The following is a 144179-nucleotide window of genomic DNA, read 5'->3' on the forward strand; positions in this document are numbered from 1 at the left end:
CCAGGAGGCCAACACCTGCTGAATTCTGTGAAACAGGATTATAACTACAACTCTTCTTTCCTATTCAGATTAAACTGACTGACGTGCAACTTTTTTGTTGGCTGCTGAATTTGTCCATTTGGGATGTTATAACAAAATATTGCACATAAGAAAACATAAATAAATATGTATTGCTCATAGTTCTGGAGAGGTTAAGTCCAATATCAAGGTTCTTGCTGCCTCATAAAATGGAGTCTTCTAGCTATGTTCTCACAGGGTTGAAGGGGCATTTAGGACCTTTTGGGGTGTCTAAGGACCTTCAGACCTAACATCTCTTCACTCCTCCATACCACTGCATGATGAGTTAACTTTCTACATGTGCATTTTTGGGAGGACCTATTTTCAAAATTTAACAGCTGTTCTTAAGACTAACGCATATGTTGGACAACTCAAAATCGAATAACTGGAGACTTCAGTTTGTTCTATTCTGGGTACTTTAGGAACACAAATATTATTTTTTACTCTGTAGCTCTACCAAAGCATCAAGATACAAATTGGAAAAAAAGAATAGGGTTCTGGCAAACAGTAAGACACCAACATAATCAATTGGTTAATGAAGAGATTGGAACAAACTGGAAAAGATGAACTTTTGGTTTCTGTCACACCAGGGCACCATTGTAACCTTTATTGAATTTGCTGACACTTTCATACACATAAAGTACGTTTTGATTACTGTACCCCCTATGCTGGGGTCCTGGACTGTGCAAAAAATTACAAAGTGAGCTGAGCACAAGCGTTCTTCACTCCCCACTCTTCACTGTGCATACATCTGTGTGCTGAAATGATGTAATAAAGAGCAAGAAACAGTTGAAATAAAAGCACAATGGATCAAGTAATGAATGTCCGTGATGAAGTCTGAGGTCTGCAATCTGTCTAAAGGACAACCAGACAGAAATGGTTCAGTTAGAGGTTTTCAAAGGAGTTTCTATACTGACAGCAATAGCTAAGACCCAACCCAAGGACAGGAGCATACTTTGGTCATTTGAGAAGTCTGCAAACACATGTTTATTGAAACACTATTCAGAACGGCCAAAATTAGGAATCAGCCTACACGTGCATCAACAACGAATGGATAAAGGGAGTGGTATTTATACACAATGGGATTTTATTTAGTCAGAAAAAAGAGAAGACTTATCTGTAGGAAAATGGATGGAGCTGGAGAGCATTGTGCTAAGACAGACTTAGAAAGGCAAACACATTTCTCTCATATACAGAATATAGATTAGATGACATTAAAGTACGGGGAGCATTATTTGGGAGGAGGAGGGGGAGCACAAGAGAATGTAATGTGGGATAAATGATGATGTACATGATATGTGTATAAAAATGACAGAATAAAACCCATTGTTTTGTATTGAATACACACGAAGGAGAAGACAATACAAATGTACTTTCAGCGACACTTAAATAGCTAAGAAGACAGACTGTGTAAGTTTATATGCAATTCCAATCACAGTGAAGGATTCAGGAAGAAGCCTGCTTATGACGATGCAAGAAAAGCACTCTTGCTTTCTCCAAAGGCGACATGACAAACGCCCATTCCCCAACCTGACACTCTAAAAGTGGAGGAAGGAACTGGACAGACCCCAGGGAAGTAAAAACTACCAAGAGCCCAGTCAGGACCTGCGAAGTCTCTGCGCATTGTTAATAACCAGAGCAGGAAGCTCAGCAACATGGGCCCGGAGTTACAATGGCACTTACCAGGGGCTCAACATGATGGCTGGAGCAACTGGTTCGTTTATACCTTAAATCAGCTGCTCACTTTCCTGAAGTCAGCTTCAGACATGAGCACATTCACTTTACAAGATCCGCAGGACACCAGTGACAGCGGTAACTTGAGGAAAACACTAGGATTGCCCATGGCAGGCAACAAAAAGCATCCTACGCCAAAACATTACGCTTCTGGTTCCTTCCTTCCTTCCTGTTTTTAAAATGCAACACTGCCAACTGATAATGTGTCAACTCTTAAAATGGAGTACAAAGAAATGGTAGTGTAAAATTGTCTGATATATGGCAATCAGGCACACTAGCAATCCTTGAAGCAGTTGGCCTTTGACATACCTTAGCAGTGAACACCAGCCTTCTCAGTCACAGTCCGGAGTGGCTGCATCTGTGGTGCTCTTAAAGATCTGTTTCTCACATAGCACGTTTTTGGTTTCTTTGTATTTTTTTTTTTTTTTGAGTGCAGGCATGTAGGGGTGTGTGTGCTATCTGGATTGGAGATCCTGCATCACACGGCGCTTCTTTTATACACATCTTTGTTTCCCCACCAAGAGTTTCAAAGAGTTTGATTTCTCTAAGTCCATTTTAAGTTTTACAACTTTATTATTTGATTATACTCACTTTTAAAAAAAAGTAGAGAAAAAGATCAAAAGAAAGTAAGAATTATCCAGCATCTCTTCACAAATACAGTAGCAGGATTATATATATTCCCTTCTAGTCTTTTTTTGTACATTTACACACCATTTAAAACAAAAAACCAGTATCATTTCACAGTATGAAGTGACCATTTCTTTATGAGAAAATACGGTTTCTACTTGATTGCTTCATAGCTTAAGTATAACAGAAACATGGGACATCTAATTTTTCCATATTGTTTTGAATATTTTGCCTTCTTTACATGATTCTTCGAATGAATTTCCCATAACTTCCTGAAGAGAAACTCCTAGTGTACCAAAGTGCATTCAGAATTTTTAAACCTGAGATGCAATGTACCAACTGCCTCCCAGAAGGATGGTGCCAATTTACAACCCCAGCCCCATTTCAAGCTCACAGTCATTAGCAGTGTGGGGAAATGGACATTCTCACCAGTCTTCATTGTTGCCAGTGTCGTAGGAGAAATGATTGACAAGGTTTTTGGCTTTATTCCCTTACATTTCTGCAGGCTGTTGTTTTCCTTCCAGGTTCCGGAGGAGTCCGTATCTCAGTGGAGTGCATACGCTCTCACCACATGCTCTTCTTTTCCGAAAAGGAACGAAGGCCACGCATTGTTCCCATTTTTTGTTTAAGCAAAATCTCCCAAAGACTAGAAGTAGTAAGTCTCCTCACGGTGGCCATGCTGTTTCAATGTCTTGGTGGTAAAACAGAACACTGGACCATGTTCTGAAAGGAAGAAAGTCAGCAGAGATGAGCTACAGGCAGTAGAGAGCACGCCAATTACCAAGACTTCCTAACAAGTCAAAACAACAACAAGAAAAAGCATTGAGATTCTCCAAGTGAAAACAACACGGGAAGGAGCCTTGAGATTCTGAGTTTAGTAAGGATTCACAGGGACACATACTTCTTAAACTCTCCAGATAATTTTCCCACGTTCACCAAAATTTAAAAACCACTAACTGGGGAGGGCAAAATGGCTGAGGCAGTAAAGGTCCTTGTCACCAAGCTGGACGCTTGAGTTCAATCACTGGGACCCACATGGTGGAAAGAGAATCAGCTTCTACAAGATGTCCTTGAACCTCCACGCGCTCCTGCTCACTGTGGCAAGCGTACCTCTGTCTACACACACGCATAAATAAATTTTTAGAAATGTCGTTAACAAAACAAAACAGCAACAACATGAACCAGATATAGGACTTTACCAGTGACTCTCAATTCTTGGCTGCTCCTTTTCTGGCCGACAGGTGAGGTCAGTACTGCACATCTCAGGGGATGGCTCTGAGAATCACACATGTCCCTCCACTGCCTCGGACGTCAGGACACTACTGTATATACTCTCTCCCAGCTTCAGCTGTTATTCAGGCAAGCCCACTCCTTATCCTTAAGTCACTGCGAAGTCAGTGAAACTTTAATGTGTCTCAGCTGGCAACACGATGGGACCTTCAGCATTACTGGGAGTGTCTGGGTATTTTTCTGAGTTTTGTTTGTTTGTTTTGCAGATAGAATTTCACTGTCACCCTGGGTGGCCTGAAACTTACTATGTGTAGACCAGGCTGGCCTTGAACTCACAGAGTTTTGCCTGCCTCTGCCTCCCAAGCGCTGGCATTAAAGGCGTGTACTGCCATGCCCTACAGTTGGGTTTTGTTCTAATCTGGAGTAGTGTGGGAGGGTCTTCTTTCTATGTGTTGTTTTTATTGGTTAATTAATAAAGAGACTGCTTGGCTTGATTGGGCAGAACATAGGTAGGCGGGATAGACAGAACTGAATTCTGGGAGGAAAAAAACAGGGTCAGGGATTGCCGCCATGGAGCCAGCCATGCTGAATCTTTCCTAGTAAGCCACGAACTCATGGTGACATACCGATTATTAGAAATGGGTTGAAACAAGATGTGAGGGTTAGCCAATAAGAGGCTAGAACTAATGAGCCAGGCAGTGTTTTAAATGAATACAGTTTCTATGTACTTATTTCAGGGTTAAGCTAACGGGGCGGCAGGAAGTGGCCCGCCACTCCTTTTTACTAAACTGGTGTTTCTGAACTGAAATAGTAAGGGAACGAATGGTACACATGCCAGATATGACTCAGGGTAAGAAACATTAGTACTGGGATCTTCACTCTTCCAGAATGGAGACCACAGCACTTGATTTTGTCTACAGGGCAATTCTTCATTTCTTCCGCTCTCCTTGGGCAGCTAATGAATGTCACACCTATTAACCCACTTTAAGTGGGTATTCGCAAAAACCACACCCTTCGTCTTCGGAAGATCACTGAGTTTTACTGTCCGAGCCTGCCTCAGGTTTCTTTTTAAGGAACTGGCTGGGGGTGAAACCATAGTGACAGCCAGGTCAGCAGGAGAACAATAAGGTTTGCAACTGGATATCGTGTGAGTCCAACACTGACTCAGAACCGGCCACGGAGGGACTTGGCCAGGTGCCTCAGCCGTTGGTTGGCTAGAACCAGGTTGGTCTGCTAGAACCTGTTTAGTTCAAACCACCAGCTTATAACTGGTAGGTTGTTTTTTATCTTGTGCCTCCCCTCCCCCCAGTTAGACTAGTCACAAGGTCTTTTTTTTTCACATCAACTGTGACAGAACCCTTCCTGGGAGGAACATTTATGTACTCATTAGATAAACATTTATCTCCCACTAGATATCCAGTGTTGAAACCAGCGAGGGTGTCTCCTCTCAGGGAAGACATTATGAATTAGAACATTCTTGGCGTTCCCAGCCCTAACGCCTGAGACCCTACGGTCACAGTAGGTCACAGTGGCCTGCTGCAACCTGTTTGTATCAGTTCACAGGTGCCACTTTCCAGCTTCAGGGTGGCTTCATGGTGGCTGCCCTGACGCCTTCCACGCAAGACAGAAAACACTATTAATCATTTACCACAGCAAAATGCCTCCACCATACTAAAACTGTGGCTTGTTCCTGAGCTCCTAGGTGGTAACTCAGGCAGGGACAGCTTCTATCACCCTGTCCCCTGCCCTCTCAGTGACTGTCAAGGTTTCTAAGAGTAGAGATAAGTTTGAGAACACTTGGAGGTACTTCCTCTTTAGATACAAGAGGAAGCTGCCAGGGAATGACTTGAGGTTCCTCACTACTCTGGTTAATCAAGAGCTACAAAATGGTCAAATAAAAATGTCGCTTTCTCAGCTTCCCGGTCAGTTTAAATGGCATCCTTAGGAGGAGCACTGGGTTTGGAATCTACTGCTTGTCACTATTAACTGTCTTAGTTGTAACACTGTTACTGATATAGAAGTACTGGCTGCAAAGTCCTGTGTACACCCGGTACAAACCGACCTAAGAGGAAATAGCTGAAAAACACTGGAAGCCATATACAGGGAGCACACTAGCCTTCTGAACCAAGACATAATTATAACTCTAGGACTGTATCAAGAACCCGGGTCTCTAGGCAACAAAACTCTCACCCCAGGTTTGGGCACTTTCAGGTGAAGGAGAGGGAACAGTACTGAAGGCATGAAAGTTTGCCGAAAACAGAACAAGCTGTCTCGTGTAAACTGCACAAGGAGATGGACCAAATTCAAAGTGAAAGCCAGGGGAAAGATGGTTAGAGCCACAGACGTGTCCGCTTACAGGGGTAAGGCCGCTTACCTTCAGATTTCGGAGCGTTTCTGACCACTCCATCGACCCTATCTGTGGAATGGTAGTAAGCAGTAAGCTTTTGGCTTTGTTGGCATTTTCTTTCATGGTCTTTAAAACCCCATCCACTGACACCTTGAGGAAGAAGAACACAGGATTTGACTAGCACAAACTGCTTCTCGCAGAATAACTTACCCTGTTTTGCTATGGTATCAGCGTTTGTGTCCCTTCCGAATTCATCTTTAGGAACCTAGTCCTCTGTGTGAGAGTGTCAGGAAGGGGGACTCGGGAGCTGATTAGGTCAGGCAGTGCTCTGAAGAATGGGGTCTGGTAGCCCAGTGAGTCCGACCTCCACTGCTGTGGTTTGAGTGTGAAAGCCCCATAGGCTCATATATTGAAATGTTTGATTCCCAGTTGGTGAAAGTATTTGGGTTAGAATAGGTGTGGCCTTGCTGGAGAAGGCGTGGCCGACACTGGGGGCACTGTAGCTCTCTCTTGCAGACCAGGATGGATGTTCTCAGCCCCTGTTCCAATGCCTGCCTGCCTCCATACTCCCTGTCAGAATGGACAGGGACTCACCCTCTGAGCTGTATAAACTCTTGTTTATTATGCAGCTTATGAAAGTACCTAGGACGTGCCACGCGCCTACTTTTAATGGGATTTTCTCATTGCCTGAACACACTAAACAAACCTGTGTGGCAAAGTCTGTTTGCTCCAAATGCTACCCCTCCCCCCAGCCTAAACACCACTCTCCATCTTAGGGAAAAGGCCTCCCAGCAGCTCAACTCTATTTCTGGAAAGCCTGAGAAAATATCACAGATGTCCAGCAGCTGCCACCAACACCACCCTTCCAACAAGACGAGGCCTTGGCCTCTGTCTTCTTTTTCCCTGTTCCCCACCCTGTTTTGTTTAGTGTAGTTTTAATTTTAGAATTTTATTTTTTGAGGTGGGCCCTCACTGTGTAGTAGCCCACACTTGTTTTAACTCAGGATTCTCCTGCTTCTGTCCCACCAAGTGCTGCTATTCACATGGACCAACTATGCTTGGCATCTTAGTTTCCTTACAAGAAAAAAAAATTACTTTGGGCTCTATCTTAGTGGTAGAATGCTAACCCAGGTAAATCGGATCCTGAACTGGATTTCAGAAACCGAGCGCGCTTGTGTTGTATATGTATGAGCATGCCACTTATGATATTTAACTAGGAACCACAATTCTGCTTGAGCATATTAAATAACACAATTATAATTTAATTAGCCACTTCTTACAATGTTTCTGGATCACAATTACGGAAGTACAGATGAGCATTACTGGGCATAAGCTGGCATGACGACAGGAGAGCGGCCGGGCTCCTGCTAATATCTACCTGTGTATGAATGACTGACTCACATGGGAAGCTGACCCTCAGGCCCAGAGTCCTTGCCTTGCTTTCTTCCACTTACAAGAAAGCCAAGATCCAGGGACACATGACTCCATCTTTGTGTCTCCTCATCCAGATGGCTTCTACGAACATGGGAGAAGATGAGGGGCCCGGCAGCGGAAGCCTTGCTACAGCATGGCACACACAAAACATGCCATTTAAGCTGAGTCTTTAAACGCAGGGGCTTAGGACTGCTGGAGACTTACCCTTTATTCATACCATTCCCACGAAAATTTCCAAACTCTCACCTCTTTTCTTTGTTCCTGTTGTTGACTTTCATTCAAAATACCCTTCCTACTACTGACCCAGGGGTGACTCACAGAAATAGTCTAAAAGGGGGAGCTCAAACCGTCAAGGTTATTATAGTACTTTCTTTGCACTTGCTCCATGCAGTTACTGGTAATAACAAACACTCCCTTGAGTCAGCACTATTCCCCCCCCCCCCTTCTGATCTGACTGGCATGCTCTCAGGCTCTTGTTTTGGGAGACCAAATGGGTTCTTCAAGTGATGCGAGTTGCGGTGGCCTCCAATCATAAAGCGAGTTTTGTGCTACTTCACAACTGTAATTTGCTACTGCTATGAATCACTATGCAAATATCTGGTCTTAGGTAACCCTGGTGAAAAGACAGTTCAACCCCCAAAGAGGTCGCAAACCAATGCTTTGGAAGGTTGGGCCTGATGGGCTGCTGTAGGTACCTGGGATGATGGCCTTGGAAAGGGACTGCTCCATCCTTGTTCAGTCTAGGTCTCTGCTTCATGCAAACTGCTATGGCAGCCTTGCCTGCCGCATGAACTCGCTGGACCCTTTCTTCCCATAAGCTGTTCTATCAGATATTTTGGTCAGTTCTTCCAGTGAGTCTCCAAAGGTCAAGAGTCATAACTAAGTCAGCACCCCACTCCATGCCCTGGCTTCGTTTTCAGAGCAAACAAGTTCCGTTACTTGTTGAGCATCAGACTTTAGCCCACTCCAGAACCCTGTCATCTGTTTAAAGCACATGAATGGCTGTTTGAGTAGATATCATGTTTCCGCGTGTTTTTCTTGTGGTGCTTAATATGCCTTGCCTTTCCACACTTGCCCTCTGCTTTCCGGCCCTCATCTGGCCAAATGAGCAAGCACCGTAGATGAGGTTGCTGGCAGGAAGCGAACTGCTGTCAGGAAGTGATGAGAACTGATGTTTCCCACTAATTGAAAGCAGTTTCTTTACATCAGGAAACTGGGAAACAGCCGACGGAGCTGCCAAACCAGATTCAGTCATCTAACAAATAAAGCTTGCCTGGAGATCAGAGCACAGAGCTAGGCCACTAGGTAGCCGTAGAGGCCAGGCAGTGGTGGCACACACCTTTAATCCCAGCACTTGCAAGACAGGGGTAGTAGAGCAAACTCTGTGAGTTCAAGGGCACCCTGGGCTACGCGGGATTGAGCCAGTCTCAAAGAGAAACAGCCAGGGCAGTGTTGGCTCACACCTTTAATCCCAGCAGTAGGGAGGTGGAGACAGGAGTGATTTGGCTGGGCGGAGAGGATTATAAGGTGGGAGGAGACAGGAGCTCAGACACAGTCTAAAGATTCTTAGACAGGATCCCCTCGGTCTGAGCATTGGTAGAGGTGAGAACTTCAGTGGCTGACGGCTCTGCTTCTCGGACCCTTCAGGTCTCACCCCAATAGCTGACTCCGAGATTTTATTATTAAGAGCCTCAAAACTCTCCTATAAATACATAGTGATAAAACCAAAGAATAGGGATTCATTTATGTTATACAACAAGTACACACGGGCAGAGAGATGAGAAGACCACGTGAAGCTCTGCTGTGTATAACTAGATGGAGAAACAGCTCTCTGAGACAGCGGCCCTCTATGTGCTCACGCACCTCTCTACCTCTTCCTACACTCTTTCGTGTTTTCCTTTCCTTCTCCATTCTAAGATTAGACAAGACACAGGCAAACGACCTTGTGTCTCTCAGGTGAAACAAAACAATTTTAAGAAAACTGGGGAGCTCAGGATAAAAGAGCCTGGCCGGGTCTGGTGGCTTGAGCCTGGAATCCCAACTACTTGGGAAGCGGAGGCAGGGGGAAATCAGTACCGGGAAAAAGATAACATAAACAGAGGATTTTATAGGCCCATCATTAACATACAGCACAGGTTTATAAGGGTCTTGATTTGATTTGAACAAACTGCTAAAAAATTATGTGATCAAAGACAAATGACAATAGTCTCGAGATTCAGGAAGAAATATCATTTCTTTGTACAAATTGTGGTACGAGTTACGTTTTTGCTTTTGAATTAAGAGGCCTTTTAGGAAATGTTTACCTTCAAATGAGGGTGGGGAGGGTGGGGTAGATAGAGTCCTGTGTGACCTGGGCTGGTAACTGCAGATCCCAGGAGACAGATTCACGGAAGGTCAAGCTTCCCACGATGAAAATGCAGCCTTTGGAGGCTTCAGTGTTCTAGGATCTTCAAGTCCTAGCTAGGCCTTGCTGGGCTCCCTGTCTAGTACCCTCACGGACCTATCTGTAAGTTTTATCATAGTCTATGGCCTGGTCACAGCTGATCCTGCCCTCTCCCCTCTTCTCTGTGCGTCTCTCACTCCTGCCACCTTTGTCATCACACTTCCAAACAGTACTCATAGGCTTTAAATATTTGGTCCAGGCAACTCATGAAACTCAATGCCATTCCTTTATAACCCTTGGCTTAGCCTTGTGGGGATTTGAGTAGAAATGGCCCCCATAGGCTATTGAATGGCTGGTCACCAGGGAGTGGAATTTGAAAGGAATTAGGAGGCATGGTCTTGTTAGAGGAAGTGAAGTGTATCACAAGAGGTGGCTTTGGGGTTTCAGGAGCCCAAATCAGGCCCAGTGGCTCTCTCTTCCTGTTGCTTAGGGACCAACGTATCTGCCTGTGCGCCGCCATTCTCCCTACCTCAATTGCAATGGACAAAACCCCTGAAACTGTAAGTAAGCATCCAAGTAAACGCTTTCTTTTATAAGAGTTGTTTTGGTCATTGGTGTCTTTTCCCAGCAACAGAAGACTAAGATAATCTCTATCTTCCTCAAACAGAATGTTGATTCCTTAAAGAGCGTGTCTTTCCATTCTTCAGCTGTGTACCGCATCCAGTCACAGGATGCTGAACAGGACAGGGTCTCATTCTCCATGAAAATAAACATAAACACTGGCACAAGGAAACCACAAAGCACACCCTCACCTTTAGAGTTAGGTCCAAGTCTCACTGATCTACATCTCCACGCCTACAATGCCAATCATTATTGATTCTCGGATAAGCACCCCCTACCCTCCTTGGAAGATCTTATCTTCCCATAGGAACTATAGGAAATATCTTCTAAAGCCTCATGAAAGCTTAAAAATGCTGTAGAAAGGCCCTTCCCAAGATGAAGCCAAAGACAAATCAATGAGATGTTCTCAGCAGCCCATGACACTCAGCAGCCCAGCCCACACCACACATGATCCGGAGATTCCCACTTACCGCTTCTTCATGTTCCTTCCAACAATCATAATCGGTGGCCATGGCAATGCTTGCATAGCAAATCCCAGCCTCCTTCGCAAGCACCACCTCTGGAACCGTCGTCATGTTGATAACATCTGCCCCCCAAGTACGGAATACAAAACTTTCTGCCCGAGAGCTGAAACGAGGCCCCTCGATCGTCACTATTGTCCCCTTTGAATGGCATCGAAGACCAAGCTTCTTGGCTGTTTCTATGAGGACCTGCAAAAAGGAAGACCCAGTCTCAAATCACACAAACCTACGTGCAGTACAAGATTTTGTTTATCTATGATGTTTAGCAAAGTACCTAGAGCAGACTTTTACTAAAGTCCTTAGAGGAAGCCTAGCTCCCTGAAAGACAGTGTCTGGCTATGTACTCACACATCCCTGCTGCCCAGGCCCACTGCACTCACAGCTCACAGCTTTTAGAGAAAACAAATTCATGTATCTGATTCTCATTCAGTTTTTATCTGGACTTGTGTCGTAGGTCTTGACCCCACCGTACTTGCTAGGCTAAGGCATCACTTGTCACGCCCAGATCAAAGTGCCGGCCAAGTGCCATTTCCCAAAGGGCCATTCAGTCACGGACTCCGTGGCCTCTTGGAAAGCCTTGTAGAAAGTACTTTTCGTTAGCCTGCTGCCCCTCTAAGGGCATATGGGGAAACGAGAAGGGCTGACCTGACTTTTTCTGTTCAGAGACCAACTTATATGGGCATTCATTACTCATTTCTACAGGGCCATGTGTAGGTTTTTCTTTTCTTTCTTTTTTAAAAAGGAAACAAAGTTTTATCAGAAACAGTTCTGGGGTTGAAGAGATAGCTCAGTAGGTAAAATGTTTCTGCTTAAAATATCCGAGAATGGAGTTGTTATTATCAAAGGGAAAGACTCCTGTTGAAACCACAACATTTCAAAAGGAAAGCAGAGGGAGGAAAAGTGGTCGATACCTACTCAGCAAACTGATCTACCTATAAATATCAGCCCAAGACCGTATACTCTATTCTAGTAAGTCTGTCAAACACACTACAAACCTCTCTTGTTTTGGGGCAAAACGGTTCAGCCATCGGGATGTGGCACACTCCTCTGGCACCGCCGTGACTTCCATCATAGAAGGTCTGAGGCCTCAGGGATGTCCTAGAAAGAGAAAGCGGTAAGGTTTTGACTTTTGTTACAGCACCATCTCTGTCCTCTGAGGGTGAATGAATCCACTGTATCTGGGTCACTCCACATCCAATAGCTGTAGATAAATGAAGGGAACTGTCATACATACATAGATCATTTGCAGGTTTGAACTTGGCTCTTCAGCTCTGGGTTGGTTGTAACATGCTCCTGACCAAGTGTACCCACTTGAGAAGGTTAATTACACTTTACAGGGACCTGGCGGAGAGCGGGTAAGGCCCCAGGTCAATTAGAAACATTTCATCACAACACAGATGCCGCCACCTAGACTTACCAGTTCTATTTGTTAGTGTCTGCATAAATGCAAATTGTAAGTATCGACTCAAACCATGGTCTCTCTAAACCATCAAACCAGATCTCCCTAAAATCTGAAAACACGTTTTAAACCATTGCTTTGGTCAGTCCATACAATGTCCTTCCCCACATTCGACTGTTGTATCCTTAAAATAAAAACAATTCCTGTTTCAACCCTCGTCACATTTTTTAGGCCAAGCAGCGGGATTGTCCTGCTTTACAGGGAATCTGTCTCCTTGCTCAGCTTGCTTCTCCACCTGCTTTCCCTAGATCTCACGTGTTTCCAAGTGTTCCACTAAAATCTTTTTTTTGGAATTCACAAAAGACAGGTGAAATCGAATTCACTACCAGCTTATTCAACTTCTTCCTGGAAGTTTTCAGAAAAAAAAAAAACAAAAAACAACAAACTACCTTTTATGTGCATTGATTTTTCTAAACTTAACTACTGGGTAACTCAGGGAAATCGTTCCCCTCCCGCCCCTGGTGCTTTCCTACAGAAGGGAAGGTGAGGGAGGGAAGAGACACAGGAAAGCTGAAGCCAGAAATCTGGTGTCTTTTTCCAGGGGTGGGAGTGGGGTAGAATTTTTTTTTCTTCTGGTTCCATTTACACAGCTGGCTCCTTGGGCTATGTCACACTCAGTGACTCCAGTTGGCACCAAAGTCACCTGTCTTGGGGATGGAGAAGCGTGGAAGAATGCATACCTCATCTCTACAATTCCTGAGTCTTTCCCAAGAACCCAATAAAGTCAGTTAAGCCCTCAGCAAATCCAGCCGAGGTTGAAGAACGGGTCAAGTGACAGCTCTGGCCTACGCCTGCCATCCCAACATCTCCAGATCTGCCTGGTCTCAGTCTCTGATGTGCCAAGCTGTCTCCACGTCCTCACTTGCAACTGTGATGATAAAGAAGAGTCACAGGAGAATTTCCACTAGTGACAGGTGTCCATGCAGGGCTCTCTGTCTCCCCACATCTCTGCTTTGTGGCAAACACACGAAAGAACCCGCACCATATCATGCTGTTACTTGATATTGGTTGACCGGTCTTAATTACTGTTTTCAAATGCAAACAGTTTACATTTTTCTCACTAAATGTGAAGGTATCTAATTACAAGTTACATGATTATAGCTAATTCTGTATACTTTTTTTTAAAAGTCTCCCATTTCCTAATAAAACATAGTACTCGCCAGGCCTGGTGTCACATGCTTTTGATCCCTGAATTCAGGAGGCAGAGGCAGGTGTGGAGGGCCGCGACCACATTCTCCATTGCTTCAAAGAACAAAGGTAGAGATTGACCTCTGTGACCCCAAGGTGTGGCGGTACACGCCTTTAGTCCTGATGCCTGGGAGACAGAGGCAGATTGACCTCTGTGACTTCAAGGCGTGGTAGTACACGCCTTTGGTCCCAATGCCTGGGAAGCAGAGACAGGCAGATCTCTGTGAGTTCAAGGTGATCGTAGCACACACCTTTAATCCCAGCGCTTGTGCTTGTTAACTCTCTACCGCTGCGTCCCTGCCTACTCCCGAGGCATCATCTGGGATAATGGGCAGCGGACCAATCCAAGAGTGACACATCAGAAGCGAGGACTGTTTCCTTTATAAGGGCTGGGTTCCCCTCATTCTGGGTCTCCGCCATGTTGGCTGATGCTCGCTCTCCCAAGGGGCATTAAAGCTTTACTGCAGAAGGATCCTAAGTGCCCCGCGCCGTTCTTGCTGGCGAGAAGGTAGCACGGGGCAGGCAGGTGGATCTCTGTGAGTTCCAGCCCAATCTGGTCTACATAGTAAGTTCCAGGAAAGTCAGGGCTACATAGTGAGACTCTATTTCAAAGAAATAGAAACCAAACCAAACCAAACCCACCAAACATACAAACAACAACAAACTCAGAGTGCTCACCCCTTCATGTATAAAGACATGAGGAGAAATAAGTCAATCAAGATGCCCTGATAGCTCAGAGTAGAGATATCTGAGTCAGCTGCAGGCCAAGAACACAGAGAACTCGACTCTGCAAGGGACCCCACAAAAGAGAGAAAAAGCAGTATTAAAGCCCATGTTTCACCACCCCCCCACGAAGATACACCTGCCTGTGGTATCTGCACCACTAACTTCAATGTCACTGTGTTCAGTGAAATGGCGAACAATCACAACCTGAACTGTCATAAATACAATTCTTTACATTAAATGAATTCTGACAGAGCAAGACCACAGCCTTGAATCACAGTTGAGAAACATGCAAAGCAAGCCCTGAAAACATTTAGCAAAATGTGTGTCCTCTGTGGAACACGTGACTTCTTCTGAGAACCTGTCAGAGAAACTGCATCTTCTAGGACTCAGCCAATGCTGAAGAGAGACTGCTACCAAAGGTGAAAGGTCACTTCTTGTTTCCAAGAAAACCCCCTCATTTAGCTAGGTTCACAATTACAATGTGTGTGGTTCAATCACCGGTGAGTGATAAGGGCAGGAGATGTGATATATCCTTCGGTTTGATTTAAAAAAAAAAAAAAAGCAACAACAATATGTCTTGCACAAACTCCTTAATACCTCAGTTTCTACCTTTGTACATTTAATGCAAAATCCTCACAGCTTCATATAAAGGTTTGTACAACTTTTTGATTTCTATGTTGAAATCCTACCCCTTAAATGCCTATCAGGAGTTTAAGATCAAGTCATGAGGAGCAGGTACCCAGTCGGACTGGTACTAGGGCCCTTACAAAAGAGGCTCTAGGGAACTAAGTAGTTCCCTTTTTACTGCCCAAGGACACAGCAAAAAGATGCCAAGAAAGCCCCCTGTTCTCAGACACCAGATCTCTTGACACCTTTCCTCCATCTTTCCTGTGGTCCAAAACGGAGAAATTTCTGTTTAGAAGCTAACTAGCCTACAATATTTTCTTATATCGGCTGAAATAGACTAAAATACCCACTTGCACCGTGACTTAAAGATGGCAAGAACAGCAAAAACTTCAGTGGCTACCTCTCAATACATTCAGATGCAATCACACCTCAATGCTACATTCGGGTAATGCCTACCCCACAAGATGCCCCCTCCTCCACGCTCATCCCTAGAAGCTATGATTCCGCTACTTGATGTGGCAAAGGGAAATAAAGGCAACAGATGGCCAGAATGAAGCTGACTTTAAAAGGTCCAGTGAGATAGTAAACTACCAGCCAAGTGGTAAGCCCCTATGTTTGTAATTAACATTTGTAATTATTGTTATAGCAGCGATAAAAATCGACACGCTCATTATTCCTGTAGTTTGACACATGATCAACCCAGTTACGGCTTCTCTAGCAGTAAAGAAGTACTGTTGAAGGCCTGCTCCTTCCTTCTGCCTCCTAACTAAACACAGACTTCAGGAAATGACTAATAGGCCGCTTCACTACTCGACTCACTGGCTGTTTTCTGGTAGAAAAGCCACCCTGATCTCTGCACCTTAGATCCTCCTATATTTAAAAGAGGGGACAAAGTCACTTGTCCCAAATGGGCTATGTGAGGGTGGAATGAGATAAGTCAGGGCCTGGCACTGGCCCCCGCTGCACACGGAACATCTGGTTCTACGCTCTCTTCTCTCAACACGGGAGCTGGGATTTCGATGGGGCTCAAATCAAGGAAACCTCTAAAACTACTTGACGCTGCCGAGCAGGAATGCAGATGCTATGCTAGCTTCATTTTTGTTGCTGACAAAATACCCTGACCAACACCAACTTAGGAGAGACAGGAGTGTTGGTCACAATCCCAGGTTACAGTCCATCACTGTGGGGACATCAAAGCGACAGAGGCTTAGGAAGCTGGTCATATTGTAGCCATGGAATACAAAGAGAGAATGCATGCCTACTAGCTTGCTCCCAGGCGGCTCTCCCCTCTCATATTATTCAGGACCCCTGCCTAGGGAATGGTGTTGCCCACAAGGGACTAGTTCTCCCTACATAAATTAACAATCAGGACCACCACACACAGGCCAACCTAACCTCGATAATACAGCGCTGAGACTCTCTTCCCGGATAAGACTCTAAGTTGTGTTAAGTTGACAGGAAAACTAAACTAACCATCACAGGCGCAAAAAAAAAAACAAAAACAAAAACAAAAAAAAAACAACTAACCATCCAACCAAACAACAACCAAAAAATGCCCAAACAAAACATCAATTGGAAAGAGTGAAGTAGACAAATAAGCTTGCACTGCCAAGAGATATGAGGTCATGGTACTCTTTCAGACACAGACCAGGAGAAAAACCCAGAGAAAAACTGACCGCAGGGTTGTTGGTTAAGTAGGATATCCTTGAATTAGTTGGAAGGCTTATTTGTTAGCTAGCGAGCTGGGCGGTGGTGGCGGCACTCAGGAGGCAGAGGCAGTGGGAGCTGGGGCGCCGTAGGGGGGCACGGGAAAAAAACTGCATCTGTCCTCTTAGGAAATGTCTCTGACCGAGGTGGTTTCCACATGAAACCTTTGTGCCTTGCAAGCCCCAGCATGAGTGTGTGTGAGATATGAGTCAGTAAACTTGGTGCAAAGCAACACGGCTTTGCTCCCAAGGATGGTTTCTTGGGAAGGGATTCTCCCAGCTCAGCTCCAATCAGGAGGACTCCTAATTGATATTAATAACAACAGCAAAAAAAAGGAAGAAAAGAAGGACAACCAACGGATGCTTATACCCCAGTATGAAAGACTCTTCAATTCTTTATTTTGTGTTACATCCCGAGATCTGGCTGCAGTACGCAGAGCAAAAGTGTAAGAACAAAAATTCTAACTGTGGGAGTTGAATAGTTGGCTCAGCAGTTAAAAACACTTGTTGCTCTTACAGAGTTTGGTTTCCAGCGCCAACATGGAGACTTGCAACCATCTACAACTCTAGTTCCAGGAGATCCACTCCTTCTGACCGCTGAGGGCACCAGACAGGCATGTGGTACACACACGGACACACAGGCAAAACATCCATACACATAAAAGAAAATCTTAAAAAATACTAAATAACAACAGCAACAAAAATCTTAACTCCGATCAAGGTAGCAAAAGAAATCTGTGACCATCTCCTTAAGGGTTAGGATTTCTACACGAGAGTCTGAGGGTCATAGAAGACAGACCACAGCAAGGATTTTGCTCAAGGTTCTGACAGACAGTGATTTAATCTCCACCAGCACACTGTAAGGAGAACAACAAGAGGGATGCATTTGCTAATACTGTTAGTGTTTCCCAAAGGTTCCAGCCGTGACTCAGGTCAATGTGAGAATCTTTTTTTTTTAAAAGTAATTTTATTAAATTATAAAAGTTTCCATTTACGCCCCTCTTTCCAACACCCTCCCACTCCCCCCCCCCCCCCCCCCGGTCTCCTCCTCCCTCTTTGTCCCTAAGGGCAGTCAGGGTTTCCAGCCCTGTGGGAAGTTCAAGTTCGTTCCCCCTCCCTCCAGGTCCAGGAAGGTGAGTATCCAAACAGACTGGATCCCAAAAATCCAGTATATGCAGAGGAAACTAGTCCCAGTGTCATTGTAATGGCTTCTCAGAAAGACTCCGGGCCAGCTGGCGATGGATGGCGATACAGACGGAGACCCACATTGGAGCACCGGACTGAGCCCCCCAAGGTCCAAATGAGGAGCAGAAGGACGAAGAAAATGACGAAGGACTGCGAGGGATGCTATCACCCACTGATACAAGGGGTCGGATCTAATGAGAGTTTACCAAGGGCAGTTGGACTGCGACTGAACGAGCACGTGATCCAACCAGATTCTCTGAATGTGGCCGGATTCTCTGAATGTGGCTGGCCCGGAGTCTTTCTGAGAATCTTATCAGGTTGTATAATCACCGCTCCCAGGCTGTTGACCCAGAAACAATAGCCACACCTAGGTAGACTGGCTGAGAAAAGTTCCACTCTTCCCCTTAGGATGGCAGACAGTGAAAGTGGGGGAAAAAGCTGGCTGGAAAGGCGTTGGCATTTTAAACCCCAATAATGCGTCAGACTATCCTTTGAAAAGGTCCACTTCAACAGCAATGCTTCTATTTCAGTAACCGCCATCCTACGCGCGCAGGATGTGAACACGTTCTTTCACATGGAATTACTTACAGGCAACCTGACAGCTCAGAAGACAAGAGGCGACCACATCATAATCATTGCTATTCCTCCGGAAAGAGGGGGCAAGCAGAGTTTCAGGGCTCTCTAGCTAGAAACGTAGAGAGGAAGCCATTCCTCCAAACGTGCCAGAAATCACGTGGTCCAGACCCGCTAGTTGGAACAAGTGACATCAAATGGCAAGAAGAGCTGAGGTCTACGAACACAGCTCACCAGAACTTCATTTCCCCCCTGGTTGAGCACCTGCTGCTTAATACCCTGAGGAGATCCCCAGGGACTCTTCTTGGTTTATCTCACTTACAGGAAGGCATATAAAAAGTAGCTAAAGGGCTGTTGGCTGGGAGCACTGTGCTGGAGAAGGGGAGCATCAGTGCAGGAGAGCGGGAGGGCTCAAGCGCGCAGAGACAACAAGATGCAGTGACTCAATGACATGACAGAGGGTTGGTCCCAGCAAGGATCGAGGATGGCCCTAGCAGAAGACATTGGCAACATCTGAGGGGGAGCCGGAAGCACGAGGATGAGGGGCAGCTGAGGTGACAGGTTTGAGAGTCGCCGGAGCTCAAACCCCACAGGGTTTACTTGCTAGCACATTTTTTTTAGCTAGGTCTCCTCATGCATAACGGCGTGAAGGATCACTGCATGCCTGCAATGAATTGACCAAGGCACCCAACTCAACAGCAGCTGTGTTTACCACAGGACATGTGGTAATGCGGTGAAGAGCTAGAACTAAGCTAGATTCCAGAGCAGAACACAAAGACAAACTATCTCTGGGGGTGGGGGTGGGGCGCCGACCTCACTCGGAAGCACTTCTAGATCAAGGAGAACTCTGGACACATGTTAGGGATAAAAGGGAGTGTAAAGGCAGGGAATGAGTGTACGTCCAGTAGTATCTGCTTCCCTACAGAATCGAAAGTGACACTCTCAGCACAGAGCGAGGAGATGCACAAGGATCAGAACAGGACGGTCCTGCCTGCCCTTGCCTCTGAGAGGAGTGGGATCGCGCAATGCAAAGGCTCCCCAAGAAACTCTTCATCGCGAATCTCCATCCCTTCCTTTTTTGTTTCGGACAGGGTCGGTCTCATAATTTAATTCAGGTACCCAGACCATTCTCCGATTCATCTTTCTGCTGTGGCCTCCTGAGGATTGAGGTCACACACGCGAGCTGCCATGCTCAACTCAACTCAGAAGTCTCTGTTTCTAATCATAGACCCTACCCACACTTACGATGAGAGCATAACAGCCATCACCAATGACATCGTGGGGGAAGAACAGGAAGGGCTGTATCTCTGGGAGGGGGAAATGAACAGGCATACTCTATCAGCCCATTTGTCTGCTGCGGGACTTTCCTGATGAGTCAGGATGCAATGGCAAACCCAGGCCTCTCCTATTGTTCCTGAAAGAGGATAAACTGGAAAAGAAAAAAAAAAATTCTTGAGAGCACAGCAGAATCCAACACCCTTAGAACTCTGAAGCAGATGAGTATACAGAAGGACAAAGGCATCCGAGGAAGAGCCAGCCAAAAGCTGGGCGTCTTCACTGCTCGCTGGGCAGCACTTAATCAGGGTCCAGAGGTCCTGTTGGCTAACGTGCCACCCACACGTCAAAGAAACCACACGACACTCCAAATCACGCTTTATTTTCTTCAATCTTTGGGACTTGGGGCTGCATCATTTTTTCCTTGTAAAACAAAACGAAACCCTAAACTGTATAACGTTTCTGATAAAGGTTGGTATTAAAATAACAAAACAACCAAAAACCCCACCGCACTGTCCTCCTCACTGGCATCCTTGTTTCACCTGGTATTTTGAGTCACAGAAGTTGACGGCACAGAGAAGAAAGGGTATGTGTAGAAACTGCTGGACGTCCCCGTCCCTGGGCCCCTTGGACGCCGGAACGGCATGATTGTATTATGTTTCTTCTAGCCAGACAACAGGACCTGTAATAGCATCTAACAGCGATTAGTTCTGAAAGTGGAGGGAACATGTGTCACAAGTAACAGAGGAAGGGACAACAGAATGTCTCAGGCTTTGAGGACACTGGGGAGGGGCCAGCAGAGTCCTCAGGAGAAGCCATCCCTGTGCAAAGCTTTAAAGCCTTAAGAAGTTTCAGCTGCAAAGCTGATACGCAACCTAGGACAAAGACTAAGGAGCTGCATAATGATGCCTCTTAGTCTGTCTAAGTCTCTTGTGAGAAATGTGCTTTGTTGGCCCTGGCCAAGCCACAAGTAGGGAGAGGAAATCTACCATATGCTGGGCTTCCTGAGAGGCCTCATCATAGATACTGTTGGGCTTAGGACACTGCATCTCCAAAGACATCTGTAAAAAGAACTGTTACCAGGGGCTGGAGAGATGGCTCAGCAGTTAAGAGGACTGATTGCTCTTCCAGAGGACCCAGGTTCAATTCCCGGAACCCAGGTGGCAGCTAACAACTGTGTGTAACTCCAAGATCTGACACCTTCACACAGACACACATGCAGGCCAAACACCAATGCACAGAAAATAAAAAAATTTAGAACGCTTACATGTAGTGAGGAAGTAACTATAGAACCCATCTGCGAGTAAGTGGGATTCATACAAACTGCTCCTTGAACGGTATGTGACAAAGTGATACTAAAGACCAGAAGCCACTGGAATGAAAGCATACATTAAATTCAAGGAAGAAAACCACGAAGCCCAACTGGATGGAGCCCTGAGAGAAGCTGAGCCATCGCTACCCACATGGCAAAGCTGGAGGACTCCTGTGTGACAGGTACCCACCCCCACTTACACAGCATGCTGCTTTGGTTTCCCACAGGTGGCAAGATGAAAGCCATAGGTACCCACCCACACATGAAGGTATGCACTATAGGAGACAAATCTAAAATTATAAATGTTGGAAGCCCTGTAAGGTCCTTTTAAAAACAGAAACGCCTAACAAGATTCTCTTAGACCAAGTAAAAGGTCCAATTCTTTCCCTTTCAAATGGATTGTTTAATGAGCACCAAGAAAAAGAAACCAGCACAGCGGGTGTGCCAAAGATGACGGTGGGACTGGCTATGTGTAACACTCCACGAGACGGGCTACCAATATTGCACACAATACCTCTGATGGTCTTGATCAACTCCCTAAAAATCTACCAGATGCTTGGGAGACAATTGGCCAAAGGATATCAAATTTCAGTTAAGCAGGGCTGGAGAGATGGCTCAGTGGTTAAGAGCATTGCCTGCTCTTTCAAAGGTCCCGAGTTCAATTCCCAGCAACCACATGGTGGCTCACAACCATCTGTAATGAGGTCTGGTGCCCTCTTCTGGCCTTCAGGCATACACACAGAAAGAATATTGTATACACAATAAATAAATAAATATTTTAAAAAAAATTTCAGTTAAGCAGAAAGAATAAGTTTCTGAGATCTCCTGTATGGCTTGGTGATGTGGTGTATCTATAATAAACTGAAAATCAGTGTTTGCATCCAAACTGATCTGTGAGGTGGTAGATGAACATATACATATAGATCCCCATGCAATGCCCACATATATCAATTATGTTCATAATTACTATTTGTCAGTTCAGTTAAAAAAATACAAGCCTACAATGGAAAGCTTACAGCGATTCTACGTCCTGCTCGCCCCACTCCCCATGTTGCCCCCACATCATCCCTCACAGCTGGAACTGGAGAACTACAAGGCCACTTACCCCTTACCTGTCAATGAACTGATCGATGATGACCATGTCACCAGGCTGGATCTCCTCTCTCAAGGACCCGCAAGCTGTGGTCACTATGATGTGTGTACAACCCTCTTCCTTCAAAGCCCAGATGTTGGCCTGGTAGTTGACTTTCGAGGGCATGATGGTATGCTGTCTCCCATGTCTACGGAAGGAGGTGGCAGGAGGACATCAGCCATCAGGAAAGGGCATCTTCAGAGTCACAAGGAAACAGAGACCCCGCCCACCCCTTCAGTCTACCAGAGCAAACGATGAAAACTGTTCAACCTAGCAGCTCCTGCTGCCTTTGGATTGCAGACCAGCTCGTTCAAGACTAGTGCTATAGGCTGAACAAAACCAAAGTTCTTTTCAATTGTTGTTGTTTGTTTGTTTGCTTGCTTTTTGAGACAGGGATTCTGTGTAGCCCTGGCCATCCTGGAACTTCTTCTGCAGACCAGGCTGGCCTCAAACTCATATCTGCCTGTCTCTGTCTCCCGAGTGCTGGGATTAAAGGTGTATGTATGCACCACCATGGCCCAGTCCTGAGTCAAAGTTCTTGAATTGTAAATCTGACCCCAACCTGGACCACAGGATGTGGCGTGGACTTAGAGACAGGGTTCTTTGTATTTTTTTTTAAAGAAAAATTTACTTTGATTGATTTTTCAATGAACAATGAATTGATTTTTCAATTGAACAATAGTTCAATATAATATCAGTTTTTAATGGGAAAAACCTTTGGTTCCACTGACACTTGGGAATGCTACAGAGAGAGCTACTACTTTGCCCCGGAAATAGTAAAGATAGGAAGTGAAAACATAGCTTTCTAGAAGCATGGTGGCATAAACCACGGGTCCAGAAGCCATAGCTTTTCTACTCAACATGGCAGGGACATTTCTTAGCTGATAACGGAAAAGAGAAATGGGGAACAAGACCTGGGGACACCAAATGGAGCACTGTAGCAACAGTGGACAGAAAGGGTTTTAAGACTAGCTAGAGAAAAGGGAAGTGGCGGGCGGCGGTGGCACACACCCTTTATCTAAACTACCTCTAAAGTCTCCATAAGGAGGATGGGGCCCCACAATGACTCCTCTATGACTATGATAAATAACACCACTAAGTTAAAAAAAAAAACCCGCCTAAGAACTGCCTTTGGACTACAAACTGCTCAGAATAATTTGAGGTGGCTAGCTGATGATCCAGCTTAACAGACTACTCTAGCCAGGACTCGAGACACACCCTACATTTTCCCATTTTGCAAAGACTGGACAAAAAATAATACAGCTGCCTCTCCCAGGACTTGACAATTAACCCACATTTTTCTTTTCAGGATTCCCTAAAGATGCCATTGCCCCCAGACAGTAGGAAGTAAATTTAAGAACATGATGCCCACATACTCCCAAGAGGTGGGGTAGGTGGTTTTTGGTCATTCAATGGATTATAGGTATTTGTCGTTGTTTAGGGAGGCTAGTTAAAAGTTATTATTGGGATAATGAACAGAAAAAAGCTAAACAAAGGAAATTATATTCAAGGTTCTTATTTTGAAAAGAAAAAAGGGGGATATAGACATGACTGGATAAAAAATAGATTAAGATAAAAAAAGGTAGATTGTTGAATCTACTTTAAAAAAAGGAACTACTAGTTTATAACTCATTTGACGATGTAATGTAAAATTTCTAGTCCTTGAAAATTATTATTACCAACTGTTCAAGATAATAAGGAAATATAGGTTTGTAGCTAATCACCTAGTACAATCGAACTTGTCATCACATAAGGTATGTTTTCAAGGACAAACAAAGATATATTTTAGATAGACAGGTCATCTTCAAGAGCTCTATAGAATAAAGCATTTAAGATATTTTAATAACCTAGGTTCTTCTTTTTTATGACAATAAGATATATCTGCTCCTTGCAGCACCAACCAACTTCAGAGAAGATAATGGGTACCAAAGAAACTTCATTTAGAATTTACTTTCTTTGGTGGCAAAAGTAAGTCACTGGGCAAGAAAAGGCCCTTGCCTCAACTGCTGACAGTATGTTGTCCTAACTGAACAAGCAGGACACAAAAGAAAGTGACTGCCAAACATTTTCAAGACAAGGTAGGACAGCCCTTCAGAATATCCTGTCTCACAGAAAAGTCTGTCGAATATGGTAGGCCGGTAGGGCGAAGATTGATGCCCCTATGTGGTGTGGGAGAATTGTCTATATTCTGTCAATCATATTTTAATAAAACGCCGATTGGCTAGGCAGGCAGTATAGGCGGGAAAGCCAGACAGGAAGTAGAGGTGGAGCAAAGAGACTGGGAGTATTCTGGAAAGCAGGAAGCTCCCTCCACACTCCTGCGCAGACCACCGAAGAGGCAGGATGTAAACTGCCCAGCTGAGAAAGGTACTGAGCCGTGTGGCTAATGTAGATAAAGATAATGGGGTAACATAAGTTATAAGAGCTAATAAGTAGCCTGACCTAATGGGCCAATCAGTTTATAACCTAATGTAGACTCCGTGTGATTTTCTTTGTTGCTTGCCAGCTGTGGGGTACCGGGCGGGACGGAAACCCCAACAAGCCGGCCTTCATGTTACACCTATGTTGCAGAGGAACTTTGGGTCCAAGTAGCCAGCTGTTTCTGTCATTCCTCACATTTCTTAAATTATCTATCTATCTATCTATCTATCTATCTATCTATCTATCTATCTATCTATCTATCTATCTATTATGTATGCAGTGTTAGTTTCCATGTCTGCCTACATGCCAGAAGAGGGCACCAGATCTCATTATAGATGGCTGTAATACACTATGTGGTTGCTGGGAATTGAACTCAGGACCTCTGGAAGAACAGTCAGTATTCTTAACCTCTGAGTCATCTCTCCAGCCCCATTTCTCACATTTTTTTTGGAAGTAGCTTGCTCACACTTCCTGCTTACTCAGCTAATATTACTTCCTTCTTGGGTCTCTGAGGGAGTTGAAGACTAGATAGTTCTAGTTTTCCTTGTTTACCAGATGCAGAAACCAAGTTATGATAAAAGGTAAATTAGGTACAAGACTTTGGACTCATCAAAGATAGGATAGATATTGAATACTTTCTCTGAATTTGTTAAGTGCAAATGGATTAGACGTATTGCCTACACATATTGTATATAATTATTGTACTTACTGTATAGTTTTTCTTTAAAAAAGGGGAAATATAGTAATATTTTATTTATGTTTTAACAAATAAAGCTTGCCTAAAGATCAGAAGGGCAAGGCTAAGCCACCAGAGGTCAAGCAGTGGTGGCACACACCTTTAAACCCAGGATTTGGGAGACAGCAGCAGCAGATGAATCTCTGTGAGTACAAGGCCACCCTGGGCTACACACGATCAATGCAGAAACAAATACAGGTGGTGGCGGCCTATACCTTTAATTCTATTCTAAGGATTCACACCTTTAGAGGTAGAAGGTAGATATTTCTGAGTTCAAGGCCAGCCAGAGATGCACAGGAAAACCCTGTCTGGAAAAACAACAAAACAAAACAAACCAAACAACAAAAAAATGGAGAGGGGAAGAGAAGGGAACAATTATTTTACTCTAACGGTTTTTAGACTCTTTCTCTAGATTATATGTTTATGCAAAAATGTTTTAAGCATGTTTCTCAATTAAAGATGTACTCAATGTTAGTGTAACATACAGCATTTCTTCTGTTAAGACTATTCACCTCAACTTTCAATTTCCTTAAAGTTAGTGTATTAGTTTTCCAAACATAATAACCTGACATTGTTTTTTTTATAGCTACAAATCAAATAGGCATTATTTTATTATTTCAATGGGTTTACAGGTTAAATGCCACTTCATCAAGATGCTATGCATATCATACCTATGACAAGCCCCATGAAGAATTATTACTAAACAGATCAAAAGGGGCTATGAGATCTCAGAGATCTAGCTTCCAGAGCTGCAAGAAACCACTTTCTGTTTATTTAGGTCTTTCTCAGCCACACTTCCTGAACTTCAGGCCCATAACCTCTTGCGATCTTAGCTCCAAGGTAAAAAAAGCATCTATCTCCCTTAGTCCCTGCATCTACGCCATACCTAGCTACCACACTCACGTTTACTGTAACTGCCTATGTCTATTGGGTGCCCATCTCTGTAACTATAATTTGCCCCAAGGATGAAGTCCTTGTGTGACTTCCTCAGTAGCACCCATCATGTAAGGAGTTCACTCCGTTGGAAAAACATATGCATTTGTTTAAAATCATTCATGCACTTGAAACACATAAGCATGAACCTACGTATCCACACCCGTGGGGTAACTCCAGTCAACAGCTGTAAAGTGTTTGATTTCTAAAATTAATTGTAAAATTTCACATTGGTCAAATGGCTTTCTTGTGATCTTATATGCAATATTTCATAGAAAAAATATCTGGGTCCCCTGAAAAACTAGGACACGTGATGTTCTAGCACAGGGTGCCTCTGTCGAGAGTTCATTTATTGACCTCCAATAAAACAGAAATACGCTGGCAGCAATTTCACACAGCCTTATTTTGTGGTAATATCTCCAAGCATTGAAGTAAAAACTTTGGGCTTTGGAGAGTGGCCGTTTGGGTTCAAAGCTCTCTTAGATACCTCCCCTGAAGTTACCCAACCCACTCAAGAGCTCAGATTCCCCCCTCATTAGTAAAACCTAATGAAGTATCTACCTGCTCCACAGAGCTGTTAAATGCGACCTCACTATCGTCCGGTTTGTGTTTAAAAAGAAATCTGCGATGTCTTCTCTTGATAGCAAACTGTGACCCACAGACACTAAGGTTTCCACCCTGAGTTCACAGACAGCCTCTAAGAGAGCAGAAGCCCTTACTATTCAGAGATGCATGCATTTTCCTGGGATTGGCCTCAAAAGCACTCAGCCGGTTTTCCAGAAGAAATTAAACATCTGTGTAATTTAAACAATTGTTTTTTCCCTAATCTCGAAAAAAAAAAAAAAGCAAAACAAAAACCAACCAACCAAACAAAATACCAGGCACTTCTCTAGCAATGACTACAGGCCAAGGAAGGAGACTTGTAAGAAATCCCACGGAAGAGGACTGCTTAAAACTATGTTTTAGGTTTGCTGGCTTGCAAGAACCTATTTTCCACATGACTGTGGCAGACAAAGCTTTGTTAGGTCTGCTTTTCATGTCCTATATAATCCACATCTCACGTAAGTTAGCCTGAGACTTGTTCCCCAACACTAGACTATGTACGGCTTTTTTTTCTTTTTATTTATTTATTATTATTATTAAAAAATTTCCACCTCCTCCCTCCCTCTCATTCCCCTCCCCCTCCCTTTCCAGTCTATATGTACGGCTTTTAGAAGTTCCTCTTGTAACTAGGTAGCTCCTTGTTGGCAAGAGAATCTGCTTGCTGTTGCATTAACTGCAGTGGTAGCCACTTGTGGTCAGGGGACTTTCTAACTACGCAGCTTTCTGTGCAACGGCTGACGCCACTAACTCTGTTTAGGGAACAAGGGTATAAGCACAAGAGGTAATCCAGGTTAGCTCAGGGACTGAGACCTTTTCCCTGGAAAACGTAACTGCTACTGAACAAGGCTTCATCATGAACAAAACATCTGATTTATCTGATAATTGGAAGAAAGAAAATTAACAAAGGAAATACTTTTGTCTTTTAGTTAGGACAGAGGCTGGAGCTTCAGTGTCAGACAACCGATCCATTTTCTAAATGCAAGTGAGGAAAGAGATCCTTGAACTCCTAAATATTTATAATCCAAGCTTGGCTCAGAGCCATCTCGGTAAATAAAGGGACTGCTATGTTCTGACTCTACGGACACCTATCTCACACCTATATCGGTACCTATTTCTGGACTTTAAGTTTAAATTCTCCTGCAGTAGAAACATTAAACAACAACAGCAAAGCTTAAAATACTTTACCTTGCAAGAAGTACACAATCAACGTTCTTTATCTTCCCCAAAATTAAGGCGTCGGATGGCTTCGTGCAATAAAAAATAAACAGTCGCAGTTTAGTATTTTTAAAACATGCACAATCAGTTCGTTAAACCACAACAAAGTGCTGGGAGTCTAGCGTGTGAAGATACAGTTTAGGGAAGGAGTTTTTAGGTTTTACTCATCACCATTATCACCCAGAAGTAGTGACCGAGCTCCCCGCTAGCACTGACTCCGCAGGGATGCTGTGGCAACTGTCCCGGGACCCTCCGATGGGGGACAGATCAAACTGACATGTGTCAAGGGCATTTGGAAGGTTTCAGAAATGTTATGAGTCAAAAGCTGAAAGGAGAGGAGAGGGCTGCGGGGCACCAAGAGCCGAGTGACGGAACCACCTGCTTATGGTAACCAGGCTTCAAGATGGCCACAGGGATGGGTTGTAGGCACAGGGAAAACCCCAGAGCCAACATTATTAAGGAAGCCTGAGACTAAAGGCGAGATGGGAAAGGACTTGGAAAACCCCAGGTCAAGCTAAGAAGTTAGCTGAAAAGGAGGGTTGGGCAGGGATGCAAGTTCTTCTCAGAGGGACAAATGCCAGCCAGTGTTTGGAAGAGGCAACGTGGGGTTAGGAATGTAGATAACTCACCTAGCCCGGGTCGAAAAATAAGCAGCCTTCCCAATCCTAAAACGTGTTCCTGATCCCAGAACTCATCTGGCCCAGAAAATGTCACTTCATCAAGAGTCCTTATGCTAGCAGCCACCAGCCCGTGCTAAGTCACCACGGTGTGACCTGGGCTCTGAATTAGACACATATTTGAATTTAAAATGAGCATCTTGACTTCTAGCAATGCAAACCCACGATGCCGCCCGGTGTGTGCGAAAGCCATGCCATCAAAACAGCAGCCTTGGGCACCCTTCTGGACAACTCAGCAAGTGAACCCGCGGCAGCACTGCTGGCCCTGTGCCTGGGCCAGCGTTTAGGTTGTCCACACAAAACCAACTGCTCTTGACTTAAAAAAAAAAAAAAAAAATCAAGCCAGTAATAAGCCACGCCAAAGCCAGCACTCGGTCAGCTGGACACTAACCTTGCCAAATGGAGTATCCACATATTTTTCAGTCCTTCCTTCCAAAATTTCTGGATCATCCAAACCTGTTCCACCAATTATTCCAATCTAAGAGAGAAAAGAGAAGAAAGTAGGTTGGTATATCTGCTTCATTTTAAGGAAATATATTTATCCATATTCATTCATAGGCCCTTTTCCACTCCTACCAAAGCCCAAATGACTTTAATCCCAGCGCTCGGGAGGCAGAAGTAGGTGGATCTCTGTGAGTTTGAGGCCAGCCTGGTCTGTAAGAGCTAGTTCCAGGACAGCCTCTAAAGCTACAGAGAAACCCTGTCTGGGGGGGGGCAGGGGGCAGAGGGAAGACTGACAAACAGGAAACATTTAAAAGCCCTCATTAAAGAGAAATAAAGAATCAAAACAGAAAACCTCAAGCAAAACAGCAAAACCTGATGGTCTTTTAGATCTGAGAAATACCAGACTTAGGCCTCTATTCTCAACCACGTTGTATTTACTCCTCACGGAATTACCGATAAAGTAGCTTTTAGGTTAGAAATTGAGCCCAAACGTGTTTGAAGAAAGATCTTTTTGACCAAGGTTGTTTCTTTACCCTATCTACTATGGGGAAAAGAAAGCGTGATACAAACACTTAGGTCTGTTTATTTGGTAATGGTTCCTTTTTACTACACCACGATACAGAACAAGGAGCTTTCCTTCTGTGCCACCACGGTCGCAGAACTGGGAGGGCATGCAGGCAAGAGATGAGCAGAGATGAGCGACATGACAAGCCCCCCCCACCCGCTGGTGTGTGTCCTTACTAAGTCAGACGGCTGTTCATGTGCACACATATCCAGCACACAGTAGCTCACACACCACACAATTCAGATGTGCATAAAAATAGCAGTGTACACATATTCAGCAGACAGTAGCTCACACACCGCACAGTTCAGATGTTCATCACAATAGCGATGTACACATATTCAGCAGACAGTAGCTCACACACTGCATAACTCAGATGTTCACAACAATAGCAATGTACACATATACAGTAGCCCACATACCGCACAATTCAGATGTGCATAAAAATAAGCAATTCAAAAGCAGTTATAATTTTTAAGGTCAAGCATTTTATTTCAGCTTCCTGATTATCTAGAAACCCACGCTCTTAGAAAAAGTAGAGAAAGAGAGAGAAAGTTAATTAAGAGTCGATCTAGGGTTGGAGAGATGGTAGAACAATTAAGAGGGTTCCCAGCAACTACGTGGTGGCTCATAACCCTCTCCAGTTCCAGGAGATCCGACACCTTCTTTTTTTGTGTGGTATACAGATACATGTGCAGGCAAAATACCAATGCACATTAAAAAAAAAAATAAAAAACTGAGTTGATCTAATTTGAAGTCTAGGAAACAAACAGAAACAAATAGTAAAGTCTTCACATTAAAAAATAAGCAACATGGGGCTGGAGAGATGGCTCAGAGGATAACAGCACCACTGGCTGCTCTTCCAGAGTTCCCGAGTTCAATTCCCAGCAGCCATACGGTGGCTCACAACCATCTATAATGAGATCTGGAGCCGTCTTCTGGTGTGGAGGTACAATACTGCATACATAATAAACACATAAATATTAAAAAAACCTAAACAACATTACCATTAGGAAGTTTTTCCTGTGTGGACCCCTACAGGAACTAGGATTTAAACAGGTCAATGGCTGGGTATAATGTGGGGCTTAAGGAGAAACTCCATGGAAAACAACCCCAGCACCTCATAAAATGAAAACGTGCAAACATACTGTCACCGAGTCAAATTTCTACAAAGTAAAACAGAACCTTCTAACTCCAGAAAAGAAAGTTCCAAAATACAGAATTTGTGAGATTTAGCTATAGAAAACCAGGCATTCACTTCCTGGTAGCTAAGACAGTTGACATTGGTGCCACCTTGTGGCACATTATTGAAATTACAACAGGTTTTGTATTTCATATCAACTAAACACTATAGGTTAAAAAAACTAATACATTATTATTTCAAATCAACAACATTTATTTGTTCAATACACTTAAGTTACTTAAATTCTTCAGTTCAACACACACATATACATGCACGCATGCTCAAATCACTATGCTTTCCAAAACCCTAGCACTTCAGCTGGTGTGGCCTCTCCACTTGAAATTTACAGAGCTGGGCCAGCCCATGTCCTCTCAGTGGGCAAGAGAAAGAGCAGCATAGGAAATGACCATCACCCGACTCTTCGGGAATTAAGCTATTTGACGCACCAAGGAGGCCGGAAGGCAGGAGGTTCCAAAGTTGAAGGTTGTCTTCAGCTGTATAGGGTGTTTGCGGCCAGCCTGAGCCACACAACATGAAACCAAAACCATCACACAAATAAAAACTTTCAGACCTTTTACTCAGGACCACTTTGCTTCATCCTTTCGAGATGCTCTGTGGGCCACAGCATCTCAGATTCTGAGGCAACACTGAACCTTTAGGCTTGACCGCAAAACAGATCTCACTCTGTTGTGTAGTCGCCCTCAGCAAGAAGCCAGGCTAGCACGGCAGGAAAGCAGCAACTGGAACAGGCTGCCTCCTGAAACTCATCCGCCTTTAGTGACCAGCCTGAACTGCAGTCTAAAACCGCCCGGCTGAATGACGTCCTTGTGCTAGGGAGCTGGCAACTCAGCCCTCAGCAAGGAGTGACAGTATTAGAACGAAAGCAAACAACCAAGAAGCTACAGCAGTCTCTAGACAAGCCCAGGCAGTTACTCAGCTGGCTCACATTGTTCATGGAAACCTACACCTTATCCTACACCTTATAAGAACCAGAGTGGCAATTGAATATAACTGTGAGGAGACCCTGGAGGACAGAGGCCTGCGGGGCCAATATGTGGCCAATGTCACCATCTGCTGGCTGTACAGGCAAAGTACACCTTGATGTCGCTCCCAAGCACAGCACAGGCTAGTGCAGAGTGTTTCACCGGCCTCTGGTTTTCACAGCCACTCTCTTAGACAAGCCCCATGGTATTAGCCCCACTTTGCAAAGGATGGAAAAGAAGCACCACTGTGTGCTAACTCCCAATATCCTCTGGGTTCTCCCAGGAGCTCAGTCTACAGAAAGAGCCACTGTCTCTATGATACAAATAAACGGGTTTCTTTGGTCAAGTCAAGCTTTTGCCCAAGGTGACAGAGCACACTATAAAACACACCACACAGAGCCTCTGGATAGTCAGCTGAGCATCTAAGATGGTGGTTCTCAATTAAGGGTCAATGCTGTGACCCTTAATACAGTTCCTCATGTTGTGATGGCCCTCAACCCTAAGATTACTTCCTTGCTACTTCATAACTGTAGTTTTGCAACTACTCTGAATCGTAATATAAATATCTGATATGCAACCCCAGGGGTCATGACCCACAGGTTGAGAAACACTGATCTAAGGAGCCCGTTGACAGCTCCATCCACACCCAGGGAGCAGCAAGACCCTGACAGATCCCAAGTCCAGGCAACTCTAGAATGCCTAGAAAATGGGCTTAAGGGTGGAGTTAGAACTATTGGGTCAACTCTACCCCCAGGATGTCTTCACCACAGGAAACAAGGTTCTGAAACAGGGATACATCCAACTGCTCATCACTGATGTAGGTGGGCCTTATGTCTATGTGTTACTTTCATTGGTCAAATAAAGAGACTGCCTTGGCCTTTGATAGGTCAGCAGCTTAGATAGGCGGAGTAGACAGAACAGAATGCTGGGAGAAAGAAGCAGAGACAGGCAGATGCCATGAAGCACTGGCCCAAGATGGACGTAGGTTAGAATCTTCCTGGTAACCCACAATCCCATGGTGACACACAGATTACTAGATATGGGTTAACCAAGATGTGAGAGTTAGCCAGTAAGAGGCTGGAGATAATGGGCCAGGCAGTGTTTAAATGAATACAATTTGTGTGTTGTTATTTTGGGCAAAGCTAGCCGGGCTGTCACCAATTTTCCACCATAGTCACTTCAAAAAGAAAGCCTGCTTCTAGCAAGGTGCCTGCTTTTCACACCATATAGCTACTTTCTCTGCACCTGAAACAGGAGATGTTTCCTACCCAATCTGTTGGAAGGGTGCCTGCCATTCCCTGCCCTATGCACTTTCTCAGACACCTAACAATCAGCCACTTCACCCACCCCACTTGGTCTCGGAGCCATCTTCCCGAGCCCTGGATGCCCTGCCTCAGATGTCCCCAGAGACACTCTGGAACACCAAAGGCAGAGCAGCTCAGAGGAGCTCATGCCAGGAAGATGGGTGATTTTTGAGATGTCAAGCTCAAGACAAGGAAAGACAGCCAGAGAGGTCTCTGGTACAATCCCTCATCTGGGATTTCGGTCCTGGAGCTCTGGTTACCACCAACAAATATGGCAGGTGCTGCCGACTGCAGCCTTCACCACTGTGGCAAGCCAGCTATGTGTGAGGTCTTGCAGGATCCCACAGAACCCAGGAAGTTCAGATTCATGGGGACAAAGAGGTCAAATGTCTCAGCCTGGAAGGTCTCTACAAAAGCTGCAAAACGAACCAAAGCGATCACGTCATGGGTAGCTCGACCTCTGGGCCAAATTGTGCCCCAGTCCAAATTTATATGAGGATGTTGGGATGTTCAGTGCTTTGGTGACTGTATTAGGAGAGAGGGGAATTCTAAATCAAACAAAATAGACAAAGAAAAAACACTGGTGTACTTATAAGAACTGTCACAGATACACCTAGAAGGAAGACCACGAGAAGCCTGGGAACTAGAGTGTTTAGTAAAAGAGGCCATTCCTAGTTTAAAGATTCTACAATGCTGACGGAATGGCTAGACCTTCTGGATTATAAAGTGTTTAGCTAATTATTCTTTATCAATAAAAAAATCGGGAGTCAGATATTGGGGTAAGAACCTGAATGATCAAAGAAGCTGTGGAGAAGCTACCAGTGACCTCCAACCTCTTCTGTGCCCTCCTCCAAAAGGGCCCAGATCCCTCTAAGGCCTGCCTCATTACTTCTTCAGTCCTCTAGAACCTCTATGGTTAATTTTGCTCAGCTAGTGGCTAGCTCTGCCCTCTGACTCAAAACCAACTTTATCATCAGAATGCAATCAAAACACCGCGCAGATGTAAAGGGCTGGAATGTTGCAGATCCGGAGTTAAATTTCAGCCCACCCCTTGGGTTCTCTTGCTCACCTGTGTCTTACCCAATACCCAGCGACCAGCAGGAGAGGCCTTCTGGAATCTATTCATTCAGCAGGCCACTATGTTCTACCAGTTCAAAGCTAAAAACATCAGATAGAATCTGAGAGACTTCCTGCTTCGCTGTAAGCACTCAAATCTCAGCTCCCACCAAAGGATTCTAACAATGCCTTGACTTATGCCTTCATTTTATCCTATACTGAGATAAACGTCACAAAACCATTTATACATTTTCTTTGGGGCAACTTGAACCCATGTTCCTAGGACACAGCCCAGCTTAGCTCAAATAATTTATATTCTCTTTAAGGATTTTTTATGTCAAAATAAGTGGAAAACGTGGCCATCCAAAATCCAAGGAGGGTTTCCACAGGGGAAAAAAAAACCAACCCTCTTGGCACATTATCTAGGACAAGTAGCCCCCTGTACTTGGTACAGGTAGTGTCTATTGGTCAAGCTTTCCTGCCTGCCGAGCTCTGTGGAGGCCACCCTAGTAACCTAATCCTGGTATCAGAGTTAGAGAAGCAAGGGTGGCCTGGACGATCAGAACAGCCTTGGCTTTAATGTCACAAGCCTCTAGACACCCTGACGACATACATTTCCCCCTGAAATCAACTATTAGTTTCTGAGGAGCATTTTCCTCAAAACTCACTGCTCTCACTCCAACTCTCCTTTGCTTGTGGAACCAGGGCAGGACATGGCCTAGGTTCCTCGCCACGCAGCTGATGGTTATCAGTAAGCCCCAAATGTCCAAAGTCAGGTCCCAAACTGCAGACGACCTGATCAACAGGCAAGCCATACACCGTATTCAAAGCTTGTGGGTTGTTTCTAGTGTGTGGTTCTGCTTAAAACACAGTTTCTAAAATGTGAGCTAGCTGAGGATGGCCGGCTTTAAAATGACCCCTTCGCTACTTGGCCGGCTTTCTGTCAGTGGGAGACAAACACGCAAGAAAACCCAACCTCGAGGAGAAGTTTACTTTGGCACCCAGTTTTAGTCTGTGGTCAGCTGACCCCACGGCTGAGCCCGTGGTGAGGTGGAGTTTTCGGTGCAGGGGACAGAGTCAAGCTGCTCAAATCACAGAAGCAAGGAAGCAAAAATGGGAAGGTCTGTAGCTCCAATGCCCGCGGTAGTAGCATGCCTTCCATGACTTAACTTCCAGAACGAGGCTGACCTCCTATGCGCTCCATCTCCCAACAGCATAACAGGCTGTAACCTTTATCATGAGGCTTCTAAAGAGATATTTAGGATCCACACTCTAAGAGCCCCACCCCCCCATACTTACACCGCAGCCCTCAGAACCTATAAACATTATTCCATGTAAATAAATCAAGATGAGAGCGGAGACTACCCTGGACTATCTGGATGGGTCCTAAATGGACACTAGAGGGTTCTAATAACAGGAAGTCAAGAGTCATGTGATGAGTCAAGAGGTCAAGAGGAGATTGTGACTGTAGGTCTAATAGACAAGTATGAGTCTCTAGAAGCTGTAGAGCCAATGAGTTCTTCCTACCTGAGATCCTGCAAGAGGAGCTAGCCCTATGGACTTCTTGATCTAAGACTCACTACGGACTTGCAGCTCCTAGACCTAGGAGAACAATACATTGTTGTTTGAAGGCACTCAGCTCGAACTAATTCTCCTTGCAGCCACAGAGAAGGAACACAATGAGAAGGAACCACCTCCACACTTTCCAAAGTTCCCTGATGTCAGTGCTGTCAGTTGGGGGACATCTAACCTCCTGGGCTAGTTGGCACCGGATCGCAGGGCCACAAGTTCACAGTTCAGCAGGACTGGACAAGGCCCAGGACTCCGCATTTCTGACAAGGTGTCAGATGAAGCAGATGCACTGCACGGCTTTGAAAACCACTGAGGTTGCCGGGCAGTGGTGGCGTACACCTTTGATCCCAGCACTCGGGAGGCAGAGGCAGGTGGATCTCTGTGAGTTTGAGACCAGCCTGGTCGACAAGAGCTAGTTCCAGGACAGGCTCCAAAGCTACAGAGAAACCCTGTCTCGAAACAAAACAAAACAAAACAAAACAAAGAAAAAGAAAGGGGGAACAAAAAGAGAAAACTACTGAGGTACAGATTAGAATACAGTTAAAACCACAGCTAAGGGTCCGGGGACCCTCACATCCAAATACTTACTAGTCTGCTTCTCAACTCTTCCTATGTGAGTCAGGTTTTTAATTACCTTATGGAACCAGTATGGGAGTTAAATGCACTACTGCATCCTAACAATTCCTGCTCCCTACTCTACCAAGACCAGCAAACATATCAGAAACATCCTTCCTCAAGGCAACGCAGGTTCCCTATTTCCCTGCTTTTCCTTGCAGGCAGGTATACCAGGCAGTCTGTCAGGCAGTGTCCAGGAGGCTTTAACCAAATATGAACTAGCTTTCCTGGGGGCATCTGAAGAGTACGCAATGGTTGCCAGAGTGATGGCGAGGAGACAGCGTTGTGGGGAGGGGGCGAGGATGTATTCTGTGTGCTGCAGAGTTTAGGGCAATCCGACAGAAGAATTATGCCACCCATGCTCGGGACAGCTCAAAGGAGAGGTTTAATGGCCATCTTCCAACCTAGGACACTGTGACTTACCTTCTCCCTTAGCCTGAAGCCCACTAGCAATCTCCAGCAGGGTCACATTCTCTCTCTACCACTCTAATGTGATTAACATTATTTCCTAATCTCCCAGAGCAGAAACTAGCCAGAGGCATTACAGCTCTCCAAACATCCCCCTCCCAACCAGTCTCTAGATGCCAAAGATCTGCTTTGCCTTCCGTACAGTCAAGCACTCCACCAGTGCATGGCTGAAGCTGGACAATGTTTCCCTAAAGTCTTCCTACACAATGGCAGGAACCATTAAGACTGTCACCATTATTTTCTACCCTCCCCGAACCTGGATGCCCCCAGCAGCTACCCTGCCACCAGAGGAAAGAGGTCTCTCACAGCCCATGCTTTAATTCTGACCAGAAAGGTCAGAGCGAGGAATCTCGAAATTACCCTCCTTGCTTTTGTTTGATTTCTCAGCATCCTCTCCCTCTTGCTCTACTCCCCACATTGTACCTTCACTCTGCCTGCAGCCTCGCTACTTCTATGGCTGCCAGATGAAACTGGAGCACAAGAACCATGGCTTGTGACCAGATGTAGTCCCTGGTCCAGTACAGGCCATTTCGTACAGAGCAGCCAGGTAACCACTTAAAAATATAAACCACATGCTACCGCTCTCTTCAGAATCCTTGGGTGGCTTCCACGGCATTTAGGATCAAATCGGAATTCTTCTTTTATTTTGGAATAGGGTATTACTATGCAGCCACAGCTGGGTGCAAACTCAGTGTGCAGACTGGGCTGACTTACAACTCAGAGATCTGCCTGTGCTGGCCTGACTTGGGGTGCTGATGGGTTTAAAGGCAATTGTAAATCCTAATTCTTCATCATGGTTTATATCCCGAAGGCCCACAACCAGAGAATTCTCATAATCACAAGCGCAGGGTAAATAGGCCACCATGCCGAGTTCTTCACCAGAACTTCCCAAGTCCTGGCTAGCCACCACAACCTCAGGTTCCTTATCACCATTTCAATTATGGGCGTGTCTTCAATGTGCTCAAGTTGCTATTATAATCAGACTTAGAAACTTCCTTCTCACCATCTGCAGACCCCCAAGGCCAATTCAGTGCGTGGGAGAACCTGCCCTTTAGTTCATAGATGGTCTCTTACATGGCAGAACCATGTGGCCTTAAAGGCCTGATGCCTTTCACAATGACGCTACTGCCATCCGGGAAGCTCTATGATCATGACTTAATCGCCTCCAACCACCCCATCTCCTCAAACAACCATAGTAGTAGCAGAGCTTAAACACCAAGGCCTAAAGGCCCTCTTCCATGACTCTTTACTAGCTCCCAGCCACAATACAAAGACACACTTAGAAACATTGTTTCACTCAAATACGTCTTCTCCGGGCTTGGCAGGTTTTCAATGGAGTATTTGTGGGTAGGATTCTGCCAGCAGACAGCTAGGTTTCACTGAGGTGCCGAACACTATACGGTCCACACAAAGCCAGAGGCCTTTCCATCCACATGCTCTAATCTCTTAAACCGAGGGTAATATTTCCATTTTACAAAGGAAGGCACCAGAGCTAGCAATAATGAAACAAGAACTGAGCTGGGTGTGCGACATGCTCTTGTATTTAAACCTACCAACTCTTAAGGTAGGTGTGATCAGCTCTAAGAGACCACACAGCTGACAGAGGGAGGTAGCACTGGAATGGGAGGCTGGATCTCTTCAGCTCCCCCCCCCTTTTTTTTTTTGGCCCTCAACAGCGATGTGAGAACACTCCTACGGCTGTACCTAATCCAACTGTTGCTTCTCAGTAACAGACGAAATGGCGCAGTGAATCAGGCAGCATGCCACCGGCCGTGCCTCCTACACTCGCACTTGGAGAATGCTAAGTGGTTTTTGCAAACCGGAGGTGGCCTGTGTAGACACCCAGTCCACACTCTCTGTTTCCTAAGGTAGAATGCCCTCTTCACCCACACAGTAAAGCACCAGAGACAATGTTTCAAGTCTGAGAACTGTCTCACATCTCCTTGATGGCAAGGCCAGATTTTAGGTCTGTTGTTATCTAGGCCCGGTTTTGTTGTGGGATATTCAATCACACTGGGAACCCTGAGTTTGCCTTTCCATGAATTAAATAAAATTAACCTTGCATTAATTAAATAAAATCAACCTTGGGTTAGGAGGCGGAGCCAGCAACTAGCTGACAGAAAGTCAGAGGGAGTCCGGAAGATGGAGAGAGGCACAGGAAGTAGTAGGGAGGGACTTCGAGGCAGAACTGAAGGACACTATTTCAAAGAGTGAAGGGCTAGTTGCCCTTCAACATCCCTGAGTCAGCAGACTTTCATCCCAGCCTCTGAGTCTTGAGTCTTACTGGTAAACAGAATGAAAGAGATTTAGTTAAAAACGACTTTTGGGGGCAGCAGCAGGAGGCAGATCCTGCGGGTCATAAAAGTCCTGCTGGGGTGGGCCAGTGACTGCAGAGTCCCAGTTACTGGCTGGACCTGCAGTAGATGCAGGTGCAGGCACGGGGCCAGTGGACACTTGACCTTTCAGGGTCTCAGGTCCACATCTGTAAGAACACGATTACCAGACGTTATGCAGAGAAAAGAGTTTGCATGGGGTGTTAGGCACATGTTCCCACATGTGTCTGGTGTGAAGGTGCACATACATGTACATGTGTGCAAAGGCCAGAGGTAGACATGGTGTCTCCCGCAGTTAATAGTAATCCATCTTTCAGTGAGGCAGGCATTCTCACTGAATTGGTCTCATCAATTTGGCTAGGCTGGCCAGTCTGCAAGTTCCAAGAGTCTGCCCACGTCTGCCTCTCTAGTGCCAGGACCATAGACGCTGGCCTCGGCAACCAGCCCTCTCACCTCTCCCCCATGTGGGTGCTGAGAATCCAAACTCATGCTCTCGTATTTGGTAGCAAGCACCCCAGAGCACCCCCACTCGCCGGCCTTAAGATATGCTTTTTAAACAGGTTATTTTGCTCTGGATGCGGGCACCTCATGTTTTCTAGACGAGATGCTGCTTGAGCTATTTGTAGAATATGGTGCAGACATCACGAATCCTCACCTGTTCCAGTCTCAAGGAGAGCAATCAGCAGGCATTTCTAGCACCATTTATATCTCTTAAGTTTTATTTCAAAAGCTTGCCAAGTTAAGAAAAAAAAATACACATCATTCAATATTTACATAGCTCTCTCTGCTCTTAAGTGTACCACATCCATTTTACAGGGAAACTGTGTGTCAGACAGAATGCTAATCAGATTAAAGCGAATTCCTTCTGTTGAGATATGCCAGCCCTGGCACAGATAGTATTACCCTGACTGGGCTCCGTGTGTGAGAAGTACCAGCCATTCTGGCTTTATTCATATTGTGGGTCAGAGATGAAAAAAAATAAAATAAAAAAGATATATATCCCGGTGAAGTTTCTTGGGAAACCCCTTCCTCGGTCTAGGTCAAATGATTACATCTGGCCCCTCTTACGGAGTTCAGGGAAAGGTGTAAAGCCTATGATACCTTTGGAAATAATTATCTCCACTCTTAATAATTCAACTATCCCCAATACAGACAGAATTCCAGCCTACACTGTAGTAAAATGAACACTTCATAAATATGTGGTAGACTGTACCTTGCACAAGACCCTTTCTGCTTAGTTCCTGCTGTCAGGAAGCTTTCTATAAACGTACACAATCTTTTTCAAAATGGCAAAAAAGAAAAAAACAAAAAAGGTTAGCCAGTAAGTCTGAGCTCAGCATCCTAATGCCTTCCTCTCTTCCTGGGTGGTTCACAAAGCCCTGCAAGGCCCCAGCATACGAAGCCCAGGTTGGCTGCATCCTAACTGCAGAGATTTGCTTCTTCCAAGGGAATCCAACAGCCCTGCGGGGAATCCAAGAGATGCCTGGAGAAAGCAGTGCACTACCTGTGTCACCGGTCAGAAATTCCAAAAGTCACCAAGTTAGCTGAGTTATTGGCTAATAATAAGCAGCCTAGAAAGGACTCAGCCTTTCCCACCAGTTTTCCTGTTCTCTGCAGTTCCACTTCCAATCTCTGTCCTTCAATCGGGATTTATTTAAAAGACCCAGGGGAGGCTCACAGCAACTCTCAGAACTCTCTTCTGGCCAGCGGTTCCCTGAATACAAGAATCCCTTGTGTAATGCTCTCTGGGGGCCCGAGGCTACAAAAAATAGCTCTAACTCGCAAGGTGGCAAAGCAGTTTTAAAGACAGAGGCCTTCGGGCGGGGAGCGGCCCTAACACGAGGTCTGCACTCCTTTTCAGTATCGAGAAAAGTCTTGGAGCACCCACAGCTCTGCGCTACCGGAGTAAAACAAAGCGAAGAGAAATTTAAGTTTGGAGCGGGGGTGGGGAGCCAGACGCGTGCAAAAGAGCAAGTGTTCGGCTCTCCCACGTGGGACGAGTCAAGAGAGCGGAAGCGCAAATCCCGCAAGGCAGGAGGGACAAGAGCCGCAGCCGGGCCACGTGTCAGCTCCCGTCTGGAGCATCTTCAGAGGGGAGTGGTACTGAGGAAGGGTGGTAGCGGGGAGCAGCCCAGCCATCGCCCCCCACCAGACCACCGGCTACCACCGTGGGGCCCGGGATGCAGATGAGTCTAAAGGCTGGGGGACACTGGAGTGCACTGGGGACGAATGCCGTGCCCCTGCGCCTCTCCGCCGCCGTGCGGGGGTTGGGGGACACAGCCGGGAGGCGCGGCCGCTGCGGAGGGGCAAGAGGGAACCCGGGAGGGAGGGCCCATCTGCGGCTTGTAGGGTGATCTCACCTTCACCGGCGCGCAGGCGGCGCCTGAGGCCATGTCTGCACCAGGGGAAATCGTCTGTGAGCGGGAACGCTGAACCGGGAGAAGACTGCGGGGCTGGCGCCGCGCGGGAGTGAGCAGTGCGGGGGCCCGGGGGCCCTGGCTCCTCCTCTTCCTCCCGGGGAGCGTGGGATTGGCTGCTCTCCTGGTACCCTCCTCCTCAAATCAGGTTCCCGCCTCCCGACCCTTTTGCAGACTTATCGGGTTCTTGGCGCTTCTCTCTTATCTTGCCGCGTGATGGCGGGCCCTTGGTTATTGTAGAAATGAAGCCACCTAGGACCTGCGTGGCACTTTGTCTTTTAACTCTTTTATAAGAACTCCGTGAGGTGGCGCAGTACTTCAGTTCTGCACTGAATTGCCTGCCTCGGTGACCTGGGCTGTAAAGCCAGGCCCTGCCGCATTCCTGTCGGGCCTTTGGGTGGGCGAAGGGAGGCTGAAGGGTGCTAGCTGAGATTCCCACCCCCTGCGCTCTGATTTTCAAACTGGTTTATTCATCTTCAATTTGGCGGGAGGCCTGTAAGGAGGCGCGACTCTGCCCCAACACCAAGCAAGACGCATTCTTAATACTTCCTACTGCGACTAGTGGTGCAGATTTGTAATCCCAGTCACTCGGGAGGTTGGAGGTTGGAGCAGCTCTGTGGCAAATTCAAGGTCTGGCTTGGTTCCAGAGTGAGCTCAAGGCCACCCTGAGCTATATTGAGAGCCTATCTCAAAAAGTAAAAAAAAAAAGGGGGGGGGGGGGAGAGGGGACTTGGTGTTTAGCATCCAAGTCCTAGCTTCAATCCGCAGTCCAATAAAACAAAACAAACAAAACAAAAATGAAAACTTCCTATGCCAGGGCAGCATGCAATACGGCAGGATTCAGAATCGTGTCTGTGTCTCCATGATGCAATCCTAGCAGGAACCACTCTCATCTCTACAACCTTGCCCTAGATACTCACTTCAGAGGCCCATCCCTTGTCCACTAGGATGATTCAGTATATACAGCCTTTGATGCAGTAAACTGCCCCAAACAAAGTGCTGGGAGGCAGTTGTCATTTTTTTAAAAAGCTTTATTTTGTTATTTACTTGTGTGTATGTGTGAGTGTGCACATACCTGCTGCTGTGTGTGTGCGTGCCTGCAGCCTATTCATCATCTGTGTACAGGAAGGCTACAGATTTTTTTTTGAGTTAATCTTGTATTCTGCTACCTTACTGAAAGTATTTATGAGTTGTAGAAGTTCCTTGGTAGAATTTTTGGGGTTGCTTATATAAACTATCATATGATCACCAAATAGTGAAAGTTTGACTTCTTTTCCAATTTGTATCCCTTTGTTCTCCTTTTGGTGTAGTATTGCTCTAGCTGGGACCTCAAGAACTATATTGAATAAATATGGAGAGAGTGGAACACCTTGTCTTACTCCTGATTTCAGTGGGATTGCTCTGAGTTTCTCTCCATTTAGTTTGATGTTGGTTGTTGGCTTGCTGTATATTGCCTTTATTATATTAGGTATGTTCCTTGATTCCTGTTCTCTACAAGACCTTTATCATGAAGGGATGTTGTGTTTTGTCTAAAGCTTTTTCAGCATCTAATGAGACAATCGTGTGGTTTTTATTTTGTTTATATGGTGGATCATGTTAACAGATTTTTGTATGTTGAACCATCCCTGCATCTCTGGAATGAAGCTGACTTGATCATGGTGGATGATGGTCCCGATGTGTTCTTGAATCTGATTTGCCCGTATTTTATTTAGTATTTTTGCATCAATGTTCATGAGTGAGATTGGTCTGTAATTCTCTTTCTTAGAAATGTCTTTAATGTGGTTTGGGTATCAGGGTAATTGTAGCCTCATAAAAAGAGTTTGGCAATGTTCCTTTTGTTCCTTTTTTGTGGGACAATTTGAGGAGTGTTGGTATTAGTTCTTCTTTGAAAATCTTGTAGAATTCTGAGCTGAAACCAGACTTCTGATGCCTGTTTCTATTTCTTCAGCAGTTATAGGTATGTTTAATTTGCTTATCTGATCTTGATTTAATTTGGTAAGTGATATCTATCCAAAAAGTTGTCCATTTCCTTTAAGTTTTCCAATTTTGTGGAAAATTTTTGAAATATGACCTGATGATTCTCTGTATTTCCTCCATGTCTGTTGTTATGTCCCTCTTTTCATTTCTGATTTTGTTAATTTGGATATTCTCTCTCTGCCTTTGGTTAGTTTGGATAAAGGTTTGTCTATTTTGTTGACTTTCTTGAAGAACCACTCTTTGTCTCATTGAGTCTTTGTATAATTTTCATTGTTTCTATTTTGTTGATTTCAACTTTCAATTTGATTATTTTTTGTCATCTAGTTCTTTTGGGCGAGTTTGCTTCTTTTTGTTCTAAAGTTTTCAAATTTTCTATTAATTCACTATTGTGGGATTTTCCCAGCTTCTTTATGTAGGCATTTATTGCTATGAACTTTCTTCTTAACACTGCTTTCATTGTATCCCATAAATTTGGGTATGTTGTGTGATCATTTTCATTGAATTTTAGGAAGTCTTTAATGTCTCCCTTTATTTCTTCCCATTGATTATTCAGGTCAGCATTGTTTAATTTCTATGTGTTTGTGGGCTTTCTGGAATTAGTATTGCTCTTGAATTCTAGTTTTAAGCCATGGAGATCTGATAAGGTATATATTATTCCAATTTTTTGTATCTGTTGAGATTTGCTTTGTTACCGAGTTTGTGGTCAGTTTTTGAGAAGGTTCCATGAGGTGCTGAGAAGAAGGTATATTCTTTTATGTTTGGATGGAATATTCTATAGATGTCTGTTAAGTCCATTTGAGTCATAACATCTGTTAGTTCCCTTATTTCTTTGTTAATTTTTTGTCCGACAGACCTGTCTATTGGTGAGAGTCGGGTGTTTAGGTCTCCCACTATTAGTGTGTTTGGTTTAATGTATGATTTAAGCTTTAGTAGTGTTTCTTTTACATATGAGGGTGACCTTGAATTTGGGGGACCAAATGTTCTGTATTGAGATTTCCTCTTGATGGATTTTTCCTGTTATGAAAAATACATGAAATGTCCTTCTTTGTCTTTTTTTGGTTAATTTTAGTTTGAAATCTATTTTGTTGGATATTAGAATAGCTACACCAGCTTGTTTCTTAGGTCCTTTGATTGGAATTTTATTTCCCAACCCTTTACTGTGGGGCGATATCTGTCTTTGATGTTTAGGTGTGTTTCTTGTATGCAGCAGAAGACTGAATTCTGTTTTCATATCCAATCTGGTAGCCTGTGTCTTTTCATAGGTGAGTTGAGTCCATTTATATTAAGGGATATTAATGACTAGTGATTGCTATCTCCTGTTAATTTAGTTTTCATTTTTGGTGATGTTATTTTGTGTGTTTTTCCCTTCTATGGGTTTTGCTGATGTGAGATCATCAATTGTCTGTGTTTTTGTTGATGTAGCTGACTTCCTTGGGTTGGAGTTTTGCTTCTAGTACTTTGTGTAGGGCTGGGTTTGTGGCTAGGTATTGGTTAAATCTGGTTTTGTCATGGAATAACTTGTTTTGTCTTTCTATGGTGATTGAAAGTTTTTCGAGGCATAGTCGTCTGGGCTGGCATCCATGGTCTCTTAATGTCTGCAAAATGCTTGACCACGACCTTCTGACTTTCATTGTCTCCAATGAGAAGTCAGGTGCAATTCTGATAGCTCTGCCTTTACATGTTACTTGGCCTTTTTTCTTTGTAGCTCTTAATATTCTTTCTTTATTTGGTATGTTTAGTGTTTTGATTATTATGTGGTGAGGAATTTTTTTTTTCCAGTCTCTTTGGTGTTCTGTAAGCTTCTTGTATCTTCATAGGCACAGCTTTCTTTAGGTTGGGAAAGTTTCTTCTATGATTTTGTTAAATATATTTTCTGTGCTTTTGAGTTGAACTTCTTTCCCTTCTTTTTTAAAAAGATTTAAGTATTAATTATGTATACAGTATTCTGTCTGCATGTCTGCTGCAGTCCCAAAGAGGACACCAGATCTCATTACAAATGGTTGTGAGCCATCATATAGTTACTGGGAATTGAACTCAGGACCTTTAGTTGACTCCTCCAAGAGCAGTCAGTGCTCTTAACCTCTGAGTGGTCTTCAAAGTGTCTCATATTTCCTGAATATTTTGTGTTAAGAGTTTTTTAGATTAATTTTTTTTTGACTGATGAGTCTATTTCCTCTATTGTATCTTTAGCTCTTGAGATTCTCTCTCCCATCTCTTGTATTCTGCTGTTCATGCTTGCATTTGTGGTTCCTGATCGTTTTCTCATGATTTCTGTTTCTGTAATTCCCTCGACTTGTGTTTTCTTTATTGTCTCTATTTCAGTTTTCAAGTCTTGAATAGTTTCTTTTATATATTTGACTACTTTTTATTGTTTTTCTTCACGGGATTTTTGATGTCTTCCAATTTTTTTTTTGCCTTTTCCTCCATTTCTTTTAGAGAATTTATCATTTCTTGTTTAAGAGTCTCAAAGGTTCTCCTGAAGTTATTTTTTTAGGTAATATTCTTCTGCTTCATCTATATTTTGTTGTTCAAGTCTTGCTGTTGTAGAGTCTCTAGGTTTTACTGGTGTTGTGTTGCTCTTTGTGGTGTTGTGTGTGTTCTTACCTTTGTACTCATCTTTCCCTCTGTTTGGTGTGGTTGGGGCTGTCTGTGACTCTGGTGATTAATCTTCTAGGTGCCAGTGGATGCAAGGCTCAGATGGTTGTTCCTCATGGTACAGTCAGTGCTATGGTTTTAGTTACCCCGTTGGTTACTCTGTGTTCCTGCAGGTCTTTCAGCACTCCCAGGGTTTGCTCTGCTCCTGTGGAGTTTTCTGTCTCAGGCCTGCTCTGGTCTAGGTTGCCAGCTCAGATCTGTTTCTGTAAATGTCCTTGGTCTGCATCTGCTCCTGCAGATGGTCTTGCAAAGGTCTCTGGCTCTGATCTTCTCCCTTGGAGGTCCTAGACTTGGGTGCTCCTGAACCTGCAGAGGATCTGGCTCAGGCCTTCTCCATCAGAGATCCCAGACTTAAGCTCAGATCCACAGAGGTTCTGGCTCAGGCCTACTTTTTTGGAGGTCCCAGACTCATGCCTAGACCCTCAGGGGTCCTGGCTCAAGTCTACTCTTTTGAAAGTCCCAGATTCATGGCTGGACCTGCAGCAGTCTTGGCTCTGGCCCACTTGATTACCAGTTGTTCCCCTGTACCTGCTCCTCTGGAGTTTGCTGTCTCAGGTCTGCTCTGGTCCAGGATGCTGGCTCAGTCCTACCTCGGCAAATGTTCCTGGTCGGGGTCTGCTCCTACTCCTGTGGAGTTTGCTGTCTCAGGCCTGCTCCAGCCTGGGTTGCTGGCCGATTCCTGCTTCTGCAAATGTCCCTGGTCTGGATCCGCTCCTGCTCCCGTGGAGTTCTCCATCCCAGGCCTGCTTCCACCCAGGTCACTTGCTCAGTCCTGCAGTTGTGGAGTTCGCTGCCTCAGGCCTGCTCTGGCCCTATAATGAGATTTTTATATAAAAATCCATTTTGTATACAAGTATTTATATGTGTACCATATCCTCATCGTCCATGATTCACGTGATGGACATTTAGGCTGTTTCCATATTCTAGCTATTGTGAGCAGAGCAACTACAAATGCGGATGAGCCTGTGTCTCTGTAGTAGGAAATAGTCTTCTGGCTATATGTCCAGGAGTGGTATATTTGAGACATGGTGCAGATCTATTTCTGGTTTTCTGAGGAACCACCACACTGATTTCCATCCTGTCTGCACCAACTTGTACTCCTCATGCCAAAGTCCATGAGGGTTCTCTATTTCTCTCATTTTTTTTCTACTATCATTTTTGTTGGTTTGGTTTAAAATTTTAGCCATTCTGGTAGGAGTAAGAAAAACAATCTCAGAGTAGTTTTATTTGCATTATCATGATGGTTAAGGGTGAGAATATCTTTTCAAATATTTTTTAGTCATTTATATTTTTCTTTTGAGAACTCTGTGTTCAGTTCCATAGAATTTAATTGGGTTGTTTGTTTTTTTCATGGTGTTTAACTTTGGAGTTCCTAGTATATTCTAGACTCTGTCCGTCTGTCAGGTGTATAGTTGGCAAAAATTGTTATCTTCTTCCATTATGTAGGCTGCCTTAACAGTTCTCTTTACAGCACAGAAGCATTTAAGTGTTCTGAAATTCCACTTGTTGACTGTTGATCTTGTATCTGGGTCACCTGGAGTCTATTCAGACAGTCCTTACCTGAGTGTACTTCGTGACCTGTACCCCCTACTCTTCCTTCTAGAAATTTAAGGGTTGACTTTGAGATCTTTAATCTCTATGAAACCAATCTGTGTAAGGCTGAGAAAGAAGGACCAAGTTTCATTTTTTCTACATGTAGATATCATTTATTAAAAATGCCTTCTTTTCTCTTAAGTATAATTTTGGCATCTTTATATATAAGAAATCAGGTGGCTGTGGCATGTGGACTTACATCTGGGTCCTCACTTCTATTCCATTGACCAACATGTCTAGTTTTTGCGCCGATATAGTGCTATTTTTACTACTATATCTCTATAGTATCATTTGTAATCAGGTATGATGATACCTCCAGCAGAGTTTTTATTGTTCAGGCTTGTTTATCTCTCTGGGCTCTTTTCTGCTTCTATACAAATTTTATGATTGTTTTTTAAAAATTTTGTGAAGAATTGTTTTAGGATTTGATGAGGGTTAAGTCTGTAGATTGCATTTGGTAGAATGACCACTTTAATAATATTAATCCTGTCAGTCCATGGACATGAGAGGGCTCTCTGTCTCTCTGTTTTCTTTACTATATTTCTTTGTTGTTTTAGATTTTATATTTTAGAGGGTCCCCCCTCCTCTTGGCTAGGCATATTCCAAGGTATTTATTTACTTGAGGCTATTGTGAAAGGTGTTGATTTCCTGATTTCTTTCTTAGTCCTTTTATCTTTGGCATGTAGGAAGGCTACTAAACCCAAACATCTTTATTCTTTTTACTTTTAAATGTTTGAGTGCTTTGCCTGCATGGGACTGGAGTTACAGAGAGCTGTTGGCCACTATGTGAGTGCAGGTAACCAAACCTGGGTCCTTTGGAAGAGGAGTAAGTACCCTTAACCACTGAGCTATCTTTCCATTTATAGCCCAGATATTTTTAAATACCTCTTTATGCACCCAGACTCCTTTCTATACAGTTTTAATAAAAAGAGAGGATTTTAGGATATGACCAGAAGACAGGGAGTCAGAATTTTCTCCTTTCAGTGATCAGAGTTTCAAACATATTTGTATGCAGGAAGGAATAAACCTATGGAGGAAAAATTGTATGAAACCAACCTGGAAGTATGATTAATAAGCTGAGATCCCAGAGAACCACAGAAAAATGGAATCAGAAGCAATTTTGGAGATCATTGTCTTATATCCAGACAGAGACCTAAGTCTACAAGAAAGGAGGTAAGAGTAAAAACTCTAAAATATTCAAGAGCAGTTGTTAGAGAACATCATGAAGACCAGTTCTGGTGGCCCCATTTTCTAAACAAAATAGGAGATAGGCGATGCAAAATTAGGTAGGGAAAAATGGTAGATGCAGGGCATGTCAGATTGAGGATCACGAGTCTAAAGCGACACGAGTTTGCTGTTTGGGGAAGTACAAATTCATATTACCAGTCATAGGACTCTAGACTCGCAGGAGAATAAAAGAGGCCAGGAGGAAGTTGAGTGGTCGGTAAAGTGGAGTGAGGGTCTAGGAACAGGAGGACTGAGAGAAATCCAAGAACAGTATGGTTAGGGTTTGATATGGACTTTAGAAAGAGAGGGGAAACCAGAGGGAAGCCAGTGAGATCAGGTTTTAGATGAGTAGTCAGTTCTGTACTGAAAGTTACAATATGATACAGGAAGTGGGCAGCTGAGTGAGATAATCAGATGGGGAAGAGAGTATCTTTGTGTGTGTGCTGTCCATAGTCATAGCATCTCTAGCTTGCTGTGATTGGTTCAATTTGGGGCAAGAGATATAGCATACACCAGGCTGAGCTGTCCTTAATATTATTAGTTATGAGGTTATAGAGGCATACTGGCCTTGAATGAGCAGAGGAGGACCAGGTGAATGCTGTCCTTACCATTGTCCCATGGTAAATCAGGAGAGGGGTAATATACACGTCAAGAGGGGGCTGGAGAGATGGCTCAGTGGTTAAGAGCACCGACTGCTCTTCCAGAGGTCCTGAGTTCAATTCTGAGCACCCACATGGTGGTTCACAATTGTCTGTAACTACAACTCCAGGGGATCTGGCATCCCCACACAGACGTGTATACAGGCAAAATGCAATGCACATAAGATAAAAAATAAATTAACAAAAATATACACTTCAAGAGGACAGTTTGGAAAGAAGATAGATACAACTTAAATAAAGGCAGGAAGGTGGAAAGGGTGACCTGGGATAGGATTGAGGTTGTATGTAGGTGGAGGTTGCTCGTTTATTTTCTTCCTTCCAGATCTGACCTGAAATAATTACACAGAAACTATACTAATTACAACACTCTTTGGCCAATAGCTTAGGCATATTTTTAGCTAACTCTTACATCTTAAATTAACCCATAATTCTTGTTTGTGTTAGCCATTTTCTTGGTACCTTTTATTAGTGAGTCATTCTCAACTTGCTTTCTCTGTGTCTGGGTGATGACTGCAGCCTAACCCTTTCCTCTTCCCAGAATTTTCCTACTCTGGTTTCCCTATCTGTAATTCCTGTTTGGCTACCGGCCAGTCAGCATTTTATTAAGCCAATTCAAGTGACAAACCTTTACAGAGTACAAGACCATTGTCCCACAGTAGTTGTAGTGAAATTTGTTAATGTTTACGTATTGCAGAGTGTAGTAGAAAATGTCCCCATGAAATCACAGCCTTTAGGAGGCTGAGGGAGGAGGACTTTGTGGAGATCAAAGCCAGCTTAAGCTTCATTCCAGGTAAGTTCCAGGTCATCCCAGGTTGCAGAGTGCAACCAACTAACCAACCAACCAACCAAAAACCTATATCTCCCCTCCCCCCACAAATAATATAATTCTGGGTAAGATGGAGGGTTAGAAGGTACCTCTCTGTCAGGTCCAAAGAAAGCTCTAATTCCCTAAGCTCCAGTAGGCAGACCAAATATCCCAAATTGACCTCATCCTGGACTGTAGGAGGATTTCTATTGGTTAGATAAAATCTAACATTCCTTAGGAACTTGTGAAGCCATTTCTCATCTACCAAAAGGACTCATTTCCATTACCTCTGACAGAAGGAGCATATGACTCCCTGTTATGCCTATTAACATATCAAAGTGTGTGCTGGCCTCCAGGCTTCCGCAGTATCATGAGTACCTTGCACACATTTGAGAATCCATGCTAGCATCCTAGCTCACCTCCTTCCTGTAGTTCAGGGGTTTTTCTCCCTATAACTACTAATTCTCCTTATAACCCTACCATTCTCCACCACCTCCTTGTTCCTCTTTTTCACCATGTTTTCTCCATGCCCTGCCACTCTCCCCTCTCTCACAGATAGCCCTGGCCAGGTACAATCTGCTGGCCATGTTCAGTCTACGTTCTCTCTCTGCTCTGGACTCTTCCGGAAGCCTCTTAGCCAGTCTCTCTTTCTCTCTCTCCTCCCCTCATTTCTACAATAAAGCCTTCTCTTGACCATACAATGGAGTAATCATGTTGCATTTTATATACCCTTATAAAGAAAAAAAACAGAATTAAACTAGAATTTAAAAAAATAAATTTTCTCAGCGAGAGAAAGAGTCTTAGGAATTTGTCTGGATTGACTGGATACTCAAGAAGCACAGAGAAAAAAACCATAGATTCATGGAAAAGAAGCCAAATTTTAACACTAATTCTAATTGGCCTAATTATAAAATCTCAGAGTCAGCTATCAGGGGTGAAAACTGAAGGACCAGAGAAGGAAAGCAGCCAACCGCTAGAGAGTCCTTTCCTCTACCAATGCTCAGACTGAATGATCCCGTCTGTTCAAATCCTCAAACTGAATCTCTCTAGAAACTTCAGACTGAATTCCATCTCACTGAAACCTCAGACTGCTCTGAGCTCTTGTCTCCCCCCATCTTATATTTCTTTCTCCATCCAGCCATATCACTCCTGTCTCCACCTCCTTAGTGCTGGGATTAAAGGTGTGTGCCACCACTTTGTGGTCTCTACAGCTAACCAGGGGTTTAACTCTGCACTCTGATCTTCAGGAAAGCTTTATTTGTTAGATTATAAGCAAAATATCACTACATTTTCCTTTTTTGTCTAAAATAAAAAGAAAGCTATAACTAATGTAAAAAAACTGTATACCATAAGTACAATAACTATATACAATATATATATAGGCAATAATTTCGTCAACAATGTCTAGTCCATTTGCATTTGACAAACTCAGAAAAAAATTATCTATCATATGTTGGTGAGTCCAAAGTCTTGTTTCTAATTTATTTTTTTAGCACAACTTGCATTACTTTTCAAAACTATCTTTTGGCACCTCTTATATACACTTTACATCCCTTTAGTGAGTTTTCCGAGTCTGGCAAACAAAGAAAACTATAACTATCTAGCCTTCAGCTCCATCAGAGACCTGATATGGAAATAATATTAACTGGGTAAGCAGGAAGTGCAAGCAAACAATATACAAAAAATGTGAGAAATGATAGAAACAGCTGGCTGCCTGGACAGTCACCAAGATTCCTCTGCAACAGTGGGGAACCCATCTTTGGCCTACAAGCTGAGAATATATGACAGACTTTTCTGTGAAGCAAGATTTTGAAGGACTCTCCCACTTTGTCTTGACAAGGTTTTGTAGTTACTCTCTTTTGTGTCCTGCTTGTTCAATAAGGACAGCCTATTTTCAGCAGTGAAATCAAGGGCATGTTCTTGCCCAGTGGCTTACTTTTGCCACAAAGAAAGCAAACTCCATGTGGAGTTTCTTTGATGCCCATCATCTTCTCTGAGGTAGATTGGTGCTACCAGGAGCAGCATACCATTGTCATAAAAAAGAAGCTATGTTATTAAAACCTCTTAAAGACATATTCTTTAGATCTCTGAAGTGTTTGAAGATGACCTGTCTACCTAAAATATATCTCTGTTTGACTTTGAAAATATCCCTAATATGAGTACAATGTAACTAACCAACATTTCCTTATGATCCTAAATAGCTGGTAATAATAACTAGAAATTTGTATTACATTGTTAAATTAGCTGTATAGATACAATACCTTGAACAAGATTAGAAACATATGTATAGTATATTTTAAGAAAATTAATCTCAAATTTGTATAAATTAACAAAATTTGTATACAATATTCAAAAATCCAATCTAATGTAAAATATTTAAAACAAATAGTTGCTTTTTAAAAGTAGATTCAATAACATACCTTTTAATCATATACCTATATCCTCATTTTCTTCTTTTCAGAGTAGACTCAATAATCTGTGCCTTTATCCTATTGTATCTATATCTCTGTTATTTCTTTTCAAAACAAGAATTCTGAATCTAATCTCCTTTGTTTAGTTTTTTTTTCCTGACCATTGCCAATAGCAACTTGTAACCAATCCCCCTAAACAATGACAAATATCGATAACCTAATGAGAGACCAAAAACCACCCACCACATTCTTGGGAATGTGGGAATCATGTTCTTAAATTTACTTCCTGCTGTCTAGGGCCAAAGACATCTTTAGGGGATCCTGAAAAGAAAAGTTTGGGTTAATTGTCAATTCGTGGAAGAGGTAGCAGTATTATTTGTTGTCCAGTCTCTGTGTAATGGGAAAGTCGTGGTTAGAGTAGTCTGTGAGGCTGGGTCATCTCAACTAGCCACCTTAAAATTGTCCTGAGTAGTTAGTAGTCCAAAGCCGATCTTTAGGCGATATTTTTCAGCTTATTGGTGTTATCATAGTCCTGGTGAGTCACTGATATGGGGCCTCATCCTCCTTTTGGAGACTTCATAAGTCACTGTTGGACATGGTCATGGTTCACTGCAGAAAACTGGTAGAGACTCAAACCCAAAATCATGTACAGGAAGGTAGATGAATCCTTTTTTCTAGAATTATGATCATAACTATTATGACAAAAGTTTAAAAAATATATATGTTAATGCTATAAATTTTGAGACAATATTTATACCTTAAGAAAACTTTTAAAGAGTCAAAATAAAACCAAAGGATTAAGTGATTTGTGGCAATAAAATAGTCCCTTAATTTTGATTTTTCTTCTGTCCCATATCAGGTGGCTCTTCTGACATAAGACAGAGATTTTGAATGTTACTTTAGCAAGCATGCTTGTGTTTAGAGAAGGAGAGAGACACACTCCAACTCTAAAGTCAGCTTTAAACTTTAATTGGACTGAAACTATAGAAAGACCATATGCATTGTATGTCCATAGAGAACAACAGAAACAAACATTTTCAAGATTTATGAAATTTTATCCTGTTGGAAATTTGAGATACCAATAATCTAATTTACTCTTTTCTTTGGACATTTCTTTTCTACATGATTTGTCCTTTTTCTTCAGATGTTTCATTTGTCCAGCAATCTTTGAATTCCTTAAGTGGATGCCTTTAATCAGGACAGAAACAAAACCCTTCTGAGTTCTACATCCAGAACAGATTCTAGATGTTGCCAAAACAAGAAACCGAGGAAGATAGAAAGACCGCTATACTCATGGATTGATAGACTATACTGTGAAAATAGATATATTATTGAAAGTGATACACAAATTCAATAAAGTCCTATCAAAATTCCATTGACTTTTCTTCAGAGAAGTTGAAAAAATTATAAATTGATACAAAGCAGAAAGCCAGAGTAGCCAAAGTAATCCAAAGCAGAAAGAAAAGGGCTGAAAGAATTATACCTAAATTTGAAATAGACTACAAAGCCAGCATGGTACTGATACACAAACAGACAAGCAATAGTATAGAATCGACAAGCTTCTAATTCCTGTCCATGCAATCCTGAGGACCAGGGTTCAGATTTCCAGGGCCCACACACAAACTCAGCAGGTGTGGTGACGTCCTACACTCAGAAAGAGAGACGGACTCCTTAAAGTAAAAATCTAGCCAGCTGAACCAGTATGCTCTGGGCTCAAGTGAGAGACCTTGCCTCCAAATGTCGGTTGAAGAGAGATCAAGGAAGACACCCAACCTGTGGCTTGCATATATGCATGCTGGCATGAGCACACACAGACTCCCAACATATATCCATACATGTTAACACCCATGCACACCTACATATATATCATATACACCAAGATAGTCCTTATAAAGAGGTGGAAAAAATGGAATATAATAATTTTTTGTTGATGTAGCTATAAATTTCAGTCACACCAACGTGTGTTGTGTGTGTGTGTCTGTTGATAACATTCATACAAATTATACTCTAAACTGTGATGTCCCAGCTTTGCTTTTTTTTTTATTTTTCCATTCATAAATTTACACTTCCTCCCTCCTCCCAATTTCCTCCTGCTCCCCCACTCCCCCTCCTCCCTCTCACTCCCTACTTGACAGAGGGCAGAGAACCGTGCCCTGTGGGAAGTCCAAGCCCCCCCTGCTACATCCAGGCCTAGGAAGCTGTGCATCCATATAGACTAGAGTCCCAAAAAGACAGAACATGCCATAAAAACAAGTCCTTCAGCAGTTGCCCTCACTACTTTGTCTCCAGACCCTCAGCCCCACAACAGGCTGAGTTGAGGGATCCTATGACCCCACAGATGGGAAAGGGTGCTTGGGGGCAAGCTGGGATGGGATATGAAGAGAAAGGCAGTAGCTGGGGAGAGAAACCCCAGCTGAATGACCAGAAAGTTTAGGGGATTGGCCCCAGCTTTGTTTCTTTTCATTCAAGATTGGTGTTGGCTATGTGGGGGTCTTATGTTTCCAGGTAAAGTTTCAGACTTTCTTTTTCTATGAGAATGTGTTGGGATTTTGATATGGGTGTCACTGAATTAGTAGAGTACCTTTAGTCGCATGGACACATCTGTGATGTTAATTCTTTCAATCCAAGAACACAAAAATCCTTTTGTTTATATATGTCATCTTCAGTTTCTTTCACTAATGTCTGATGATTCTCAATATATCTTAAGAACAGGTAATTTATGCTAATATATCTTTTCTATATTTATCTATCATCTATCTATCTATCTATCATCTATCATCTATCTATCTATCATCTATCTATCTATCTATCATCTATCATCTATATATCTATCTATCATCTATCTATCTATCTATCTATCTATCTATCTATCTATCTATCTATCTATATCTATCAAGTTGCTTTTTACATGCTTGTAGTGTGTACAGTTTTCCCCATGTGAGACCAGTGGTTATGAAGTATCCTCTTCCCACCAAATCATAAACTGAGTAGTAGCTAGGTCTCTAGGCAACACATTTAAAACAGAGACAGGGGATGCTATGAAGACTTTCACAGCCCTTACCAGAGATCTTGGCCAGATGCAAGAGTTTGGTCTCCGAGCAATGGCCGTAATTAAAGTATAAGGCAAATCTTGCTCTCATTACCCATGTCTAGCTCTTATTTTAAGACTTTTGTGCATTTAGTGCACTTAATGTGAAAAGAAGCATCAGGCAGTCTTCTCCTTGAGACTGGCATGTGATGTCTTACCCTTCCCCGCCCCTCCTCTTTCCTGCCACCTCCTTCCTTTCTTCTCCCCATCTTATTTCTTCCTATCCTCTTTCCTGTCTCAAGACAATGGATGGGTCACTCCAGGAACATTTGAAACCTAGCTCCATGTAATCCTAGCTCCATGTAATTGGGATCAATGTGAAAAAGATCTTGAAATTTTTTTTCTTTTTTTTCACATTGATCCCAATTTTGAAACTCAGTCATCTTAAATGGTTCAGAGACCCAGCATAATTTATATTCACTCACCAAATGAATGATCGAGCAAATGAAAACACTCGTTGATTATTTTGGTTTTGATTTAAAGAAAACGTGTAGAGGGGTGCAGATGGTTTGGAAAAAGGACCTTTGATGTTCTACAACATAATAGGGTGATGAATCAAATAATTCAGAATAGCTGCTAAAGAGGACCTTAAATGGTGATGAATCAAATAATTCAGAATAGCTGCTAAAGAGGACCTTAAATGTCCTTAACAGAGAAATGACAAATGTCGGTGTGGTAGACATGCCGGTCATACTGATGTGATCACTGCCCCTGTACTGGTGCATTGACACATCACACACTGTAGCTCCAAACATGCAATTACTTCCTGTCAGTCAGAAATAAAGAATGGGAAATGCTAAGGAGCCAGAACAGCAGGGGGCAGTAAAGTGTGCTTTGTTTTCCTCCTCTCCGTAATGGCCTTTCAACATAGTCTAGCACTTCATTAATATTGGTTTCCTGTGTGAAAGAAAGAGACAGACAGATAGAAAGCATGTGAAAGTGCCTAACCTAAAGGCTGGTTCTAAAGCAGTCAATGTTATGTAAGCTTTGTCATGTACTTCAGTTAGTTGTAGGATAAAGCTCCGGTACACGGGTCTTTACCCAGCCTGACTGAAGGTCATAAGGCGCCATCTACCAATGGTCAGCAGGTGGCAGCATTGCTCCCGAGTCAGAAATATAAAACAAGATTTTGAGGGAGAAATAAAACACGACTAGGGAATGAAATTTTATTTAAAAACTAGAGAAGTATCGAGAAACAGAAGATTAAACCTTTTATGTTGCAAGGGCAAAACAAAGAGATGTAGAATTTTAACCACAAGCACATAATTCATTTTGAAGCAAGTGACAACAAAAATGTCAAAAGTCAAGTTTGATCCTTATAAAAGATGCCTTTGATTGATGGGAGTCGTTGATGTTTTGCCACAAACATTTAGAACATTCGTTTATCAGATTGTCACCAGCCAGTTCACAGGCGTGAGCCGGAGTGAGACAGTGCACAGACACAATGCTCTTGGATTGGTGATTAATAGTGTGGACTGACTTCCTTATTGTCTCTGGCTAAATTACTCAAGTGTCAACAGAGGACTCAATCTTCTCAGGTCTTCACCTTCTCTAAACATTGAACTGCTTTAGTTAGATATTTGTAATCAGATAAAACAAGAACGACCACGTCTGAAGTACAAGCACTCGTAGCGCAAGGGGAAATGCAGACACACTGGTTTCTGAGAGTGACCGCCCTTGACCCGAAACTTCAAACTACAGAGGCCAAGCCCGCACTGAGCTTCCTTTACCTCCCCCAGTCCAAAGTCCTGTAGATAAGTAATACCTGTTTGAAAAGGAAGAAAGGCATTCGGTTGTATTTATACGTATGACAAAAACAGAACAAAGAAACAAACCCCCAAACCCCCAAACACTCAGCCTTTGCTGTTTGATTTCTCACGAGAAGCCCGACTTGAATGTCACTGCAATGACAAAGAGCGCTAGAACAAACAAGAGGTCATGTTTGGTTAAACTGCCGCTTGCACCAAAGCAACTGCCTAGTGGGGTTAGCAGAGGGTCAGGCCTCTCGCGCTTGTTTCCACCGAGTTTGAGTCAGGTGAGGGTGGGTTCAGGAGGGCTAGCCGGGGGTAGCCTTTGAACTCCATTGTCAGGAAATCACTCCTGGGAAGACTATTGCTGAGGTTTTTATGGATTGCCAACTGAAAGACGTGCAAGAAAGGGACTAGCAAGTTGGAGAATGACCAGGCACTAGGGAGTGTGCTTTGAATTGGGTTGGATGATTTACTGTTCCATGTGGGAGGAAGTATGTGCGATGCAGAAGCCTGGCCTAGAACTGCGGTTCCATGCTGTCTGGGTGCTACTGAAGCTCATGACATTGTTTCTTCATCTGCGAAGCTAGGGTAATAGAGCTAATGTGAGACACTGGGATCCTGACAAGTACAAGTCGCAATGGTGGCGGTGACAATGCTATAGGACAGGAGTTGCCGAGAGAGTTGTGGCTATGACCTGGTGGTGGTGGCACACGTCTTTAATCCCAGCACTTGGGAGGCAGAGGCAAGTGGATCTCTGAGTTTTAGGCCAGATTGATCTATAGTGTGAGTTCCAGGACAGAGAGAGAGAGAGAGAGAGAGAGAGAGAGAGAGAGAGAGAGAGAGAGAAGGAGTTAGTTTTGAATGTGGAGGATGAAAAAAACACTTCCCCTACTTTGGGGAAACTTATGGTTTTTAGCACGTGCCAGTTAAGTAAGAACAAAATATCACATATGGGAATATATCACAAAATATCACAACCTCGGAATCTCCAGAGGTTGCAGCCGAGGAGCACAAAGGATGGTAAAGGTTAGCCCAGCTAGGGGTGAGAGAGACTTTCTACATGTTCACAGACAAGAAAGGGGCAAAGTGGGGCTTTCAGGCATGTGACTGAAGCCAGGCTAGAGGAGAAAAACTGAGGACACCACAGCGTGGTGCAGTGTGTTATGTTTGCAGAACTGCCCCCAGTAGAATGATCTGAGCATGCGCTGTGTATTTAGACGCTGCTGAGACAAGTGGCGGTTAGACTGCTGCACGGTGGTAGGAACCGGGTAGAGTTTTCGAAATAGACAAGTTTTCTTTGGCTTATCCAGTGCTTTTTTAAAAAATAATGTTGGGCTGGGAAGGTGACTCAGTGGATAAAGCCCTTGCTGGGCAAGTTTGAGGACAGGAGTTCGGATTACCAGGATCCATGTAAAAGCTGAGTGGATGTGGTTCTACCTGTCATTCCGAAGCAGAGGCCGTAGATGCCTGGGGCAAAACTGACCAGCTAGACTGGATGATCGGTGAACTCTGAGTTCAACTGAGAGACCCTGCTTCAGTATATGAGGTGGAGAACGAGTGAACAAGATGTGAAACATCCACTTCAGGCTTCTCCATGTCTGCACAAAGGTGAATACACACCAGCTCACAAATGTGCTCACACACATGCAAATATGCACACACATATGCACGCATGCACCCCCATCCCTGTTCACAAAAGAAACGTCAACATTTGAAACTTCGTATCTTTTAAGGATTTTAGGATTTTCAGGAAAGTTGGACGGTCTAGTGCTTTCATGCTGTAATCTAGCACAGTGTCCATGTATGACACCCAGTGTCTTTCTGGCCCCAGACTGTTCCTATCCCATTCAGCAGTCTGCGTAACCTTGAAACGTACACGCATTGGCATCTCTGATTTTTCTACAGTTCTTTACAGAATGCTGCTTCTATTCCTCTGGGCATACAGGAAATGGGTTCTCTTTAGTAGGTAGATTCTACAGTCTTCTGATTTATAGTTTTGTCTGGAGGATAAATTGAAGGAAGAGATAATAAATTGTTATAATCTTTTCATGAAAGTTTCATGTTAAGTTATGACTGTTTATATATAAGGGCAATTGAGGGCCATTACATTTTACTGCCAAAATTTCTTAGACAATAGATTCTGTTCTTTGGAAATTGTAATCTCTGATATTGTTGTGGAAGAGTGATCCACTTTTCCGCCAAGTGTGTTTTATTACTTTTCGATGGATGTGAGCCCTTTTAGACGAAGTCCCATTCTAGTTTGGCAAATCCTTTAAACATCAACAGGTGACTCCACTGGAATTGAAACAAGAACTACAATTCAGATATTGATATGGATATGCCTGGAAAAGGAGGAAAGGAAATTCATGTATTCAATAAGGGAGGGGCTGCTACAATACAATTTACATAACAAGCTGGAATTTTATTTATATACAATTAGCTTATGTTTAATAATTTATTAAAGGTGGCAAAATATTTCATATGGAGTGAGATTTATATCTAAAATTTGCTCTTAATAGTAAAGGTAACTTCTCATTTTGGGCAATATATGACTCTGTAGAGGAGAGGTGTTATTTTCAACTGGATTGACTATAGACATACCAAGGGCTTCTGTCGTGAGTTGTGGTTATGGCTCCTGGGAATTCCCAGAGGCAGAACAGAAGCAGCTGTGCTTGGATTAGATCATGAAATGATGCAGACCAGGGTAAAGCATCTCACAGCCATTCCCTTTAGTCCAGGGAGTGGGACACAGGAAGGTAATGATAAAGGCATGAACTAATTCTGTATTTAATCTCTTGCCTTCAGTTGACACGCTAGTTGATTCCCAGGGGATATGTCATTCTGTCACAGCACTGGTTGGTTTTTAGTGGGAGAGTTATGGTAGACATATTAGGATTTTCAAGAAAAATAAACTTAATAGGATGTGTGCCTATGTGTGCATGCACACAGAGAATGTGTATCAGAATTAATAGAACCTATAGTATACATGAATACAGATGATATTTGTATATATAAATATATGTTCATACATCTAGTTTTGTTGTGAGAGTTGTCTAAAATTTGCATAACAGGCCTGATTTTTATGTGCACATGGGTTCTGGGATTGAATTTAGGTTGCCCTATTTGCTCTGCAAGTGCCTTTACCCACTGAGCCATCTCACCTATCTCAGGCCAACATTTCAGAGACCAGAAAAAGAGCTGACACTACAGCCTTAAGTCTAAAGAGTCTGGAAATCATACTTTTTGGTGGATGCCAGTCTTTTCTTCCAAGCCCTTTAGTTGACTCCATGAAGGTTGCCCGCATCACGAAGGTGAGTCTGCTTCCCTCAAAGGCTGCTGAATTACATGTTAATTACATTAACGACAAGGTGAGTTGTCCCTTTACAATAGCATGCACACTTGTTGATGAACAGCCGCGAAGCAGAGCTTAACCTAACCATGCATGATGTTGACATCTGGGTGTAGACCTGTCTCTGTGGTCCAGGTTGGTGGGGAGAGGAAGGCTCTGCTACTGAGCTGCGCTCCTCCCTGAGAAACGAATTTCAATTTAATAGTTATATGTAACATCCACTAAACACTCACAGAGAACTTGCTTGTGCAAGAGCAAGATCTTTGTCATTTCTTCCCAGCTTTAAAGGTCTGTGGCTAGTGTTAGTTACTCAGAGCAGGAGTGCAGACCTGGGCAGACATACCAGTGGTCAGCCCAATTTGGGGGTGGGGAGAGGAATGTCCTTATCTTAGATGTGTGAATTTGGACAAGTTTTCACCATACAGTAAATGGACATAAATAGTAACTGCCCCAGGGTTTAACAGACAGTAATGAAGTTTTCTAATTCAGTCTCAGTAACCAACAATTGTCTTTTGCTTTCATTTTTATTACTTCTCTTATTTTTGAGATCAGAACATAATTTTATCATTTCCCTTTCCCTCTCCTCTCTCCAAATCTTCCCATACACCCTTATGTGCTCTATTGCAAATTCATAGCTTCTTTTCCACTAATTGTTGTTATGAGTATATGTATACATGCACATATATCTCTAAATACATAAGTACAACCTAATCAGTCTGTATAATGATGCTTGTATATATGTTTTCCAGTATTGGATATTGGTATTGAATAACCAATTGATGTGCTTTTCTCTGGGAAAGGCTATCTCGACTCTCTACAATGTAAATTGGGACCTGGTAAACCATGATACTGGAAGCAGAGTAAGACCCGAGGTCCCTTGTGTGAGAACCACATGTGTGGCTTACAGCCTGGTCCCCAAACTATGGGATGGCTCTGTGCAGGCAAGACCTCACATTGATCTGAAATCTAGACTCACAAGAGAAAAACTGTAAACTTATGAAGCGATTTTCAACCTTTTCTATTGTCTCCACTCATTGTTCTGAGTTTTAAATTTTAAACGTTGTTTTTGGATTCTAACATTCAGTGCTAGGATCCTAAATGCCTAAGAAGCTATTACATCAGGCTGTTCGATCAGACAAGCTCAAATGCAGGAATTTAAATGTGTGCTTTGTGTCAGTTCTTTGGACTAGATTTAAAGGCAACATTAAATGGACTCAGTGGACATTAAATAATAATAAAAAAGAACACAGAAGGTTGGAAGGGAAAATAGTGGGGAAGGGCTGGTGGGGGAGGGAATGGGGGTGTATTTGATCAAAACATTTTGTGTGAATATATGGATATTAAATGAAATATTTGTAAAATCCAAGAAAACTCAAAGCTACTTAGCTCACTTGCTGAAAGTTGCAGGCTATAATTTGGTAATAGGTTACATATTAACTTGTGGGCTTGTCTGACATAAAATTCACTCTCATTGCCCTCTCTGGATATATAATATATATAGAATATCTGTATTAGGTTACAAAAATCTAGTAAAACAAAATATTATGGCTTGTTAAATGACATAACATTGTTGTGGGTTTTGGGGGGATGAGAAACACAAAATATCAGCCCACTTTTAGTGAAATTGATTCTTCTACCCGATGCATTGGCAGAGGTGGGTCGTTGTAGGCAGAGACTACTTGTTCATTCCCTGGCCCCAAATAATCATACAGAAACTGTATTAATTACAATAATGCATGGCCAACAGCTTAATCATATTTCTAGTTACCCCTTACATCTTAAATTAAGCCTTTTTTATTATTTTATATTTTACCATGAGGCTTGTGGCTTACCGGTAAGGTTTCCAACTTAGCAGCTTGTGTCTTTCTCCTTCAGCAGCTCCATGGCATCTCCCTGATTCTGCCTTCTTTCTCCCAGCATTCAGTTTAGTTTTCATGCCTAGCTCTTTTCTGCCATGCCACAGGCTAAACCAGCTTTTTTATTAGCCAATGATAATAAAACTTATTCACAGCATACAGAGGGAATCCCACATCAGGTTGTCTAAACATTTATTTTATTTTATTTTTTTATTTTTAAAGATTTATTTATTTATCATGAATAAATTCTGCCTCCATGTATGTCTGCACACCAGAAGAGGGCACCAGATCTCATTATAGATGGCTATGAGCCACCATGTGATTGCTGGGAATTGAACCCATGACCTCTGGAAGAGCAGGCAGTGCTTTTAACCTCTGAGTCATCTCTCCAGTCTATATATTTTATCATGCAGGAAAGAGTATATTGTTCTTGTTCATGTCTGTGCACTACATGTGTGCTTGGTGTTCTTGGAGGCCAGAAGAGGGCATTAGAAACCCTGGAACTAGAGTTATGGGTGGTTATGAGGTGTCATGTGGATGCAGGTAATTGAACCTGGGTCCTCTGCAAAAGCAACAAGTGATCTTAACAACTGAGCCATTTCTCCAACCCTTCATTATGTTTTTGTATGCTTTCATTGATTCTTTGGGAATTTCACATCATGCATCCAGATCATACACATTTCCCAGTCCTTCCATGTCTGCCCCTGACCCTTGTGCCCGCCTTCTCCCCCCCCCCCCAAAAAAAAACAAGTGAAAAATTGAAAAAAACCATCCAATCTGTGTTATGCATATACTCACTGGAGCATAGTCAAGCTCTCAGTGGCCTGCCCTGCAAACAGAACTGAGTGGTGCCCCTCCCATACCCCTACCACTTCAGCACCTTTATCACACTGTTTGAGAGTTCTTCTCGATGGCTTCCTGTCTAGGACATTACTTTCACTTTGGGGGGAGGCTGGGGTAGGGGTTGCCACAGAAGCCTTCGGCATCCCCCTCTCTCAACTGTGCATCTGCAGTCATTGATGCCACTGCAAAAGTCCCTCCCCTGCTCTTCACAGTCAGCGGGAGCATGGATCCTGGGCTGCTGTATGTTTTCTACTGATAGAATAGACCACAAACTCAGCCCCTAGGAGTGGTAGGACCTCAGACCCAGACATGGCCCTAGGCTGCAGCATGGATCTGCACATCAACATGGCCTCAGGTGGCCACATAGGCCATTTACATCTATATGGGCCCCGGGGCAACATGGCCCACAGACATCAAAACAGCGTCAGGCGGTAGCCTAGACCATGGGCCTCTGCATGACCTTTAATAGTCACATGGGTCATTGACATCAACACAGATTCCACCTGCTGGAGGACCTCGGCCCCAGATATCCCTTTCCCCCACCCCTGCAGCAGCACAGATCTGGGTGTCATCATGAGCTCGGATGGCAGCATGGGCCACTTACGTCAGCCTGGTCCTCAGCATCACATCTTCAGTTCTGCCTTTTTCCACAGCACATGCTCTGTTCCACTTCTCCACCCCTCCCTTCCCCCCACCAACACCTGCTCACCCGAGCCACGAGGTAGCAGCTGGGCCCCTTCATCATTTTTGAAAACTTAGTTGTAAATTGAAGACTCAGTGGTACCTGCCTGGACTATAACTTGAAATTTCTTGGGAGTAGGCAGCCGCAGGAGGTCTGATCCTGGGAACGCTGTGACTGTATGGGGCTCGGGAAAGGTGGACCAAGCCAATTTATGCCAACAAGCTTTTCACTCATCGTCAGAGAGAGCGAGATGATGAGACCGGAGGAGAGCGGGCTGTGGCTGGAGAATGATGATGAAGACACCATGTCATAGACACATGGTTACCTCCACTGCTCACATCTATGGGTGCAGCTCCCATAAATCAGCTCCTGGCCCATTAAGACAGCAAACCAACTTCATGGGAACTGTGCCAACGCAGCAGGAGGAAGCATACTCAAGGAAGCCGAAGCTTTATAAATGCCAGCCTCGCGTACATGGGAAATGAAGAGTTCAAAATGCATTACTCAGAGGAGATGTGGGCAAGATCAGGAAGATAGAGGGTTGGGAAGGCCTGGAGTGTGAAATGTCTCTGGGCCCTCAAGTTCGTTGCGGCCTTGAGTGTACAAACAGTCCTCTGCAGGTGCTCATGGAGTGAATAAATTAAAAATCCTCTCCGTCACTCTAGCAAAGCAAACCAGAAAGGCAAACCCACAAATTCCTCAAGCAGTTCAGATAAAAGTAGTAAAGCCACAAGAAGTTCATGAACGAGAGGAAGGAAAACTAAATATTTGCAAGAAAAGCGAGAGATCTGATTCAGTTGAAGAATTCAGCTCCCTGAGCCATACCACTTTCTTTTTTTTTAAGTTTATTAAAATATAAAAGTTTCCATTTTCGCCCCTCCTCCCAACACCCTCCCACTCCCCCCACTCCCTCTCCTCCTCCCTCTTCGTCCCTAAGAGCAGTCCGGGTTTCCTGCCCTGTGGGTAGTTCAAGTTCCTCCCTGATCCCTCCAGGTCCAGGAAGGTGAGTATCCAAACAGACTGGATCCCCAAAAATCCAGAATATGCAGAGGAAACAAGTCCCAGTGTCATTGTCAATGGCTTTTTAGAAAGACTTCGGGTCAGCCACATTCAGGGAATCCAGCCTCCTCCAGAGAATCTGGTTGGAAGCCATACCACTTTCTATAGGCGATGCACAATTCTTTGCAAAATGACTAGATTTGGAATCATCTGGAACACACCTTTGGGTGTGTCTGTGAGAGTGTTTCCAGAGAGGCTCCACTGAGGAGGGACTCTGAGGAAGAACCACTCTCAATACCAGCAGCCCCATCACACTGCACAGCTGTGGTCCTAGACTGAATGGAAAACACAAGAGCAAGAGGCTGGAGGCTCCAGTTTTCTTCTTCTTCTTCTTCTTCTTCTTCTTCTTCTTCTTCTTCTTCTTCTTCTTCTTCTTCTTCTTCTTCTTCTTCCTCTTATTATTATTATTATTATTAATTTATTTCTTGACTGTACACGCAGTGCTACCATCAGCTTGCCTGCCCAGCCACCATCCACCATGGGTTGTAACCCCCAAACCATGATCCATAGGAAATCTTACCTCAGGTTGCTTCATGTCAGGTAGTTTGGTCATAGTCCTGAGAAAAGTATTGAACAGACTAGAGAACAGAGCGACATGTAGCATTTCTTAAAACATATCTCACTGCGTTGTCTTATCAGTGTGAAATAAGTAGGAATATTGGAATAAGAGTTACCTTCTCTTAGGCAGGAAGGGCTGGACCTGTGATATGTTATGAAGCAGTCATGTAGAACATGTGATCTCCTCCCCCCAAATGGAGGAATTGGTTGGGTTGAGGGGCATACATGGGATGAGCTGTCTTCTTACTACCTCAGACCATGATAGGCTGAAAAATCACCAATCACAATAGAGATGAACTCAGTGTCCATCTGATCACTGCCATAAAGCTCATCAAAGACCACTGGGATGGGTCTTCCTGATTTGGAGCCCCTCCCACACTTTAGAGTTCTTTCTCTTTTCCTTAATAAACCTCTGTCTGCCCTATTTACCCCTTGATTGTATTTCATTGTCCATGTTTCCTTATTCTTTTTGAGCACGAGTCAACAAATTGGGGATCACTGGTTCAGGGCGGCTCTGGTGGCCATTGAGTTTCAAGGACCCTAGCCTGTTTAGTTAAACCAAGTAATCTCTGAGGATGATTCTCAAAGAACCAATATCAAGATTGTACCCAACATACAGATGAGGAAGCTGCAAGGTGGAGAAAATCAGCAGCCGAAGGTCAAGTGGGTAGCTGATGTGAGAATCATATTTGAAGTAAATGTGTCTAGACTCAGAGGTTACAGTCCTATGCAGCACTATGCCTTGTATTCAAGGCTGTAGGCAAGATGAAAACATGGCTGAGTCACTGGAGCCAATCCAGGTTCACACCTATTGCTTTTGAGTATTTGTTAAATCCCCCTTTTGGGGTCGGGGAGATGGCTTAGCAGTTAAGAGCACATATTGCTTTTTGCCCTGGGTTGAGTTCAAAGGACCCACGTTGGTGTTACTCCAGTCCCAGGGAATCCACCGTCCTCTTCTGGTCTCTGCAGCTACTGTGTGCATCAAGTGTACATAAACTCATGCAGTCACACACATGTGAATGAATCTTAAATCCTTCTTTTACTTTCACAATTAATTGCTCAAGATTGGATATTAAGTTATACGGCCTTCAAGCTTTAGGCTTCTAACAGTGAGTAACACATATTTTGTCCTCAAGGATCCTACCATCTAGTGAAGGAGATAAGACTACAAACAGATTATTGTAATCAGAAGATCAGAAGAGGGGTTGAATCAGAGTTCACAACCAGGTACCAACCAGTTCTGACCTGTGAATGAACTCGAGTGAGTTTTTGGAAAGAAAGAAATGAATGTTGTTTTCCCCACAATTTTCTTTGAGAATGTCACCAGTCTCCAAAGAATTCTAGCTTCTAGCATCTAGATAGAGCCAACTAGGTGGGAATATCTTCTAACCTTCAATGTGACATTGAAATTAAGCCCCAGCCCTCCTCCCATAGACTGAGAAGCTTGCAATACAGCAAATTCTCACAGCCGTGTCTCCCATGGTCATGCCAAGGAAAACCAAACACACTGACTTTAAGCCTTAAAAATTGAGGTCTGGGATATTATTCATAAATCTTTGTTCAGATTAACTGTTACAGGTATTAGTCTGAATAATATCTTATGGAAAATATCCTTTGACTTAGGGGAAGTTTTCTCTATGTCCTTCCCAGGTGGAACTTTAAAAACTGGAAATGTAAGACACTAGGCTTTCAGGAAGAAAGTGTCAATTTCCAGGTGTCTAGCTTATGTATCTTTAAGTAATATATGATGCCTTGTGTTTTATATGTAAATTTTCTGTTCAGCATAGCACTACCACTTTATACGTATTAAATTTAGTCTGTCCTAAATTACATGTAATTTCCCCTCAGTGTAACATTCAAGATAGTTGCTGTTATTTATTGTTTTGTACTTTGTTGGAGAAATCGCATTAGGAGCATTCAAAGTGTCTTTATAAAAATAAGTCAAGAGCAGGCTTTTGTTTCTCACACGTGTCTTAGTTGCCATATACTATTTGTATTTGCTATGCATTATAGTATAACTAAGTATGTGCATGAAATATTTAATTATTAAATCAGGGCACTTAGGCTGCTGTAGCGGTGGGCAACTGTAATCTCAGCACTGAGACAGGATAACCTAATATCAAAACCGACCTGGGTTACATAGAGATCTTGTCTCAAGAGCATCAAGTGAGCTGTCAGCCTTCATCAGAGAAGCCTCTTTTTGCACTGACTAATGGTTGACAGAGTCTTACCACTGGGCAAAGTGTTGAGAGTGGGGGGGGAGGCTGTATGGGACATCTAAATCAACCCTCCACCAAGGCTTTGGGAACATTATAGAAGAACTGGCAGAAAGAATTAAGAGGCCCAAGATTATAGAAGAATGCTTTAAAACAGTGGTTTGTGCACATGACACAGAAATCACACTCAATGAGCTTACCACTTGTTGCAAAATCTTGTGCCCATTGCCATTTAATCATGCATATGGGAGGAGCTCACGAGGCCTTAACCCTCATTGAGGGTTTATGGGAAGTTAATGGGTGCCATAGAAGGGCTGCCATTTTCCTTAGTGACATAGCTACTGATGAATTGTTTCACTAATTAACCCCCCCCCCCCATCGTGCTTATGCAAGGAGTCTTAATTAAAGTTAGGGGTCCAAAACCAAACATCAGAGTAGGGGTATTGTGAGATGGAGAAGGGGTCTGGGAGGAAGATGGATGAGAGAGGGCAAGGACTGTGTGTGAAAATGTTTGAAACACAGTATATGGATGTATGAAAATTTTGGTGGATAGTTAAACAACGACAAAACAAAAGTAATCATGACAATGATAGCATTCTCATCTCTTCAAATATTATTGTTTCTGTGTGTTAGCAACTGCAACCTGTTAGGTTTTGATTGCTTCTCCTCATCTGCACGCTAAGCAACACCAGTAGTTGAAGTGACTTCTGTCAAGCAGTGAAGGCCCAACAAAGCTGGCCTGACTGGCCAGGGACACTTTTATTCTGTCTGTTAGCCTCGCTGATGAACTTCCGGTGCTATGAGGAAGGCATTCCTGGAATTTCCGTGGCAAGGGAATTTGCTTGGTCATTTGGAAGTGGGTTGAACCGATGATTTCCTTTCCCCACTTACTGAAGGTATTACACACTCTCTGAGTCGCTAAGATACTCAACCAGCTAAGTCCAAGCAGTTGCAGATACTCAACAGGAAAAGCAGTGTCTCCTCGTAAGATACATGGATGCCAAGAGTCTCGAATGCAAACCAGGCTTTGGGCGGTTGCTGCTTCCTTCTCCTATTTTAGAACTCTCATTATGGCTGAAAATTTGTAGGCAAGACCTTTGAAATATTTAAACCATAACATCTTAAGAAATAAAAACACAAAGGATTTGTTGTTCGGCATGGGGTAAAGAGCAGTCATTTGAAATGGTTAATAGATAACTGAGGTCTCCCCCAACATGCCATCCCAACCTTGTACTCCTCACCGTGAAAGGGAAGCTGATGACTGTCCCCTAAGTACACCTTCAGTGAGTGTTTGTGCAGGCAGCACCGAGGGAAAGGAAAACTGATCCTTATGTCATCTAGGAAAAGCTTGTTAGAGATTCCCAGGATGCTTTTGATTATGAAAGGGAAAGCCCCAGCTATTGTAACCTTTCCATAATCTGCACCTCTGTCTCAGGAAAGTCATGGTTGCTATAATTGTACTGTAGTTCTTACTCTGGTCTGGGAGTTCTCACAGTAGTGTTCACAGAGAGTGTTTACCAGGTAAATGAAAACACGAAGCCATGGTCCTTTCCTGACAGGCACTATGTTGTCAGTAACATATGGTCCCCGACAGCCAGCTGCACTAACCCTCCCGTGAACCTACAGATGAAGCCCAGTGTGAGAGCTTTGCTCCTAGTGGAGCTCTAATGTACATCTTTCCAGGTGCTTTTCTAACTTAATCATTTCCAAAGAGAAATCATGGGGCTTTGCGACGCCCCACTGAGATGTTTTCCACCAGCAAGAGAACGCTCCTCCATTGTTGTTAGAAGGGCAAACTTGTACAGCCACTTTGGAAATCAATATGGGGAACAGATCTTCCTCAAGATCTTGCTTTGCCACTCTAGAGCATATACCCAAAGGATGCTCAGTCATGCCACAAAGACACTTGCTCAACTATGTTCATAGCAGCTTTATTTGTATTAGACAGAACCTGGAAACATCCTAGATGTCCCTCAACTGAAGAATGAATAAAGAAAGTGTGGTACATTTACACAATGGAGTATTACTCAGCTGTTAAAAACAATGACATCAGGAAATTTGAAGGTGAATGGATGGAACTAGAAAGAAAAATCATCCTGAGTGAGGTAACCCAGACCTAGAAATAAAAACATGGTATGTACTCACTCATATGTGGTTAGACGTAAAGCAAAGGATAACCACGCTACCATCCACAGATCCAGAGAGGCTAGGTAACAAAGAGGGGCCAAGGGAGAACACACGGATCTCCCTGGGAAGGGGAAATAGATCTCCTGGGTGGACAGTGGTGCCCCCACTGGGGGCAGTGGGGATGGGAACCTGAGGGATCAGGTTGGGGGTGGGTGGAGGGGACAGTACTGAAACAGATGACTAGAAAGGAGGGCATTTAGGGGTCAGGTATAAACCTGGTGCAAGGGAAAGAAACTCTCAGGAATCCACAAGGATGACCCCAGCGAAGACTCCTAGGAGTAGTGGATGCCCAGCCTGAACTGGCCATCTCCTATGACCAGGCAAGATTCCAGTGTAGGGAATGGGAAACCAACTCAGCCACATAAGCTCTGTCCTGCCTATAAGATGTGCTGGGGCAAGGGTAGTGCAGAGATTGTGAGAGTGACTCGCCAATGACTGATCCAGCCTGAGACCCATGCCACAAGAGTGAGCCCACCCCTGACACTGTTTGGAGGGCCAGGACCCAGAGGCTGGATGGGCTAGAGACCTAGGATAGATCCAAAAATGGATAGAGAAAAAAATATCAACAAAATGATGTTTAATGATACTGTGCTATACTCAAAAATTGGTGACTACCCCAATTGTCCTCAGAGAGGCTTCATCCAGTAACTGATGGAAACAGTTGCAGAGACCCCCAGCCAAACATTAGGCGGAGCTTGGGGAATCCTGTTGATGTCAGGGAGGAAGGACTGCATGACCCAGAGGGGCCAAGGACAACACAAGAAAACCCACAAAATCAACCAACCCAGACTCATAGGAGTTCACAGAGTCTGAACTGACAACCAGGGAGCTTGCATGGGACTGACCTAGGCCCTTTGCACATTTGTTACAATTGTGTAGCTTGGTCTACTCTCAAGACTTCTAACAGTGGGAGCAGGGGCTATCTGTAACACTTTAACTGGCTTTTGGAAACTGTACTGGATTGCTTTGCTTAATCTTACTTAATATGCCATGTTTGTTGATATCCACAGGAGGCCTGCCCCTTTCTGCACAGGAAAGGAGGAGGTGAATTGGGGGCACAGCAGGGGGAGGTGGGGGAAGGAATGGAAGGAGAAGAGAGGGGAACCTGTGGTCGGGTTGTAAGATAAATAAATTTATTTAATAAAAAATAGATGTGGTCACAAAGTTTTAAAACAGTTGTTTCCCACCACTTTAATATTTTTCGGGGTAGAAAAAGTTATAGGAAATTCTCTCATGATTTTATTTTGTGGAATTTTTGTTTCTAATTTTATGTATGTGTGTATGTATGAAAGAGAGAGAGACAGAGACAGAGAGGGAGACAGAGAGAAAGAGAGTTGTGTGTGTAGGGTATTTGTGTGTATGTGTGTGTGCGCACATGTCCGAGTGTGTGCATGTACATGAACACACATTCTCCAAGGAAGCATCCAGTCCTCTGGAGCCGGAGCCACTGGGAGTTGTGAGCAGCCCCAAAGCAGTGGTAGTAACTGCACTTAGGTCCTTCGCAGGAGCAGCACATGCTCTTAACATGAGAGCTGTTTGTGTGTTTTTTCTTTGCCCTACAAATTCTTAAAAACAAACATCAACCCCCAGCCCCAGCAGTTTAATCAGCACCATAAACGTGCATAGGCGAGCCTGCAAAGGGCAAATAACCTGTGGTTCGACCATAACGAGGCTGGTTATCTGAGCCTGATTTCTAGCCGTGATTTTGTGAAGCCAAGTGACCTTGAAAAATGTCATAAGCTTATTTTCAATCCTTTTCCCTCATTTACGCAATACTATTTAATAAGATTGCTTGAGGATTGTGCTGGATTAACTATCCAAAGCCTCAGAGTAAGGTCTGTTACATAGTAAGTGCTCAGTCAATATTGGCTACCTGATCACCAGACTTCAAACTCTCATGTTAGAAGCATGGCTCATTTCATGAGAGTCTCTAATTTTATTGGATGTAATCTCTGTTTACATACAATTTTAAGCTTTTTTTCATTGATCTGTATGAGTATTCTTTCCACATAGCTGTATAAACTTCATAAGCATAATCTCTAATAATTACATGGAGTTGTTGAATTACAGCTATTAAAAATGTCATTCATCTTTTACAGGCTCAGAGTGCAATGATTCTTTTTTAGAAAGTGTGGTAGTATTATTTCATAACTATAAATGGTTCTGCCATGAACATCTTGAAACATTTTGAATTAATTGTATTGATTTTTTTTGCTCAGCAAGTAGAATTGCTAAAGATAAAACATGAACTTTCTACAAAATGATATTTCAGTATAACTTTCGAAAATGGCTGTCCTGAGTCACAATATCTCAGAAAATGTGTCAGTATGTCAAGCATCTTTTTAGTAGCTTTTATATAACCATTGAATAAGTAAAAACTAATTTTTGAACTTTTGCATTTTTTCTTACTTGCAATTTATATTTCTTCTTGCATGCTTTTATATATCTTCCTTTTATGTTCTTAAGTCAAATGATGGTTAATGTATGTGGCTATAGGCTAGAATTATTGATTTCTTCCTGTAACATTAAATACGCATGAATGCATCAAGTCTCGGCCAAAGCTATTTTAATTTTATTCTTTCCAGGAGTTAAAAAAAAGCACTATTTATGGTTACAAATATTAGCATACTTAAAATAGTTGAAACCAGGTAAAGCTACAATCTTTACCAACCAAGGAAATGCTAACAGAAAAATTTGTCTTCATCTTTGCTTCACTAGAACACATCCAAACATTGTCCTTCCCTTCTCCTGTGGTTAGCTTCAGTGTATCAGACATCAGCTCCCGGTCCATACCAGGCATTCTGCTGGACTGTTGGATGCCCTGAGTAAAAAAAAAAGAGAATTCTTCTGGAGCAGTTGCAGGCAGACACCTGAACAGGTGATTGCAACATAATTTCCCAAGTCCTGGTTCAGACCCTTTGACAGCTGAGTCAGAGATTTCCCGGGTGGCTTGCAGTTCACAGTTGACAGGCCTGTACCCCTTCTTTGACACTACCCTTATTCCAACTGAAGAAGACTCAGAGACTTATGCAACCTCTCATCACATTTTGACACAACCATGGTCCTGAAGCAATGTCTTTCCAAACCACACTGCCCTGTTGCTTCCACATCACGTAGACATTCTTGTTTCTCAGTTTTCTCTGCCAACAGCACCCTCCCTCTAAGCTCTCAGAGTTAGGTGCCCAAGCTGGAGGCTCTTGGTACTACATTCCCTCTGGTCTCATTCCCTGGGCAATCGTACTCAAGCACACTGCTTCAAACAGCATCTTCCTGGTGATAAGTTTCCCTTCAGCTTCTCCGCTGAGCTTCAGGTTTGAATATGTGATACCCTACTGGTTTGTCTAAAACACATTGCGTGTTAGATCAGAGGTTGCTTGTTTGTTTGTTTTTGTCAAGTCTGCTCTTTATAGAGGTACCCCGCCCAGCACACAGTATCACTATGCTCTGAGTTACACAACCAAACATTCAGACATCTAGGTCTGCCCACCCTTTTTCTCTTTCACTTTTCCCCCTTTCCATTCCTCTGTACCTTCCTTTTTTCCTACCTTGGGGGTTGAACCCAGGGCTGTGTACATACTAGACAAGTACGCTGCCACTGAGCCCCAGCCTCTATTTTTGTATGTTTTCTTGAAATGGTCATTTTTTCCATCAATAAATCTTGATTGGCTACCAAACATACCACGACTGTGACTATCTTACTAGATAGAGAAGTCTCACTAGACTTCTCACTAGAAAGTCTCACTATGTAGCACTGGCTTGCTTAAAACATGCTATATAGACCAGGCTGACCTCACACTCACTGAGATCCCCCTGCCTCTGCATCGCAAGTGCTAGAATTGAAGATGATGTGCACCACTGTGCAAGGCTGTGGTGATTTGAAAGAAAATGGCCCCTATGGGCTTATCGGGAGTGTCACTATTAGGTGGTGTGGCCTTGCTGGAGTAAGTGTGGCTAAACTGGAGGAAGCGCATCACTAGTGGGGCAGGCTTTGAGATCCTAAATGCTCAAGCCAGGTCCAATATAACATTCATTTCCTGCTGCCTGCCGGCCTGGATGTAGAACACTCAGCTCCTTCTCTAGCACCACATCTTCTTGCATGCTATGTTTACCGCCATGATGATAATGGACTGAACCTCTGAAACTATAAGACAAAGGGTAATTTGTCCTTATTATATCTAGCTGTGAAGTGAAATTAATTTTTAACTGATCTTCTTATTTTTGTTCCTATGTCTTCCTAACAAATTTTCCACATATAGACGTATTATTTTTCAAAATATAAATGTGTTCAGTCAACGTGGTTTAATACTCTCCTGTGGCTTGCTGTGAAACAAAAAACAAGGGAAGTCCTTACCCAGGCTTACTATGGGGGTTTGAAGGAGAATGCCCCTTGAATGCTTGATCCCCAGTTGGTGGAACTGTTTGAGAAGGATCAGAAGGTGTGACCTTGTTGGAGGAGGTGTGTCACTAGGAGCCAGCTTTGAGGTTTCAAAACCCCACTCAAATCCCAATGAACTCTTTTCGCCTTGTGCTTGTGGGTTGAGATGTGAGCTCAGTCACCTTCTACATTACCATGCCTGCCTGCTGTCATGCTCCCCTATCACGATGGTCATGAATTCTAACTCCTTGGAACTGTGAGCCTCAAAGTTAATGCTGCCGTCTATAAGTTGTCTTGGTCATCATTTTTTTTCAACTGTCTGAAATTTATTAAATTATAAAAGTTTCCATTTCCGTCCCTCCTCCCAACACCCTCCCATTCCCCCCACTCCCCCTCCTCCTCCCTCTCCATCCCTAAAAGCAGTCAGGGTTTCCTGCCCTGTGGGAAGTTCAAGTTCCTCCCCCCTCCCTCCAGGTCCAGGAAGGTGAGTATCCAAACAGACTGGATCCCCAAAATCCAGTATATGCAGAGGAAACAAGTCCCAGTGTCATTGTCAGTGGCTTTTCAGAAAGACTCCAGGCCAGCCACATTCAGAGAATCCGGTCACATTCAGAGAATCTGGTTGGATCACGTGCTCGTTCAGTCCCAGTCCAACTGGCCTTGGTGAACTCTCATTAGATCAGTCCCCTTGTATCAGTGGGTGATCGGCCCCCTCGCGGTCCTGATTTCCTTTTTCATGTTCTTCCTCCTTCTGCTCCTCCTTTGGACCTTGGGGGGCTCAGTCCAGTGCTCCAATGTGGGTCTCCGTCTGTATCGCCATCCATCGTCGGATGAAGGTTCCCTCTGGTCTTGCCTTCTTTGCTCACATTCTCTTTCCTTCTGCTTCTCGTGTTTTATCATAGCATCGGACCCTTCTCAACTAATTCTGAATCACCTTGTTGAGTCCACTTAGCCAAGCTGCCTGGGCTTACTTTCTCCTATGCATCAACTATGGCCTTTATTTAGGTCTTTACACTTGTCATTTGTTTTGCCCACGATCGTGCTTCCCTAGTTCTTTGTGAGGCTCATTTCCTTATCCCAGAGAAAGGGTACCTTCAAAGCAAAGACATTCTCTGACCTTCCTGGGTAAACTGAAGTCGGTCTGCCTAGCCATTTCTCATTCCTTTACCTTTTGATATCTCCTCCGTGTTTCTCTTCACTACTTAAACTTTAATATTTGTTTGCTCCACTGTTTATTTTTCCTGCCAATATATAAGCCTCTCAAGGCTAGAAGGTTTGGCTAATTCTATTTGCAGTAGTATCCCTCATGCATACATAGTGTCGATATTTATTCAGCAAATGAATTTTAAAATATTACCAAAAAAGTCTCCCCCACCTCTGTGTGTGTATAAGTGTATTGTTTTGTGTGTGTGTGTGTGTGTGTGTGTGTGTGTGTGGTGTATGCATGTGGTACATGAGTATACAGGTGCATCCATTGGTGTGGCATACATACGCAGGACTGAGCAGGATGGGGGGGCATCTGCCTTTAAGACTCTCCATCTTATTGCCTTAAGACAAGGTGTTTCACTTAACCCAGTTTTCACTGTTTAGGGTATACTGTCCAGCCAGTGAGCTCTTGAGATCCACCTCTAGGAGTTACAGGCACACACAGCCGTGCCTGGCTTTTTATAGTTTCTGAAGGTTGGAGCTCAGATCCTCAGTCTTTTGCAGCAAGAACGTTTACCTCCTGAGCCATCTGCCCAGGCCTGATAGCAATTTATTGTTCATAAAAAAGGCATTGCTACTCATGTTCTCTCTGTAGTTGTCTTGAGATTCTCCGGCTACTTCTGAAGGTGCTGGACCTTGAATGGAACTTTACTGCTCTATTGTGCAGCTGTTTCCAGCAAATTGAAAACATTCCCTGGTGGGGTGAGGGTTTGTGGAGGTGGGAAGAAGCTAAAGGCTCAGGAGGATAAAGTTAGAAGGCTCGGAAAGCACATAAAAATTTCAAAATCCACAAGTCATTGCTGGGAGACGAGGACAGACCTCTGGCATTGACTCCAATTTGCGTAGCGAACTACAGAAATGTAGCTTTTGTGAGCTAACCCTGTAAGTAACTGCTCAACCATGCTTCCGTAAGCACATCCAAATAAAGTCATAGTTGACTGAACTACACCAGAGCGGATCATTTCTTAGGTCCTTCTATCTAAGGTACACTATCTCAGATGAAGAGCCATTTTCATCTCTCTGAGCCAGCAGAACTCACACAGCACCCATGAATAGAATGATCTTTGCTGATTCTGACTGTTTCAGTCAGGTATTTATACCTGGTCAAGGAACAATCTACAGTTTGATTATTGGCTAATTGGCTTGAGAATTCAGCAACTGCTCTTTAGTTAGTTCAAAGTCTGTTTCTGGGAGAACAGAGCAGCTGCCAGTTCCTGCCATTTTTACTGTCTTTTATATAGGAATAGGGTTTTAAAAACATTTTGATTATATGACAATAGAGGATAGGGCAAATACACACTAAGGGATGTTGTTGTAATTGAACTGATGAAAATAAAGATTGAAATCAATGATCACTCTAGAACATGTATTATTGAATGACAGAAGAAAGAACAATATTATCATTATATTATGCAATATCACTTCAGTTTTTCTAATTTCCTCTGTGTATACACATGTATATAATATATTAATAAATAATTTTTATTAAAATTCTGTTATTTAGAAACTTTTATAAATAGGCACCCTTAAATTTTATGCATTGTTTAAAATTAGATTTTTGCATTGTCTATATGCATAATATATAAAATCACATACAAAATATAGTTTATATACAGTACAGATTTTTAATATGTGTTCTCTCTAAGCACACATGCATCAGTCTGTTTATTTAATTTTTGTCAGCCCTTCAACTATTAATTCAGTTCAAATTCTAAATTCTGACTTTATGATAATTATTTAAAATTTTTTCCAAATATCTTATTTTTATTCTAAAGAAAGTACAACAGAGAAAATAAGTCTGAGGGCAATTATATCATTTTGTTAGAATTCAAAAAATTAATCCAGTTGTTCAAAAAAAATCATATTATGGAATAATGGGATTCAAATAATAATCCATTTGAATGTTTTCTTTCATTTTATAAATTCAGATTTGTCCCTGGTTAGATTATAGTGTCCTCTTCCTTAACTGAAATGCTGCATTATGCATACAAAGTAGGAAATTCAGCTATTGCATAATAAATCACTTAAAGACCAGTTTATTACAATTCAAGTATTAGCACCTTCGGCTAACAATCATTTGCAATAAAAGCTTAAAGATGAGATGTAAGACAGTAATGAATGCATTTTGAGTTAAGAAGTAAAATCACAGGACTTAGTATGTATTTAATTAGGAATGCCCTCAGGTTGTTTAAAACTCAAATTTGTCCATAATTGAAAGAATTAATTTACCTGCCTAGTATTTTTAGAATATCTGCTATACCAAGTACTAACAAGAAATGAACGGGACCTTTTCAAAAATAATTAATGATATAATCCATTAACAAATTAAAACCATGACATGTGTGATGGCTAGTATTATGTCAACTTGGTACAAGCTTAAGTCATTTGAAAGCAGGGAGCCTAAATTAAGAAAATGCCTCCGTAAGACTGGACTGTAAGCAAGCTTGTAAGGCATCTTCTGAATTAGTGATTGATGTGGGAGGACTCAGCCCCTTATGTGTGGTGCGAAGCCTAGGGTGGTGGTACTGAGTTCTTTAAGAAAGCAGGCTACCTATTGAATGGCTTCATCTAGCATTGGTATGAGAGTTTGTATCTCGTCTTAACTGTAATTTATTATGTCATGTGTCTTAGTTAGGGTTTCTGTTGCTGTGAAGAGACACCACCACCATGGCAACTCTTATAAAGGCAACCATTTAATTGGGTGGCTTATCATCATGGTCAGACATGGTGGCATACAGGCAGACATGGTGCTGGAGAAGGAGCTGAGAATTTTACATCTTGATCCAAATGGAACTGGAAGTGAACTGAGTGTCACACTGAGTGAAGTTTGAGCAAAGGAGACCTCAAAGCTTACCCCCACAGTGACACACTTCCTCTGACAAAGCCACACCTCCTAATAGTGCCACTCCCGATGATGAGCTTATAGGGGCCAATTACATTCAAACCCCACACCATGCTTGGTTGATGTCCCTGGGAGGCCTGCTCCTTATTTTGAAGGGAAACAGAGGAAGAGTGGATTTTGGGGAGAGGAAGGGGGAGGTGGGACCTGGGAGGAGTGGAGGGAGGGGAACTGTGGTTGCAATGTAATGTATGAGAAGAACAAGGATAAAAAAGAAAGAAACGAGAAAAAGGAAGCAGGCTGAGCAAGCCATAAGAAACAAGCCAGTAAGCAGCACCCCTCCATGACCTCCACATCAGCTCTTGCCTCCAGGTTCCTGCCCTGTTTGAGTTCTTGTCCTGACTTCGTATGACGAACAGTGATGGAGTGTAAGTCAGATAAACCCTTCCCTCTCTATTTGGCTTTGGTCATGGTGTTCTGTCACGGCAGTAGAAACCTGAACTAAGACAGCACATATTAGGAAACCGCCAGGGCAACCAACATGAAGTAGGGTATCAAGGAAGATCTTTCTCTGTCTTAAAAAGGAACTCTTAAAAAGGAACACTGACAGCTTCTAAGCCCCACGGACCTGAAGCACCCCGGCAGGAGGTGGAATTTCTTAGTAGTTAATGGGAACTGACCCACCCACAAATATTCTTAAAAGTGTACATCTGTGTTTCCTCTAGTACATAACACACACTGTAGGTTCATGGAAGAGTATTTGAGCAGAGACAAGGGCTTGCTAATGGAAAAGTCTTCCTTGTTCGCTCTGTCTAGAGAATGAGCTAAGAGAGCTATATTTTCAGCTTCAAATGAATAAGTTTTTAAACTATGAGTAGAAAGCAAAAAGAAAAGAAGTTGAGGGTAGCAGATAGATAGATAGTAGATTATCATCAGATTGGACCCTTGACATTATCCAGCAGAAATGGTTGGGGAAATCCCTGCTGAAACAGTCATGTTGCGACTCCTGTTTGAGTCCTAGGCAGAGTGGAGCGTTCTCTCCACAGCCCAGCTTCCAGCTTCTCATTTCCATCACAGCCTATCTTCATGCCATGGACCAAACAATAGTAACGTCAGCTGCAAATGGTTTACCTTATAGCCGTTCTTAATTTTAAAAATGTTTGTTATATTTTATTTATTTGTGCGTGTATGTGTTTCCACATGCCACAGCATCCTTGTGGATGTCAGGGGACAACTTGTTGGAGTCAGTTCTGGTTCTGTCATTATACCATGTGGGTTCCAGGGATTGAGCTCAGACCATCAACCTTGGTGGCGAGCACCCCTAGCCAACTGGGTCATCTTGTTCATGGGCATAAAGTGTTAAATTTCCTGAGCCATTTGTTGTCTTCTTTCCTCCTTATTGTAGAGTCAGGGGGTTAGCATGACCCAGGACAAGGGATCTCAGAGCACAGCTCAGACTAGCATGCATTCATCTTTTTTTTTTTTTGCTCAGATTTAAACTCCCATCAAGCACAAAGAGCCCACGACAGCTTACTAATATAATTTACATTACAGGTGCGCTCTCAAAACCCTCCAGTGTCACAGCTCAGATGATTACTCTTGTCACTTGGCCATTCTGACATATATGCAATAGAGTCTTGAGTGAAAGACAAGTCGGAAGGGCACGGGCTAAATACTAATCGCAAGAAAACTGGTTTTTATGCATTGTATCCCTCTATGCCATGCACACTGTTTAAAGTGAGAACTTTGCAGCAGATGTCATCATACTTTAAAGATGGGCAAGAATGTAGGCCCAAAATAATGAAGTTGAAGTGCTTGTTCTAAGTTATTTAACAACTACCTCAAAGGTCGATAGTTGAAACTCAAGTCTTTCAAACTCCAGATCTAGCACAGTTCTCATGTATCTCAGTGCTAGGAACAGAATATCTAGGTGTGTGTGGCATGGGCAAAGCAACTGTACAAGATATGGTGTGGATGTGTCTGGATTTGGAACTGCCTTAGAATTTATTGCTGGGAACTCAGCTACCCCAGCATTTTGATTTTCTTCCCCGTTCTCCTTTCTGCTCTTCCCTGAACTTGGTTCACTAGAAAAATACAACACATCCCCTGGATGCTAAGACCAGTGACTTGGCCGCAGTGGTTCCTTGGCTTGTGGTAGAGTTGCATCATGCCCTCTCTTACCTGGGCCTCATACTCGTGAGCTACAGCTTCCTACTCAACTTTGGGTTGAAACATGTAACTCGTTTTGGCCATAAAGATCTTCATAACAAAGAAACAACCAGAAATATGCTTGAACATTCCTCTTGTCCTTTTGTGCTCCAGAATTTCATAATAAGCACATGTCCTGAATAACTATTTCCTAGGATAAACATACCTGGAGTGATTTGGAATGAACTTATAGTAGGGAGCCAATATCAGCTAACCTGCAGCCTGAAATAGAGTCCAGGTTAGCTAAACTATGTACCTAAAGACTTATATGTAAGAATAAATGTCAGTGGCTTTTAGTGTACACACACACACACCGAGAGAGCGAGAGAGAGAGAGAGAGAGAGAGAGAGAGAGAGAGAGAGAGAGTTAAATATTGTACTTCTAAGTCACAAATATAGACATGGTATGCACTGAAATTTACTAGACATGCAGAACAAGAAGAAGAAAGCTATTTTCTTTTTCTTTCCGAGTTAGTCAGTAGAGAAAGACACAAATGAAGTCTCCAAAATGAAGGGATCTGGATTCATGGCCCGGGACATGAGGGATAGCGTGATTGCTCTGTACTTGTTGGACTAGGGTTTGCTGAAGGGTGAAAGGTGGAGAAAATCTCTGCCAGGGAGAGTGCACGTCTCCAGCCTGACTTGTAAGCTCCATCCTTGAAACCAAGCGAAGGCTGCTTGTCACTGGAAGTGGGCTAAGGAACAAAGGGACAAAGCAATGGCTCTTTTGGCTCCCTGCCCTGCAGCCTTACAAGTGAAATTAGTGCATTGCTAAACATAGCTGTCATGTTACTAATCGACCTCATTTCACTTCATAGCCCCGTAGAATGCCACCTTCAGCTAAATAGGGCTTAGGCTTTATTAGAAATACTGGCATGTTTTGCTTATGAAGTAAGCTGTAGATTAAAGTCACTAAAACAAAGGATTAAAAATGAAGCTGCTCAAGGCAGCTTTTGTCTCAGTCTAGATTATCACCTGATGAAGGAATTACCACAGCAATATATTACTCATAGTTTTGCAGGTGGAATTTACTATAATAGTTAATGAAAAACATATGAAGTTTATCATGAAATACGTTGGTGTGGTGTGCCTGGTACCCAGAGGATCTTAGCACCAGTACGAGTCTTTGGTACATGAAGACAAAGATGCCGAGAGGAAGAGGTTTATTTAAAGAGAGTCAACTTTGTGAAGTAGACAGTAAGGTTGGTGCTTTAGCAGGGCTTACCTAGGGATGTGCGGTAATTCCTAGTTTAATCCATAGATTTCTCCATGGTACTAATTCCCATTTATTTTCTTAGAGTCCTTGAACTTCTGACACAGAAAACTGTATGTTATTGGTAGGGATCCTTCTGCCTCTTCGGGTATATAAATGACCCATCCAATGACTGAGTTGAAGTCTCAAAGAATGTCTTTATTATGTGCATGGAGTTCTTTTTCTTTTAGCCTTTTTCTTTATGGTCTTATGTTATAGATTATAAACACAACTTATTAGTAGCATACAACTGTAACATGACGGCCGGCTTGTTGGGGTTTCTGTCCCGCCTGGTACCCCACAGCCAGCATATCCCAAAGAAAATCACACACAGGACTCCATAAGGTTATAAACTGATTGGCCCATTAGCTCAGTCTTCTTATTAACTAATTCTTACATCTTACGGTAACCCATAATTCTACTCTGTGTTAGCCATACAGCTTGGTACCTTTTTCAGCTGTCAGCTCACATGTTGCTTCTTTGGTGGTCTGGGCAGGAATGGCGGAGGGAGCTTCCTCCTTCCTAGCCTTCTCCTGTCCTCTACTTCCTGTCTGGTTGCCCCGCCTCTACTTCCTGTCTGGTTGACACACCCATACTCCCTGTCTGGCCAATCTGCGTTTTATTAAAATGCATGATTGACAGAATACAGACAATTCTCCCGCACCATACAACTATTTGGGGAGGTGAGAGAGGATAAATGGTAGCCATTAGATAAACAGAAACTGGGGTCTTTGAGATATCTCAACAAATCTCAACAAGCTTTGACATTAGCTGTGCAAGCCTAGAGACCTGGTTTCAATCCCTAGGACCCACATAAAGGCGGAGGAGAGAATTACTCCCCAAGCAGTTCTCTGATCTCCATGCCATGTCATGTGCCACATGAAGGAATAAATAAATTTTATTTTTAGTAATGAAAGAAACCAGAAACATTATATCTTACTGCCTCTCTTCTATTCAAGTTACAAAACCTCACTATGATCAAGTATTTGCATATTGAAGCAATTAGCTCTCCTAAATTGAAACTCAAAGTGTTGTACATAAAATTAAGGGCTATGATACTACATCCTTGTATACAATCAATAATCACAAGCTTCCTTGAAACCACAGATGTGCCTTTTGGTTCAAAAGCTCAGAAGCCTGATGTAGACCTAAAATCAAGGTGCTGGTGGGCTGCATATGGCTCTCGGAGTCTGGGGAGCGGGTCTCCTTACAGCTTCCTGCTCCCAAGGCTTTCCAGGGCTTCGTTGCTACATCACGTCGACACTGACTCTGCCACCTCCCTCTTCAGTACTCAATAATTCTGAACTTGCATGGGCTCCACCTTATGAGCCAGGACATTTCCCCCTGTTTTGGGACTGATTTGTAAACTTCTGTCTGGTGTTTCACAAATAGTACTGTAGGTTTCACTTACAGCTAAAGATAATTTGAAAGTTAGATGGTCTCCAGCACCAAACGACTTGTAAAAAACAGACAGAAAGAGTGAACAGAAAGGCTTTGAGTGACAACTATATTTTAGTGTTTTTCTTGGTTTGTTTTAAAGCTCTGTTTCTGGAATCCTAGGTTTGACCTCAGCAAACAGACATGCTTTCAAGCAGTCATCCTGATACCTATGTATCCAACTCTCTTTTTCCCTTTCTTTTTAGGTATGATGTATGTGCTCAGGTGTGTGTGTGTGTGTGTGTGTGTGTGTGTGTGTGTGTGTGTGCATGTGTGTACGTGGAGGTCAGACGTCGATGTGAGGTGTTTTCCTCATTGATCTCCACCTTATTTTGTGAGACAGGGTCTTTCACTTATTCTGGAGTGTATTGATATGCTAGGCTGGCCAACCAGTGAGCTTCAGGGACCCATTTATGTTTGCTCCACCAGCACCGAAGTTATAGACGTGCACCTCCATGTCTGCCTTTTATGCAAGTTCCAGGGATCTAAACTCAGATCCTCATGTATTTGCAGCAAGCTCCAGCAGAGCTATCTCTCTAGTGCCTCCAATACGTCCTTCATTGTTTCCCCTTTCCTTTAAAACATCCGAATTTCTAATAATCCCTGCTTCATCCTTTTCTCTTTCTTCCTGGAGTATGTCATCCCTTACATTCATACCTATTTCCAGCTCTTACATGCTAGCTTGTCCCTGATTCCATGGTCATATTGCTTCTAGTGCCATTTTTTTCTAGAAGAGGAGAAGGAGGAGAAGAGGAAGAGGGGAGAAGAAAGATGATGTTTAGTTGACTCCATATTTTCATTAGAACAGAGTTTACAAACACTTTAGCATGGCTAACCATTTCCTCTTGGGTTTCAGATTCATCTCACAGTACTTCACCTTCATTATGCTCTGCATGGCTTCAAGGATTGACCTAACTGGGGAGACAAGGGAGTGAAGACAGGCTAAACATGCAGACGCACATAACAGGAAAACATGGAGGTGCTTGCTCTCATGGAGGACACTAACTACAGCAGCAGCAGCAGTAAGTAGAAACTCAGCTTGTTTATCTTATACATCTGAATTGAGGAAGCAGGTATACTGTATACAGCCAAATAAGGAGAAAACTTCATGGTATATAGCTAAACAAGGAGGAAGATTTAATTAACCTTGTTGGGGGATGGGGTTCTTTGTAGTTCAGCTGTTTCAGGACATCATTCAAGAGGGGAAAGCTGTGGTTGCTAGGTTTTGCACATCCTTGTCATAATACTCATCCTTGGACTGGAGGAAGGCTTTGCCATGCCTCTGAGTCTCACCCAGGGAAGGTTTTGTCACTCCCGTGAGTTTAAGGCACTGGGGTCCCCGGCATGACCGTGCCCATGTTAACAACATACATTCACTCAAGATGTTATCTGCTTCTCACTCATTCCCTCAGAGTTCCCGCTGCTGAAGACACCTTCCATTTCCTCTTCAAATGCTGATTCTTTGTCCGTTTTCTGTTATAAAACCTGAATGACCAGAAGTGAGTAAATTATGAGTAATAAAGGTTTATCTAGCTCACCGTTCTGGAGGCGAGGTAGTGCAGATGTGTCTCCACTTGTCAAGGGCAGTCTTGTTGCACTGTGACAAAGGAGAAGACAAGGAACGGCGAGTCAGATCAAGAATGCTAGATTGGTCTCTTTCCCCCTGATAAATCCACTAATGCCAATATCGGGGTCCTACCATCATAAGCATGTGTACTTATTCACCCCAAGAATCCATTTCCTCATATCATCAACAAATGAATTCAGGGATTGACTTTCAGAGTGCACATTTCACCACAACCTTGAGAAGATCTGAGTTTCCGTGGGCTCCTTATTTCCTCAGTGTTCTCTTTGTAAGAACAAGTGAATGCTTTTTGGAATGCCTTAAATCTCTTCCTCCTCCTCTTCTTCTATGGGCAAATCCCAACTCTTTTGTGTTAGTCTGGATTTTTTTTTTAGAGGAACAGAATTGATAGCACGAATATATGTGATTTATTAGAGTAGCCGTGGTCCCGCTCATCCAATAATGACTGCCTCCCAACAGAAGAGCTAAGAATCCCATAGTTCTTTAGTTCCTGGAGCTGGATGTTTCAGCGGGTCTTCAATCTATGTTGGAATCCTAAAGAAGTAGACTTTCATGCCAGTGAAAGAGTGCCGTACCAGCAGGATAGGTGAATTTTCCATGGAGACAAAAACCAAAAGCTTCCTTCTTCTGTGTCCTTTTTTATAGGTTGTTACCTGGAGGTATGGGCCATATTTAGACCGGATTTTCTGATCTCAAATATCTAGTCAAGAAAATCCTTCATGGGCATGCCCAGTTGTTTGGGTTTTAGTTGATTTCAGATTCAAGTCGACTACCAAGATTAGCCATCACATCCCCCAGGCTTCAGGTAACTTTTACTTTTTAAAAAAATATTAGTAGTGTGTGTGTGTGTGTGTGTGTGTGTGTGTGTGTGTGTGTGTGTGTGTGTGTGATAATAGTGGTGGTGGTGGTGGTGATGATGGTGGTGGTGGTGGTGGTGGTGATTGTACGCTGGTTAGTTTTGCCAACTTCACACAAGCTGGAGTCACATGGGATAAGGGAACCAGAGCCAAGGTATTCCCTCCAGCAGATTGGCCTATGGACAGGTCTATGGGGGCATTTTCTTGTATGATGAATGATATAGAAGGGCCCAACTCATTGTAAGTGATGCCACACTGGGCCGGTTGTCATACATTGTATAAGAAAGCTGAGCAAGCCATGGAAAGCAAGCCAGTCAGCAGTGTGTCTCTGTGGCTTCAAGCTCCTGCCTATCTTTCTTCCCTGGCTTTTCTTGAAGATAGATTCTAATCTGTAAGATAAAACAACAGCAACAAAAGAACCTTTCTTTGGTCAGTGTTTTATTATGGCAGTAAAGAAGAAACACTAAGTGTGTATAAACACACACACACACACACACACACACACGCACACACGCGCTCGTGCTCTTGGGAGTCAGTTCTCTTTTTCCACCAGGAGACTTGGGGCTTGTTGTGTGATATTTTGATTGTATTCTGACACTCCCAAGACTGACAATAAGGTTTGCTTTGAATCATAGGACAGAGCTGGTACTAGTTGACTAAAATTAGCCTTAGGGGTTTTGGAGAAGGACTGAGAATAGATAGAGAGACACAGAAAATAGTAGGATGGAGCTTAGAGAGGGTCTTGACCCTTTCTGATCAAGAAACCAGAGGGGGAGGAGTGGGGGGGATGTCACTAGTTGCTTCTCTACCGCTTCTCTGATCATTAAGGTTCTTTATGATATCTGACTCTTGAGTTTTTATGGATGAAGAATAATTAGATAATGCTTCAAGGGTTCATGTCCATTCAGGTTGTCAGGCTTGATTGGCAAGCATTCTTACCTGATGAGTTATATTTCCAGCCCCAGGTACATCTTACACCTAGTCTAGATCTTCCCTTAAATTTCCTTCGACACCACAGCACTCTGATTTTCCTCTGCTAACCCACTTTAACCCTGGCTGCAGCTTCTTTGATTAGAGGCCTTTATTCCATAGTGTAAGTAAGCTCCATGGGAATGGGCATGGTGTTGTAACCGCTTTTACTTTGATATTTAGCAATTATATATGTACAAATCTGTGTTCTAAAAACTCATAAAGAAGGAGGCAAGCTATTTTCTTCATTCTTTCTTTCTTTCTTTCTTTCTTTCTTTCTTTTTTTTTTACAAGAGACTTAAAGCCATAGAACCAAGAATTAGAGCCTTAGGTTTAACTTGGATCCTCAGTCCTGCCTTTAAAAAGTCCCCCTGGTGTTGGTGGGAAAAGTGAACTTTCTGATATCTCATCATGATATTCTAAATTTATCTAAAGACAAGTAGAAACTTGGAGAAGGTTTGTCCAGTGAATTAGAACATGGAGACCATTGTACTCACTGGCTGGTGAGTCAGCCCCTTTCAAGCATTCCCCTGAGAACATGAGCTGGTTAAAGACCCAACCATAATGGTTCTCAGCACCACTCACAGTGATTCAAGCAAGAAGGCAAAAGGGTTTGTGTTTATTCATGTAAAAGTGGGGTGACAGCATCATTTCACTCATTAGGAATTTAAGAATAATTCAGAACAGAAATAGGAATAACAATAACAAAACCCTCAGTGTTTTCATAGATGAGCTGGAAACCTGGCTTTCAAAGCTTGGATTTTAGTGTAGCGCATCCACCTATTTACTATCTGTTACTATATTCCATTTTATAAGTTATTTGAATTTGTCAAATATTTGTATGATTAGAAAAATCTTAAAGCAATTCAAAGGATTTATCCGAAAATTTCTACTTGTTTGGAAGAAATTAGAGTCTAGTCGGTTATTGTGATTACCAATCTTCATTGTCAACCAGACTAGATTTGGAGACACCTTTAGGTGTGTCTGTGAGGGAGTCCCCAAGAGGAAAAACTAAAGAGGGGAGGCCCAGCCTGAATGTGGGTGGCACTATTCCATGGGCTGGTGTGGGAGAATTGTCTGTATTCTGTCAATCATGTTTTAAATAACTGCTGATTGGCCAGGCAGGAAGTATAGGCAGGAAAACCAGACAGGAAGTAGAGGTGATGCAATGAGAACAGGAGAATTCTGGGAAGGAGGAAGTTGATTCCTCCCAGTCCTGCACATTACCTGCCAGCTGAAAAAGGTATCGAGCCATATGGCTAAAATAGATCAGAATAATGGGTTAATATAAGTCAAAAGAGCTAATGAGAAACCTGAGCTAATGGGCCAATCAATTTATAACTTATGGAGACCTCTGTGTGATTTTTTGGGGGCTTGCTGGCTGTGGGGTACTAGGTGGGACAGAAAAACCCAACAAGCAGGCCCCATCATGTTACAATGGGCTGGGAGAATAGACTGATTAAGAGAGACAAGGAGAAAGTGAATTTAGTACCAGCATTCTTGTCTTCCTGCTTCAGACACAATGTGAGCAGTCACTTCATGGCTCTGATGTGACGTCTTGATCAGCTCTTGCCAACATGCTTTCTCTGCCATAACGGATGGTATGATGAATGATTCTCAAACTGGGAGCAGAAGCAAACCCTTCCTTAAGCTGTTCTTGTCAGTGACTTGTGTCCCAGTAACAAGAAAAGTGACTAAATTGTTATCACACTACTAACACATCCAGATATTTCTGAGGCCAGAAACTTGGGAGGCTATTCCAGTTGTCTCTCAGATATTTGCATTTAAATCAATTTCACATTGGTGGGTAGACTGGCACCCACTCTTACCACCCTAGGGCATAAACAAGTTCTTTTTAGAGTTGGAGATTGGAGTCCTTTGATAAATTGGTGCACTCTGTTGGCTTGTTAAACTCAGGAAGTAAGGAGTTGGGTAAAGGGGAGAGGAGCAGGTCACTTGAATGTTCAAATGCACTTTTCTAAGATGAACTCCCTGTCTCTTGGCACTTAGCTCCTCAAAGCTAAGAGTAGTGGTTTGAATGACCAGGTCCTGCGCAGGCTCAGATATTTGAATACTTGATCCCCAATCGGTAGTGTTATTAGAGGACACTTGGAAGGTGTGAGCTTGGTAAAGGAAGTATATCACTGGGGATGGGCTTTGAAGTGTCAAATTCTCATGCATGCTCTCTGTTTCATCGCTGAGTTTGAGATAGGAGCTCTCAGAACACTTTTTAACTTCTTGCATAAATGCATGGAAAACCTGTTGAATTTAAAAACAAACCTCAGCATCCACTCTTTTCTTTACTATTAACTCTTTAAGAGTTTTGCACAGTGTCTTTTGATCATACTCACTTCGTACCCTAATCTTTTATTTGGATGTCTGTCTGCCCACTCATCCTCCTTCTGGTTCTTTCAACATTTATTGATTTATTGATCACCTACTACATGTGAGAACTGCAAGAAAGAGAGGGGCAGGGTGATTGATGACTAATGGTGAGCAGCGCCAGCTGGCATTAGAGTTAGACAAGAGTAATAACTACAACCACACGCTAGGCGTGGTGGCCCAGGCCCATAATTACAGCCCTTGTGAGGCTGAAGCCAAAGAATTGTTGAGAATTGGAGTTCAGCCTGGGCTATATGGTGAGTTCAAGGCCAGTGTCCTAATCCTACCTCCTCTAAACAAAATCTAACAAATAAAAAGCAGAATAGCAATGGAGTCTGCAATCAAGGATGGTCATATGAGGATTTAGGATGGGGTGGTATTGAGGTAGGAAACTACCCAAGTTTAAGACTGCATTCAAATGATGAAAATTCAACTTCTCCCCCTGCCACCAATGACCCTTTCCCTACGCAGCCCCACTGAGTTACATGATTGACAGGACCACGTTAGATCCCAGTGGTGTGGATGTCCAGAAAAGGTTGAGGTCATGGACTAAGAGAACATAGTGATTTCTTAAGGATACTGAGGAAACCTTGGAGTATTTCATTGAACAGACACCATTTTTGAGAAATCAGAGGTTAGTCAGTCCAGAGGCATTTTAGGCAAACAACACAAAATTATAACATGCAATGGTATGGAAAAAGAAAGAGGGATTGGTTGTATCTAGGAAACATTAAGGTGGTCTATAGCTGCTGTAGCATGTGTGTGTGTGTGTGTGTGTGTGTGTGTGTGTGTGTGTGTGTACATGTACACATGCGTAGTAGACCAGTGGATCAAATCTGCTTGATAATATAGCTTGGGACCAAATTTTGATGGGAAGTAAACCCTTTACCAGAAATGTTTATCTTGCTTTGTGGATGAGCAATGTCAATAGTCTCACAACCAACCCTGTCTCCACGGTCAGATTCCAATCCCAAGAATAGTCTGCTCACAATGCCATCTCTCTGGCTTCCTTCCCACCTCTTCTCCTTTTCAGGACAACTGAATTTCCAGACATTAATATGAACCAGTGGCTGAAAAAAATGCCCTCTGTCAACCTGTTTATCTTGTTAGTGACATGAATAATCAAGTTCAATTGGGTTAAACAAGATGCAACACACTGTCAAAAACCATTAGCCGTATCAGAGCCTCAAACCACGAAAAGCTCCTTCTGTGTATTTTAGAGTTTTTCTCATGAAAGGAGACATTCAAAATAAAGGAAACAATATATTTCATTTACAAGCCCAGAGTCCTTCAGGGTTAGGGTCAGCTTATTTTTTATGATTTTTATGATTTTATGATTATATTTTAATGATTTTTTTCTCCTCCTCTTGGGATCTAGGAGTAGTACTCTCTACTTGACAATCCTTCAAGTACAATCGTTTCTTGTTGAGATTAAAAACCTGCATGCATCATACAGTTTAGGTGTGATCTTTATTTGCAAAGGGAACAAATGACGAACTGTCGTAAAAACTAGTAGGGGCATCAGCATAGGATACTCCCCTCTTTTCCCACCTCCTGGAACTTCTGCTGTATTTTTCCAGGCTCAATGGCATCACACACCTGCCAGTTTCTTGCAGGTTTTCAGGTAGAATGGTTGTGTGCTGTAATGAACAAGGCGCCAATGACTAATGGGATTGTCAGGAGTAGAAAATGCTGAGAGGGCTAACACAAAAAACGGACAAACAGGAATCTGCCCCCCCCCCCCCCCCCCGCCAAAACGTCTGAAAGTAAGACACAAGTGGACTTGCCCTTGAGCAGTCCTGTGCTCCATTCACCTGACTGTTTCCTTTAAGGAAAGAAACTGCAGACAAAAGGAATCCACGACACTTTCGATTTAATAACTTCTAGAATGACAAGAGAATGGAGATTATTTATCCTGCCTGGTGCATTTTCCATACGTGAACTGTTCCTGCTGAGGTGATCGATGAAGCTGGAAATAGGAGATGTAGAGGCCCGCACTACCATTCTGCTTTCTTGTTTGCGCGTAATTATCTGTCACGTGATAACAATGGGTGGAAGTGAGTGAAAAGAAAGCGAGGAAAGAGAGGAGAGACTCAGTGCTTCCCGTCCCTCCATCCTCACAGACGGCTGGAGGGCTGTGGAGTCACAGCATATGCTTGCTTGCCAGGAACACTTCTACTCTAACGCTTCTCGTGGTTCTCAGTGAGGTGTGGACGGGAGGACGTGAATTCTAGTGTTGAGAAAGTATGCCTATAAGTTCACAAGCCTAGAGAAACCAAATAACCAGGTGAACCCAAAGAAAAACACATATAGATCCGCCTGGAAATTGGAAGCAAACAAGATTGCGGGACAAAAGTGGGGAGCATGGGAGTGGGGGTAGGGGTGAGGGAGAGAGGGAAGGAAGAAAGGAAAGACTGGAGAGAGCTTGAGGGAGTAGGAGGGTGGAGATGGAGGAAGGGCGGATATATAGGAGCAGGGAAGAAGATATCTACATTAAGGGAGCCATTTTAGGGTTGGCAAGAGTCTTGGCTCTAGGGGGAATCCCAGGTGTCCACGGGGATGCCCCCAGCTAGGTCCTTGGACAGCAGAGGAGAGGGTGCCTAGACTGTCCTTGCCCCACTATCACACTGATGATTATCTCGAATATCACCATAGAATCTTCATCCGGCGATGGAAGGAGATAGAGACAGAGACCCTCTTCAGAGCAATGGACTGAGCTCCCAAGGTCCAGTTGAAGGGCAGAAGGAGGGAGAAGATGAGCAAGGAAGACAGGACCGTGAGGGGTTGGTCCACCAACTGAGGCAGTGTGCCTGTTCTAATAGGAGCTCACCAAATCCAGCTGGACCGGGTCTGAATGAGCATGTGATCAAACCCGACTCTCTGATTGTGGCTGACAATGGGGGCTGACTGAGAAGCCATTGATAAAGGCACTGGGACCTGTTTTTACAGCATGTTCTGGCCTTTTGGGACCCTAGTCTATATGGATGCACAGCTTCCTAGGCCTGGATGTAGGGGGAAGGGCTTTGGACTTCCCACAGGGCAGGGTTCCCTGCCCTCTCTCAAGCAGGGAGGGGGCGGGAGGAGGATGAGTGGGGGAGCAGGAGGGGTTTGGGAGGAGGAGAGGAAGTGTAAATTTTTGAATGGAAAAAAATAATAAAAAAGAAAGTATTCCGTGTTCTCCAGTGGCCAGCGTGGAGAGTTCTGTTTGCTGGGAGCACTGCCAAGGGCCCTTAAACATTGCTCATGTGTTTCCTAGGCGATAAGACCATATACAACACTTTCAGCTTTGAAGTACAGAGGAGACGGGAGGCTGGTAATCCAGGTTATATTATGGGAGCAACACCAGAATGGCTGGCGCTGTTTATCTTTGCTGCCCCACTTGGCACTGGAATCTTATCTATAATTGTCAGCTGGGAGTCTCTCAGACCTGGTTTCCCAACTTAAGTATCCAGAGTGGTCTCTTGTCTTTGGACTTCTGAACAAAATCAAGGAGTTGTTGAGATAATTGAAGGTACACATCGTAATGAAAGCTGAGTTCCCATTATCTTAAGCACAAAGGCTTACAAATTTCACGTAAAAAATTGTAGAATTTCTCCAAAATACTCCAAAATAATTAAATATATGATTTAATAGTATTCGGCCAGGTCCTGTTTTATTTTCTCTTCTTTAAAAAATCCATGTCCCACAGGTTTTTATCAGTATGACCCTTACTGTCACCAACAGACTTTCACTAAGATGGTCAATTCTTTATATGCTGGTTTTAGTAATGACAGACCTTCTTTGGTCATTGAAGGACCATTTAATATGGTCTTTATGAAGTTTACCGAGAGACCGTGACAGTCCTTCACTCTGTTGGCTTTTGGTACTATCTGGAATAGCTTTTCTTGTTCACTCTTAAGATCCCTCCTGACTGTATGTCTCTTCATTCCAGAACCACGGACACTATTAAAGTCACCTCTCATTGGAACAAGGAGTAACTGAGTTTGAGTTGAATGGATCACATTGCCTGTGGAAACAGAACCGAGTTTCCTCCTTGGCTGTTGCAGACTCTGGGGCTGTGATTAGTGTGGTATCTCACCGGGCCACAAATTGTCTTATGATACATACTAAAATACCCTCTAAGTGTTTTCAGAATATGAGGAATAGTTTATTAGCCACTTTGTAGTATTTCAAGAAGAAATAACTTGCATAATCAACCTTCAAAATTTTAATGAATTTCTATAGCGTACTTGTTGGCCTGCTTATAATCTATTGATAATTTACTATGTGCTGCCATCCATGATATAGCAGACTTTTATAGAATGAAAAAATACTGTAAAGTACTTTCTATTCATATTCTAGCAGGTAAATATGGCATAATAAGAAGCCTGTAAGCATCACTAGAATAGTTGATACTTTGAAAATACATTGTGATCGACTGTGTGTGCAATATATGCATTGTCCAGCAGGGTCTTTAGGCTCCATTAGCTTTACTGAAGTTGACAAGCTTCTTTCTGATCCAGGGCTCCTAACCTCCTTCTCCTCAGCACATTTACTTTTAGAACCTGTGTAACTGAACGTCCCTTCTTTCAGCTTTGATATGTAAATCTTTTTTTTTTTAACCCTCTTTCTAGTTTTACAGCTTAGGATGGCCTTTCATAAGGACCTGGGCAACTTTGGAAATGAAATCACGCAGGAGGATGCCACTCCTCACTCCCTCCTCTCTGGGGAGAAGGAGACGAACTTTGATGGGCAGCGTTTGAAACGCAGATGACCGAATCAGAGAAAAGCGTTTGCAAACTCCGTGCGCTTTTGCCTCGCCAACGCCACCCCTCCAGAAACAGCTTCTGGAACGCTTCCAATTGCTCGCCACAGCTCCCAAAGAATAATCTGTCCTTCGTTTCAATACATTTTGAGTTAGGCTCAGCTCTGGCCTTTCTCCCTTACTGTAGTAGCTTCAAATCAAGTTTTCCTTGCTGACTTCACTTCCTATAGTACTAAGTTTACTATAATAGACTCACCAACCTTCTTACAGGTTACAGAAAACTTTTCATTGGAAGCCATTTACAAAAAAAAAAAATAGACATGAATGGTTCTTCATGTTGACCTTTAAAAGGTTCATGTATGTGCTCTGGGGTGCTCATTGCGTGAGGCTGCATACTGCGACATTGGTGACTTTTAACTCAGATACTGTTTTTTTTTAATCCTGCCTTCCTGCTTTATTGTTTATTTTGTAGTAGTTATCACTACAGACATGTTGCATCTCTAACCTGTTTGTTGTTCTGTGTCTTCTTTGCTTAGAACAGAAGTCCACCAGATCAGGACTTTTAATGAGATTTGTTCTCTTCTGTCTGCAGTGGCTACTTCCTGGAGTGTTTGTTCAATGACTGTTGAACAAAGGAAAGATTACTTGTTAGCACTTTATTTTTGTTATTATTAGCGTTAGGGCGTGCTTTATTAATTTAATTAGAACTTCTAAAAGCTGACCTAGGTTTGAGTCAGAATGCTTTAGACTGCTTCACAGTGAGCAGTTCCAAGGATTATTTTATATAATTATATTCTAATAAGTGGTGAGGAAAACACATATGAGTTGCTAGAATATTGCTGAGGATGCCATTCATGCCTTTCTGAAAACCAAGGCAGAAATTTATCTCTGCTTAGTTAGTTTCATCTAGACGATTGGCTAATTTTCAACTTGTAGACTCTGGAAACCCAGTAGTGGGCAGGGCTTCCTCCCTCTTGTTGGCAGACATAAACCATAAAACAAAATGTAATTTGCCACAACATGGGTAGCCTTGTGCTGTGTGCTCACCCTGCCTTTAGCTCTGTTTACTTTGCAGTTTCCCCATTCACTTCATTTACCTTAAGTTCCTGTTGTGCTACATTTCAGTATTTTCAAAAGACTCCCATTCCTGCCTCGCCTATTGATGATATAAAAGCTGAGATAAAGTTTAATAGGTAAACATAGTAAACTGTTAATACCATAATTTTACAGAGATAGTGATGGTCATGCAATATTTAGAAATGCTTTCTTTCTTTTTATTCTTAACTTTTATTGATTCCCTGTGAATTTCACATCAGGCATCCTGCCCCCACTCATCTCCTGTCCCCTCACTCACTGAGTGACACAGTGTCCCTTTAGTCCATTATCTTTAGTCGCAAGTGCCCATTGCCACGAGTCATGGGTCTGGCTTGAAGTCTCTGGTTTCTGCTGCACCACTGATTAGGGGCTCTCTCTGGGACTCCTCTTGATATCCTGTTGTGGTCCTGTGTACTGGAGATCCTGTAGTTTTGGATCTGTAGGTTCGCCCCCTTCTCATGCTCCAGCAATACATAGAGAAGGGTGATGTTGGAATAGGTCAACTCATAACCCTGGTTCTGGGCCTTGGTGACAGTTAGGTCGGTTGGCCTGTCAGCTCTCCCTCATAGTCACTTCCCTGGTGAGCGCTCCAGCAACTGCCTCGGCTAGAAGGGGCAGAACAGTTCTCCTGTCTCAGGTCCCCAGATCTGGCCCACTCACACTCACAAACTCACACACACTCACTCATACACACTCACACACACAAAACACACTCTCACACAACACTCACACACATGCTCCCTCACTCATACACACAACACTCACACTCACTCACGCACACTCACACCCACATATATGCTCACTCACACTCACTCACACACTCACTCACACACACACTCACACTCACACTCACTCACACTCACATGCATTCACACTCACAACATTCATACTCCTCCCACCCCCACTCCCACTTCTCACACAGACTCCTCACACTCACACTCTCACACTCATACTTACACTCACACCACCAGTAGCAGTTCCACTATTTTGCCCAGGAGAGGTACAGGGCCCCTTCTCCCAACTGTTGCAGGGGGTTTATGAGGTGGGGGTAAGTTCTTTTGCTCTCACATCCTCAGGATTGGCTCACCTGCCCCCCCCCCATAACAAGATAAAATCTAGTGTGCTGTCCAGGTGGAGTGCAGGACCTGCTTTCCGATGTGCTACAGCTGGTGAGGGGCAGGGCCAGACTAGCCCCCTCACTCTTGTGACCCCAGGATAGAAAGGCTTCCTTAAAGCATTGCAAAAGTGAACTATCAGACACAAAACACCAATGCCATATGCTCTCATTTATATGTTTTGAAGCATAGGATGGTATTTAGCAGAATCTGGGAAACATCATGGGGAGGTAGGGATGGAGAGAGGATGCCTATTGAGTACCAGGATATGACAAAGAATGAATAACTTCTAATGTTCTATTGCAAAATAAGATAACCGAAGCTAGTAGAGAGGATTTTGAGTATTCTCTGTGAGAAATGATAAATATCTTAGATGGTAGATATGTGGTTACCTTGTTTCCATCATTCATCTACATTTCTGTGAGAAGTCACACTGTATCCTATAAATAGATACAATTACCAATGTATACATCCGTTGAAATTACCTGGAGAAAAATATTTTTTCTAAATGTGGTTTGTTGAGTTCTTCCAAAAGTTGAACATTCATTTTCTAGCTGGGGAAACTGGAGCTCGGAGTGACCACATCATTTATCCAAATTTAAGTGACTAGCTTAGGTGATGCTACAGTGATGACATAGCTGTCTTTCAAATTTACATAGCTAACCGAATTTGGGATCCAGATTGACTCTATTTTCCAGTTCTTCCTCCAAAGTTATCACCTCTAGCTGGCCTTCCTTTACATGTGTCAAAATTTCTTTTTTTTTCTTGTGAACAATATAAATTTATTGATTGATTTCTTCTTTTTAATTGATTTTCATTGAGCTCTACATTTTTCTCTGCTCCCCTTCTGGCTCTCCCTTCCCCTCAACCCTCCCCCAAGGACCCCATGCTCCCAATTTACTCAGGAGAGCTTATCTTTTTCTACTTCCCATGTAGATTAGATCAGTGTAAGTCTCTCTTAGTGTCCTCATTGTTGTCTAAGTTCTCTGGGATTGGGGTTTGTAGGCTGGTTTTCTTTGCTTTATGTTTAAAAACCACCTATGAGTGAGTACATGTGATAATTGTCTTTCTGTCTCTGGGTTACCTCACACAAAATGATGTTTTCTAGCTCCATCCATTTTCCTGCAAAATTCAGAATGTTGTTATTTTTTCTGCTGTGTAGTACTCCATTGTATAAATGTACCACATTTTTCTTATCCATCCTTCGATTGAGGGGCATTTAGGTTGTTTCCAGGTAAAATTTCTAATTAGTTTATCATACTATGGCTCATCAGTTTGTCCCTGAGAATAGAATTTTACACCACATTTACCCATTAAACTTTGAGACAAACTTGAGACTGAAACTTAACTGCAGAAAAAAATCAAGACAGATGCATTCTGGAGTGAGGCCTTTCAGGCTAAAATTCTAGACTGATCTATTTCTATGAGTAGGGCTTGTTTAATATAACTAGCAGTGCCTCGGTTCTTCATGTGTGAAGGACATAGGGCTGTCTGTGTCCTTAGGTTGTCCTGAGACTCTGGTGAGAGACGACATTTAGAGCCCCGGGTTTTGAGGATGTAGTCAGCAGTAAGTAGTTGTTAAGTGTTCTCTTAGCCCAGATTCTAGGGAAATGAGCTCAAAACGGAAAAAAGATGCTAAAACTGAAAACTATCATTTGTGAGTCCAGGGCACAGAAATAAAGGAAAATGGGCAGGGATGGAGGGAGAGCAAATGTGACAAACCAGTTTTCCTGTCCACTTACTGCGCTGCGTTTGATTTTTGATTAACATAAATTGTGTAAATTAATGGATTTTATCATATTCTTTTACCACCTGAATATAAGCTTTCATCGTAGTTACTCCCATTCCGCTCTCCACTTCCACAACCGTAATGTCCTGCCTGGGATACACACGAAGCTGTCTTTTTTGAGCCTGGCTTATTTCACTTACCCGAGGACCCTGTGGTCTGTACATTTTACTGAAAATGCCACAATTTCACGCTTATAGTTTGATAAAACTCCATGTGTAGATAGATACATGTTCTCCACTTAGATACCTGTTGATAAGCACCTAGGTTAATTTTATGACATGGCTATTGTGGATGCTGTAGTAATAAATGTCGGGGTCCAGGTGTTGCTACAATAAGTTGACTTTCCTCTGTATATGAGCCTAAATGGCAAGCCTGGAGCACATGGTCTCTCTCTCTCCCTCTCTCTCTCTCTCTCTCTCTTCCTCTCTCTTCCTCTCTTTTTCCTCTCTCTCTCTCTCTCTCTCTCTCTCTCTCTCTCTCTCTCTCTCTCTCTCTGGGAACTGAGTTCCGTAGTCCACTGAGCTAAGTCAGATCTCAACGCCAGCAGCAGTGTTGAAGGGTTTCTCTCCCCCCAAATCCTCTCTCTCACTCCTCATTTCTGGATGACAGTCATTCTGACTGGTCTGAGACAAAGTCTTCATGGAGTTTGAAAAGTCCATTTGCTTAATAGGGAAAGTTATTGAACATTTAACATTTTTAACATCATGCATTTATTACTTGATTTTTTTTTCCTTTCTTATTTGCTTTTGGAGACACAGACTTGTATTACCGGCTAGCCATGAACCCCAGAACTCAAGCAACTCTCCCCAAGTTAATTTTAAAATATTTGGCAACTGTGACTACTGAAAATTTTATTTGGCTGCAAGTATGGATTATATATAAATAACTATGGTCTTTTTGTAACTTTCCCCTTTTTCTTCCCCACCCCCGTCACCCCTTTGGAGCTGAGGAATGAACCCAGGACCTTGTGCTTGCTAGCCAAGTGCTTTGCCTTTGAGGTAAAACTGCAAACCTCAGCTGTCTTTTTGTACCTTACGGTGTGGGTCACGTACTTTGGTAATCGCAAATTTTGAATTCCATAACAGCCTTTTGCTCTTGTCACTTGTGTACTGATGAGGAAATCAAAACTCTGACCAAAGAACAGCACTAAGGATCCAAGGAAGGGGTTGGGTTGGAGTGTGAATGCAGAGGAAATCAGATTCCTCTGCTGATCTGTGTTATCCTCCGTGGAGCCAGGCTGTCCATGCCACAGGTGGACAATACACCATTTTATCTAAGTCTCATCACAGCCTCCTAAGGCAAGCACAGCGGTTGGCTTCGTGTGCAGGGAAAAGAATTGGTGCCAAGTGAGTTTATGCTACCTAGAAAGGTTAAACTTAACAGACATACGATTTGGTGTTTAGAATCAAAGCCACCTGACCTCAGAGCTAATCACTATGTGGTGCTATCTCCGCTAGGTTTAGACATGGTTTGCCCTTGACGTGCATCAGGCAAATCTATACTGACCCACAAGAAGAGCATGCCAACTACACCGATGTTAAAATCACCCATAAATGTTGGAGAGGGCCTTATTGCCAGCTTTAAAACTTTTATTATAAGGCTATTTTCATGGAGGTATGTGTACACCTTGAGTTTATTCCTCTTTTAGATAAGCACCATCTTCCTATTTATTATTATTTTCTCTCTCATCCATCCCCTTCTTTTCCCTAGACCATTCTCCTGTTTTCATGTACACAAATGATTTAATGTAACTATGTAAAATCTAGGACCTGTAAATAAGAGAAAACATGCATCTTGCTAAAGGACATACTGTACTACTTTGAAAATGTATTTAAGCTTTATTTATGTGTGCATTGGTATGTTTCTACATATGAGCACGTGAGGGTCATAATGTGCATGATAATGATGTTGATGCTGATAATGCTGTGTGTGTGTGTGTTTGTATGTGTTTGATTCTTTTCATCAAGTCATCAGGCTTGGCCTAAACATCAGGCATGATAACAAGGGACTTTATCCAATAATCCATCTTGCTGGCCCCATATTGTACTTCTTAAGCATTAGCACCTCCTTTGTGCTGATTTGGTTGGACCCTGTCAATCAATGTCACTTTCCTAGTAAACTTGTCTTCTATTTTCATAGACATGCAAACTTAATATGTGGTGTAGGAGGGTCTTTTTTCTATGTGTTGCTTTCATTGGTCAAATAAAGAAACTGCCTTGGCTTTTTGATAGGACAGAATTTAGATAGATGGAGTAGACTGAACAAAATGCTGGGAGAAACAAAGCATAGTCAGGCAGACGCCATGGCTCTTCTCTTTGAGATGGACGCTGGTTAGACTCATGCTGGTAAGCCACAGTCAAGTGGCGATAAAGATTATTAGAAATGGGTTGAATCAATATGTGAGAGTTAGCCAATAAGGGGCTAGAACTAATGGGTCAGGAAGTGTTTAAATGAATACAATTTGTGTGTTGTTATTTCGGGGTATGAGCTAGCTAGCCAGGTGGCTGGGAGTCGGGCTGCGGGAAGCTGCCTGCTGCTCCTTTTACAGCAAATATGTGGTAAGCCTTAGAAATCTTGCCTGCTTTGATGTGCTTTGAGACCTTCTAGGTGTCCAAACAAGAAATGTCTGACTAGTCTTAACTTCCCATCAAAACGGAACAGATAGGACACTTGCCTCTTTAGGAAGAGGGGGAAGAGAGTCAACATGGGGCGAACTTCACTGTTCCACCAAACACTGCTTCCACACCTCAAGCTGTGCTCTCCAGTTAGAATTCCTTTACTTTGCTCTCTATCCAAATCCTCAAAATCCTACAAGGTCTGTGCAAATCTCATTTTTCTGTGAAATCCCCCATTCTTTGCACAGCCGTAAACCACATTTGAAAAATGAGTAATTGGTGTGCTCTTAAATCGAACAGCACTGTTCTAAAACCTTCATTGTTTATATTGTGCATGCGTAGTCTCTTACACATGGAATATGCACACACTAGTTGTTTGAAGCCAAGTACCATACAGTCGATCTGTGCCTAACATGGTTTCTGGCACGCACAGGTGTCTGAAAAGATTCTATCGGAGCTGGAATTTCCAGTCGAGGTGTCAGGAACAGTTCTGTAATCCACAAATCAGTGAGTAATTTCGTCTGGGACACTGTCTATCTTATTTCTCAACAGTATCTCTGGCATCTGACATGATGCCCAGCACAAAGTAAGTTGCTGAACCAACATTTTGACCCATTTTTCTCACAAAGCTGACACAAGACACAATGTACTCCCCTACCTATATAACATTACTGTGAGAATGCTGTCATTTTAAAAAAAAATCCAGTGCCACGCCAAAAAATTAGAAAGAAAGTCTGTCAAAATCGGGAAGTGGTGACCTGCTCCGCTCAGCAGCTGCTCTGCCCGTGTTCTCAAGCATTTCTTCTTTCAGACTCTCCATGATTTCATTTGGCAGGAATCAAGATTCCCATGACTTCTCTACCTTCATGCTTTATGGGCTCACATTACAACTAATGGTTAAGTGGAATTCTTATAAATAGCTTCTTTATGTGAAGACCGAAGAACAGCTCGATGAGCTAATGGGCCAGGTGTGCAGCTCCTAACGCACATTCCTCCCTTTGTCTGGCGGCACTTCAACCATCGTGTTCAAATTTAATGGGATTTGGCCAACCTTTCCACACACCTCAGGGGTTCTTTTATGTTTCTGGGTATAAACCCCTTCACACCCAATCCACTCACTCATCCATATATCTTTCTTGTCTTGTCCCACATCATAGCGAATCTTAGTGACATGTTTCTTCTCCACCAAGGGTCTTCATGGATTCATCAGTCACAGTGGTAATATGCAATTATTGAACAAATAGGCCATGAGTGAGACTGTAGAAATAGAGTGTGTGTGTATATATATATATATATATATATGTGTGTGTGTGTGTGTGTGTGTGTGTGTACATATATACATATATATATTTAAATTAGGATGATCGAAGGGCCTTTGAGAAAGTAAAAGAGGTAGAAATTGGCCAGAAAACAGCTCACAGAAACTGTAGCATTTTCATTACTATGATCAATAAAATATGGTTTTCACTTAGGAAATTATCTGCACGAATGTATATAGTGACATAATTCATAACAATCTAAAGATGGTAAAAAAAGACGTTATCTATCAGTTGATAAATGGACAAGCCAATTGACGCAAAAAGAAGTTCTTTCCTCATGATGCTACATCCGTGATGAATCTCGAACACAGGTTAAGTGAAGGAGACCATTACACACTCCTCCACATTATATGATTCTATTTGTATGAAATATCCATGAAGGGACAGTCTATGGAGACAAGACAGCAGACGAGTGCCCTGGATAATGTGTTGATTGGATGTTGAGTGTTAAAGGTTACTGCGTTTCTAAGGTAATGAAATATTTTAAAAATTGATGGTGGCAATTGTTGCATATAGCTGTAAATATTAAACCCACTGAGCTGGACACAGCAAGTAAGTAAATTGTGTGGGCTAATAATTTGCTAAGGCTTTTATTACAAAGTACCACTAACTGTGTAGGTTAAACAACCAAGCTGGGCGGTGGTGGCGCACGCCTTTACTCCCAGCACTTGGGAGGCAGAGGCAGGCAGATCTCTGTGAGTTTGAAGCCAGCCTGGTCTATAGGAGCTAGTTCCAGGACAGGTTCTGAAGCTACAGAGAAATTCTGTCTCAAAAAGAAGACAAAACAAAACAAACAAACAAATAAACAAAAAACCAAACACTTGATGTCTTTTGTAATTCTGGAGTCTGGGATTCCGGGATCAGTGCTGGCAGAGTTGGTTCCATCTGATGGGCGAGAGGAAGGACAGGGCGAGATGTCCAGGCCCCTGTCCTGACCTTGTAGATGGTCACTTTCTGTCAGTGTTCCCATACCCCCTCCTCCATGAACGTGTCTGTGTCTAAATTTCCTTCCTTTTAGGAAGACACCGAGGAGGAATTCTGATCAGTTTGGAAGGAAAAAAAGGGCTCGACCATGTAGTCAGTGAGGCTACTGGGCAAATCTGTTTGTGGAAGGGCAGAGGCAGGTGTTCTGGTTGAAACAGTGCTCACTGCACACTTTTTTTGATTACGGGAGAATGGTGTTTTATGTAAGTTGTTTCTCTTTCCTGGAGTGTTGCTGTATTATTGGCCTTAAGATGTTGTATCTTGATGTTGCAAAATGCAAGGGCTGGAACCAATGTGGTCATTACACTTTCCTGAGAGGAATTAGAACTAACAAACGAACTGCCGACGGATCTTGTTTGTGACACGCACTCTGCATGGGATGTAAAAAATAGACAGAGACACTCACAGGAGGAATGGAGGAACATTCATCTATTTGTCCTTATAAGGCAGCCCTTATTTTGTCATAGAATAAAACAATCTTTTAAATCAACGTGAGCCAGTCTCAAAGTACCATTTCCTCAAAAACGTGGCTGGCAGTGCAAGGTATGGCGGTGCATGGTTGTTGTTGTAGTGGCACCAGGGTGGCAGAAGCAGGAGGATGGTGAGGTTTAGGCCAGTCTGACACCCCGTCTTAAAAACAAGTAAACAAACATGGTGCCAATCTCAACTGGGTTTTTGTTGTTGTTGCTGTTTTTATGGTGACGGAGGATACTGGTGGAATAACTGTTCGTATTAAGTCCTTAGTTTTTACACTGGTGCTTTGTACATTTCCATTAGTCTGAGCCTTATAATTAGCCTACAGGATTTATCATCCATTACCATAGAACAATATCATTCTTTATTACCCTTTACAGAAATTGCAGCTTACAGGATTTTCATCGTTTTGCTGTGAACACACTTCTGAGTCTGGCTTGCTCTGGGGCCCTGGTTTTCAGCAAACTTTAATCTTCTTTCACACTCGCCGTGCTGGATCTCAAGCATGAGGCTGATTTAGAGTCTGCAAACAGCAAAAGAAAACAGTGATACCTTGATTTACCACAGATTTGTAATTTCTTAAAAATAGAATTAACCATTGGGGCAGATTTTAGCAGTTCGTATAGTTTCATTATAAGGGGGTGATAATATAATTAATATATTTTATTACTTTTGTCCATTTTTTAAAAGCTTTTAGTTCCTTTCCTATATTTTGCGAGCAAAACATGTTAAGGTCTTTGAGGAAAGAAAAAATATAATAGATTTTCAAAGAAAAGATATTATGACTAAAATTTTACAACAGATCAAGCATATTTTGGCATTTGTCCTTAGCTTTCAAAGCATTCTGCTACGTTCTTTCATTTCTGCTCACATGCTTAAGTTTACGTTTCCTCTTCCCTGGCTGCTGATTTTAGATTAGATAAACTCTATTTTTCTAAGGTGCAGAGGACTTGGTAGCAATTTCCCTACAAGACTGAACCACAGACTGAGGCTGATATCAACTCCCACTTGGTAAGCCAAGGATAGCTATGTACGGTTGTGAAACTTGAATGTGTGCAGACCGTATTCTTTTAATGACACACACACCCAACAGCTAAAGCTATGCTGATTTATGAAAGATACCCTAAAACGGTCACATATCAGCTTTCTTTGCACGCTGCATAAACATGAATTCACCTGGTGCCAGCCTTGGGCTCTTTGCTGGGAAGTTCCTCTTACATATCACATTCCAGCCTTCCAGCTCCTCTGTCCCAAAATAGTGGGACCTGGCTTGATTCGCTTGCTTTTCTCTTACCTGCAAATGTTGGCAGCATTAGCTGAAGAAACTACTTGGAAACAGACCATTTCTCATTGATTCTCAAGGCTCCACGCCACTGTTGTGTCGCCTCTAGATCATTGCAATGACCTCTTGTCTAGATTTTCTGCTTTCAGGGTTGCTGCTCTCGTGTCCTCTGCCCTGGTTATCAGTGATCGCCAGGGGACCCTTGACTGTGCCTTATTCAGATTCTTACTAAACTGTTCACATCTTTTCGTTCTAAACAAACTTTTTATTTTTTATTTAAAACTATTTATTTAGAACTTTGCTTAAAACTGTTTTTAAAATATTTGAAACCTATTTAAGCCACGCGTGGTGGTGCACGCCTTTAATCCCAGCACTCTGCAAACAGAGGCAGGCGGATCTCTGTGAGTTCAAGACCAGGCTGGTCTACAAGAATTTCAGGACAACCAGAGCTGTTATATAGAGAAACCCTGTCTCAAAAAAACAAAAGAACAGCAGGAACAAGTTATTTAAAGCTGACCCCTGACCCCTGCCTGTCTCGCGGGTATCTACCTCCCTACTTCTCCATTGATCTTACGATTTTACATAGTTTGCATAGTTTATGAATTTCTCCTGACTTCAAGACACAGTGATTTTTGTTGTTTCTGTTTATTGTTGTAGCCACAGGGTCTAGAATAGTGCTTGTCTATATAGTACCTCTCAGCAGATGTGAAACTTATTGCCTTCTAGACCAGAGTGACTTCTAGACTTAGATTGTACTTAGGACACCTCAAGTGAATACATTATTAGTTTGGACCAAAGCTGGAGATCAGAACTCCTGTCTTCCTCCTCTGGGCTAGCCAGGAAGCATGCCAAACACAACATATGGAAAGGTTCACTGTGGTGTTCCGGGACAGGGGAGCGAAGGCTGAGGACACACTCAAGCAGCACTTCTCTACCTTCTTAATGCGGCAACCTCATGTTGGGATGACCCCCCAAACGTAAAATTATTTTTGTTGCTGGTTCACGTCTTTAGTTTTGCTTCTGTTATGAATCATACTGTAAATATTCTTGGAGGTGGAGGTTTGCCAAAGGGGTCTCGACCCACAGGTTGAAAAACCACTGCTTTAGAGAAACTGTTCTACTCTGCAGTGGCCCTGGAGCTGACCAGAAAACTTAGGGCTTCAGTCAGAACCCTGAGGGACTGCATGTTTTCAATGTGAGTGGCTTTAGTTAAACTCCTCCCTGAAGAAATCATGTTTCCCTAAGTAAACCACTGGTCACTGATGTCATGTTAAACACCTAATCCAGATCTACAGATGCCAACAAGGAACCACCCTCGACAAGGCAATGGCGTGGAAATAAAGCAAGATGGTGGTCTCCCTCAGCCAAGGTCTGTGTATTAGACTCAGGAGAACACCCTGCCTGTGACGTCTCGATTCTTGCCCCATCTCCCACAAGGCCTTGTGATCCCAGCTGTGGTAAGCGCTAACACCAGCTTTCTCAATCCCATTGTAAACTGTCACAATCACAGAAGAGGATCTTTGTTTTTTTTTGTTTTTTGTTTTTTTTAAAAAAAAGGGACACGAGATGCTCTGCTTCCCAAACCCTCATCAGCATGCCAGGCAGCTTAAGAAAGTGTGCTGAATCAGAAGCAGCACAGGCTGCCAATTTGTTCATGTCAAACTTTCTTAGTGCCGTTCAAAGTTTGCTTTCACTACCAAAGCCTAGGATGGTAGGTCGGAATTTCCAGCAAATCTGCAATGCAATACCTGGCAGGAGGCTTGGTGTTTTGTTCCCCTTACAAACGTCCCTGATATTTCTCCTGACTTCTCCTGCCACCCATTATGTCACGCCTCATCATGTTGAGCCAAGCACGGTGGAAGCCATGTGAAGGACACCAGGAGTCCGTGTAGAGCTTGTCCCAGAACTTTAAATAGCTGCTGGGCACACGGTGTGTATGCCCATGGGCGCTAACACTGGAGACTTCTGCAGCGGTCACTCCTGGGGTCTAAAGCATTAAATCTGGTTGTTACGCATCTGAGGGGAAGGAAGGGCTTAGAACTGGTGGAAGAAACAGATTAGGAAAACGTCATGCCTGCTCTGTGATGGTTTGGAGGCACAGTGACTCCGGGAAGGACTTGGTTTCTAGCCAAGGTGTTAGCGAATGACGGCAGAACCAGGAGGACGCTCACCTCTCCAGCGGATATCTCCATAGCTGAGTGATCCGTCCAGAGGCCAGGTCTAGTTGGAGGAAGTGTGCCACAAGGCGTTTTCTTTGAAGGACATATCCTGTTCCTGGACTCTTCTTGTCTTTCTGGTTGCTTCTTGGCCACCAAGAAGGGAGCAGTCTTATTTTGGAACATACTCTCTGCCTTTACATTTATCCTCCTTGTAGGTCAAAAGTTAAAAGGCCAAGAAAAACCTCCACCCCTTGGGTAGTGAGAAACGGCCAGTGAGTCACACAGACGATGAAAGATTTCACAAAATGCTAGCAGGGCTTGGTGGCTCACACCTTTCATCTCGGCGCTCAGGAGGCAGACGTGGGAAAGTCTTTTTGAGTGTGAGGCCAGCCTGATCTACATAGTGAGTTCTGGGCCAACCAGGGCTACCTAGTGGGATCCAATCTCAAAAAAAAAAAAAGAAAAAAAGAAAAAAATTTTACTTGGACAAATGCTTTGTGCTGTTTAAAACCGCATCAAGGGCTTCCAAGAAATGTGCGTGTCTGTGTGTGGGCGGAAGGAGCTCGTGGCGAACACACTGCCCTGGCGTGCTTCTTTGAAGAAACAGATAACAATAACATTGCTTGCAGTTGTGTCCTCTCTGACACGGACATGGGCCACCAGAAACAGTTCCAGTCTCCCAACCTCACTAAAATTTGTTTTAAGAACATTTGAAAAAACGACAGTAATTCAAGGAAGAGCAGGAATCTGCCCTAAGGCCCCAGGCCCTACATTCAGAGCCTCTCTATCAGTTAAAAGGGTGCTTGCTGGGGGCGGGGGAATGGAACGTTCAAGCTTCCAAGAGCTTTGGAGAGTCTAAAAGGACACAGTCAAGACCTCACCCTGACACTGAGAACAAGAGTGCAGTGTTACTTGTGCTTTGTTTTATTTTCAGTTGAGTCACTGATATTTCCAATAAAATAACGAATTTTAGGAATAAATAGATGACGTGTATTAGGGAGGCCTGTAGCTGTCCCATGAATTTAATGGTGCATGTTTTAGATTCTAATTTTCCTTCAAAAGGTTATGAAAAATACACTTAATGCACTTATATCACTAATTAGCACATCAAAACCACCGATAGTTAATTTTATACGCCTTTATTCTTACATGTCTTCATTTTACTGTGTTCTTTATGACCTCTTCCTTGGTCCACATAAGCATCCACACAGGACTACACTGATCTCAAGGGCACATACTTCCTCGTGATTTTCTCCGCAAATTATAAGCCAGTTAAATCTCTTTAAAACACTGTATTTTCTGTCTCTTCTCATAAAACCGTATTTTCAGCAACTCTTTCTGTCCCCTTCATTGCACCTTCCTAACTGGTGAGTATGTTTTTACTGAATTACTTCATGACTCAGCATTTGTGATCTGAAACAGAAAAACTGGAGATGAGAGAAAAGGGTGTGGTGGGCCAGTATAAGGAATTCAACAGATGGAAAGCAGCAAGATCCATTTTTATCAGGGGCTGTAAAATCTTCCTCCTCTTCTGCCATCTTTCCATGACCTGCTTCCATTCACTGACTTATCTATTTAGAGGGTTGTTGGAAGGTAAGCAGTGTTGAAAAAGAATTTTCTTGAGGACCCCGAATCTTCACAAGGTAGGAATAACAATCATTCTTTCAAGAAAGAAAGAGTCCTTCAGTTTGGACTGGAAACGTGTCAGATATGGTGATAAGCCATAGGCAGGAAAACGGTAAGGGCATGAAGTCTGAATCCCAAATCGTTGGCTGCATGGAGCTCGGGAGAAGAGGGAGGCGTGTGCATTTAAAGTCGGAGAAAACAGTGCAAACAAACACCCTGAAGGAAGGAAGCATGGAGAAAGCTTTGGGCAGCGTGATTGTCAGGGGCGAGAACCTTCTACGGAGAGAAATCGGGTGGTGGAGTGGCAGACTTCTCAGCGAAGTATCGCCTGCCTTTCTAAGGGGTCTAGATGCCCCGCACTCCCCCGCCCCCAGGCATCTTGATCTCATGTGCATCCCAACAAAGCAGTTGACACTGGACCCTAACATCCAGCTCGGGGAAAGATTGTGAATGGGCAGCTTTTACTGCGGTACAGTTTTATTTCTCATCTTCCCAGCTATATTCGTATAGGTTTGCGTACTTACTTATCCTTTCCTGTGCCGACCACATCTCCTGGAATAGCTAACCAGACTTCTGGGACGATTTCCCTTCCGTTCCAATAATTCTCCGAACCATATCACTCATGATGGCAAAATTCTTTTTCTAGTTCTTCGAACAGAGTAATTTTATCCTTGCTTTTGAAGGCTTTTCTTTCCTGACGAGGAATTCTCAGTTGGCAGCGATTTTCGTTTAGCATCCTAAGATGTCAGTTCATTTTTCTTCTGGTTTCTACCACTTCGTTGAAAACTCTTGAGAAGTTGGCTGATGACCTTTTGAAGATAGTATGCGGTGTTTCCTCTAAGTGCCCCTGGGAGGCTCTCTTTGTGGCTTCTAGTGGTTTTATTGTAACATGTATAAGCACGACTGGCTTGCTGTGTAGTATCCTCCTTGGAGTACAAAGCCGTCTTTACATTCATGTACAGAACTTTCATCAGTCTGGAAATGTTCAGCTCAATGTTCAAGCCTATAGGAACCTCAGTCACATGGAATAAAGTCTTCTCTCTGAATCCCAGACGCTTCTTTTGTTCGTTTTCTGTATTTTTTCTTCTTCTGTTTCACTGGGCACTATTCTGAATATTTTCTCTTGAACTCTAATCATGGTAATAATGCCAGTATTCTGATGTTTATGGTGTTTCACTCACTTATTAAATTTTAATTATGGTTATTATAATTTTAAGTTTTATAAATGTTTTCTTCAGAAAATATTCATTATTTTTGGTGGTGCCTATGTATTATTAATTGTTTGAGAATTTTGTACAATAAATTTTGGTCATATTTATTCTTCTCCTCCACTTCCCCGCAAGATCTGACCCTCATCCCATACCCACCCAACTTCGTGATTTCTTTTTGCAAAATTCACTGCCAAAACCTCTTGGTGTGAGGCTCTCACCTGGAGTGTGGTATATACCTGTAAGGCATCAATCCCTTATATATAAAAAAATCCAAGCTCTCTTTCCCAGCAGTGACCAACTGCCAGCAGTTCCTCAGCTAAGGGCAGGGCTTCCTGCCTCAGTCACATAGGGATTTTGTCTGGACTGAGCTCGCCCAGATCTTGTGCGTGCTGTCTCAATCACTGAATTCATATGTACGCTTGCCTTATTGTGTCCAGAAGACACCTTCCTGATAGTCACTCACCACCTCTGGCTCTGCCAGTCTTCCCACTGGCTTCTCCTGCAATGATCTCTGAGCTTTGGGAGGAAGTGGGTAAGCGAAGATGTTTTGTTTAGGGCTGAGTAGCACAGTCACTTCTTCTCTGCGCCTGACCAGTTGTGAATCTCACTGTTACTCTCCATCTGGTGCAGAAAGAAGCTTCTTTGAAGAGGCTTGAGAGAGGCACTAATCTACGTGTGTACCAAGAAATTATTGGAAGCTGGATTAATACAAGTCCTTCTAGCCAAGTAATAGTAGGTACTCTCTTCTCATGGGCCTATGACCTAGCTAGCCACAGGCTCTGGAATCTTGTGGCTGAACTTAAGTTTTGAGACACTTTTTGTAAAAGATTATTGTTTTCAACATTCGGCAATGTTTTGCCATATGTAGAAACAGTTTTCCCAAACAGAGAGAAGTGAATACAATTTCTTTAGTTTTTATTTGCCACTTTCATATAAATAAGATAATAAATCTTCTTCCATACAAAACAAAATAGGGATAAAACACAATTTGGATCAAATAAAAATACAGTTCTTCAGTGTGAAGTGCTGTTTTAAAATTTGGGTAATATTGCTTTGGCCACCCTTTCTTGGATGTAGGAGGTAAGAGTTTATATGGACTTTTTAATACTGAAAATTTGCCAGAGTTCTGACGAGTGAATTCCGAGACTCTGGTGGCTCAGCCAGCGCATTGAGCTTGTGGTCTGTGTCCTGCAAGGCTTTGCAGTTGTTACTTTTCCAGGCTGGTAGATTTGATCCCAAGGCTGGTACTTCCACTGCAGAAGACAAGGTCCCTCGTTTAGCTGGGCACATTTGAGACTCCGTGCTTCCCGGAAGGGTTTTATTGTGTCCATGAACCACAGTAGAGAGGAGATAATCACTGTTTAATTCAGTCCTGTTGGCTGGTACAGACACCAGCTGCTATAATTGTAGGTATTACCACACAGAGGGCTTTTTACTTTTTAAAAACCAACTCCTGATAAAAAGGTTTTAAAAGGGAGCACAAAGCAATTTTGAAACATTAGACAAAACCCCAGAATGCTTTAAAGAAGACAGAAATTTTAATTCATCTCTGGGTCATAATTTGTATTTGTTTCTCCAAGACAGCTTTATACTTTTATTTTTTCTTTTATGTATAAAAATATGCATAGATCCAGGAAAGGCATATAATATATGTGAGTTAAAGATTAGAGATGCCTCATCTGTTTGCAGCAATGAGGATTTTACTGATGAAATCTCTATTATTACGTTTCTCGTCCGTGTTTAACAATGACCTTAACAAAGCACCAGGAGGCACACAGACGTGTGAAGCATCCATGTCTGTGTTTGGTTTACACAGAACGCTGACTTAAGGAACACGGTCACAATGGCTTCACGTTTATGTTAGCACGCTTCCCCTTCCAATGCTTTCTTCACTGGGACCTATACTTGGTGAGTGGTTACCTCTGCCTGCACATCAGCTCAATGTCCTGTTCACTTTGTAAGCAACTCATATCTCCCCACACACTGGACTCCCTTAGCCTTTGTCGCAGTTGTCTCTTTCCCCAGCGTGCCTACAGCAGCCTGCTGTCCAGCTGATGTTTTTTCGGTTCTTACCTGTGCTTCACCCAGCACCTCAGAGAGCCTAGCAGTAGACCTCCTCACCTCAAAGCTCCTCAGCATCTCCCCATCCTAACCCTCTGGATCCTTAGTGGCTCACTAGCAGCCCGGTCACTTCTAGCCTAATGCTTTTTGGTTCCTCAAGCATGTTATGATCTCAAGACCTTTGAGAACCTTCCTGTAGCTTCAGATGACTTTGCCCCTCCTGTTTTTGCCCACTCCAGCTCCTCCGTTAGATTTGTTTGAAGCATCACCCCTCCCAATGCTGGCAGATCTTCCCGATCTCCTCCTTCAAGGCTGACTTAGCTGCCATTTGTGTTTTTGTGTCACTTGATGCTTACTAACTTGTAGACGTCACACTTAGAGATTAACACGTGCTAGGTACATTGTATGCCCTCAATGAACTTTTTATTGAATGCATTTTTTTTTATTGCTAAATCTCTTGTTCCTTATGTCTACACTGACTTGATTTTCCTAAATAAAAATTGATAAATCTGATCTGAAAGATAAAACCATTACCGTGGGAAAAACTAGACTCTTGGAAACCATGACCTTCTGATCATTCTGGGATGTATTGTTGTCGCACGTTTATCTCTTATTTTAATAAAAGTGCAAGAATCATGGTGCAAAGCCCCACTGACAAAGTTACGGACGACAGCACCGCCATTTACCCTTATTGACCCATGGGATGTGGGTAGCGCGCATGGTGGTACTTCAAAAACCTAGTGTGCATAAAAGAGTTCCAGGGGTCCCATCTTCCATCTCTGTCCTGCCTGTGTCCTCCCGCGTCTGTGGGAGAAGTGCTGGGAAAGTCAGTGCTGCGCTGTAGTGTTTTCCCCTTTCCGTTGCGGGTGGTGTTGGTTACCGAAGCATGTTTTCTGGAACTCTGATATCAAAGGTGTTTTAGGGAAAGCTTCCCTGAGTACACACAGCAGCGAAGCGTATCTTCAGTGCTCTCAGAAATCGCCCTTTGCTTAATGTGTTGCAGGGTTGTTTTTTTTTTTGTCACCCTGCCACTGTTAAATTGCCTATGAGTACCTTACATAACATGCTCTTGAAAACACCTGACCAGGTAATATATACCACGAATTTAATTTTCTGGAGATATGAGACTGGTGTGTAGAATTTGTTGAGAGGATACAATCATTTTATCCTATATTAATAAAACAATAAAAGTTGAAGTTTATATTAGGCAAAACATTGTGAAACATGTTGTAGAAAGAGTCTCAGTGCTGAAGATAGGAGAGGTCACTGAAATGTGTCATTACTGTTAGGTGTGAGGTGCATGCCAAAGTGGAAGAAAATGGGTAATACATTTCCCTGAGCTAGTCATTGATAAAATTGATGAGTTAACATCAGAGTTGGTCATTCAAACTAGAGGTCCTGTGCTGTGTGCAGAATGTAATTTCTAAAATAACTTGGTGGAGACAACTGGGTGAGGAAGAACTGAGAAATTAAGTTCTGTTGGGAGATGGTAAGGAAAGAATGTAGATCATTTGCACTAATGTTAAAAAGATTTGAGGCTATGTAAACACACAGTCCTTTTATAAAATACTAGGAATCAGTAAAATTCAACTATATAAAGGTGGAATCACTCTTTATTTCCAAACAATGGTTAAAACAATTTAATATGCCTTATCTTAAAGAAATACTGGTTTTATTCTCTTTTAATATCTTTCATAAAAGTTGAAACAAAACTAACAAAGCGTAACAATCCCCCGATTTGTCCCTGAAGATGAAAACATGCAACGGAAGTGTCAGCCAATATTTATGGCAAATCAGATGTCTCCGAAGTCCCTTCCACATGGACATTACAAGTTTACTATAAGTTTATGTTCCGTTATCAAATCTATGTTATGATGTTTTCAATTGGAAGAATATATCAGACCAAAATGTTGAGCTAATCTCAAAACTCTTCATATAGCAAATTTGTCTTGATCCATAAATAGGTTATGCTGAAAAACATACTGCCTAGTGAGTTTCCAAAATAAATTACTTAATGACAGCCATGTCTTTGTTCAGGTTTACTGTTCTTTGTCTTTAAAAGAGTGGCAAAGTGTATTTATCAAATGCTCTTTGGATGAGATAATTAGAGTTACTGCTCCAAATAGCTAGCATCAGTGACATTTCCAGCATTCACCATCACCGTGTTTGCCTTTGTTTGGTGTGGACATCCTACAGCTAGTTCTGACCTGCAAGTGTGGTTGATAGTTTTGATTAATTAGCAAGATAAAAGTGAAGCAACAAGGAATTAAACCGGAGCCTCACCTCATCGGTCAATAATTTATGTGACCTCTCTGCTGATTCTTGTCACAGCGCTTGAATATGGAAAGAATGCGTCCTTTCCTTGCTGTGCGGTTGGCCTGGCAACTACCGCAGCCATGACACCCTGTAGGATTTTATTCTGCATTAGCGTTTGTCCTTGCTACAGCCTGAGAACAGAACCCACAGAATAACACATCCCCTCCTGATCCACAGCGTGCCAGTGTCAATCACCTTCATGCTCTCATCGTGGCTGATTTCATGTTACCAAGTGAAGGTCTGTGAATAGAGTAAGGAAGAGGGGTGGATGGAGCACCCCACACCGAGCCTCTCTTTTTCCGGAGCAGAATTGAAGATGCTACTTTGTGTCCATCCCAGAACTACTGTTTCCCAACTTCCATTTCCATTAATAGGAATTTTCAAGACTGGTAAGATCGTTTTGAGAATTCCATCCCTCTGAAGTTGACTTGGCTTATGGGCACATAAAAGACTCAGAGAAAAACTCTTCCCAGATTTATAGATTGTGAAACTCGCAATTTCATGAAATGTTTTAACACCCTATTGATCATAATTTGGAGAATACAGCTAGACCTACTATAACACATACAGGGTCTGTGTTCTCTGAGGGGAGTGGCTCTTTTGTGTCACATTTCTGTCCACATGTTAGTGATGAGAGTCATGTGACCTCTTTAATAACAACAGCAATAATGGCATTGTTTAACACTTTTTGCTTACTTTGTGCGACTGTTGTGAGAGATTATGTGAATTAGTTCACTTAATTTTTAAATGTTACTTATTTACTTTTATTTTATGTGCATTGGTATTTTACCTGTATGTATGTCTGTGTGAAGGTGAGGGATCCCCTGGAACTGGAGTTACATACAGTTGTGAGCTGCCTTGTGGGTGCCGGAAACTGAACCTAGGTTGTCTGCAAGAGCAGCCAGTGCCCTTGCCTGCTGAGTCATCTCTCCAGGCCTGACTTAATTCACTAAATAAGCACAGCAGTCTTTATGGGATGGTGCCTCTTAAACTGGACGGAGTGGAGAGAGGAGGCTTTCTCCTCCCCGTCAGTCCCTTTAAGAAATGCCCTCACAGATACATTCAAAAGTGATCCTTATTAATGCCTAATTCCTCTTATTTTTTAACTCTGAAAGATTGATTTAATTTTAATTAAAAGATAAGTTCAACTGTGGACATGGTAAGTTTCACAATTTAAAAAAAATTTAAAAAAATTTTGTTCTTTAAACTTTCCACACACTTATATGTGTACAAGGCATTTTAAAATGTAATTAAATTTGCCCACCACATTATTACTGTGTGTAAGAAAACTGAGGGGCCCCGAGAGAGAAGGAGAGATGGCTCAGTGGTTAAGAGCTTTTACTGCTCTTCTAGAGGACCAGAGTCTAGTTCCCAGCACTCATGATAGGCAGCTCATAAGCACCTGTAATTCCAGTCCAGGGGCTCTGAGGCCCTGTCCTAGGCTCCGCATGTCCCTCTATACACATGGTACACATACATATTACTCAGGCACTCACATACACATAAAATTTTCTTTTAAATCTTTAGAAATAAAAGGAAACTTGAGGCAAACATAGATAGTAAGTTCCAATGTTATTGAACTGACTGACAAGTGCAGAGTTTGAATTCAAACGTAATCAAACAGCCAGAGAATCCATGTACTTAAGCCTCTCCCTGTTCTGCTTTTCTGGACTCTTTCAATTGCACTTACATTTCAAACCTCATTTTAAATTCTTCCTGGTGCTGAAACATTTGTTATGTGCTCTGCATATCAGGATTTTAGCCTTAGCCTAAGAACTGAGGTCAGAAAAGCTGTGTGTAGGTGTGAGAAATGTCACCGTAGGCAGAATTCCTGTTACTGTGCTCTTAAAATTTTTAGTGGTATTTGAGAGTTCATGTTTAATTCTGGATTTGAGTGATAGATATTTAAGTGCTAGGAGTGTGCCTCAGTGGTACAGCGCTTGGCTAACATGCACAAAAAGCCCTTGGTTCAATCCCTACCTCAGCAAAGAAAGAGAAAGCCAATTATAAAGTAAGATGAATTTAATAGCAAAGATGACAACAATGACAATGGGCAATTATCAACGGACGAGCTACTCTTATGAGAGAAAAGTTTTGATTGGCCTCTGGAATGTCATCTTGATGAAGGTGGAGGCTTGACTAGATGGTCCCCTGATATTTTATGCACTTGTATCACGCTAGGGACATATGAAACACACAGTAATATCTTGTTTATTGAAAAAAATCCACAGGCACATGATGTATATATCTCATTCCCTTCAATCCTTAACATTCCTCTGTGTAGGATATTTTTAACATCATTGTTAATGAGAAACTTAAGGTATTTACCTAATGTTTGATGTCTGGTGAGACAGGAATCATGTGAAGATGTCTGCTCCTCATGCTTCTGATCTTAATATATCGGTCAGTCAAGTAGCTATATGGCAAGATAGAAACATAGCATTTTTTTTTACAGGTTTCATACCAGGGAGTTGCTTGCATGTAGCATCCAGAGATTAAACAGAATTCTTCAGAGTATGAGAAATTGCCTAAACTCGCTACACTCTGCTCTGAAAATATACCTGGTCCTACTCTGGAAAATATTAGAACCCAGAAGAAGAGAATGCAACACTTTAGTTCTAATTAATAGCCAAAATGAGTAAAAAGAGGCCAATTTTGATATGTATTTTACTTGATTGTTGATAGCCCACATTGGTCTCAACTTACTATGTGGTTAAGGCTGGCTTTGAACTCCTGCCCCTCCCATTTCTGCCTCCCAAGTGTTGGGATGACAGGCACGAAATCCCAAGCCCAGACAAGGAGTTGTCCATCCATTTTGAATGCCATTATAACTCCTGAATTTTGCAGATGATATTACGAATGATATTTGCTGAGCTGTTCCCACTGCAGGTGAAGCCTGCCAGGCTCTACCTCTCAATTTCATTCTCATGCATTCTAGATGAGGTCAGTGGGTAGTTAAATTAAGTGACTACTATTACATTTCTTAAGTATGGCTCCCTAGCCATGCCCATTCATTTCGACTGCACCCATTTAACTAGATAATTAATACATACATGATGTTTTGACAGCGACAGGTTAATTATGTTAAAAACAAGTATATTTAAAACATGTTGAAAGCAAACTTCTCAGATAAATGTTCGAAATTAAAGTTCGACTGGAAATAGACTACTTGGGAGACGTGCCTATATGATCTCAAGTAGTCAGTGGACTGGAGAGGGAAGGAGAAAAGCTAGAGATGAATAACGCAAAGCAGTGGCTACTACAGCGTATGTTATCTTGATGGAATTATGAAATTGCGCATTTCAGAGTTGGAAGGGATCACAAGGGACAATCTGGAGCCGTGCCCAGCCTCCGGGCAGCATCATTATCCTCATTTCCAGATGAGGCAAGAAGATCCAGGAAGGTTATGCAATCTGCCTGGGGCCAATAGCTGACAGGTAGGTAAGAGGGTACCACAAGAAAGCCTGGCAGCCTTTCTAGCATCTGCCTTTGCCTTTGCATGCCAGGAGCATTGGGCATCGGGAGGCATTTAAAATATACCTGCAAAAGGCACTCAAGGAACCCGAGACAGAGTTTCCCCTGGGAGGTTCTTTCCAGCAAGGACCCTCGGAGTGCTTTTGTTGCTGTTGTTTGTTTAAAGTCAGTGTTCAACTCTTTTTCTCATATAATGGGATAACACTGTGGAGAACCATGAAATCCCAGTGGAACCGGCCAGAAAATTTTCTCCCTGCAATAAGTATATCTGTGCACAGCTTAGCCCAGGAAAGATGGGGCACAAAGAGCTGTGTAACAAGCCTAGCGAAGCATGCCAAGCCCCAGAATGGATGAGCACTGGATATCAAGTCATGAACGTGAACATGTTTTCAGGACAACTGGGCAGAGCCTGGGATTCTGAAATTCTTTCAATTTGTTGTATACGTGAATTGTATATTATGGACATCAGTGGAAGCTGCAGCTGGGAATTTGAGTGTCCCCCCGAACACCCATGTAGTCAAGGCCTGGTTCCCAGTCTTCAGCACCATTAAGAAATGGTGAAGTGTCTGTATGGGGGGCCCAGTTAGAACAAGTTAGATTATTTGGGGATTGACTTTGGAAAGAATATTTGACCCTAGTCTGTGTTTTTATTCGTGCTTCCTGGTCCCCTGAAGTGAATGGGCCTCTTTATTGTGTGCTCCCATCAAGATGGACTGTGTCACCACAGGCCGAGAACAGCAGGAACAGGAACCACACCATGTAACCTCTGAGAGAATTAGTCCAAGACACCTTCCCCTTTTCTAATTTGGTTGTCTCAGGCACTTGGCCGCTGTTGTGGGAATAACTTCCGCTGCCTCAACCAATAGTCGCTAAAATATGAGCCCACAGTGCAGCGGGGAGCGACTTCCGCTCCGTCAGCCAATAGCTGCTAAAATACCAGCCCCCTGGGGCATGGTATATTTCTCTTTAAAAAAAAAAAAAACAGATCCGGATCAGGCTCTCTTGGTTCTGGCTCTTGGTTCCGGTGCTTGCTCCGGCTCCTGCTCCAGGCTCCTGTTCCCGGCTCCTGCTCCAGCGACTAGGCTCCCTTCCTGACAGTTTATGGTGTATGTAAGTTTTACCCCCAAAATAAATAACCCCTTAAAACATAACTGGTGTGGGATTAATTCGCCGATAGGCCGCAGTAACTGAGTACTGATGGATACCATGTAATATTTTGATGAGCGCTTGTAGTGCTCCTACCAACTCCACCTCCCTTTATTTCTATCCCCTCTTCTTCTCCAAACACCACGACTCTGCATTTAGGTCATCAAGAGCATAGTCATTTCTCACAAGACAACTTAGTTGGATGTCTTCTCTCCACTCAGGGACACCAGAGTGCAACCAAAGGAAAGTAATGTCACTTCAATTTATTAAAAATATGTGCATTATTCTCGTTAAGTAATGTAGTCCAAATAAATCTGAGCCTCCCCATGGCTTTCCTCCACAGGGTCTCACATCTAGATACAGAGAAACGTTCGAAACAATTGAGAAGCAATTTAGTTCTCAGTTCACTGGAAAACGCAAAGAAAATGTTAACTCTTTCGGTCTCCTCTTTCAAAAACCCTCCTAAGGTCTTTTCTTTCCTATTGCTTTCTATGACTCTCACAAATGTGGTCTTTTTAATTGGGTTTTATGCCTCCCTCTCTGCTTCCTGGCTTAGTTCTTAGCTCGCCTGGCAGATTCTTCTGTTGATTGTCAAGTGCTCTTTGACTGAAGTCTGGTACAGCAGAGGACGTGATTCTAAAACCGATTCAGGGAGCAAGAAGACATTCTCTCAAAAAATGGACAACAATGATGGTTTTACTCTTGGTAGGAGATAAATATTTCACTTTGTACCTTGTAGGTGATCTTGACCCATTGCCTGAAAGTTTCAGTTCTGTAAGCGCAGTGCGAATTGTCTTTGATTTTCAGACAGCATGAGGGTGGGGGAGTTTTATATTTATAGTCAGATGGTTTCCACTGCCCTTTGGGGAACGTAGTTTCTAATCTATCAAAATTGTTCTCCATACAAGAAAAAAAATTAATGATAACTTTGAAAATACACCTAAATTGAATTCAGTTCGATCTAAAGATATAGCCCAACAAGCTTCCTGGTGACAAAGTTCTCTAGCTGGATTTTTAAAGCAGAGTTTTTTTTTTTTTTTTTCACTGAACCAACAGAAAGAGTGATGCTGGGGTCTCGAGCAGGTGATCCGTGCAATTTAGCACGAGCAGCAGCTGGGACCTGTACACAGCATTATTAATTCAGGAGTCAGTAATTATCCCTTTAATAAGTGTGATTATTAATAACATGCTATTGGTGATTTAGCCCAATTACAACGATACTGTGTGGTTTAGTATATGAGTGCGTAAGCTAGAAACTATTAAACAGAGATCCACTTAAAATTTTACAAGATTAAGTCAAACTAAAAATCATATAGAGATGGTGGAAGAGAGGGAGAGAGAGAGAGAGAGAGAGAGAGAGAGAGAGAGAGCGCTAGAGAGGGGGAGAGACTGTATTAAAATATAAAACTGTACAGCAGCATTTGAGATTAATCATAAATCATCATTTTAAGCTCCACTTCATTCTAAAGAACATGTATGATGAAATTTTTAGTGTAAAAGTCACATTGGCCACTGAACTTGTTTTACAGATATTTTAAACAAAACCTGTTTCACAATGCTTGGAGTTCAGTGAACTTAGTACATTTCCAATAACTCTGAGACGGCGTGCATCTAATTTTCTAACCGGACAGCCCAGACAAACTAAAAGCTAATGCTGAGCAGTAATATTTCACACAAATAATTGTGGTTTTGGAATCATAAGTAAGATTGTACAGGTAATATGTGTATATGTGTATGTGCGCGTGTGCGTGTGTGTGCGCGCATGCATGTCTGTGCATGTGTGCGTGCGTGCGAGTGTGTGTGTTGGGGAGAGTTTGGAACAGTATCCTTGAACTCAAGATGCAGCCGAGAAGGGTCTTGAACTTCTAGTTCAGCCTCCTGAGTGATGGGAGTGAAGCAACCACCAGAATCAGCCCTGCACAGGTGGTTTATAAATTCTCACACAGTCGTTCATGTATCCATGAAAATACACTACGAATTTCTCCTGAAGAATTCTGGCAAGTTTCAAGTTTTGGATGCAGAGGTCTTTTTTTTTTTTTTTTTTTTTTTTAGTCTTTGAAAAGTGCAGTTGTTGACATAGTTATTGTGTCTACATTCAGGGGATTACATTGACAGTTTTGATCTGGGATTAATCTAGATTTCCTGGAGGTAATTCCCAGAAGAATGGATGAATGTGTACATTCATCTGACAGACAGAGTCGCTCAGTTTTCTGAGAGACGTTCACAGGGAATTGAATGTGAAATAAGAGAACTCGAGCAGATAAAGGCAGCCATGCAGAAGCCTCCCGGGGCTATTGGGAGAGCAGGGCTGTGACTCAGGCTTTTAACTCTCCCACCTCAGGTCTGCATCCTGTGCTTCTGGGAGAGCAGGCATCACCCCCAACATGGGAAAAGAGATGATTGTGAAGCAATGCCTGCCAGAGCATGAATGGATCACACTGACTAAAAAAGGGGCCCCATGTGTCTATGAGAGTTAATCTTATGTGTCAGTTTGGCAAGGCCACAGTTCCCAAAATTTTTGGTCAAATATTACTGTAGATTTTTTTTTGGGGGGGGTGTTTTTTTTTAAAGGTGAATGTAATATTTACCTTGGTAGAATTTGAATAAACTTACCCTTCTTGTGGGTAGACATGATTCAGTCAGTAGTAGAAAAGATTGATCTCCCTAGAAGATGAACAGACCTTGCCAGCAGATAGCGCAAGGATTTTTACAACTCTTCCCAGGTCTCTAGCCTATGCTGCAGATTCTGAAGTCTTTAAGCCTCCTCAGTTGTGTGAGCCAAGTCCTTAAAAATAACACATCTTGTTGGTTCTGCTTCTGTGGAGGACCCTGATTAGTACTGTGCATAGCTGCCATAGCGAGCAAGGGAAAGAGTGAAAATTCTAAGTCACAAATAAACAAGCACATTTGAGACATCACTGAAATATGAACAGAGAGGTCATAGTGGAGGCTCGAAGCCTGGTTGATATCTTGTGGGATATTACGATTGGCATGATATAGAGGCCCAAGATTCCAACGTGGCCGATTTGAGTCAGACCCAGATATCTACAAACAATGTTTTAAGGGTTCGCCAGTTCCCAGATAGTGTTGTCTACAGCCATATGCTCGTAATAAAACCATGGCTATTCCTTAGGCCTGCAAGAGAAAATGCTCCCCTGGCCTAAAAGAGATATCCTCAATACACAGTAATCTGCCGAATGAGTTTGAAATGAGAGAGGCACTGTTTGGGTCTTTATAAGGAACACCAATGTGGCATGTGGCGCTGTATCGTCATTATATTCTCATGGAAAAAGGCTTTTAAAGCAAATATTATGTTCCAGTTCTTAGACTAGGGTCTGAATGGCAATAATTTTTTTAAATACGATTTGGTGTCTATATGTTAAGGGCTTAAGGACAGAGGTATAAACATATACTTTAAAAATACCACAATATAAACAGAAAAGTTTATCTTTATGTGACTATTTATTGAATTTTTAGGTGCTTGCATCATGCGTATGTGGTGTTTGGAAACCCTTTACACAAACTTTCTTAGGTAGATATTAGCTTCGAGTTAAAATAATTGTAGAATTAAGACCTGCATTAATCCAATCTGACTTTGACACCTGTCATCTTAAATACCTAATCACACACAGTATAATCTTGGATTACAGTAATCCCGGAAATCATGAAACTTTTCAAAAATGTTTGGTGGAGTGTGTAACTGGTATGCCCTTCCCAACAAAACAAAACAAAAGATTCACTTCTAAACACTGTCCTTTCATTGTTCCTATGATGTTAGGGTTCCAAGTAGGGCACCTCAGAATCCCAAAAGAGCCATTCACAGTTTTGGCATTAGAATATTAAATAGAAGAAGGATTCAGGGAAACCCTCTTTTGCTGCGTAAAAGTTGCTTTGTAGGTGTAGCAGGTAGCGTTAAAAAGAACATACTACAGTTACAAAAGTCTTTGGAGGTAATCTCATCTAAGGCTCTTGCTCCAAGAGGAGGGGGCTGATGCTCAAGGAGATAGATAGTACCTTGGTGAGGAAGGCTCACTGAGTTAGCAGTAGAGTTGAAACAAATGTCCAACCTACTGCATGCTCACATGGTAAGCCCCCTAGTGGTCGTTTTGATCATCACAATCCATCTTCCTCATCAAAATCGCTCCTTTCAAGAATAGGGCTGACCTATTTTTTTATGAATCTGTCTGATTTCATAAATTAGAAAAATAGATCAATTAATATAAGAAGGCACTTTAGAGTGATAACTACTCACTATAAAGAGATATCTTAACTTTTTAATAGCTTAAGAAGATAAGAATTAAGAATGCATTTAATTCTTCATTCCACATCAAGGGCAAGCTGAAGGGGGAAAAGGTTTTTTGTAGATGATGAGGAACTTCCTGGTAGAGTGGTAGCTTTGTGTAGAGAACAAGCTTCTTTGAGTTTTTGGTTCCCAGTCAACTTCTTCCAAGGTCTCAGTCTTCATCATCCTGGCAGCAGACGGAAAGTTTAGGTAGAAGTGTGTGTGTGTGTGTGTGTGTGTGTGTGTGTGTGTGTGTACGGGGGCTAGGTGCTTATGAACCAGCCTTTGAAACAGAAGCCAGAATGGAGCTATATGCTTACATTAATAGGACATGAGATTCCAATATGTACTTAGTTAAAAAGGAAAATGAATTTGCTAAACCATAGATATCTGCTACACATAGGGAACAAATTAGCAGAGAGCTGGAATTCTGAACGAATGGGTGGACTGGGAGAAGAGAGATGAAATGCAGGACTTTGCTACCGGCCCCTTTCTCGGTATCACACCATCTCCGCAGATGGGTTCTCTGTGGCGTCTTGTACTCTGAAACCAATCGATGCTGGTGTCTATCATTTATAGCCAAGAGAGTCCTAACAAATATTCCCTAAGGTACCAGGAATATTTTGTAACAGATTTGTTAAAAATCTGTTACAGGATTTATGTTGCAGGATACATATGTGTTAGGTCTCAAACCTGGAACAAATGGCTAATGGGTGCTTATTTAATGTATCACCATAAATTTCTCCAGCCCAGGGGCTGGGCTTCCCTTCCCTGAGATGTCCTTCCTTATATAATCCTTTCATTTTGGTTACCCAACTTCCTTTTTTTGGTCTATCCTTTACTCTCCTGGCTGTTCCCTCCCCCCCACTCCTAACATGGCCCTGCTCAGTCAGTCTGAGTATCACAGATATTCCTGCCTCTGGCTATAATCTCCCTCATATCTACAATAAACCTTCTCCTCCTCCATACGTAAGACCAACCATGTCTTTTCTTTTTATATCTTTTCTTTCCTTTTTTTTTAAAAATTCATCTGGTGCCAAAACTCAGGAGTAGCATAAAGGAGTGCCCTCCCAAGGAACTCAGCTGCACCAAATCAGGCTGCTAACTTGGCTCTTCTAAGGTATGTATGGAGCATTTGTTTCTGCTGGCTCCTACCGTTCACCAAATTTGATCTCAAATTCTGGAGTCCATCTTCTCAGTTACTTCTCCCGTTCTCATTCTCTAACCACGCTTCCCTTTTTATTGCCTCTTTTCATTCATTGTGTTCTCAGAAAGTCCGATGCCCGTCTCTGTGAATGTACCGGGAGTTTCACTGACTTGTGTATGTTGACATTGGCATCCCAGAGAGTAGTATTTACAACTGCTCTAAACCCCTTCATACAGACGCTGCAGCTGAAGTCAGCATAAGAAGGGCAAACCAAGACAGCACGGGCAGGCTGGTGATTATATCACACACACTGATTTATAGGTTCAGTCTGCCTTTACCTAAATGGCTGGTTATTTCACTGCTGTTGAGAAGCAGCCGGATAGAGGATTAAGACGTCATGGGGGTGGGGAGGGGGAGGTAGGTGAAGAAAACCACTGTAATCTTTCTCTACAATGGAGGAACAAGTCTAGTCAGGCCTCCCGTGGTGAGTTCTGTGTTCTGATGATCCTTGAAGGGAAGCCTTATTTAGCTGGAAGATGAAGCAGCTTGCATAGACCCCTGGGCAGTGCTTGTGTGAACCCTGCAGCGAGATAGGGTAGGAAGCAGTGCATGGTCACATACTGACTAGCCTCCCTCCAAACAGTTGTAGCCATTACCTTCTGACCCAATTACTTTTGTATCTTCACTGTCTCATGGTGGTTTTCAAAACAGAAACCAGTCTGCTTAATATTTCCACACATTGTCTTCTTGTTGCTGACACCTGGTGAGAAAGCAGTGTGGAATTCTTCAGCAACGTAGCCATGTCTGTGCAGCACCTGGACTGAGGTAAGCTTACCAGACGGCACAAAGGAGGAAGTGGATATTGGAAAGCTGTATCATTTGTGTAAAACCCCAAAAGGGAAGGTGAGAAGCTGGTGAAGAGGATAGATCCAGGAAGGTTGGAGTGCTCATTCAGGACAGAGCTTGGTTGCCTGGCTAAGGTGTTGTTGGTCCTTGGGGACATGGAGAAGACTTTGAAAGCCATTGGAAGGGCTGACCTGATCACAGTTTGTTTGTCTGAGGAAGGTAATTCTGGCAGTAACTCGGAGGATGAATATAAGAGCAACCTACTGTGAAGAAGACAAGTTTGATAGTTTTGCAAGAACAAAGACCCAAGATGAGGGGGAATAACGAAATAATTGTCGGATAAATAGAACACCAGAGACAAAATTAGAGGGAAATCCTGAAATGAGTATTGGCATTCATGTATGACTTGAAGTTATTTAAGGATTTGAGCGTAGACTGGTATATGTCAAAGAAAGTTAAAGTGTGTTCTGTTACAAGCACAAACACAAATATTAACTTCTGTTAAATTAATTTGACTCCATTATTTGAAACTGATGGTCTCATTTAAATTAACATACCATTATACTAATATGTTTAAAAAGAAAAGAAACTACCCGAAACTGTCATGCCCTCTGGAATTTCAATTATAAAATCAGAAATAAAATGGAGTAAAATATTCTCAATATTACATTTTGTGACAGTTTGAGATACTTTATGATAATATCTCTTTATGCTGTGGTATATAAATACCTGGAAGACTGCTTCTGATGGGATGTGTGTTTGTTATATCATTTACTATTTGGTGGTTCAACATGAGATCAGTTAAAGGGAAAGACTGGCACTAGATTTTGGGGACTTTTCTACCAGAACTATCACATGAATTTAACATTTAACTAGAATATAATTTATCACACTGCCCAGAATATTCTGTATTCTACTCAAGTTAAAACTCTAGCTGGCCTCTGGGTCTCATGATACACACTTTTAATTCCAGCAGTTGCGAGACAGAAATAGGTATGATCTCTGTGAGTCTGAGAACAGCCTGGTCTACATAGTGAATCTCAGGTCAGTCAGGGCTTCATAGTAAGATCCTTTCTCAAATTAACCAACAAATCAACCAATGCGCTCTCTCTCTCTCTCTCTCTCTTTTGCGTGCGCGCGCACACGCACAGACACCACATTACCACCACCATCAAAACAAAACAAAAAAACCTTCCAGTTGTGACATGGTAACAACTTTGAGGCAAACTACTCAAACATTATAATGTCCCAATTTCAATACAATGATGAACTTATTAAATAAATGAACTTTTAGAGAACAACTTTGTTATGAAGAGGGTAACTTATGTAGAGGGACCAGAGAAAGGGTGAGGAAGACTTTCAAATATGGCAGCCAGTGTAGTTGGAATTTTCTTTGGACTGTCAACCAACTCCCAAATAAAGACACAGAGACTTATTATTAGTTATAAATTCTCGGCCTTAGCTTTGGCTTGTCCTACTAGCTCTTATAACTTAATTTAACCTGTTTTTACTCATATACATTCTTCCTTTGAGCTTTTTACTTTTCTTTCATTCTATATGTCCTTCTTCCCTGCTTCTTCCTCGTCTGTCTGGCCCCTGGTGTCTCCCCAATGTCTTTTATTTTTTCTCCCCGACATCCCAGCCTAAATTCCTACTCCTATTTATTCTTCCTGTCTGGAAGTCCCAACTATACCTCCTTCCATACTATTGGCCATTCAGCTTTTTAGTAGACCAATCAGGTACCTTAGGCAGGCAAAGTAAAACAGCATCACATTTTTACATAATTAAACAAATGCAATGTATCTTTATATAGTTAAACAAATATTCCACAACATAAACAAATGCAACATATCTTTTTACAGTTAAACATATATTCTGCAACAAGCCAGTTCTAAATCCTGACTGTGTCCGAGAGATTTTCCCTAAAGTTCCTTTCCCTCTTTCATCCTATTATTCCATCCCTGTGTGCAGAACAGGAGTGAAGGCTCTATGTAGGTACAGACTCAACTTTTCCATGCTCAATCTGTTGCATAAGTGCTGCTTTCAACAACAGGATCTTGCCATCAATTTCTGAAGAGCAACCTACAGTCTTGGCAACAGCTAAGACTAACATCAAGTTTAGACATCACCTCGGGGTAAAAGGATGGAAAAGATATTTTAAGCAAATGAACCTAAGAAAACCAATTTTCTTTATAAATATAGAAGCAATAATTCTCAAAAAAGTTGCAAACTGAGTTCAAGAACACATCAATAAGATCATTCACTGTGGCCAAGTAAGTTTCATCCCATAGATTCAGGGATGGTTCAAAGTCCCAACTGGACACCTCTTGCCACCAAATGAAACCTCCATTGCCGGGAATTTGTTACATCTAATTGAATTGTTGGGAAAAGGGCATCTCACTGAACTCCTAATCAATCCAGACTTTTGCCAAGTCTGTAGGTTGCTCTTTACAAACAGATTATTGTTGAAGGCAGCACTTACGCAACAGATTGAGCATGGAGAAGCTGAGTTTGCGCCTACATAGAGCCTTTGCGCCTGTTCTGCACACTACCAAAACAGAATTGTAAACACCAACCAAACCACAAACCTCTTATCTGCAATGGTGTCCTGCCTGCAATACATGCAAGCGCAATGATGGCACAAAGCTTGTGGGAATAACAAACCAAAATCTGATTTGACTTAAGGCCCACTCCGTGAAATGGAATGTATATCTGACATTGCTTGAGTGATGAAGACCATGAGGCGAGATAGTCCAGGAACCTATGGTAAACCAGACAAAAAGATGTGGCAACAAAATGACTCCTAATGACATTCTGCTGTACTCATAGATCAGTGCCTTGCTCAGCCATCATCAGAGAAACTTCCTTCCACAGCAGCTGGTAACAAAAACAGAGACCCACATTCAGACATTATACAGAGGAAGTCAGATTGTTTCCTCTGTAGTTGAAACAGTCAGCCCTAAATGGATGTCTCCATCAGATCACTCCCCTTAAGGCTCAGGGTATTCTTCAGAAGAGGCAGAAAGAGGCTAAGAACCAGAGGGCATCAAGGCACTAAGAAAACAAGGTTCTTTAAATTAGCATGCTCAAAGCTCATATCATCTCACAGAGACAAAAGCAGCGTGTACAGGGTCCTGCACAGTTCTGCACCAGATAGGGTCCTAGAGCCGAAAGAAGTGGGCATAGGCTCCCATTGCTAACCCAGAGGCTATTTCCAACTGATAGCCTCTTGCAAATAAAAATTTAGTTTTATCCAATGGAGTCTCATTTGGGAAACAAAATACTCTTAAGGGTAGGCTGCTTGCTCAGCAATCAATGGCCAGCATAAAATGAACTCACTGGCATCTACAGCATCATTAGAAGTTTCTTGTCTCATAATGTCATGTCAGGGCTTTAAACAATTTCTCTTTTTACATTACAAATCCTTTGTGTATTCATTATGACTTTCAGTTTAGGGTTCTTATGGGATTCTTGAGTGTGTGAACAAATGGATTGCATGTATGTCTGTTTCATGTTCCTTTTGAGGGGGGTGTTCTTTCCCTTTTTTATTTTGTCCTATTCTGATGAATTAGTTTTTTTAATCTCATGTTATCTTATTTTATTATTGTCCTTTAGAAACCTGTTTGATTTCCAATGAGAGACAGAAAGAGGTTGGATCCAGGTGGGAGGGGAGGTAGGGAGGAACTGGGAGGAATAGAGTGAGGGGAAACTGTAATCATAGGATATATTTGAGAAAAACAAAAACTGTTTTCAATAAAAGGGAAAAAACCTAGTACTAATGTATACTGATAAGATTTAAAAATTAAATCTCAGTATAAAAAGAATGGGCAAAAGTCCTGGCTATTGCACCATAGAGGATACAAGAATGGTTAATAGGGACAAAAAAATGTTTAAATTAAAACCAAAATGGCTCCATGTTATTCTAACTAAAGTAGTGAAAATTAAAGTTCAACCATGCTGATCAACAAAAGAAGGCAGAACTAGTGGATCACCTACCCTGAAAGAAATAAACACCAGCATCTGTGCAGAAGAAAGAGCATAGTCACTCACTCATCATGGTTCCAGACCGGAAGCAACCCAAGGGATGTACTTGGTTGCTGAAGTGTTTGTAAGAATACTGGCTAGCAATAAAGAAACAAGGGTGAACACAGCAGCATGGCCGGATCTAGGTTATGTAAGGGAGAGGAGTCAGACATGAAAGAATGCATGCCGTGTTACTATTTGTATTATGTTTAATAGTCTAAACTGGGTTCTGATGGACGGTTGGAGGATAGAGGTCATAGAAGGAGAAACCATGGGGTTTTCTGTGATGACAGAATTAGTCTATCATAAACTATATTTTGTTTGGACAATCGTTACGTAAGTGAGTATGTTTACCAAAACCAACTGAATTATATGGATATGTAGATTTTATTCTGCATTGACTTGACGTCAATCAAAAGCATACATAGTAGGTAGTTCATATTTGATTTATATGTAGATGATTTAATAAAATACATAGATTTGCTTTCCTTCATCCAAGTGATCCACTAACCAACCAGTGGTTTTTTTTTTCATGGTCAGAAGCAGATTCTGTTGAATGGGCTCTAGTCCAAATCAGCTAAATCAAAATTCCTAGGACTGAACTCCAGGTGTTGGCATCTTCCCAAAAGTTCTTGATGATTCTAATGTGCAGCCTAAATGGAGAACCACAAATGTAATATCAACTGACTGAGAATAAGATTAACTAGACATCACAGAGGCAAGTCAGGACAAAGGAGAGATATTTCTATAAATTAATGTAATTGCTGTCATGGATAAAATGTTTGCACTGTCCCTAAACTCCTATTATGACTCTAGAGACAGAACCCACAGAAAATGCGATAAAGATTAAATGAAAACATAAGAGTAGGCTATAATCCAATAAGAACAGCATCCCTATTAAAAGAGGAAGATCCCTTCTCCTTCCTTCTCTTCCTCCCCTCCCCTTCCTCATTCCATCCCCTTCTCTCTTGCATCACATATTAAAATAAAGAGCTGGCCAACAGCAACTGCTGACAGCTTTCTCTCCAGATATTGAACCAGCAGACCTTATGCTTTTGACTTTTCAAACCACAAGAGTTATGAGGAAAAGAACTTACTATTTAAGCCACTGAGACTATGGACTTTGTTAGGGCAGCTGGATTATCCTAGTATTGCTGGCATTTTGTGGATGATTTCTCAATTGAAAAGCAGTATCACTATTAAAATGCATTGGATTTTGTATGCCATCTTAGAAAATTCACGCTTGGAGTCACCACATAAATGTGTTTATTTTTGAATCATAGCTAAGAATAATTCTAATTTGCAAGAAGTAAGTGACTCAGAAGATGATAATCAAGTAATAAAACATGTTTCATTAAATTGACTCGGGTGGACCCAGCATTTAGTGTTCAGCTATATTTCCAGGTGTTTTAATGAACTCAAATGGCCCATGAGGAATACAACAGAAACATGTTCAGAATCATGTGGCTCTGGTGCTTCAGCAGTTAGATATGATTTTACCAGTGACAATAAGAACCAAATAGATTTTATTCCTTTTTGGAAGAAAATTAATTTTCTTGGAACTTAAAAACATAGGTTATATTTTTTTTCTAAATTTTTTTAAAGATTTTTTTTATTCGTGTGTGTGTGTGTGTGTGTGTGTGTGTGTGTGTGTGTGTGTGTGTGTATGAAGGAGTATATGCTATGTGTGTATGAATTCCTACAGAGGCCCAAAGAGAACATCAGATTCTTGGAGCTGAAGTTAAAGGCAGGTATGAACTGCCTGATGCAGGTGCTGGGAATAAACCCAGGTCCCCTGGAGGAGAGGTAAGACCATTTTAACCACTGAGTCATCTCTCCACCCCTAACTTTTCTTTTTAAAGTGGAAAAAACCTGAAACATATCAAAACCACCATTTTCCTCAAGAAATCACATGCTAGTTAAGATTGGGTCGGATAGTCCCTCACACAGCAGTCCTTCAGGGTCTTACAATCCTCTGAAGGGACTACTTAACCTTAAAACATCTTAAACCTAAAATTCAGCCCATGCATCATAACTTTTCAGCTCTACATTAATTTTCCTCACTTTTTGCTGTCGTTAGCATTGCTAGGTCTTAGTTGTTTTGGAGCTGAAAGACCCGAAGTCCAGCAGAAAAGGACTAAGCTCCGTTTTCATTTTAATCCTTGGTGTCTTCATTTGAAAACACTGCTGCCAGCGCTTTGTGTCTCGAAGGGTAGCCGAACAATTCCACTAGACAGTACAAACAAAACTAGAGAGCGGTAGTTATAGCTGGCTAACCTCCGAGTGCAATCGGTGTGAGCCGGTGTGTAAGACGCTCTTACTGGTAGTGATTTATCAAGAGCCTCCTGGATTTATTTTCGTCTTTGCTCACACATGACCAGTTATTTTGGAACTTCTGCCAGAATTATCAGTGGTTCTGACCAAACATTTCACAAGCCTGGATCAACCCAGCAACCCTCCACCTCCCTGCCTTTTTTTTTTTTTCTGTGCCTACTCACAATCTGCTACTCATCGCTGGAGGAAATCATGTGATAGTGGATTTGGTGCCTTCCCGAAGTCAGAGGCGTCCACTCTCTTGTGGCCCACAGTGTCATTCATCGACACTGTGGCTTCTCACTGCTCATTTTTATTCCCAAACTGCTGAAAGTCTTTTGTACTTGTATTGCTCACTTTTTCATGGCTGCAGTAAAATACTCAACAGAAGAACACTTAAGGAAGGAAGGGATATTTGGGCTCACAGCTAGAGGGTGTGGCCCATCGTGGTGGGGGAATAGGGTAGCAGGAGCATGAGGCAGTTGGCCACAGTGCATCTGCATAGGTGAAGTAGAGATCAGTGGATGCTGGGGCTCAGCTTGCTTTCTCCTTTTTATTCAGTTTAGGACTCCAGGAAATTCTTCTGATGTACTTAGGATGGGCCTTCCCAGCTCGACCCTATAAAACTCCTTGTATCTGTCCAGAGGTTTGTCTCCTGTATGATTCTAGATTCTGTCAAATTGGCAATCAATATCAACCACCATGAGTCGACCGTCTGTTAACCTGACATCCAGCCACATTAAACCACAATCCTCTACCCTTTATCTCTAAGACACATGTCATCCCACAACACAACCTCAAACATCCCATAATCTAACAGTTCAAATCCTGTCCAAAGTAGGTGTGGAGCGTTCTTCTGAAAATCTGTCAACAGTGAGCTCCTGTAACATCAGAGCTGCACAATACCAGAATAAAATCTCCCTTCCCAAAGAAAAGATCAAGGCATAGTAGGGAAAATTTGAACCAAAACAAAACTAAACCCAGCAGAAAAAACGTCAGCTCCTGCAACATGATGTTCGCAACTTGATAGACTTATCAGGGCTCCGCAGGCTCAGCACGCAGCTTTTCTCTTGTGCCAATGATACTTTCTGCATGCAGCTTCCCTCAGCAGAGAGCCTATACTACGTGCATCGCCAACACCCTGAGTTTTCCAACGACTTGGGCTTCACCCTCATAGCTCCATATCATAACATCTTAGGGCCTCCTTGCAGGAACTCTAATCTTGCCACGTCTTGCGTAGATGACTTCAGTAGCCTTCTGAAACCTTGGCACAAGCCTCTAGCATCCCCTTGTTCCTGTATGTATCATGGCCACAAAACTAGGACCATGCAGGTGAGACTGCCTAGTTCTGCTCCTAGCTTGAGATGTAGTCTGGTCCTCGTGAACTTCAGTTGCATTAGTCCCTCTGTGCTTTTCAGGGATAAAAAAGAAGGGACCCCTTCAGTAACATTTCCAGAAGAGGTTCTTTCTTTCAAATGTATTTGACTTTTAACAAGACAAAGATTTCAGTGGTTGGGTCTTGCCCTCTGGGCACCTTTCCTCTTGTCCATATTCACAGGTTTATTTTAACGGTGTGTCTTAGTTAGGGTTTTATTGCTGTGAAAATACACCATGACCATGGCAGTTCTTATAAAGGAAAACATTTAACTGGGGCTGGCTTACAGCTGGAGAGGTTCAGTCCATTATCATCATGACAGGAAGCATGCAGTATGTAGGCAGACACTGTGCTAGAGAAGGAACTGAAAGTTCTACATCTGGATTCCCTAGGCAGCAGTAAGAGACCAAGAAACACTAGGCCTGGCTTGAGCATCTGAGATTTCAAAACCTGCCTCTGGTGATATACTTCCTCCAACAAAGCCACACCTACTCCAACAAGGCCGTGCTTCCAAATGGTGCCTCTGAGCCTAAGGGGCCATTTTCTTTAAACTACCACGTGGTGGTAACATCCTTATTAGTTACAGCTGCTTTTCCAGTACTCACTTTGCCAGCAATATTAGATTCTTTCTTTTCTTCGCCAAATAACACATTTTTTTCCACATCATTTTGCTCACATGGATTCTCTCTTTCACTGTAGCCTTGGATACTAAGCAGTGAGCAGAAACCATGACACAGACTGAATCATATCCAGTCTTGACATCCCCTCTCCCCCACCAAACACCTTAGTCCACCAGTTTTGAATTTGGCTTCACTCAAGTTCTCAGGACATGAGCAAAATGTAGTCAAATTCTCTGCCAGAATACAACATAAATGAAACTGGCCCAGTTCTCAATAGAACTCTTGTTTCTATACGAAACTTCATGATCCAGACTCCCACTGTCTTCATTTTCTTGACTTTTCTAAAGACATTCCAGCAGTTTATGGCTTGTCTATCCCAACGTTCCAAATTCTTTCACACTCCTCTTGCCAGCCAGTTCCTAAAAATCGTTGGAAGCACGTGGTCAGATCTGTCATCACAGTAAGGACGCCACTCTTGGGACCTATTTTCTTCATTATTTTTCTCTTTTCTGTGAAAAAAATCTTGACAAAAGCAACTTTAGGCAGGAAGCATCTCTTTTGCCTCAGAATTTGGGGGCACAGTCCTGGTAGTCGAGATTTGATAGGAGGACAACGAGGCAACTGGTCGCAGTGCGGCCACAGTTAGGAAACACACGTACGTGTGTACTACCCTGGCAACACCACCATCCATCGGTGCCTGTGGTGTCTGCATACAATCCAGACATTTACACTAAAAATTACGGCAAGAAAGGAAAGGAAACGCGTGACGATCCAAATTTGCTTTTTTAAAAATCCACACTAAGTTGAAAGGCAAGAGAGCCAGTAAAATATGATTCTATAAGGACAGTAGATACAATTGACTTAACATACACTTTACCTACCTGTTCCTGCAAGAATAAAATGCACAAGCTGACACAAGCTAAATGTTATGTCTGTGTTTTAAACATGAAGTTTTGAAGATAATTTTTGTGTGTATTTAAGGCATATAGCATGCTATTGCAGACTATCTGTAGAAGGTTAGTAAAATGATCACTGATTAATAAGGTTAGCACACCTGTCTGTTCACACTCTCCACACTCACACATTTTTTGTCCCCCCCCCCCATCTTTCTGTGTTGTTTTCTGGTAAGATCAGATTATACCTCATTTAGCACAAATCCTAAATGCATTATGATTTTAAAGAAAAATATCCTTATTTAGAACAGTATTAAATAGTGAATAAAAATACCCTAAAATGTAAAGGCCATCAGAGAGGAATAGAAACTTTATGCCTTGGGACCATCCGTCAGCATCTTTCTTCCTTTGAAAGAAGAGAATCTGCATTTATTTTAGTTGTAAACCTCAGAAGTTGGGTAGCTAGCTGGCCCTGCCTTTAATAACCGCACAAACCACAATGTGGTACCAGATTTTCGGTTTTGAAATGGCCCTTCCACCCCACACTCCATTCTATGGCAATCATTGTGCAGTGGCACAGGGAGCCCAAGCATCTTTCACCATCCTCGTATCAGAGATGAAGCTGTGTTGTCTGTTGAACTCTACTAAATTCCCTTTCACAGCCGTGGAATTCATAACCCGGCTGCCACACTGACTGGAAATGCGTCACAGACAAAACCCAGCCTCAGATACGCCTTTCATCAAAGAGAACCGTCCGTCTCAGCTGGGAAGAGTTCTAAAGGGTCATCCCACCTTCCCAATACTGCAAGGGACCGGCTGTTGACTTTGTACTACTAAATTACAGGATCCATTTTTGTTTGCCAAGTTCTACTTTCATTTTCTCAGGCACGTCCCTCCCAGCAGCACTGCCAATAAGCTCCCAGTGTACCAATTTGGCTCCTAGTCTCTTTTTGCCAGATTTGGACGTGAATGCGGCAGTATTGCATTTTTCACAAAGTATGCATTTTTCGAGTTGACAATTTACTGTGCTTAAGTCTGATAAATGTTTGATCATTTGCCCTCTTTTTCCCGTAGTTGTAGCTACAGTTATATCTACTTCTATCCATTCCCAAAAAGATCCTGTCACGCTAGTGTTTTACACTGGGGAGACTATTTCTGTATATTTACTGCCAAGAGAAACCACAGTTCTTAAACAAAACATGACCCCCTCCGAGCCATTTTAGGATGTACTTTTCGCTCTTGTAAGCATTTTCTTCAAGGGAAGAAGAAAAATACCAAAGTCAATATTTTTAAGGTGAATCAGTTATCCTCCTGAACATTTTTTAAGAAAATTACTAAACTTTTTTTTTTTCCTCACCATGAAATGCTTTGGGGCTAGCTTTTACTTTGAAGTTTTCAACTTCTAAACTGTCAACTAAATTCTGCTCTTTAACATGACTTCCTGAGGCTCATGTTGGCCATAAAAATGATACCCAGTCATGTTCTTTTAGAGGAATAAAAACTCCTCTAAATATGCAAATGTCTCAGACACAAGTTCCTGCTGCCCGAGAGCACATCTGCCAATTTCAGTGGCGTTGTTGTGAGTAAGGGTACACTCAACAACTCATTTGGGAAATATTTGCCTGACTCAATCCTAATGTTTGGCTACCAGAGTGAGAAAGATAAAAATTAATGCCTTCTGAGTCATAAGGTGTGGGCAAGGTGTATTTCCTAATGACAAGAAAATAGCTCTCAGGTAGGCCACTGGATGCTTTTCAAACCTTGTGGTTTTCACCAGGAGTTCAGAACAATTTCTGGATATCAGTAGTTATCCAGGGTCAAGTGGACCCTAACTGTGGTGTACTGTGAGACTTTCCAGGCTGCCCCATTTGAAATCACACCCCATCTTCCTGCTCTTTACCCTTCTGTTAGTTGATTTGGCGCCCAAAGCACTTATCACCATTAACATACACAAATCTTGGGGTTTTCCCCCTGTCACCTCCTACAGCAGAATGTGAATTTATCAGAGGCAAATATTTAGCTTATTTGTTCTTTGTTATATTCCTGGTGACTAGAGCAGACTGTGGCATTCTTGCTGTTAATAGTTTTACCAGTTAATAAGGAAATGGATGCGTCTGTGAGCCGTATTTTTTTCTGTGTAAATTTCTGACTTATTTACACTGAACATTTTTGTGGCACTGTGGAAGGCAGGAGTGATGATATGATCCCAGCCGTGAACATCTAGACATTTTCTAATAAAGCCAAGGATCCAAATGATGTCTTTGTTACAGTAAGGCTCATATTTCAGCAGTTGCGGCAGATGGCATTGTTTGAGAAGGCTGTGGAACCTTTGGGACTGCAGCCCAGTGAGTAGAAGTGGGTTCCGTCTTTGGAAACTATGCCCATCTCTGTTTTCGGCTCTAACATGCTGCTTCCTGTTCTTCTAAGAAGCAAGCAAGCCTTGCTGCAAGCTCGGACCATCACCAGCAGAACCCCTTGACCCTGTGCCTCCCCTGCCTCACACCAGGCCTGGCCTAGCTGGACCAAATAAACCTTCCCTCAGTCAAGTCTTTCTTCTAAAAAGTTTGTCACAGTGATGCAGAAAGTACCAAATATAATCCTATAAAATCACAGAACGTTTCTGTGAGTACGGTGCCCTAGCCAGGCAAAGCTCAGCACACCAAACTATGGCTGACTTTTAAATACCAGGATGTTTTATGGCCTGCAATTTGATGAAATCCTTAACCAACGATGACAAGGCCATCAAGTTTGCTCTACTCAGAATAGGTCCTCTTACTTTGTTCTGATCCAGGTAAATAGTGTTTAAACTTAGGCATTTCTTTTTTTCTCTTTCTTTTTCTTTCTTTCTTTCTTTCTTTTTTTTTGTGCTTGTTAGGAAATTAAAATATATGTTGGTAAAAGACATCAAAGGAAGTAATAGTAAACCCGATTTGTGGGAAGGAAAGAAGTTAATTCATACAGATACTTTCTTTGAAACTCTTGCTACAGAATTATATTCTGACTTATGGGATTCGACATTTTGACATTTTGGATGATATTGCTAATAATTCATGTTCTTTTCTTACTTCTTCCCTTTCTTCATCCCACCTCCTTTTCTTTGACAAGGTCTTTTATAGCCCAGGCTGGCCTTGAACTTGCCATTTAGCCGAGGATGACCTTGAACTTCTGCTCTTCCTGTGTCTACCTCCCTAGTGTTGGAATTACAAACTTAATGTATTTCTTTAAAGAGCCAATTCTGATATAGGAGCTGGCTGGATGCATGCGCTGCTCAGTGAGCATCCTTACTAAGAATGGGGAACAGTGAAAAAATGTTTTGGAAATAAATAGAAAACTGGTTTATATACACAAGGCAGACTCCAATTTTCCCAGACTGACAAAATACATCTTAGTAAAATTGATGCCAGACTATAAACAAACATTTTCCTCTCCCGCAACTCGAAAGTCTTCCTAGCCCGTGACTCAGTTTCCTACACCAAGGGGCTGTTGCCCCCGTAGTCACGGTAGTCAAGGGAAGGAAGTGCTTGCTCATCTTTGCTGTGTTTGTAATAACCGCCCCACATCAAAGACGTGACTCACTTGGCCCCCTTGCCAGCCCTGAGCTTGCTTCCTACTTCCCACCACCCTTTACTGGCTGGGCTGCTGTTTGGCTTGAGGGGCCTCCACCAGCATGTCTGGGTTTGTGGTGTCTGGCACACTCACCTTCCTGAATGACGAGGCTTCCGGAGGTGGGCTGCTTTGCAGGTTGGAACCTGAAGGTGACCACTGCTTTACCTGACCTCTGGTTCAAGTCATATGATTCAACATCAGGAAGCCGGGCTCAGACCGTCTCTCCTTTAAACAGCGCAGAGGGAAATGGACTAATTTTGTGTCTGTACACCTCTTAAATGTAAACACAAGCAGGGTATGGTAACCCCGAAAGGTTGTGAGTGTCTTCTTCCGTTGGTTTTGGAGAAATACATTGCTGTTGAGAATTCCACAGGCTATCAGATTTTAGTAAGCTCAGCAAGTGCCGACGCAGTATGGGGCAGGCGGTGGGTGCTCAGAAAGTATTTACGCCTGAGGAATATGCTTTCTTTTTTTCTAGATAGAAACCACTGTAGAGAAATAATTTCACTTTAGTGTTTCTTAGAAAGGAAGAATCTATATAATCTAATAATTTAAATCTAAATAATTTAATAAAAATCCATCACCAGATTCAATACTAGGTGAAGGGTAGATGTAGAAAACAAGGGGTCTGGACTTAGTAGAGATAGGACTGAGATTAGAAACCTGGAGCAACTCAAGGTTTAATGAAATAAATGCAGCTTGGTGCTAAAGGAGCCTGGAGTCAGACGGACTGCTCCGGAATCTCTTACCAGCAATGTAACTGTGCAAGCTTGATTAGTCTTCTGTTTGGTCTTTAAAGTCGAGTTAATAGTGAGTATTTTTTAAGCTTCATATAAGCTCTAAATAAGACCATACAAACTATGTTCTAAATACAGATTGTTTCCTATTTTGGAAAAAAAAAGTAAGGCATGGCATCCTCTGCTACCCAGAGATGCCCAGAGCAGATGAAGTAATCTGGACAGGCTTTTCCAAGTGTGCTGCGTTAGCATTATCTAACTTCCTCTTGGCCACAAGCACCTTCCTTTCCCCTGCCTTTGAACACAGCCTTCCTGCTCTTATCTTCTGGTACAGCCCTTGACTGTTTGCATGTAGTACTTTACAGACCAGCATTCAAAGTGCTTGCAGGACACAGTCACTTCTAGTCATGTTCAGAGCGACAGTCTGCCTTTGCGTGGCACCATAGTCCTCAGATACTTTACATTTAAATGTTCAATTTGCATGGATATTTAGAAGAATATAGAGCGATCACTAGAGGCTCAGTCAACTTTGGGGCTCCCTAGGACTGCATTGACAGGAGCATGGCCTGCTCATGTTAGAGCAACATGCCAACATGCCTCTTGCTCGGTCTTTCCTTCCAGACAGCCTGGTGTCTTTTTTTTTTTTTTTTTGGCTTGCCATGCTGATTAATAATGCTTCTGGGGAATTTGGAGAAGAGGTGGTGTGAATGGGTTTATGTATTATCCAGATTACCTCATCATTACTCATAGTTAACTGGAAAATTTCCAACCATTTCTTCTTGATCTTAGCTTCCTGAGGGATTTGACCTGCCATCTGCTATCAAAGCCCCGTTGGAAAGAGCACGCTAGAGTACTAGTTCACTGGCTCACCCAGAAACTATGAAATGGGAACCATTAGTAGGAAGATGATGTGGAAGAGAAGAAAATCCTTCAGTAAAAGATCAATATGGCTTCAACACTAAGTTCATCATTGCAGGATTCCAAGAATAACCTCAGATGATGCCAGATCGATCTATAAAATAAAGCAACCTTAACGACAATGCTGCACATACAGACTCCTCAGCAGTGGTATAATGGCAACTTCTAGTTATTTTGTTTTCTTAACACTTTGAACTTTTCCAGCAAGAAAAAATATTCAGAGAAGTCATAAGATTTTTCTTTGAGTGTCCTTATCCCACAAGGTTGTATTAGAGAAAATGGAAAAAAAAAACCCTTGTAAAATGGCAGAGTTTCTATGGTTAGTTAGAGAGAAGGTATTTGGAATCCAAGAAATACTTCAGACCATACCAAATAGAGTGATTTTTAAAATTCGTATAGAAGAGAAAAACCCTTGATGAATTAGCTTATTTTAGAGCAAGGATTCATATTATATTTCATTTTCTACTTTTTTGATAGGTTTGTTTGTTTTTACTTGTGGTTCTCTCTCTCTCTCTCTCTCTCTCTCTCTCTCTCTCTCTGTGTGTGTGTGTGTGTGTGTGTGTGTGTGTGTGTGTAAGAAAGAGAGAGAGAGGGAGAGAGAGAGAGAGAGGGAGAGAGAGAGAGAGAGAGAGAGAGAGAAAGAGAGGGGGAAAGAGAGAGAGAGAGAGAGACAGATTAAGGCTTTTTCTGTTCTTTAAGGAAGGATTAACATACAGAAGAGAAAAGGATTTAAAATTTCATCTTATTTCTAATATTTTACTAAAAATTTCAGAGAAATTGGATATAACAAAATGAAATGAAACTAAAACTAATTTAATGTATTTTTTTTTAATTTTGAGTAATGGATCACTTTTTAATGGATGATTTTTTTTTCCTGATATAGAAAGCTCCATTTCTTTAGAGGTAAGCTGTCTAAATTAAAAGTCAAGCACTGGGGTTGTCGACTGTGTCTACATAGGCAGGGACTGGGAAGGGTTACCAGGCCTGACCCATCTGACCAAAGCAGATGCTGACCTAGGTGTACAGCTCAGGCTTCCACAGTTTGTGGTCAGTTTTATTTGTCAGCCCTGCCTGGGTAATTACGTCAGATTTCCACACCCTTGGCTGTGTGGACAGAGAGAAGGTTTTCAGCTCACGAAAGAAGGTTAAGGAAGTCTGACTTGCATAATTGGTCTTTGGTCTTGAAAACATCTATCCATGAGTGCTTAGTTGGGTAATATGCCTGAACTTGTCTTTTGGAGCTTCATGTGCTGGTTAACAGCCGCCATCCATGACTATGGCATTTTATGAGACTGTGTAGAAATATATATTCTTCTTAAAGTCCCCTTTCCCCTCCCTCCCCATTATTTAAATTCCTTCTAAATGATTTTCATAAGATTATACAGGATGCTACTGATAATTATGATTCTAATGTTTCTCACCTTTATTGATTTCTATAATACATACTAGTTATTTGATGTTTAAATATTTTCTCTTTGAAACAAACCCCCAAATTACTCACTTCAGATACCCTAATAAAAAGTATTCTCAAGGTAATGGATTAGTGTACTGATCATTTTTCCTGATAATAAACCAAGTGTGCACATGCATTTACTCAAATCATGTAATTAAACTTCAGGAAATGTTATTCTTATCTAGTGTTTAAATGAGAAAACTGAGGTATAGCAAAGTGAACCTACAGGCAGATAGCCAGCCAGAAATAGAGTTAATGATTGAAACCATGTTTTAGACTCTGAAGTCCAAACCTCTCCTATTAACTACACTGATTTAGGTTGGGCACCTATTTGGTAAAATTATAGGAAATACTCAGTGTACAAACCAATGGGTCTTAGGTTCTTGTACCTAAGTGAAAGACCATCAGTTGTAAAGTAACCAAAATGGCCCATCTTTCTACTCAGGTGTTCCTTAGTTATTCTTAAGTGTCTAGTGGACTGCAGATGCTTCGAGGCAATGGTCCTGAACCAAAGATTTCCCACTGCCATGAAGGAGGTTAAGAATGTTGTAGAGATGCGTATTTGCTATGAACTCCCTAAAAGAGACTTGAGAATGCTGTTTGGCTGCCGTAAGAAGAAAGTCGTTCTTTTCACACCCATGGAATATTTTAGGACTTTCCGCCGAGTGATCACACCAGCCGTGATACCACGTGTGCGCATGAGTGACAAATATTGCATGACTGCTGCTGTAAGCGTGGGGAGTGAAGGAATTTCATATCTGATGTTGATTCTTTTCTTTCCACACAAATGGATGCACACGGAACACATTTCAGCTGACAGGCCTCCAAAAATAATTTTTTTGCACGGTAGATGAATACATAACTTGGGACACCGAGGTTGTGCAAAGGTAGAAGCATTGCGCCGCGACTATAAGATGCCCCTATTTGCATCTACAAAGAGATGCTTTAGTAGGTATCTCAAGTAAGATGTCAAATAAGAATAGAATTAGCTGTTATACTCATAGGTCAGCCATTCTCAGAGAAGCTTCCTCCTGCAGTAGACAGAAACAGATACACAGAGACTCACAGACATTACACAGATAGAGAGAGAACAAGGAACATTCAGCCCTAACTGGGGTATCTCTGTTAGATCCCTCCCCTCAGAGCTCAGGGAACCCCATGGAAGAGGAGGCAGAAAGAGTGTAAGAGCCAGAGGGAGTGAAGGACACTAGAACACAGCCCTCTAAATCAACACGAGCAAAGCCCATATGAACTCACAGAGACTGAAGCAGCATGCACAGGGCCTGCATGGGTCTGCACCAGGTTCTCTGTGTATGCATTATGGCTTCTGTTTGAGGGTTTTTATGGGATTCCTGAATGTACCAACTAATGGGTCTTAGGTTCTTGTACCTTCTTTTGGGCTCTTTTCCTTCTGTTAGCTTGTCCTGTTGATGTGATAGTTATTGTTTTATCTTATTATATTTTGCTTTATTTCAGTATTATCTCATAGAAACCTGTTTTTTTTTTCCAATGTGAGACAGGAAGTGAGTGGATGCAGATGGGAGGGGGAGTGGGGAGAACTGGGAGGAGTAAAGAAAGGGAAGACAGTAATCAGGATGATAATATTATGTGAGAAAAGAATCTATTTTCAATAAAAGAAAAATGCTAAAAAAAGTTTAAAAAGAGAAAGAATAGAATGTATACTAAACCTTACCTTACTCTAGCTTTAAACAAAATTCATATACAGACCTATAGGGAGAAAATGCCAGACATATCTATCTCCTTGAAATATGCTGAGCATCGGTTTTCACTTATTCATTTATCAACTTTAATATTTGTGTAATTATATTGAATATAATCCAGTAATATAATTTATTTAGAAACAATTTACTAATAAAAATTGTCACATACCTCATGATAAATATTTTAACATTGAAATACTTTTGGAAAAATTTAAAACTAAATGTCTTTATATTTTTGTTGTAGAAAAATATAAATAGGGTCAATAACTGATATAATTCAAAAGTAAAATAATATTATGTAAATTTATATCAAATGAGCATAAATCTAGTGAGAAAGGAAAATGAGCTAAAAAATAAGAAGATATAAAATTTCATTTTTTTCAAATATTTTGCATATCAGCATAGAATCTTCATCTGGCGATGGATGGAGATAGAGACAGAGACCCACACTGGAACACTGGACTTAACTCCCTAGGTCCAAACGAGAAGCAGAAGGAAAGAGAACGTGAACACGGAAGGCAAGACCAGAGGGAACCTTCATCTGACGATGGATGGCGATACAGACAGAGACCCACATTGGAGCACTGGACTGAGCCCCCCACGGTCTAAAATTTCAATTTTTATGAAGATCTCACTCTCAATTTCTGTTTTTAGTATTATTGATGGAGAATCAAATCACTTTGTTACCTAAATTTCATAGCAGGCATTTAAAATTGTAAAATAGCCAGGTGGTGGTAGCACACACCTTTAATCCAGCACTTGGGAGGCAGAGACAGGCAGATTTCTGTGAGTTTGAGGCTAGCCTGGTCTACAAAACAAGTTCCAGGATAGTCAGAATGGTTACAAAGAGAAACCTTGTCTCAAAAAAATTAAGAAATACAATTGTGGAATAATTTCATTTAAAAATAGTAATATAAGAAGCCAGGAAGTGGTGGTGCATGCTTTTAGTCCCACTAAGGCAGAGGCAAAAGCAGGTGGAGCTGTGTGAGACTGAGGCTAGCCTGGTCTACAAAATGAGTTCCAGGACAGACAGGACTGTTACATAGGAATCCCTATCTTATAAAACAAAAGCAACAAACACAAAAGATTAATATTAAAGTAAGCTAACTCTCACAATAAAGACAATTACGTAGGCAATGAACTTGTTAGTT

At 42.4% G+C, this 144179-nt stretch overlaps 1 protein-coding gene and 1 long non-coding RNA gene across 2 annotated transcripts; both read right to left on the reverse strand.

Moving 5' to 3' along the window:
• Positions 1–2340: 2340 nt before the first annotated feature.
• On the reverse strand, positions 2341–41760 carry Mtap (methylthioadenosine phosphorylase). Its single transcript, XM_048453057.3, has 8 exons — positions 41603–41760; positions 29114–29200; positions 28016–28074; positions 22118–22285; positions 11950–12052; positions 10904–11143; positions 6023–6145; positions 2341–3141 (listed from the first exon to the last, which is right to left on the reverse strand). The coding sequence occupies exons 1-8, from the start codon at positions 41633–41635 to the stop codon at positions 3103–3105; spliced, it is 852 nt and encodes a 283-aa protein (XP_048309014.1). The 5' UTR covers positions 41636–41760; the 3' UTR covers positions 2341–3102.
• Positions 41761–73142: 31382 nt separating this feature from the next.
• LOC125412590 (uncharacterized) lies at positions 73143–96112 on the reverse strand. Its single transcript, XR_015000718.2, has 4 exons — positions 95783–96112; positions 94934–95050; positions 85430–85488; positions 73143–73396 (listed from the first exon to the last, which is right to left on the reverse strand). It is a non-coding gene; the product is annotated as an uncharacterized LOC125412590 (long non-coding RNA).
• Between the last annotated feature and the right edge of the window lie 48067 nt (positions 96113–144179).

The sequence above is a fragment of the Myodes glareolus genome, chromosome 3 (assembly GCF_982192425.1).
Source record: "Myodes glareolus chromosome 3, mMyoGla1.1, whole genome shotgun sequence".
NCBI lineage: Eukaryota > Metazoa > Chordata > Mammalia > Rodentia > Cricetidae > Myodes > Myodes glareolus.

Coding starts and splice junctions, on each gene's coding strand:
- Mtap (XM_048453057.3), bottom strand. CDS start 41,635: ATGGCCTCAGGCGCCGCCTGCGCGCCGGTGAAG. Junction 29,201..41,602: donor CCGCCTGCGCGCCGGTGAAG/GTGAGATCACCC, acceptor TTTCTCTCTTAG/ATTGGAATAATTGGTGGAAC. Junction 3,142..6,022: donor AAACGCTCCGAAATCTGAAG/GTAAGCGGCCTT, acceptor TCTTCCTTTCAG/AACATGGTCCAGTGTTCTGT.